Source organism: Peromyscus eremicus, chromosome 6 (assembly GCF_949786415.1).
Source record: "Peromyscus eremicus chromosome 6, PerEre_H2_v1, whole genome shotgun sequence".
NCBI classification, from domain to species: Eukaryota; Metazoa; Chordata; class Mammalia; order Rodentia; family Cricetidae; genus Peromyscus; species Peromyscus eremicus.
Window position 1 is genome coordinate 103479666 of NC_081421.1, and position 144179 is coordinate 103623844.

At 37.9% G+C, this 144179-nt stretch overlaps 1 long non-coding RNA gene across 2 annotated transcripts; it reads right to left on the reverse strand.

Moving 5' to 3' along the window:
- Positions 1-13971: 13971 nt before the first annotated feature.
- Positions 13972-71537, reverse strand: LOC131913567 (uncharacterized). Of its 2 annotated transcripts, XR_009379922.1 has the most exons (4): positions 71186-71537; positions 32434-32556; positions 16352-16468; positions 13972-14328 (listed from the first exon to the last, which is right to left on the reverse strand). It is a non-coding gene; the product is annotated as an uncharacterized LOC131913567 (long non-coding RNA). The 2 variants fall into 2 exon arrangements; XR_009379923.1 differs by lacking the exons at positions 32434-32556; positions 71186-71537 and adding an exon at positions 18288-18545.
- Between the last annotated feature and the right edge of the window lie 72642 nt (positions 71538-144179).

Genomic DNA, 144179 nt, shown 5'->3' on the forward strand with positions numbered 1-144179 from the left:
GAGAGAGAAGTAAGATGATGTAGATACAATATTCATATATGACATTCTCAAAAATAATAAAAAATTAAAGTTAAAAATGCTGTTTGGATTCTTGAACTTCATTTTTAAAGTCAGTAATTGAATTTTTGTTTAGAATTAGAAAAGAATTTCTAACAACTTCTGAAATTTGATTCATTTCTGACCTTAAACATACTTCTGCCATTTTGTATTATCTATTTAAGCAAAACAAGGTTCTCATCATTGATATTTATAAAGTCAAATAATTGGTGAACTTTGAAGAACACAGATGATGTTCTATATCCTGTGGCATCAAATACATAAACAATATTTAACTTTTACATACTTCCTTATGTAAAACTAAGCAACACACCCATCTCATTACTATATAAATCTGCTTTTATCTTTATTAAATTGTTAAAATTATATGTATGCCAAGTAGTTTTCAAATAAATTTTTAATGATTATTATCAGTAAATACTTGACTTACGTACCTGTTTTATATATCTACATACCCAGGGTTGTGTCAAAATTTCTCAGATGAAAGGGGTTACAAGTAGAGAATGAGGACCCTTGCCCTAGTTAATGAGTGGAAGTATTGTTTACTATTGCTTACCCTGTGCTTTGACAAGTAATATTTTAACATTTACATTGACTTCTGATAAGGGAATACCTCCCCACAGCATATCTCAGGATTATTCCTTATGACATCCAAAATTCCCAACACAGCAATAACTCTAGCTGAGAAGGGACTATGTCAAGAGTTTAGTGGCATTTCAGTAATCCTTCTGAGTAGGATTATAAGTGATCTTTCTCCTTGATATTTTCTACTGGCCAGTATATATTTCTAAAATGTGTGTAATAAATATCCGCTGACATAATAATTAGAAAAAGTGTTTTAAATGGAACCAGTCTGGCAAAATTTCCAGATGAGCTGTAAGCTCTGGCATACTCAGGTCAAAGGGGTTTCATGAGAATCACAGAAAGTTTTGCTCAGTTCAGCATTATTGGATGGATAAAGAAGACTAAAAGCAGGCAACATCATCAACTAGCAAATGGTCTCAAGTCCTAGTTTTGCTTATGAAAAATGGTCCAGACCTCCCAGAAGAGCTAGTGACAAACACCACCTTCAGAATGAGACATATTCATTTAATGAATTTTGCAGGTAACAAGCATGAAACTGTCTTCTGCAGGAGTAATATTCTGGAAGGCAAGTGAAATTTATGACATCATGTTAGTTCCTTAAGCCAGGAATTTTGATTTTATGTAGAAGAGAAAAATTAAACAGCCACTTGCATCCAGAAGACACTAAGAAGAAAGTATGTGTGGGTCTTTGTTTTCAAGCACACACAGTTGTATTACAATATGAAAATGGAATGGATTAACACGAGCTATTTAGACTGGACTGTCATATGTTACCAATAAATTGAAATGCAATAAAACATTACTATTTCTGGGCTAGAGAGATGGTGTAGTGGCTAAAAGTACTTGTTTGGTTCCCAGCACCTACCTGGATTCACAACCATCCATAACTCCAGTTCTAGGGGAACCAATGGCTGCTTCAGACCTCTTCAGGCACACATACAGTGCAATAGCCATTTGTGCCAGGAAACCACACATACACGTAAAAATAGATAAATCTTTTTTAAAAAGTTACTACTTCTCAGAGTTCAGAACTGCTAGGATAAAAATAATTTCCTTTTGATGCAAGTCATTTTTTTTCTTTTGAGTAATAGCAAAGAATCAAATTTTAAGTTCAAATGAAGTTTGGCACTTCAACAGGAAGCTATGGAAACTAAACATTGAACTCACAATATGTGACAGAGGATGTAGTCTAGAGATGCAAAGAGAACAGCACAGTGTTGCCTGTATTTGTCAAACAGAAAAGAAAATCCAGACTTCAAACCCTTAAGTACTGTAACTAGTATTTAACATATTTACACATAGCAATCAGAGAAGTAAAAACATAACTGACCTCACCAATGGGGATTATGTAAAATCATGTATTTTCAACCCCTTATCAGATGGCCGAATCCACTAGCCTTTACCATCACAGAAACCAGGATGTGGTTTTGTTTTGACAGTGAACAAATTCTTAACAAGTGTCTTCAGTCTCTAGGAAGATTGTGTCTAAGTATCAGATATGATGGCTGACAGAAGAGCAGGTTCTGTCTTCCTGTAAGGTGATGCTTTGATCTCCCTCAGCTATGGGTGAGGAATTGAAATCGAGGAGCGTTCTGTTCCTCAGACACATGTCCTCATGTATTGGTGTGTTCGTGGTGTTCTCGGAAGTCTCCATGGACACACCACATCTAGTCTTGTGCTTTATGACCAGCTTGTTTGTTTAGCCACACATTATCCAGAGGACTGCAGTTACTCAGTTCTCCTTCCAAGATGAATTTACAAGCGTCTTTGGAATTCTTTCAATCCCTGATAAAGAAAATCAAACTTAAGTGGAAACAGTGAGGGCGAGCTGGAAGAAGGCATTGCGAAAGTAAACGATGATATGCTTAGGAAAGGGTTTACTTAAAAGAAGTTAACCAGAGGTACTTTGGCAGTCCTTACACTTTCTCCACACCATGGGTGCACTAACTGCCACCGAGCTGTACTGTTTAATGGCCCAGATGCAAATTGGATGTCATAAAGACTTTGCAATGATGAACCATGTAGTAAATGAAAGGAAAAACTAAGTCCTTTACCACAGACTTACAGTTTCTCACCATCATATAAGGAACCCGAAAAGAGGTCCAGACAAGTGTTGTGGGTTTTTTTTTTTAACATGTTAGAAACAACCAATTTATCATCTTATAGAACAGAAGAGTTTGTTAACGAAACAGATGAGAAAATATTCCTGGTGTTGCTGTTAGTGAGGTAAGTACAGTGTAGCTTAATAGACCATGTTTCGGCTGTTTGTGTGCATGTGTGCATGTATGTGTATGTATCCATGTATGCGTGTGTTTAAGTGTCTCTGTACTATATTGTGATGTAAAATTCTTCGCCCTATGTCTAATGAAAAAAGTTAAAAATACTAAACTGGTCTAATTTTTCATCTTGTAAAAATATTCCTTCCATAAAAATTTTACTCTTATTTTATGATAGGACCAAATGAAACCTGCAATCAAGGAGACAAGACAAATTTAATTATAGTAAATACAGTCCATGGAAGATATAACTAGTAAAAGCAGATGTATACACATATCAATGTTATTAGTTTTCAGTTCAAAGATGAAACTGTAGAATAGATGTCCATCGACAGACAACAGTTACAGTCTTTTATTTACAAAAATAAGTTGGAGGATAATCCAGAAGACTACTGGAAGCTTCATTTCCATACAAGAGTGAAGGTATATACCTTCTGAGCACTTAGGCAAGCAAGACCTTGCAGAGAAAATGGAAGTAGCATTTTGAAAACACTTTCTGACTAATCTTCAAGAATGTAATAAACAAGGGGCCAGAGAGATGGCTCAGTGGTTAAAAACACATACTGCTCTTGCAGAAGACCCAAGTTTTATACCCAGCACCACTGCCAGATGATAGTCACTGCCTATCACTTCAGCTCCTGGGGATCCTCTGGGTTCCATAGGTACCTGAAATTTTGTGCATATACTCACACACAGGCACATGTAATTTTAAAAAATATGTTTGAAAGACTGTGATAAACATGTGGGGTTCTTTTTAAAGTAACAGAGTAGATTCAGATGGGGCCTATCATCTACATTGTATCTTGTCCTGCCATAAGTTAAAACCATGCATTATAGTTCTAGCAAAGATGTCTAGGAAGTGCTCTGTGTTCTGAGGAAGTAAATGGATACAATAAAACACTTTTTTTAAAAAAAAGTGATAAAGTATTTTATGTTATCTTCATTTCTGGCACTATCAAGTATTGGGTGAGCTGTAAGAGCATGCCTGTCAGATGAAAGGCAAAACTAGCCGAAACTAAAACTCCTGGTAGTTGGTTATAATTGACCTCTCAAGCAGCAGTGAGGTCATTGTCCTCCACGATCCATCTCTTCTGTGCATATGTTTCTCCTTCCGGATCTTCTGAGACCTACCAGACTCATATACACTTCTGGCAGAGAACACCGGGGTCTGATTACTTGTCTAAATCACTCATCAATGAGTGCCAGATGGCTTCCTGGAAGGCTTGACCAATGAGAAAATACAGCTCATCCTCTCATCCTAAGACGACATTTACCCTGCACACACAGTGGGCTATCAGTAAGAATTTGTTGACAATTCAGACTTAAAACTTCCTGCTTCCAGAAATGCTGATGATAAAAACCCCAAACCATAGACCTTGTGCAAAGTTACATCTTCCCAAGTATGGAAAATAGTTTCTGGGACAGTAGTCATAAATATTTCCAAATTTTTCTCAGACAGAAGAGCTTTCTGATGGCTTAAGAAGCTTTTCAGTAAAGATGTTCAGGCAAACTCTACTGAAAGCAGTGGAAGAGCTTGCTCTTCCCGTATTTAGGGAAGAGGAAAGGAGGATTGATGGCGTCATTCTCTGAGAGCTGAAACTGTACTATTTGCCAAAGGACAAAACCAATCGCCCACAGAAACAGCAAGAATGGTTGCCAATGAGTGGCTGAGGAAGCAGTGACATTTAATGTTTTAATTCAAATGATTTGGATTCATAAAATTAAAATGTAAATCCATCTGGAAAAGATGATATCTAAACAACTGCATCCAGTGTAAAGAAAAATTCAAATCCACAACATTGATTCTTGGAGGGAATTTTGTCCACAATAGAAAGTTAATCAGTCTGGAATCTCTCTCCGTCTATCTCTCATTCTCTCTCTCATATACATTGAAAATAGATTTTCTTTGGTACAATATATTCTTAGTATGCCCCTCTCAACAAGTACTTGCTCTGCAGGCACAAGGACCTGAAATTGGGTTCCCAGGACCCACATAAAAAGCCATCCTTGATCACATCTGTCGGAAACACTAGTGGTTGGGTGGGGGCTGGAGGCAGAAGGATTACTACAGTTTTCTGGTGTCTAGCTTTGACAAAAGTACAATGAGATCCAGGTTCAGTGAAAGATGCTGTCTTAAGGGACTCAGGTGAATAATGATGGAGAAAGACACAGGTCAGTCTCTGCTCTCTGCATACACGTGCATGAGCACACACCTGTACATATCACACACCATTATCATATATGTGTATATATGTGATTTTACATATATATGTAAAATAAAATGCATGAAACTAAAGTATGGACAGAGGATGGTATGCTGAAACAGATGGGAGGGTCTTTAAAGTCACATGGTACATACAATGTCCTAAAGATGCACATTGTTCTAAGTTTGTCAATTTATTGACATATATAATTCTTGAAAGTCTATAGTAATGTTTTTGTATGTATGTGGTGTCATTTATAATGTATTTTGTCTCTAAGTGCAAAGGAATATATGTAAGTGAAATGTAAGAAGGAGTGGGGTTATCTTATAACTAACTAGAAGTAAAACAGGTTGTACAAGGGCAGTGGGGGAGGGGAGAGATTAAGAAATACATATAATGCCACATACATATGGAAATGTCATAATGAAACCCTTGACTTTATACAGCAAACTGAGTTAACAATAAGGAGGCAAAATAGTTTAAACTAATAGAAGTGTGTGTAGTAAACCTACAGGACATCTCTAGAAAAATGAAGTAAGCAAAGATATAATAGAAATAAGAAAAATGTCCAATTAATAAAAAACAAGGCAGAAGCATGGTAAGCAAACAGAAAAGAAACAGCAAAATAGTGCATGTAAGCCAATCCATACCAAAAATTGCATCACAGAGGTCTTGTCTGGCATGGCGTTACATAACTCCAACACTGAGAAGAACAAGGAAGGATGATTGAAAGTTTCAAGCCAAACTGGACTACATAACAACAATCCCTATAAAAATTGGTCTGAGTTTCAGTTAAGCAGAAGGAATTGTTAGACTATAATCTATATGCTATAGGGAAAAATGTATGGATATATCAAAGTTGTTAAAAGGACTAAATCAAATAACATACAAACACTATTATTAATGTGGTAGTTGTTATGCATATAAAATATAAGACAAAATATACTTTAATACTAAGAGTATTACCGAAGTAAAATGATATTTCAAATTATTTAAGAGTCAATATAGAAAAAAGATATGTAGCCCTCAGTTAAACAACATTAAACACATATAAGAAAATCTGACAGAATTTTAAAGTCATTTTTCACAAATAGTTATATATTGCTATGACTTAGAAGCATACTGACTCCTGCGCCCCAAAAAGCTAATATGCTAAAACATTGGTCCTCTGCTACAAGTGCTATTGAGACATAATTGGATCATGAAGGTCCTGACCTAATCAATAAAGTAATCCATTAATGGATTTATAATAGAGTCAAGGACTAGATGGGAGCATAAAATGTGGACAGTGAAGTCTACATGGAGGAAGTGGGTATCAGGAATAATTTATACTGTTAGTGTCTATGTTAACAAACAAGAACTACAATAAATGAGCATCTAAATGAATTAGTTAAAAGTCAATGAAACATGGATTGTCAATAAAATGATAAATTTCTCACTACTCTGACCAAAAAACGGATGAGATATTGCAAATATTAAGGATGAGTATTAACATACATAGCCACAGACATGAAAAGTATAATAAAATACTGTTGTGAGCTTATTTTTACAATAATGAAATCCCCAACCTAGAGGAAATGGGCAAATTCCTCAAAACACCTAAGTTGCCCAAACTAAAAAAGTTATAGAAATCCTAGACAGTCCTATATGTAACACACAACTTATATTTGTAATTTAAAACACCCCCAGAAAGACACTCCAGCATCATTTGCCTACACGGGTAAGTTCTATGAAATATGCAAGGAGAAAATGATAGCTGTATGTAAATACTTTTAGAAATTATCAGAGGGAGCCAGCTGATACAAACCCCGGGAAGCACATAGTAAGAAAAGAAGCCCTCAGTTTTCTCCAACAGCTCTTACAAACAGGAAAAGAAAACAAAATCCTTAGGCTCTGTTAGGAAACTCAGTGCAATTCTTACTTTACAAGATCATGCATAGTAATAAAAAAGAAACTATCATAGGTTTTTAAGATATGTTTAGAATTCAAACATTGATTGTTAAAATTTATTGTTTGCATAATGACGAAAACAAAATCATTTCAATAAAAAGAAATAAAACATTTTTAAAAACTCAACATCTCTTTGTGATAAATAACTAACTAAATAAATAAAGCAAGCCTTTTAGAAAAAACTATCCTCCATCTAAAAATGGTTTATTGAGAACGGATACCTGAACCTAACTTAGGACAGGCTGTGACTCCAGGTTCAGTAAAGAAGGCGGTAATAACAAACTGGACATGTTATCTTGTGACCCCCACTTGTGAATGAGTGGGTGCGTGCGTGTGCACACATGCATACACACACACACAGACACACACATACAAATTTAGAAATTTTAAATATTGTTAATGATAGATTTTCAACAAACAGTACTACATTGAGTATAAATGTGAAAATGCTGTATTTTGCCTAACATCACAGACAAAATATAACTTAAAATTTATTGTAGATACAGCATAAAATTAAAAAATACAAAACATAGGAGAAGACGACCTTTAGAGTATGCAAAGTTTCCAGAAAGAGGTTAACATAAAATAATGACAAAAATCATACATTGGAGTGACCAAACAATGTTCTTCCATGTTAAACAAAACCCTTGCTGGTCGAAATGCAGAAAATAGCTGACCGTGGGGCATACAGACCCAACAGCTACATCTGCAACACAACGACCACACCTAAGGGCCAGGGAACATCTCATCTTGAAAGAGGGGCAGAAAGACTGTAAGAGCCAGAGAACTGAGAACTCTGCTGTAAGAATATGTCTTCTAGAAACGGCAGGGAAGCTTCATTCATGACAGCTCAATAATGTGTCTGCTTAAACAAGAACTGAACAAGAGCAACACCAATAGACATGCTAATATAAAAGGGGGAAAGATTCCCAAGAACCTTTTCCTAGACACAGAACTACAGGAACTAAGGAATGCTAAGAGCAAGAGAAATAGCCATTCCTAGGGCCGAGCCCTTTAATTGATTATCCAATATAAATTGATCTGTCTTGAAATCATAGACATACAATAACACTAAACAAACTGAGCAAGTTGTATATACGTATTCGTGTGTGTGTGTGTGTGTGTGTGTGTGTGTGTGTGTGTGTGTGTGGTGTGTGTGTGTGTGTGTGTGTGTGTGTGTGTAAAACAATAGCAACAACAAAAAGGCCATGAATTTGATATGGAGCAAGAGGAAGAAATAGGGGAGCTTGGAAGGAGGAAAGAGAAGGGAGAAAATGATGCAATTATATTTGAATATTCAAAAACTAAAAGAACAAAGGAAATTGGGGGAAAATGTCTTGCAAGGGACCTTTTACAAAAAAGGACAGGCTCCTTGATGAGAAAGCTTCCTTCTACCACAGACAGTTAATGAAGAGGCATAACGGATCAATATGTTAATGAGTGACTGGGGTGCTAAACAGCAAATGGGATATTCCTATGTAACCTATGCAAGAGAATCTCCCAGAAGAGGAAACAGAAAGAATCTAAGAGTCAGAGGATGGGGAGGAGAACTGTGAAATGCTGTCTTATGGACTTGACTTGGTGGTCATGCTCACAAACTCACAGTCTGTGGTTATCAATGTAAGACCTTCCTAAGCTGAAGCTAGTCAGAACTCCAGCATGGACGGGGGAGAGGCTCATGATGCAAGCTTTTGGCAATCGGTGGCTACTGGGAGCAGGGGAAGTCTGGGGTCACTGGAGGCCCTTGTAGGCTTCCCGTGACCATGCAGGCAGTACTAATGGCACTCTGTTGTGTTTTTTTAAAGAATGAGAAAAGGACATGAATGTGGAAAGGGACACATGTTGGGGAAGTCTAGGGGGGAGGTTGGTGATAGATATGATCAAAATACATTATACATGTTTGAAATTGTCAAAGAATAAATATATTTTAAAAGAAAATAATAAATCATAGAATAGGGAAATGTTTTGATGCCATTGCCAACTAAGGAGTTTTATCTAAGAAACCTAAAGAATAAAATACGAAATTAAGAACAAATTTAAAATGAGCAGAAACTTCACAAATTAAGATGTATAATAACAGCTCAACTCATCAGAGAAATGACAATTAAGACAAAAAAAAAAACTGGAGGCTGGAGAGATTGTTCCACTTTTAAGAGCACACACTGCTATTCCAAAGGACCCAATTTCAGTTCCCAACACCCATGTCACCTGTAACTCCAGTTCCAGAGGATCTGATGTCCTCTTCTATCTTCTGTGGGTACCACCCCCCAACACATGTATATAAATAACAATAAATATTTAAAAACACAAAAGACGAAAATTCAGAAGGTCAATAAATGCAAGTATTAATGAGGGTGTAGAGAGGATGGGACTTTCATTAAGCTGCAGCTAGGATTATAAAATGAATCAGATTCTTTGGGAAATAATTTTGTGAAGTCATATATAGTAAACCCATATATATATTGAACCCTGAAGTCCACTAATTCCTTACATAAATAGATATCCAGGAGAAATGAATATATTATACAAAACTCTTTGAATGAATGTTCACATCAGCTCAGTTGATACGCATCCAGAGGGAGTCAATTGGATTCAGTGTGTGGCGTGATCCAAGCAGTATTGTGCTCTGCCACAACAAGAGGAAACTATCCTTGGTATGCACAACACATGAGTGATTGTCAGAATTACTGTACTGACTGCAAGCAGAAAATTGACACAAATTCGTACTTTATGATTCACTGATATAAGATTCTAAGAAAGGCAAACCTGTTTGTTGATTTTTATTGCACCAAGAAGAGCATGGAAAAATTACCTAATCAGGAACTCAAAATAACTTTTGAGGGCAAGCCAAATAACTTATATCATGACTCTGGTGGTGAGAACACAGATATACACAAACTTCCAAACTAATGAAATTCTATACTGAAAAGAGAAACATTTTACTATGTTGTACTGATTGGTAACAAACTACTTGAAAAGGTTATGGTAATATAAACTTAGGCTCTCTGCTTTCACTCCAACTCAATTCACATGGACCAATTTACAGAGAATTAAAATGATCCATGGAAATGGTATGAATTACATAATGATAAATGAAAAGCACAAAATATGTATTTATTTTATTCTGAAGCTATTTTGTGGTGTAACCAATCCATAAGTATGAGGATGTTGTTTTATAGGCTTGTTTAACAGCAAATTGGGCACTCCATCCTTGTTATAGGATTGCACCATAGAGAAGACATTACATGAATTAGATGCTTCCTTATGTTCCTATTAACTTGGTTTTTATCTTAACCACCTGTGAGTGACCTACCTTTAAATCATGAAAATAATAAAAAAATAAAAATAAAACACAGCAATAATAACAAAGCAACAATCCGCTTTGGCAGCCAAAGAAAACATCTGTGCTGAAGACAGAAAAATTGTCTCCATTCACATGCAAAGATGGCTAAATCAAAATCAGACAGTATTAATTGATCCAGGATGCCCTAGAACTCGAAGACCTAAAGCTGTCAAACATCATCGTATTGTTATAACTAAAAAAATAAAAATTTTAAAAGAATGTCAGATATTGTCCCTGTATCTAGTGGGATGGCCATGAGGATATGCTTGCATGGCAATTTGTCTAATACAGAAAAAGACTGAAAGCTGGAAATGAAGAATACTTATAAAAACTAAACCAAATTATATGGATTAAATTATAAATCATTTTAAGGCATTTAAGCCAGTTGTTCTTTCTTTTAAAATGACTTTACATAACTAATTATGTAAGAGCATAAGATGCTTGTGAGTTTTGTCTAGAATTATGTCCATAAGAACAAAATCTTCAAACAATGTTAAGAGACATAGTCACCTGGAGATAATTTGGGAAGGTCAAATGGTAGATGGTCAACATCCTTTTAACCTGTCACATGACATAGAGTCACTGTCAGACTCTTCACAGATTGGTGTTCTTTGAACACACCTGAAGATGTTTCAGAAATGATGTTGCTATTTCCTTCTGAGCATATAGGAAACCAAAGAAATTAATTGTGGTTTCAAAACATTATGGCTCCAAATTAAACATAATCAAAGATCTGCCATTTCATACATTACATATTTGATTATTTTCCTCCTTGAAAGAAAGTATCTCTTAAACTTTCCTGCCTGCAATCTTTCTAGTGTGGATCTTACCCTCAGCATGCCTCTGCTTCTATCATGTGAGGGAGGATGTCTGTCCAAACTGACTGAATCATGATTATCACCTAGGTCTTTACATGTTAGAAAGATAAAATCCCTGACGTTGCAAACATTTTCCCCAGGAATACTGCTCTGCCAATCTGGAAGGTTTTTTTGGTTGTTGTAGATTTTAAGAACTAATGCTTTTGAAAGTCACTAGGCACAGACATTTTTTCTAAACTTTTAACACAAAATAATTTATCCAATTTGCCAAAAGCCTTGGGAAATAAGTACATCTCACCTAACAAATGAGATATATGGAGCACAGAGCAGTGACTTCATCAAGGTAAGGGAGAGAGGTCCTACCAGAATTTAAAAACCAGAATTCTACCTCCAGTGTTTGGTGATCAAAACACAGTTAGCAGTGAGAAAGTCAGAGTGACATGAGTTACAGAGATGTTCCTTATACCCATGATACTCTTACCAAAGTGTTTTTTTGTTTTAATTTGTCCCTTTGTTTTATCAAGGGCTCCTTTTTTGACTCATGGGAGCCATGTGGTCAAACCCATGAAGATTCTCACTGCAGATTGAGAACATGATTGTAAGCTTTCAAAAAGAATCTCCTTCATCCTAGTCTAGACTATTTCCCAGCCTCATCGCCCAGTACGCCTGTGTCCTTTCCCTGGCCACTATAGGACTTACCATCTCTCAGGCATATTTAGCTGTCTCCCATCTTCAGGAGTTTCTGCACTCTTCTCAAGATGAATTTCCTCATCCCTGGTGGTCAGCCTCCCAGGAAGAAAATAACACAATGTATAATATGAGAAGATTGGCTTTGTAAGGAGGACTCCAAGTCTCAAGAAAGGACCCCACTTCTAAATTTCTAACACAGACCAAGGGTCCTGAATAACACCTCTTATTAGGAAAAAACCAGGGGCTAACATGTGCTGCCAAGTTGCATGTTATCATTTAAATAAAAGACTAAAAATGTTAGTTTAAGCAAAAACAAGGTGCAGTATGTTGACTAAGTCACTGTTCTGTGTTCCATATGTCTCATGTATTATAGTAACCCTTCCCCCCAAAAAATGTGGAACATTTAGTCTTGAGTTTTGTCAAGTCTTTTGTGGATTATTGCATATTCAGAGAGCTGGAGAAGGAGGCAAGGTAGAGATCCACACTTTCAGGATCCATTTCTCAGCTCCATTTGAACACCAGCTCCCACCAGCTACAGTGGAAAAGTCAATGTATCAGTAATGAAAATTGTTCTTGAAGATTCCTCAATGAGTTTTGAAGCAATCACAGAAGGGCTAGAAATAGAATAATAGGCAGAATGAAGTTCACATTTTAAACCTAAATATGTAAGCAGGAATGGTAGCAACATTCAAAGCAGTGGTGATTTTCTGTCCATCTCCAGGAGACATTACATATTTTTAACTCTATGGTAAATTAGATAAATCAGAGAATAATCCATGATGTCCACAGATTATATATCATACACTAGACACTAGAATTTGATTAAGACACATAGGCTTTGTTCCACAAAAGTGTGGTCAGTGCAATTCTGTTTTCTCTACAGTATTTAATCTATTAAGTTTTTGCCATATAAAAATTAACATTTTCCAAACTTTTCCTTTTATTTCTGTATATTTTTTTATTTTTTAGGAAGATTGTATGATCTTGCATTGCTTATCATGTGTTCTTATTTTTTTTTGAGAAATTACCTAAAAGCCTCAATAGAGCATTAGTAATAAGCACACAAATAAAAGCTTACCATTCACCACTGACCTAGAAGATACATTATCCCTTGTATCTATCACCATGAAGAGGTGATAGTATCCCCACTTTGCAGAAGATAAATGGAGGCTCAGAGAAACCAAGCCACCGAGTGAGCTGTAAGGTGGTCTCTAATACTTGAATGTGCACCACAATCACCTTGTTGACACACACAGTTGGGCTCTGTCCCCACAGTTTCTAGTCTAATGTCTTCATTGGGATTTAAAAATCTGTACTTCAAAAACTTTTCTAGGTAAATTGTTGATGTTTATAAACAAATCTGAGGACATGGAAAAGAAGAACACCACTCCCAAATTAGGAGAGCTAAAATACTGTTCACAACAGCAGTGACCTTTGAACTGGAGCCTTGAAAGGTGATCAGAGTTTACTTAGCAACTAGGGTAAGGTCCCAGGAGCCAATATAGAGGTATAAGAACTCAATGCATGTATTGGGAGGCAGGGGATTAACTAGGAGGAGACATAAGGAAGTTTTCTTCATGGAGTATTTTATCTTTTATTGAAGTAGGAAGTCAGAAGAAAATGATGAATGATAGCAAATATAAAATTAGAGCCTAGGAAGAAAATGAAGAGGTAATTGCTGTCTGCTAAGACTCAAGATGTCAATGAATGCCTTGATTCAGGGAAAACAAGTTTTAGGACTATTGTTATAAGTATCTTCTCATTTCTATATTCCTCTAACCATCACTACCTGGAACTCCACCTGAAGAAGTTCTGTTTTTACATCTGCCTTTATTGTCTTTGCCAAATCAATTGCAACTCTCTTGGTTTTGTTATTATCCACTCCCTATGTTTGCTTAGGCTTTACTCACTTTTTACAAGGAGTCTTGGGAACACCCCTTCATGGTCAGATTCTGGATCCACTACTGAGCTTACACTAGTCCTTAGCACACACATTGCTGCTCACATTTGTTTAGTACTAGAACTCCTCAAGAACACAGGAATCTACATTGGTTGTTAAAAGTTGATCTTTATTAGTGGAGACAGTTAAACTTCAAGAGCTGTCACAATGTAATATTGTGGTCTTTGTGGTTGTTTTGGAGTATAGCATAAACATGTTGCACAACGCAAAACCCAGCTGCTTGTTTTTCCTATGCAATGAAGTACAATTCTTTGGGGAGCTGGGTTTCTGGTTATTAGTATACACCCATGCTCCGGTTCCACTGTCCCAAATAAAGTCTTTGTCTGACAGATGTTGTGCAATTTTCTCCAGACCATAAGCACATCTGGCATACAAAGTAGATCACTGTCAGTATCCCAGTGGCATCATTGTTTGTCCCACATACTCTCATGCATCACCATAGTCCCTATCAGAGACAAAGATTGAGACATTTCTTAGTCTAGAAATATTTCTAAGATATATTTTTTTCTGCTTACAAGAAGGTAAGAGTTTCCAGTAGGCATACCAACTCCTCACCCAGGTCAGTTTGAGGATGACTTGGAACACATAACTTAATCACTGTCTCTCAGTTTCCCTCTCTGTGAAGTTAGACAGCATCCATATCATCTGTGTCAGATAGCTTTCAGAAATAGTAATTTACTGTAGCAGTTAAATCACTCAAATAGCCAGATGTGGAGGCACAAGATGTTGATGTCAGCACTCAAAAAGCAGAAGCAGGTGGATGTCTGTGAGTTCGAGGCCACTTTGGTCCACATAGAGAGTTCCAGGACAGCCAGAGCACTTCAAAGAACAACAACAACAACAAAATACCAGTCAGGATATAGGAAACATAGACTATTGACTAAATCTCAGTGCAACCTTGCCATTTCCCCTCAGTTTGTTGAAATCTATTGTTTTGAAAAAACATTGCAGTAGATATATTTAGTTCATTGTTTACCAAAATTAGAAGAAAACCTTCTTGGAAATGGAGGACATTTGTATTGCACCAATCTGGGTGGAGTTTCCAAAGGTTAAAAACAACTTGAACTTGTGCAGGGTGTACATTTGTTTCCATTTTAGTTTGTTGGCCTTCTGGGCATGCTGGGCTTAAGAACAGTCAAGAAAACAAAAGAGTTTCTTGGAGTTTACAGTCTATCAGGAAAAATAAGGAAGTTCTACATAAGAATTGGGAATATAGTTTTAGAAATGAAAAATATTTAGAGTGTAATGTTAAAGCAATTGTGTTCTGCCTGTGTTCTTTCTCATTGATTTATTTTCTCTGTCTTACCAAGTTTCTCTCTTCTAGAGTTCCTGGACTTTCAATGAAGTAGATAAAGATAGCCCAGAATGAAACAAAAAAATGTCATTACACTGAGTTTATTGGTAGTAAAAGTATTGTCTCTTTTGCCATCATGGGGATACATGAAATTGTATGTTTATAAAAACCACAGAGTTTCACAAAACAAAAAGCAAATCTATATACATGCAAATAAAAGTTAATGAGTTATGGGATATGAAGAAGTAATGCTGACTCAAGAGAAACTATCTGTGTCACAAGTGTATTTGGGGATGGGAAATTCATTGAAAGGGATTTGGGGAGAGGTATTTACCAAGACCATTCTAAGAATACATGGAACCTATAAAACTTAAAGCGAAGAAACTGCACATAAACCTGTGTTCTGATTGTTCATGTGGATTTGTCTCAATCACATATGACCTACAATTGAACAGTGACATACTTGTATGGTGGATATTTATGGCCCTGTTGCTTACTGTTGGAAAGGAAATTTGCTTTCTAGAAGTCCTCCAATACACAATAAAGTCCAGGCCATAGGGCATTATGCCATGCAACTGAACTAAAGAATACTACAGACATTAAAAACACATATAATTTTAAGTTCTAACTTAATAATTGAGTTGAACAAATACAGTCATAGCAGATACCTGTAGTATAATAGCTAGCAATCAGGAAAATAGAGTCGACTAAAAGAGCTAGAAATGTGGTGAAGTTTGGTTTTTTTGTTAGTTTGTTTGTTTGTTTTGTTTTTTGTTTTTTGGGTTTTTTGTTTGTTTGGATTTTTTTTGTGTGTGTGTATGTGTGTGTGTGAGCTGGTCCATAGGGTGCCAGTAAGAAGGGTTGGTAAAAATAAATAAATAAATAAAGATTCAAGAGCCATTTAATTGGCTGAAAACAGAGGGAAAAAAGAGAGGCATTTCAAGATCCCTAGCTCAAACTGCTGAGTAAAAGATTATGACACCTCAGTACACACTGAGGTGTGTTTTAAGTGGGTGGTCTGTTCAGCATCAACTGCTTTTTGAAAGCTGAAGTGAATCTATCACGTTTGTTATTAGCAGCAAAATAAGACTGTAATTTTGCAATATGGCTAGCATAAACCTAAAAGTCAAGCAAAACCAGGGAGATGAATTTCTCCTGGTACAGTGGTACATACCTTTATCCCAAACAGTCTGTAGAAGGGGTGGGAGGCTGAATCTTGATGAGTGGAAGCCATCCTGTTCTATGTGGTGAATCTAAAGCCAACCAGGTCTACATAGTAAGACCATGGTTCCTTCATTTTCAAAAAAAAAAAAAAGAAAGAAAGAAATGAAAATTATTTAGGACATATATACACAGGCCAAGGTGGTCAGTTATATTTAAACAACAAAGGAAAGGTTTAGTTTTATGTAATGTGTTGTGAATGAGAGCTCAATGAGACTTCTACTCCTTGCAGTCTAGCAACCTTGATTACCGTTTACCAAGTGTTTTAAGGTCGTAGTTGTAGTTGTGTTATGTTATCAGCTGTGAATAATTTTTTAATGCCCCTAAAGAAAAGGCAGGCTGTATCATTGGGAAGGATTATTCAATCATCTTGAAGCAAGTACCTCTGTTTCTCCTTTTATGGCTCTTTGACTCCATTTTAGTGATTTTGACAGGAATGGTTCCATTGAGCCTAGTGAATTTTTACTCTTCTGTGCTTACCCAGCAAGACTAAGCTTTCCTATACAGAAATTCTCTGCACCAGCAATAAAAAAGCCAAGATAATCTCTCATGAGAAAACTAACGCTCCCTTAAATTAGAGATCTTAAGTGCTTCTCTATGTGTCTCTTGTATTAAAAGATTCCCTAGTGAAGGAAATATGTTTCATATTTGTCATCTTGCCTGAAAGTGTCTATCAAGTATCTGGTGCACAAAAGACACAAAAATGTCAGGTATGGAGTGAGTATATGGTGTTTACTGGATAAGTGAATAAAATTTTAGTGAGTTGATAATTATTCATAATACATCAGTTGCATAACATTTGCAGTTACAAATTGTTACCCAACATTTTAGTGTTAGCTTATTCTACAGATATTAATAGCTGCCATTGTCCATCTTTTACTTCAAACTTCTCTTAGAAAGTCTGAAATTTCCATAAGAAGAGGAAGCACAGATTGCTGGTAGTTAGCCTTTAATATGGATGCACAGTCTGTATGCTCCTGTACTCAGCACATTGCTGGAATAGCTCTTTCTGGATGGTAACCACAGGGCTCTCTCTATGGACTAATGACTTCGGGGACTAAAATAATGAAGTGCTAATATCAAAAGCCTATTTAAAAGTTTAGGGCAGTGATATTACTTGGATCCCTTAAATGAGACTTGAAGAATGACAGAAGTATACTTCTGTGTCTATTTTAATCATTATTATCAGATGGTAAACCATTTTAATTTAAATGTTGCTGAAGTCGATTTGGGAAAATGTCTGTTTTGAAAGTTGGACTTTTGAAGACCATCCCTTAAAGGGAAGTAAACAATTGTAATTAGGATTTAATTTATGGATCTAGCCTAATTAATCACACACGTTGAAAACCACTAGTTGGAGACATGAGCATGTTGCCATTTGAATAAACTGCCACTTCAGCTAGTGGCTGGCATACCAATGTTAGGTTTTTCAGGTTATTTGATTCACTATTTAATGTCTTGTACTGAACATATAAACTCAGTGATGGTTAATTTAGTTTTATAAGACACTCCATCACCATATGAGTTCCTCATAAAGATTAACTCAGGTGATCCATAATACATTCCCCCCCCAAAAAAAAAGGAACCCAAGACCCTGACGACCTGCTTCCAGTGAACACCTGGTTTGCATGGAGTGAAAAACTTAATGGAGCAGATTTTGGTTTATTTGCTTTTCTTTTCTAAAGGGGAGGGGCCATGGCAAACAGAACAGAAGTGAAGTTCCTGAACTCTCTGCTAGGAGCTCAGCTGTGGCAAGGCGTGCTCTGCAATGTCTTGTCACACCATGTCGCACATAACAGAACAAGAAATAGAAAAGGCAAAATGAACAAAGAAGCCAAATTGCTGAAAAATAACTGATGATTCCATTTAGGTGACACAAGTTCACAAACCTGAATATGATTTTCAGAGGTTGATGTATCCATCCTTAAACTATTCTTACGTTATCAGAAGAATAGTAAACAGGAATTCAAGGCAATGCTTTGGTTTTTCTGTTTTGTTTGTTATGTTTTGTTTTGTATTTTTTAGGAAAAAAAGATTAGGTTATAAAGGGATAAATAAATACTTCATTGTGTTTTGTATACAGACATTGGATTGTGTTTCCATGTAAGAAGTATCTCATAACTTTCAACCCAGGTTGATACCACAGGAATGACTAGTGGTGGCTTAGGACTCTCCAGAGTGCCTGTGTTACATGAGAGCAGCAAGCACCGTTTTACTTCTACATCCAGTCTTCAAGCACTTGCACACTGGTTACCACAGGCTTCAGTTCTAGGTGCTTGTCAAACTGTTGATAAAACAAGGCAGAGCAAGGACAGTAGTTGAGGGGCTGTTGTGATGATGTAGATGAAAGATGTTAGCTTTGAAATGCGTGGTAGATAGGGAGACAGTGTGTCAGACACTAGCAATGTTTAAAGTACAACGGCCAATGTGATTTCCCAACAGTTGAGCTGTAGGGTGCGACAGATAAAAAGGCAATCTGTTAACAACTCCAAGGCTTTGGCATAGACTCCTAGAAGGAAAGAGCTTTTATTTGTTAGTAGGACTAAGAAGGTGGATAAAGCAGGTTTGAAAAGAAAGGAAATGCAGCGTTTCTCTTAGAGAGAAAAGTAGCACTGGCTACAAAGATGTGGAGTCAGAGACAAATATAAAAAGGAAAATACACTGCGCGTCAAGCTTGCCAGTGCAGCACATCCCATTCTGGCTTGAACTTTGCCTTCCCATGGTTTTACCATCCAGCTAAACCAGTTTACAGTGCCAGTGTCTCATTTGACTTGAAGCTGTAGAGAGAGAGCTAAAGGAATTTGTAATTGGAAGGAGTTGGGGGGAGGGGTCCCAAAACTTTGACTTCAGTGCAAATACATAAATGATTGTATGGGTGTACACATACATATGTGTATTTCTTTAAAATAAATACAGAGTTAATATGGCTTTGGCCCTGATTTCTTAACTCCCTCAATGGGAGATGTTGAAATCTTAGCCAGTAACAGCTAAGGAGAATGTCTCTGTCACCTCTAGCTCTGCAAGCTCTTTGCATTGGCCCAGGCATTCTGAACAGAATAGGTATCACTTACTCTGTCAAGATTTTCCCATAAATCACAAGTACTGTTGTTCTGCCTGTGAGGAAGTGCTCAAGTCACCCTTCAAATGATACTTAGAAGTCTGTCGCTCAGATTTGGATGTCCTCTCTTTTGGACACCCCTGGTCTCTTGGTCTTCTCTGAATTTTGTAGCAAAAATAGTGATACATCTTATAGGAAGCCTGGGCTGAAAAATAAATAAATAAAAATGGAATAAATCCCAGATGACTAAATACTAACCAGGAAAAGTATATTCCCTTTTGCACAAAAGTTTTAAAGTCTGTATTATTTCTTCTAATACTTTATAAAATATGATGTTTGCTATAGAACTTAGCACTTTATTGCTTGATTCTACCATGTCCTTTTTAATAGACCAAGCAATAACTTTAGCCTTATTTTTTTTCTTTTGTTTGTGGCATTCTTTGAAACTTCACACATTCAGAAATTTAATTTTCATTTGTCCTAGATTTCAGATTCATGTTACCAAAATAGGAAAATTTAAAATATAGATAATTTTATATGAAATATAAATTCTGATATAGTGAGTCTATAATGTCCACTTGGCTATTTATACTTTTATCTGTATGGAATTTATATAAGCAAATAGCTTTATATAGAGTTGTGTTCACTAGTGTAGTAACTTTATTGTAAGTACATAATTGATTGAATGTTACTCCCTAAACTTTTCAAATTACCCTTCCAGAGTAATAATTAGTGAATTTTTCTCTAAGACTTTACTTAGCTCCTGGAAAAAATTAACTTTTAGCTTTCTTTTGTCTAAGATTTACATAGACCATAATTCTTGGTATATGTTATATGTTATGGTTTGAATCCTTTGTTTAAATTGTATGTTTATTAATTTTTTGAGAATTTCATCAATATATTTTGATCATATTCAATCACTCCCCCAACTCTTCAATCTCTCTCTCTCTCTCTCTCTCTCTCTCTCTCTCTCTCTCTCTCTCTCTCTTTTTCTCTGTCTCTCTCTTAACTGACTGCCATGTGCTAAAAGGCTTAGTTGGCAGCTTGGTTGGAAGGTGATGACTATAAGCAGTGAAAATGCAGTAAATGAGGACACATGGTGGTGATGTTGGACCCTGGCCTCTTCCTCTACATTTGCTTTCTGACCACCACAGGATAAGCACCCTCCTCTAGTAGACGTATTTGTCATGCTCTACAAGGGACCACATACCAAAACCAATGAAATCATAAGCCAAAACAAAAATTTCCTCCTTATAAGTAGATTTTCTTATATATTGTATTACTGATGAGAAAGTGATTAAGAGTTTATCTTGCTATGCAGCCTTAACTCAGGCCTTAAACTCAGGATATTACTGTCTGAATCTCCACCCTAATGCTCAGATTGCAGGCATTTGCCACCTCACCCCAGTCAACATATTTCTCGTGTATGTGTGTGTGTGTGTGTGTGTGTGTGCAGGTATGTGTGTGCCATGGCACCATTGTGATGCTCATAGGACAACCTTGGGTATTACTCTTCTCCATCCACCTTGTTAGGATCTCTCTTTGTTCCTAAGAATTGCATTTGAACCATTTAAAGAAACGTAAGAGTATATTTAAAAATAAAACACAAATAAGAAACTAAAATGATCAAGCTATGGTAACTGACAAAAGATACAATAATTAAATTTTAAATATAAAATATTCAATATATTGGTTTACAACATATGAAAAAAACTTAATTTTTTAAAACCATAAAAGAACTAAAGGTATTATTCAAAATCAGTGAGAAGAGTACTAATGATAATATTTAGGAGGATTTATGAAAATAGAATGAGAGTTCAACCGAGTGCTAATAACAGTCAAAAAATAAAGTAACAAGGAGCAGAAATTTTTTGAGAATTTATAAAAAAATTGCTCGCCTAGAAGAAAAATCCAAATTATATAACAAAGGGCATGTGTTTAATTTTCTAGTTCTTTGTTGCTCTATAGTCTTAACAACCCCAGAAGGGGGGTATGATCATTTGATTGTTTTTGTTGTTGTTGTTGTTGTTGTTTAGTTTAACTGAATCTATTCTGGCTGTTTAGATAACAATAAATCTTTGCTGAAATATATAAAGAAAATTAAGTGAAATGAAACATTTTCATAAAAATGTACCCTGTTATATGCAGACCAAATTCTGGCTATGAAGACCTAAGAGGCAATGGGCATGAGCCCTGTCATTGTAAGCAACTAAAAAGCTGGAAAAAAAATCTGATAAATTTTTCAGGCATGGGACAGTTAGTGGTGCAATCCAGCATCACCGAGCAAAGGAAAGAAAACAGGAAGTCACTTACAGCTTTCTTGGCTCCTTGTCTAGCCACACATCCTCTAATGTAGGGCAGTGGAATGCAAGTGCAGCACAGGGTATATGCTAAATTGATACAGTGAGTCAAGAAATCTGAGACAACTGGAATTGTGGGGTTTAGCTTCAGAAAGGAGCTACAAAAGTAAAAAATGATGCATCCTCAAAGTTCCACAGAGGTCTTTGAACGTTTCATTAAATACAAAGACACTCAACTACAAGGTGAAATTCTGGGTTAAGAACAATGGACATATTGTAAGCAAATCAATCCTAAGGAATTTTACCAGGCTGAAAGATATCCAAATTCTAGCCACCTAAAGGGGCAACTCTTCATTGATCACACAAAGCATTCAGTGGTAACCCTAGAAGAGGGTTGGAGAGACGGGTCAGTGATTAACAGCAGTGGCTATGAAATCATGAGGACTGAGATTCAGACCCAACTGTGAACATAACGAACTGAACATCCCACAAATGTTGAAACTGCGGATCCTCAGATATAATACCCTCTTCTGGTCTCTTGGCTTACACCTTGCACCTGTGTGAACACACACACACACACACACACACACACACACACACACACACACTAAATCTTTAAAAATAAAAACACTAGAGGAATCACTTCTTAGCACAAGAAATAATGTTCACTAATACAATCTAATATTTAAAATTAGCTTCATTTTTTTCAACTAACCTCTAATTTTACTATTGATACCTATTATGGCAGAAAAAGCTAGATATTCATCAAAGTAATAGTCTATATTCCTATGCTAAATGAAGTGTGATACATGCCAAAAAATCAGAAAATAAACATTAAAATATAAAATAACTTGAAAGAAAGACAAATGGAAGAAATATACATGTGGAATAAATAAAAAATTAATAAATATTAAGATGGTATGTTTCAACTGCCTTAAGAGTAAATGGGGTAAAATACTACAATTAAAAAATATTGTGTGTTAAAGCCAGACTGGGCTACATAACAATGTTAAATACTTTCTCATCAGTAATAAAGTTGTATAATTTATTATATTAAAATACATTAAGGGCTGAGCGGTGGTGGCACATACCTTTAATCCTAGCCCTCGGGAGGCACAGCCAGGAGGATCTCTGTGAATTCAAGTCTCACCTAGCCTACAGAGTGAGTTCCAGGAAAGGTGCCAAAGCTACACAGGGAAACCCTGTCTTGAACTACCCCCCTCACAAAAAAAAAACATTTAAAATATATTTATTGTAAATATAAAAAGAAAATCAACTTACATGGAGGAATATTTGGGCTCATGATTTTAATGGTTCCAGTGTGTGGTCTTTTGTCCCCTTGCTGTTAGGCCTATGGTATGTATAACATGATAAACATATCTAGCAAAGGACATATCTCATGGCAACCAGAAACATAATGAGTAACTCCCCCATAGGCTCGTGTATTTAAAAACTTAGTCCATGATTAGTGGTGTTGTTGGAGGTTATGGAACCTTTAGGATGTGGAGCCTTGTTAGAAAGACTCCATCACAGAGGGTGGACTTGGGGGGTTTACACCCTTATCTCATTTTCTGCTTGCTTTCTCTCTGCTTCCTGTGTGCAGTTGCGATGTGCTCTCTCAGCTTCCAGCGCCGGCATCCTGCTGCCTCACTTACCCCATCATTTTAGACCCTGATTTTGAATAGTAAGCCAAAATAAACTCCTTCTGTAAATTGCTTTCAGCCATAGTATTTTATTACAACAACAGAAAAGTAACAAATACATTGTGATATAGAATACAAAATCAAAACGGAACTGCGCACTGTTTCAAGAAACCCATTTCAAGGCTGAATACTTCAGTTGGCTGAAGTCAGGTTGATGTGAAATACAGACCATCCAAACACTAGCCTTGAGCAAAGGTTTCACTAGCAAGTTTGTATTTCATTCTAGACATCCACTCTCTGTCACTGGGAGGCATTTAACAATTTTGATATGTTTCATTACAGGAGTTGAGGAGCTATGATCTTTCAGGAGATGGTGCTTGCTTGTTTGTCTTTCTTGTGTTTTTGTATTGTGACCTATGTCTATTTTGGTTTGATCTCCTCCAGTTTTATTGGGGGATATTGGGGGGTACTCTCATTTAGCAGCTATCTCATGAAGGTCAATCTCCAGTACCACTCAGAAAGGGCAAAAGAAAAATTTCTGGAACAAGCAGCAACAGTGAGGGTCAGGGGGGAAGAGGAAATACAGCAGGGAAAAAAAAACAAGAAATGAAGGGGAAAATATATTGCCATATCAGGAAAATGTACATAAGCAAAAATTGCTTTTAAAGCTATAGTGAGGCGGTCCACACAGGGAAGGATATGGTACAACAATGCTACTCATCTCTCGGGGGGCAGTGAGCAGAGAAAAGTGTGGGCTGTGGTGATATATTTGTAATCTAAGAAATAAAGCTTGCCTGAAGATCAGAGTACAGAGCCAGCCATAGAGTAGCCACAGAGGTCAGGCAGTGGTGGCACACAACTTTAATCCTAGCACTTGGGAGGCAGAGGCAGAGATCTGTCTGGATTTCTGTGGATTCAAGACCACACTGGACTCCATGAGATTAGTCCAGTCTAAAAGAGAAACAGCTAGGTAGTGGGGGCACACAACTTTAATTCCAGCACTAGGAAGATTGAGACAGGAAGTGATATGGCTGGGCAGAGAAAGGAATATAAGGCAGAGGAGACAGGAATTGGCTCTCTTGCAGAGGCTCTGTCAGGCTGAGGAGTTGGTGAGGTAAGAGGTGGTAGCTGTGGTTTGCTCTGCTTCTCTGATCTTTCAGCTTTCACCCTGATATCTGGCTCTAGGTTTTTATTATAAGACCATTTAGGATTCATGCAACCGTGGGCACTAGAGAAAATGTATAATTTTCAAGAGTACAGTCCGAGCGTGACACATCCTCCAATCACACTCCACCTCCTCATACCCAATTGGTGTGAACTTATCAGTGGATTAACAGATGACACCAGCACTCTCATGATGCAGTCACCTCACACTAGCTGTCTTGGGGTCTCTATTGTTGTGAAGAGACACCATGACCATGACAACTCTTATAAAGGAAAACATTTGATTGAGGTGGCTTACGTTTTCAGAGGTTTAATCCATTATCATCATGGTTGGTGGCATGCAGGCCAACATGGTGCTGGAGAAGTAGCTGAGTGTCCTACACTTTGACTGGCAGGCAATACACTAGGCAGTATCTTGAGCATATATGAGACCTCAAAGTCTGCCTCCATGGTAACATACTTTCTCCAACAAGGCTGCACCTACTCCAACCTCCTAATAGTGCCACTCCCTTTGAAGGCCATTTTGTTTCAAACCACCACAGTAGCTAAGGACAAAGCTTCTACATTCTACATATATATATATATATATCTCCACAGTGAGCATTTTGTAGCAAGAGTTCATCAGCTTAGTTCACAACTTAAGAAACACATTTAACCCCCATCCATGCTCATGCAAGGAACTCTAATTATATACAATCACAAGAAAAGACATGAAGGCAGGAGGATGAATTGTTAGAAAGAAGAGAGATTAGGCAGGAGTGGAAAGGCGATAAGCAAAGGTAACGGGGAGCTGGGTCTCCTCAACATGGATAATATATATTATAATAAAAGAATAAAATAAACATTCAATTTGGGGCACTTTTCATAAACTGGTAACAGTAGAAATATTTATTATATAATTATCCATATTAGAGTCATAAATTATTCTTTTAAGAAAAATGTATTAAACAGGACAAAATGAAAGAGAAAAGATTGTTTGAATCAGAAAAAAATATACAGCCATGGAGATTTCTCCATCACTCCATCTTGTCCTGCATTTTGTAGTGCTTATTTTCTCCTGGTGAACTCTCATCTGTCTGTTTCACAGCCTCTCTCTGACAATGGAAAAAGCTGTCAGTGTTAATAAGAAAACAGTCAGCGAGCCTGAAAAGGAAAAGGAAATGTAATCCAAAAAATGTGAAAAATGAGTATGCAGCTGTCAGTGAAGATTACAACCTAGAAGTACGGAACTGGGTAGACAAAGGAGAAAGCCAGCCAGAAGGCAAAGACTATGGAGAAAACAGAAGCAAAGATATCACAGGTGACATGCACTATGAAGGCTTAAGACATGTTTCCTCATGCTTGCTGTATTCTGGCAATGACCTTAGGAAAACCATCTTCACTCTTGTCCAACATTATAGAATAATCTGATCTGTGAGAAGGAGACATTTCATGTGCTCCATACTCAAACAACAAAACAAAAACCATTGTTATTTTTGAAGAATACCTGGAATATGTCCTTGAGGACTGATGGATTGTAGATACACAGCATAGAAGTATTTAACAAAGAGAAAAACATTGGAAAGTTAAGATACAACACCACCCCTCTTTCCGTTGCCTCCTTCAGCGTTCCTGACATAATTAATTAGAGAAGAATAAAATGCAAAGGAACTCCTACTGGCATGAGGCAATACACACATTATGTACGTGAGGATGTTACTTTGTTAGCATTCTGCAATGCCCTGTTTTCAATTTCCTCCGTTCTTTTATACAATACAGTTTTGGTTATGCCTCTGAATACAGGGTAAACTAAGCAAAGTTTAAAGCCTTGTCTTCGTAATGACTCTTCTTGTAAAATATGCCATAAAGCCATGTAATTAGTTCCTTCAGGAGCTTAAATAAAAGGGCACTAACAAATTTACTTGTGGCAAAATGTTTGACAATAGAGCAGAAGTTGTGAAATTATACTATACCTGCCTGGTCTTAGATCAATTATTTATCCTTTAATCTCCTAGTGCACGTATTTACCTCTCTAGTTCTTTGTTGTTCCTAACAACCTAGAAAGAGGGTATGCTTGTTTGTTTGTTTGTTTGATTGATTGTAATTTTTTTTTTTTTTTTGGTTTTTTTCGAGACAGGGTTTCTCTGTGTAGCTTTGCGCCTTTCCTGGAACACACTTGGTAGCCCAGGCTGGCCTCGAACTCACAGAGATCCGCCTGTCTCTGCCTCCCGAGTGCTGGGATTAAAGGCGTGCGCCACCACCGCCCGGCGATTGTAATTTTTTAACTTTCATAGGAACTATTCTGCCTGTATAAGATAGTAAAAAAATTAGAAATTCTTGTAATTTTTATTTTTAACAATCCTGTGGCATAAGGTTCAAATAGAGTGCTTTACCACTAAGCTACATCTGACCCCTAAGACATTTGTTTACTCTTGAATTCTTATCTTCTGATTTTATATACTGGTTAAAATTCATGATGGATTGTAATCCTCTGCTAACATTTTAAATACTCTGTAAAAGCTGACTGAAACATCAATTTTAAACGATTTCTACAATGGACTAATGAAATGCAGTATATGGGATCTTCAGTCAGCTTTGAGAGGGAGGGAAATCCTGCTGAGTCTCACAGCACGGATGGACCTTGAGGCCACATGATAAAAGATAAAAACAAAACAATCACAGAAAACAAATACAAGGTGCTCATCTTTGTAGACAAAATTCTAAACGGTCTTAGTAAATAAGAAACACAGAGCCAAATACAGGAGTAATAGCCGAAGAGATCAAAGAATTAGCAAAGAGCCACTGACTACTCTTTAGCTTACTCTTTACCACCAAGCGGTAGTTTCCTACATGAGAGAGCTTCTTCCTGCCTAACCTGTGCTTTTATTGCTTTCCTGTTCTGCCTTCTCATTGGCTCTAAGCCCAGCCACATCATTTCCTTGTCACTGCCTGTCTATACAGACCTCGAGATCTCTATGGTTGGTACTGGGATTAAAGGCATGTGTCACCATGCTTGGCTATGTCCTTGACCACACAGAGACTCTGCCTGCCATGTGATCAGATTAAGGGCATGGGCTACCACTGCCTCACTTCTGTTTCTAGCTCGCTGTGACCTCTGATCCCAGGCAAACTTTATTTATTAACATACAAATAAAATCACATTTCAGCACAATTAAGATATCACATCTTATATACCAAGAGTATTTTTAATTCACAGACATAAATTAGAATGGAGCTTAGATCCACCTGCCTCTACCTCCCAAGTGCTAGGATTAAAGGCATGGGCCCAGCTCATTTTATTTTTTTCACCTTCCATGAAATTTTTTTTTTTTTTTTTTTTTGGTTTTTCGAGACAGGGTTTCTCTGTGTAGCTTTGCGCCTCTCCTGGAACTCACTTGGTAGCAGCCCAGGCTGGCCTTGAACTCACAGAGATCTGCCTGGCTCTGCCTCCTGAGTGCTGGGATTAAAGGCGTGCGCCACTACCGCCTGGCTCTTCCATGAAAATTTAAATGGCTGGCATTCTCCCGAATAACTATGTGTTATTTAGGAACAATTGTTATCTTTTACAATGCTGAATCTCCATAAACATGGGCATGATGTAATTATTCTATTTATTAAGGTTTACTTTAATTATTTTAGTACCATTGTATAACAACCTGTATAAAGACTTTACATATTCTTCCTTTGATTTATTTCTCTGATTTTAATGTTCTTTTTTAAGATATAAAGCCTACTCATAAAATCCATCATTTACTACTGACTTTTATCTAGTATACAAATACAGTTTTGTATATTGATCTTGTATCCAGTTATATTGGATGATATAATTCAATTATTAATTCTACTGTTATATCACATATTTATTTGAATTTTCAACATAGATACTTTGTCTCTATATACTGATAGTAATAGTGAGATGTGTTTTAAGCGTTTTTATAATTTTTTTGAAATTATAGTATAATTATACCGTTACCCAACTTTTTTCCCTTCCCTAATTTTCTCATGCCCCACCCTTGTTCTCTCTCAAATTTATGATCTCTTCTTTTTGTTTTTCACACACATGCATGCACACTGCTAAATAAATAAATATTATATGCTCAGTCTATATGACGCTACTTGTATATATATAATTTCATGGCTTACAACTTGTTATTGGATAGTCATTTTGATGGAGATGTTGGAGAGCCCTTCCTTCCCTGAGGAAGACTATTCTACTCTCAACATTCCTTGGTTACCTGAAGTTCTTTTTAGGGTTAAGGCCTTCCAGTATCACTGCCTCCATCTTTGTTAACATGTCTGTTGTTCTTGTTCAGCTCCTGTTTAGGCAGTTACATAGGTAAGACTTTATGGGTGTAACTTCTCTGACATTTCTAGGAGACACACTCTCACAGCAAACTCTCTTATTCTCTGGCTCTTTCCATCTTCCAGTCCCCTCTTTAGCAATGAACCCATTTATTGCATGCTTGAGTGCTGTGGGATGGTTCTTCTGTATGCTGTAAATGTGTGTTGCTCTCATTGGATGATAATAAAGCTGTTTTAGCCAATAGCCATTCAGGATAAGATTAAGAAGAAAAATCAAGCTGAGGACTAGGATGAAGAGGGTGGAGTCAGGCAGATGCAAGCCAGCTACCCAAGGAGAAAGATGCCAAAGGACTGGTAAGACACTGGCCATGTGACGATGCATAGATTAATAGAAAATGGATTAATTTAAATGTAAAATCTAGTTAATAGTAAGCCTGAGCCATCAGCCAAGCATTTATAATTAATATAAGCCTCTGAGTCATTATTTGGAAGTGGTTGTGGGATGGGGAAGGACAGAAAAAAGCCTCCATTTACAATGAGACCAGTGCTCCCAGAGTGCGTTGTTCTGAATCACTAGCAGCTTTGCAATCCTTAGGATTTCTTCATTATGACTTTGCTTGTGAGATCTTCATTACCACTAGATTTTAGTTTGTTTTTCTAAAGTCTTTTGAAACAAAGAGATGAGAAAATAATACATGGTAACAGCCAACTCCTGACCATTAATCAAGTACCACTCCTTACTACTGCCTTAGGGAAAAAAATCTCTTGTGATGTCTTAATCTGGGCTCCAGGCCTGGTCATTTTTGCTGTTTTTGGTTCCCTAGAGTACCAGCCCACACTTTGTCCACAGTGTGCTATTTCTTCACGTGTTTTCTTCGCTGACTGCTGTGAGAGTGACCACCCAATACTTCCTTCTTTGGCTTCTCAAGACTGAACTTGACAGAGGGACCTGGGAGCTTAGAAGGACAGTGTAGTGCTTAGGTGTCCTTTTATTTTTATGCTTAAGTGACTGGGGCAAAAGTGATCTTAGTAATAAGAATCTGTTCCTGCAGCAGTGACAGCCCACTTGTGTCTTTGGTATTGGAACATTTCTAATTCCCATTTACTTTTTTTAAATGCAGTTTTTAATTTCTTCTTTGAGATAAACAGGAATAAGTCACTGTTTTTTTGGGAGACTATATTGGTTCTCTTACCTCAACACTATACCAGTAATTTTTTAAAATATTGTTAAGTTAAAAATATAATTGATAAATAAGCAAGTAAACATGAAAACAAGTAGCAGGCTTTCTTTTGTGCCCCCAATCAGCTCCCAAATCATGACACAGAGATTTATTATTAGTTATGAATGCTTGGCCTTATCTTATGCTTGTCCCACTAGCGCTTATAACTTATTTTAACCTGTTTCTCTTCATCTACATTTTGCCTCAGGGCTTTTTACCTTTCTATCATTCTGTATGTCCTACTTTGTGTCTGGTTGGCTGGTGGCTGCCTGACTGGCCCTGGACAGTGCCTCTCTTTGTCCCTCATTCTCTTCTCTCATTCTCTCTAGAGACTAGGTGATTCCTCCTACTTATTCTCTCTGCCTGCTAGCCCCACCTATCCCTCTACTGCCTAGCTATTGGCTGTTCAGTTTTTATTAGAACAATCAGATGGCTTAGGCAGCACATCTTTACATTGTTAAACAAATACAGCATAAACAAATGCAATACACCTTTGCATAAAGTAATATTCCACAACATAAATAAATGTAACACATCCTTACATGGTTAAAGTAATATTCCACAACAAAACAACAAGTAAAATAATGAATGACTGAAGTGATGGAACAGATCGATAGTTGCCATCAGTGTCTCTCAGCAGGAAGCTCTGTTGATTGTTGCAGGTTGTTTAATATAAAAGAGTAACAAACATTAAAATAACAGAAGAAGAAAGTAGAAATTAAAACGGCCTGAAGCCATTCAGTACAAAGCAAACTGAATATCAAGATAGTTATCAGATATAGCATTGCATCACATTATGGCACATTAAATGATATTCAGGATAGTTCTGAAACAGTCATGTTCCATACATTTAAGTGGCTACAGAAAACATTGAAATGACACCAAATACTCTTTCCTGAAAAACCAAAAGAAATGTGTAACATATTTTTAAAACTCTTCAAAAAATAACTTTCAGTCCTTTGGAAAACAACTGAATTTTAGCACTTAACTGATACGCTAGAAAAATCTCTGACATGCGTCATTTCAATTCTCACACAACTAAAATAGAAAGTGTCTGTGTCTGCCACATGGAACACTTGGGTTTTTAATGGGTCACTTGGTCTTTCTATAAGATTGTCGATAACACCTCTTGACTTCAAACACCTAAAGAAATCATCAGATTTTCTGTTCTCTTGGAAATGCATAACTGGAGTGAAAGACATCCATCTCTCTCTGCTCTTCACCCTACCTGTTACCAACAGCAATGTCTAGGGAACCAGGGAAGGCTGTTCTCTATATATGCCTTTACACATTACCTCTAACACTTCCCCAGCCTCTGAAATAAATATGAAAGAACTAAAAAAAAAAGAAAACCATGATGAAGATACTCATGGTAACAATCACAAAACAAAAACACTGGATACTCAAATAGATTAAGTGAATTCTTCCTCAGTCAGCGCTTGAAGAAGGTAGCACTGTCATCTATGGTAACTTTGTCTTCAACTTAAAGTTTCATATGAGGAGCAATGGATTAGAATGAGGGCTTTATAACTCAGGTGTCATAACTGTACCTTTGGGTAGCTAGATATGGTTCTTGTTGCCAATCTCCTCATTGTACCCCTTTGATAATCAGAGCCAAGGTAGAATGCACACTCCCACATATGCACTCACATGCTTCTAGATTGTCTCCAATCTTTCAAAATCTATCCCTCCAAGATCTTACTAGACCATTTGCCTTTGCTTATAATATGTGTTCTGAACAGACACACATGCCAAACTCATGCCTTATGGGAAAAAAATTTTGTTACGTTTGTTTTTAAGGCACCCCTAGGTAAGATTGTTGTGTACTTTTAACTTACAGCCATATTCACTCATTTATTCAGTTTTTGTTGAACAATTGCTCAGTACCAAATATTTCACTAAGGTTTGAGAACAAAAGAACAATAAAACAATATCAAATTCCAGATTATTACCAAGGCATCATGTCTTGGGTACGAAAACTATTCCAAATACCACCTGACAACAATGAACTGCATTTTGCTAAAATCTTTTATGGCTGAGTATGTTCTTATGAACTGGTGACAGTGAATTATGTATATAGTCTGGGCTAGGTCATAGTATCATAGAAGTCTGAAATAAATTGAATGAAACATGGTAAATGATAAATAGCATTAATACTATTTTAATGGCATATATATAAATGTCATGTGTTTGAAAATTTAAAAATTCCTAGTAGTACAAAGATGAGCCTGCAGACTAAGCACGTGTAGAATCATGAAATTATATCTGTAAATAAAAATAATGAGCGCATACCCTGCAACTGTGACGATCTCTTATAGATACAGGGAGTCCGGTATACACCCTGGAGAAATAGTTAAAACAGTCCTTACACTCGCAAAAGTGCACTGCCTCATCAAGTTCTGGACTCAAGCAATTCCTCTTTCTCAGACATGTGGCTCCGAGTGGTTCTCCAAGGCTGTCGTTGTTTGCCAGCACTAGAATGGATTGCTGCCCTGGGAAGGAAACGAGAGATAGTGCCAAAGAAGGCAATGAGCAAAGAGGACAGGAATGCACAAAAAGAAAAATGAAGTGTAGCTAGCACAACGTGTTCCCAAGGAATACACAAGTGGTTATCACTGCGCAGAGTCTATGTAGTTTCTGGCACAACTCAAAACAAGTCAATTAAATGTAGGCGAAGTCTCTCAGTACTGGAGAGTGATTGGTAAAGAGATAAAAAGATGAAGTCATGTTCCACATAAGGTAAATTTTTTGAGGGGGAGAGCCTCCACCTATTGCATAATCCAATAGCATACTTCTGAAAAGCAGGTCCTCTTACGGTGGGATGTGATGATGCCTTGACAATAACTCTGAACTCCTCCAAAAGCCCTAGGAATTAACCTAGATTCCAAGATGCGAAGGAGAAGCTGAGCCGAGGGGACCTCTTGCCGTCCAATCCAGACAAAAATAATCACTGAGCAGTTCCTGACCTGTAAACAGATACTCCATGACCTTGAGGAATGTTTGCCTTCATATAATAGGGAAAAAATCAACTAACTAAATACTACTATTCTGACAGAACAAACATTGGCACATTTACATTTAGCCTTTGCTTGGGTTTGAGAATCGAAGAATAAGATAACATCAAGTTCAGAATCATGTCCGTTCTGGATATGGCAGACATTCCTTAGTGCCTAACAGTATAGATTTCTCATGTCTCCTAAAAGTCAAAAACCTTCTTTAACAAAAAAGGGGGTCAATGCAATGACAGTTAAAACCACCCAGCAGAAGTTGGGGTCAGGGTCAGGGAGGAGCTCTCTAGGCCTCACCCTTATCCCTTAGCAGATAAGCTATTGGCAGTTGGTGATTGGTGAAAAAGACTTCATTTTTTTTTTTGAGATATGGACACTGGGGGATTACACCCCAGTGGATAGCCACACACCCATGTGCGTGTGGGAATCACACAGACTTTGGGGTTTATTAATGACAAAAAATAAAACAAAGAGGACACAAAATTGGGAGGAGGATGGGAGGGACACAAGGTGAGTTGGAAGGAGGTAGTGGTAGACAGATACGATGAATATACATTGTATGAATGGATGAAATTTCAACTAATAAATATTATTTTAAAAACTTATGTGTATTATGGAAAAATATGAAATTAAGGCTTTTCTCAACCTCCCTGGGTTTAATTATAAAGTATCTCCGATGTTCTTTATGACTCAGTCTTCCTAATAATGAGGCTAAAAATCAGAATGTGTTCCTTAGTGGATTAGCTTACAATATTCACATGAATAACAAGTATGTCCAGATTTAATCTCAAGGCATCACGTCTGTCCTTGGCATGGCCAGTCTTCAGCATCTCATTTTTGCATTTTGAAAGTCTTTTGTGAAGTCTTTCCCAAGATGTGGGTGTCCTTAATAATGACTGAGCAGAGTACTAATTACGTGTTTTATGCCAAGAAGGTAATAATTTATTGAATAGGTACCAAAAAGGAATTAGAGGGTACCTCATGAATCCACACACATGAGTGACATAAAGCAGTCCATTCTTGAGAATATGGAGTGGAAATCTTTTTTTTTTTTTTTTTTTTTTTTTTTTCTTTTTGGTTTTTCGAGACAGGGTTTCTCTGTGTAGCTTTGCGCCTTTCCTGGAACTCGCTTTGGAGACCAGGCTGGCCTCGAACTCACAGAGATCCGCCTGGCTCTGCCTCCCGAGTGCTGGGATTAAAGGCGTGCGCCACCACCGCCTGGCAGGAGTGGAAATCTTACAAGGAAATAAAATACCATTTAGTGGTTGTGGCCACTTCATAGACTTACTCTCCCTAAAACCCACATGGAAAATCTGACTTACAGTAATTCATTAAAATAATGACCCCATTTGTGTTAAACACTGACAAAATTAACAAGACCCCAGCAATATAATACAACTATAAAATTCTTTTTATTTTAATTGTCAATTTTACCTACCCACAAATAACCAATGTCAGCCCTGCATTCTAGATGCTAAAACACTCATTTTATAAGATATGTTTACTGTTTCCCTAAACATCCAAGATCCTAATTAAATAGCAAGCATCTTTTCCCATTGGAGGTAAGAAGGAATTTATGAAATTATTTATTTTAGCCAAAACCAAAATTTTCTCCCATAGATGTCACTAAAGTAATGACAATAAACTACTATGAAAAGAAAAAATAATAATAAAATTTTACCAAACATAAACATCTTAAAGGTAAAATAATGAATTTTTTTTTCACAAGGAGCTAAATCCAGTCATGCTTCCTTCCTGTTGCCTTTATCATGAATATTGCATTGTTGGATAGGCCACTCCTATCAAGTGGAGAGAGGATGACCCCCAGTGCTTAGCCCTCACAAATGTCAACTATGGATTTTCCACTTTAAAATCTTGAGTTCCTCCAACTTTTAGTAACTGAATAATGAACATAGGCAGGTTAAAAATAAGAATATGAGCTAGCAGGCTATTAAGTAAGTATATTGACAATATCTTTGGCTGTGACTAAAGAAAACCCTAAATAAATTCAAGCACCTTGTTAGCCAGTGTTCTATTGCTGTGAAGAGACATCATGACCATGGCAACTCTTATAAAAGGAGGCATTTAACTGGGGACTTACTTGCAGTTGTAGAGATTTAGTCCATTACCATTATGGGGAGAAGCATGGCAGCATGCAGGCAGGTGCTGGAACAACAGCTGAGAGCTACATCCTGATCCATAAGCAGAGAGAGAAAGAGAGAGACTCTGGACTTCACATGGGCTTTTGAACCCTAAACACCCACCTCCAGTGACACACTTCCTCCAACAAGGCCACACCTCCTAATCTTTTCAAATAGTACCACTCTCTGGTGACCAAATCTATGAGTCTGTGGGGGGCCATTCTCATTCAAACCACCACAAATACTAACAACATTTATTATCTGATGTCAGAGAAATGTGGGAGAAGTTGAGGTTTCAGCACAGGTTGCTTGAGCTTTCTAACAATGTCAGCAAAGCTCGGAGTTCTTGTCATCTCTCCACGGGTCCTGTGGCTGACCCTGAACTGAATGCCCATTCATGACAAGAAAGATATTCAGAAAAAAGGATAGACTGTCCTCTCATGTGGATATTTGTCAGGACTAAAAGAAACTGTACACCAGTAACTGCACATCCGTGATGGCTTCCCCTCAGAACAACTATGTTCTCCCTTGGAGCTGAAACAGGAAAGGGAACTTCATAGGGGGCATTTCACAGCACAGTAAATGCTGGTGTTGTTAGAGAGCAGTAGGGGGTGTGGATAGTGATTAATGATCGGAGGTGTTGTCTTACAGGAACTGTAACTGCATTACACCTGAATGGGCAAGTTTAGGAGTAGAGGTTCACAGTGTTGCTAAGGAGGAGATGCCTAGAGATTGATATGGTTAACTCAGAGAAATCAAATGAAGAGTTTTACTTTAGTTTAACTTATTTGTAAAATGAGATTAGATTTTAAATCAAAGGTAATACACCATCTTTTAAACTATTTTAGTTTAATTTTTTCATATAATATTGTTTTTTGTGTGTCCCCTCCTCCACCTCTTTCCAGATTCCTCATCTCCCTCAACTCCCTACTTACCTAACTTGATGTAAGTTCTCTCAAATATCAAATAACACAAAACAAACCACAAAAAATTGACACTCAAAACAAACAAACAAATGAACAACAACAAAAAAGAACAATAAGACAAAAAAATACCCAAACAAAAAGCCATCATAAAACAAAACAAAACATAGAGTTCATTTTGTGTCAGCCCACTACTCCTGGGCATGGGGCCTGATCTGGAATGTGGTTGATAGAGCCAGTCACAATCAGGGATCATTGCAGAGAGGGAATAAAAAGATTGTAAGAATCAGAGAAACAGGGAGTTTGCTATGAGACTGTGTCTCCCAGGAATGTCAGAAGCTATACCCATAAAGTCTCACCAACATAACTGCCCAAGGACAACAGTAGACATGCTAATGTGGATGGGTGAAATCTCAGGAGGCTTCAACCTTACCTGTACAACTATAGGCAACTAAGGAATTTTGAGAGCAAGAGAAATAGTCTTCTCCAAGGGAAAGCACACTGATTGGTAAGTAGTGCTTATGTATCTAGGGGTATGTGCTTGTGTGTGTGTGTGTGTGTGTGTGTGTGTGTGTGTGTGTGTGTGTACACTTATATGTATGTGCATGCAACAATAATAAAGAAAAAAGCTGTGTATTTGAAAGAGAGCAAGGAAGGGTATATAGGAGAGTTTGGAAAGAGGATAGGGAAGAAGAAAACGATGCAATTATATTACACTGTCAAAAGAAAAAAATAAATAATTTAAAAAAGAACTGAGTAAGGCCCATTCTATCATACATACTGGCAATCTACGGAAACTTGGAGATACTGTGAGTGAATGAGTGAATTTGTTCACCTTTACTGTTTTTATATTCAAAAATTCTCTGTAATCCAAAAGAAGAAGAAATACACCAATGCAGCCTGAATGATAGAAATACTGCTAGAGGAATTGCCAACTCTGAGTCCAAGTTACTTTGCAAAGCTATGTTCATAAAAACAGCATTGAATTGACATAAAAACAGACACCTTAATCAATGGAGTAGAGTTGAGGACCCAATGAGCTAACCACTATCATTCAGCTACATGAGCATAATATCCAACTAACGTCTAAATGTGTGTCTCTTTCTATATAGTAATTCAGCTCTCAACCCCTTCAAAGACGTATCTCTGTGCAGTGGGTGGCACTATGGCTCAAAGTGCCAAGAGTCACATATGGGTCATCTGTATTACACCTGTTCCCCATGAAGGAGTAGGGGGTAGAAAACTTGTAGAAACCAGTGGTAAGGGCGGACTGGGCTGAAACAGTGTTTTCTGGACATGGAGAGGATTACACTCATGAACTCACAGCCCCCATGGTGGCCTGCACAAGATAAAGCCTGTTGACATTCTAACAGGTAGTAGGAAGGATACAAGAGTCCCCACCCCTTAACTAAGGAGCAACCGGCACTTGATAACTTCTTGAGGAAGGAATGTCAGTTTTCCCAAGGGTGTGATTCTTAGTTTGTCAACTACACTCCACTGAATGGACCTACATGTAAGAATAATATGTGAGCAGCTCAAATTGAGATCTTTTTTTTTTTTTGAAAGGACAAAACATTGGGTGGAAAGGGAGGTAGGGATGGATCTTGTAGCAGTTACAAGAAATGATCAAAATATATTGTATGAAAATCTCAAAGAATTAATAAAGTTATTTTTCAAAAAGAAAAATAACTGGTGGATACAAATAAAAGCCCGTGCACCCACAAGCTACCTGACTTTTGGCAAAGAAGCCAAAAATATAATCTTTAACAAATGGTCCTGGTCAAACAGGAAAGCTATATGTAAAAAAATGAAAGTAGAACCTTATTCCTCACTCTGTACAAAATTCAACTCCCATGGATCAAAGATCTCCAAATAAAGAAAAACTGATAGCCTGAATCTAAAAGAGGAGAAAGTAGAGGATACGCTTCAACTTACGAGCACGAGAAAGGACATCTGCCAGGCCTCTGTTCACACAAGCATCAAGACTAACAGTTGACAAATGGGAAATCAAGAAACTGAAAAGCTTCTGTGGAGCAAAGGACATCATCATTTGACAGATGAGGCAGCCTACACAATGGGGAAATACCTTTCCCATCCTGTTCTACTTTCCCATCCTGAACTACTAATGCTCATAGGCTTTAGCTTCTTTGTTTCAGAGAAGACTTTCAAAGTTTGCTTGATGCTGTAGTTCTTGCCACTTACTAATATTGTGGAGCCTGGGATCGTTCCAAAACATATTTTGTTGAGTTCTTGCCTTTCTCGTTGGTCCATGAAAAAAAAAATCCCCAGAGTCAAATAAACAAGGGAAGTGCTGCTCTTTATATTCTGCTCTGAGGTTAAAAGAGGATCCTGTAGTATTTCAAAATATGGGAAACTCTAATAAGTGGAAACATGCCCACCTCCACCAAACCCAGTACTTGTTATGATTTAAAGATTTCATCCCTTTCCCCACATAATATGCATTAACATGAGAGAAGTAACTCGGCTGCATTTACTTTGAAAAGTTGCATTAGGTTTTTTTGATGTTCAAAAGTAACTGAAGTATGTTAAGCCAAATTACATTTGAATGACAATACTGTATAATTGTGCCTATGTAATTAGTGTAAGAGTCTAAGCATGTAATGATTTTTCTGCTGTTTAATTACTGTTCTCAAATGTCAAATTCTGTTTCTTTTTTTTCCATAGAGAATCAGGTCCTTTTACAATATCTTACTTAAATCACATTTGTCAATTACAAACATTTTCTCATTTAAAACTCAATTTTAGGATACATAATAGAATCAATGAAACCAAAACAGATTCTTTGATAAAAAATAAATAAAGATGATAAGCAACAGACTGATCAGGAGGAAAGGACAGGAATGACAATGTACTACACTCGGGAGTGAAGACATAATATAATTAAAGAATAGGGTGACTGGGAAGATGGGAGATGCAAGAACACTTGCTCTACATGCATGAGTATCTGAGTTCAAATACCCACCACCTGTGCTAAAGAGGTGGATGTGTTCTATGTCTGTAACTCTAGTGCTGTGATGTGTAGAGACTGTTTGTTGAGTTGCTGAGGCTTGCTGACTACTGGCAGAGCTCCAGATTCAGTGAGGACCCTGACTCAAAAAAAAAGATGGAAAATGACAGAGCAGGATGCCTGGCATATGTATCAAATGTACCCATACATCACACAGAGAGGGGAGATTATTAAGAGTGGCTTTATGCTATTTAATATGACAAGTTCCATGGAATGGACAAATTCTTTGAAAGACACAAATGCTAAAGTTCATTCAAGAAGAAATATATGAGGCAGGCATTGTGGCACACACCTTTCATCCCAGCACTTGGGAGACTGAAGCAGGTGGGTCTCTGAGTTTGATGTCAACCTGGTCTACATAGCAAATTCCAGGCCAGCCAGAGTTACATCATAAGACCTTTTGAAAAGAAGGAAGGAAGGAAGGAAGGAAGGAAGGAAGGAAGGAAGGAAGGAAGCAAGCAAGGAAGCAAGGAAGGAAGCAAGGAAGGGAAGAGAAGGAAGGAAGGAGGAGGGAAGGATGGGTAGATAGATAGATAGATAGATAGATAGATAGATAATGGATAGATAGATAAGAAGGAAAGAAGAGAGGGATAAATGGCCAGGAAGGAGGAAGGGAGGAAGATGAGATGAAATAGATGTGGTTGGGCATGGTAGTGGATGTCTACAATTCCAACTTTTGTGCTTGGGAAACTGAGGAAGAAGAACTGGGAGTTCAAAACCATCCTAGTTTACATATTAAGACCCTATCTCAGGGAATCTTTTTATTTTAATTTTATCTATCTTATTTTAGTGTGTGTGTGTGTGTGTGTGTGTGTGTGTGTGTGTGTGTTTGTGTACCTACACATGAATGCAGGTGCACACAGTGGACAGAAGAGGGAATCAAATCACCTGGAGCTTGAGTTACAAGTGGTTGTGAGCTGCAAAACATGGGTACTGGGAACAAGATTTGGGTCTTCTACAAGAACAGTGCACATTCTCAACTGCTGGCCATCTATCCAGCACCATAAGGACCCAGGCTTGAAGAAAAAGAAGGAGGAGGAGGAGAGGAGAAGTGGGGAGGAAGAAGGAGGAGGAGGAGGAGTGAAGGAGGAAGGAGGAAGAAGGAAGGAGGGAGGAAGAAGAAAAAGAGGAAGAGGATGATGAAGAAGAAAGGAATAAGGAGGAGGAAGAGGAAAGAAGGAGGAAGAAGAAGAGGAGGTCGAGGAAGAGGAGAAAGAGGAAGGATAACCAGAGAAATAAATAACATGAAAAGCTCTATCTTTATTAAAGAAATTGTATTTGTAGCTTAAAAACTTCCTCTAAAAGAAATGGCTTTTTTTTATGAATTCAAATAATATTTAAGGAAAAATAATACCAACATCTCACAAGTTTTTTCATAAATTTAAATGCATTTGCAACTGATCTTATAAAAACAAAAACTCAGTAATGTCAATTCTCCTTCAACTCCCACTTCAATTCAATTCAGTACTGCTCATAATTCCAGTAGATATTTTAATAGGAATCTACAAATGAAAATGGAAATAAATGTACAAGGCCTAGAAAAGCAAGCCAAAACAAAGTTGAAAGAGAGGAGGGAAATGAGAGAATTCATGCTACTTGACATTATGTATTATTGTAAAACTGTAATAATTAAAGCAATAAGGTACTGACATAAATATGGACAGAAAACAATGATTTATAATCCATGACTGGTTCTGGCAAAAAATTCACAGAAAATACAGAGGAGAGAGTTTAACTTTTTTCAAGAATTTTTATTTGGGATTATTGGATATCCAGATGCAAACCAAAAGGAAACTGTCTATATCCCCTGCCGTATACAATAATTAACTCTGCTAGACCTAAGCATAAAACTTAAACTATAAATCTAGAGAAAAACACAAAAGAAAATTGTCATGATCTTGAATTAAATGAAAATTTCCTATCTAAAACACAGAGGCACATTTAATATTAAAAATCATTCAAATTGTTGACCTTGAGAAAATTTAAAACTTCTGTTTATAAGAGATAGTAAAAAAAATGAAAAAAGTCAGACTAGGGAAAATATAATTGTAAATAATATGCTGATTTGTATCTAAAATATATAATCTTAAAATTCAATAAAAATCAGATATTTGGACAACTTACCAAACAAGACAAAAATGATAATAAATACATGAAAAGATGCTTAAATTCATTGCTCATAAAACCACAGTGAGTCAAAACAGAAATCACCAATTATTGGCAAAGAAATGAAGGAGCTTAAGTTCTCAAACACTGCTGGTCAAACTATTTAATGATAATTACCATGTTGGGAATTCAGCCATTTCTACATCAGTTATACACCTACCCTATGATCCATAAATTTCATTGCTGTAGAATATTCCTTTTGTACACTGTAAAGATTTGTCACTCAAATTGGTTTAATAAAACACTGATTGGCCTGTAGCCAGGAAGAAAGTATACATGGGAAGATCAAACTGTGTATGCTAGGATGATGAAGGGCAGAGTCAAAAGAGATGCCAGCCATTGTTCAGAAAACAGGACACATAGAAAATAAGGTACCAAGCCATGGGCCATGTGGCAAAGCCTAGATAAGAAATATGGGTTAATTTAAATGTAAGAGTTAGCTAGTAACAAGCCTGAGCTATCACCCAAGCATTTGTAATTAATATTAAACTTCTGAGTGATTATTTGGGAGTGACTGTGGGGCAAGAAAACTCCACCTACATTCCATTGCTCATTATTTCTCCATGAGAAATAAAAGCGTATCTACAAGACTTATACATAATAATAGCTTTACTTAAATGGATAAAAACTAAGGTGATTTTTTTTTAATTAACAGGTAGAGGGGTACATTTTGGATGACTCAGGCAAGGGAATGCAGCTGAGCAATAAAAAGTATAAATTGTTGATATCACAAAATGGATTTATCTACAAATAAGCATGATGAATGAAAGAAGACAGATGAAAAAGTTTTAAATTTTTTCTATTTCTGTCAACATGGAACAGGAAAAGCCATGGTTTCCTTGTATGAATTCCCTCTTGTTTGTAGTTGGGAGGTATTTTTCCCTCTACTGAGATGTCCTCATTATTTAAGGCTTCTAGTGTATCAATGCATGAGAACTTCACAGAGCAATACATAGACTTCATGGACTGTGAGAGAAAGAGAAGGGCCAGAATTATTTCATGGGCATGCTACCAATGACTAGGTCTCAAATCTTACAGATTTTACTGTCTCTTAATAGTGTCAAAGGCTCAGATTTAATGGATGGATCTTTTAGATTCATTCATTCAAGATACAACAATATCAGGCCTTTAGATCTTATTCCTCCCAAACAAGGGTAGAGACAGTTAATTAGTCAGCACATTGTACTCCTGAATTTGATCAAAGTTCTCACAAGATCTCTCTTTGGCCATTGTGGATGCTCTGGAGTGTTCTAAAGCTCGGGAGTTATCTGCTAAGGGAAGAGATCTCAGTCTCTATTTCCTAAACTGATTCTTAGTTTTCACAAGTAATGTTCTTGAGTCTCCTTTTACCTAAGATCAGAAAGGGAGAGAAAAAAGACTTTTGTCCATAAATATTTTACTCTACAGTGGAACAGACAACTAGATGATTACTCAAACAATTCTTAATGTGTTTTGGGCATACACCAGGAGTCTATTTCACAGGACTTATAACATTCACATTTGGCTATAAGAATGAGTTTTCTAGTATTAGCAAAAGTGGCATTCTCTACTTTTGTCTTTGATCCATTTCAGTCTACAAGGAATAAATTACAATGTTCTTTCTCATGTTCAGGTTGAATAGCAATATCCATAGAGCACATAGAATGAGACAGAGCTCCTAAATAAATACATAGACCCCAAACCCATTACTCTAAAACTAGACCATTTTAACATGTATGTAAGCAGAAATAGACATTGGTGGGTTTTTTTTCAGGTTAACAAAGTTTTTACATTTTCCTATTACGGTAGTTTATCTACCACAACTAACACAAAAGTTGGTACTAAAAGAATTACTTTTAACAAAGGCATTATCTAATTAGACAATAAATTCAGAAGTAGTAGTAGAGCTAAAAAGATTAATTTTATGCAATGCTAAAACCCATCTCTTACGTAGAAGATAAACTTGCACATGTAATTTTAGAGAAACTGAGTGGGAAGCTGTGTCATTAAGTAAAAAATAAATACATTAAAATATTTACTTTAATAAATATTTATTATAATAAAATAAAGACACTAAATAAAAAATATTTTTACTGCTGTTGCTGAGGAAATTAGACCAGGGAAGAATTTCATAGTTTGTTCACATAAACAAAAGTGAACAGAAATAATCTAGAAACATTTGCTCTCAAAATTTATAAAATCCAGCTCTCTCTAGATCCTGAACAACAAGGAATTGATAAGACCTTTGATCAATATAGGTTCAGTAACACTTTATTGAACAAGAAATTTAGTGTTCCACTTGAGACTAAATGATAGATAATGCATTCTGCCCCCCAATATGGGTTCAAATGGTTTCAGATAATTTACGTTAATCTGACAAAAGAGCAGAGAAGAGGCCACAAAAGAATAAAGCTAACTAAGAGAAGACTTGCCAGTGCACTTCTTGACACATAGAGTTGATTGAAAGCAAGCAGACAAAATGCTCCGCAGGTGTTTAAGACATTGTATTGTCAAGGCAAAAGTATACGGCTCCTACTTCTTGGGGCTTCAAAGAAGCCACAAGTGTCCAAACTCTGTAGTCAGATTTTCTTTGAATCAACAGTTCCCAAATAATGACACAGAGACTTCTTATTCAGCATGAAAGCTTGGCCTTAGCTTAGGCTTATTTCCAACTGGCTCTTATAACTTAAATTATCCCATTTATATTATTCTACATTCTGTCATGTATCTTGTTACCTCTTCTCCATACTGTAAGTCTAACTTCCTCCACTGGCGAATCCTACCTCTCTTCTTGCAGGGTTCCTCTCTCTCCCTAGAAGTCCTGCCTATCCTTTCCTGCCTAGCTATTGGCCATTCAGTTCTTTATTAAACCAATCAGAAGGTGCCTTGGCAGAGACACATCTTCACAGTGTACAAAAAGACTATCCTATGACAAAACTCAGCTGAGCAGAAAGTTGTGACAAAATCTGAACAACCCAAAATGGGCATAGCTCCAAGTCTCACTGGAGATGTGGTCATGGATGAAATGGAGAAGCAGCATCTTCCCAGACATACAACCAGCAGCCCCACAGAAGCGTGACCAGGATTAGGAACCTCAAGAGCAAAAAATTCTTAAAACATCTCCCTGTTGTAAGCCAAGCTGATCCAAGACCTTTTCAGAGGTCCTGATTAAAGGACAAAAGAACCTAGCTCTATGTCCTTGCCCAGGGGCAGACTTGGCTAGGCCAGTCTGAGGCTGGGGCCAGAGCCTCAAAGGAATTAAAATTTTAATTTCTGGGAACTTGGCATTTCCTCCTTAAGTGACTGGTGTTAACCATTCCAAAGTCATTATGCGCTGTCTCTTACACCCTTGAGAAATCCTGTGTTCCCTTGGACAACATAGCTTGACTAACCCCCTGCTCATTTCATCCCATTATAAGATAGCTTTCCATTGACTCTGTTCCGTTTCTTCCCTGAAAAGAGTATATAAGATGCTATACTTCTTAATAAACTTGCTTGGCCTAAAATGTAATTTGTGTAAAACCTCCCAACTCCAGCTTTCTATCTTCTTTATCTTCTCATCTCCTGGCCCTGCCACTTAGAACCTTGTCACTGGAGAACAACCTAATGGTCTAGGTCACCCAGGCTATGGCTTCATCAGATCCTGCTGCCAGACACTGCTGTGTTATCACCCATTCATTTATAATCGATGGGTTTTGTCCCTGATCTATCTTCTGCCCTTGTCTAACTTTTGCATATTAAGTATGATATGGATAACTTGTCTTTTTAGTTTGCAGTCACTGGAGCTTGGGAAGTAGGTCTGGACCTTATAAAAGGAAAAAAAAAAAAGAACTTATCCTAAAGATGACAACCTCCATCTGTGGAATCCCATCAGTAAAATGTGTGAGATGAATATTTGCTGACTTTTATGGAAGATACTGCTAGCAAGTCAATCCCGCATCTCTTTTCTTTCTTCTTCTTAGGAAAAAAGTAGGTGTTTTCTAGATCACTTTACATGTATGTGGAATTCTAGCAGAGACTGTGTCAAGTGGAAGTAGCTTATGGCACCTTGAGACTGCTCTCCTTTTATGAGCTGGATTCTATCCCCTCAAATTCAAAGGTTGAAGTGCTGATCGTGTTAAAAGGAGGCTTTTAGGGTGGGCTCCAATCCAATATAACTGGGGAAATTTGGAAGTAGAATAAGACACCAGGGATGTGTCAATATAGAGGAAAGAACATGTGAGGATTCAGTTGAGGAGCGATTATTTGCAAGCCAAGCAGAGAGGCCTCACTGGAAACCAAACCTGCCAACACCTTGTTCTCAGGATTCTAGGCTTCAGAACTCTAAGGAAATAAATTTTTGTTATTTAAGCCACCTAGTCTGTGGTACTTTGTTATGGTAGCCATAGCAAAGGAATACAGCCCATAATCCCTGGCATGTGTCTATCCACGCTTCCCTTTTTTCACTGGTGGGATGGAGATGACTCTCAAGGTTAGCTGCCATGTGCTGCTAATGGCAAAGTTACAAACAGAAGGAAATCTGTCCAAACCCAGAACAACCACGTTGTCAGTTACACAGGTGAATGAATATTAATGCTTTATTGTACTGACCTACCAAAATGCAAACACGTATTAGTTACAGTAGCTGGCAACACACTCAAGCAATGCATGTTAAAAGGCTCACAATTCCCTCTTCCCTCTCCAGTTCTCTTCTTGGTCACTGTTGCCAGGGTGTGCATATACTTTTCACTTCTTAGCAAGCTCAGCTGGAATAGGACTGGCTGCTCCTACATACTGGATTTTAAAGTAGGATATTTAGCTCTTCCTGTCCACACTGGAGATTTTAACCACAACTCTGGGATATAGTGAATTTTCTACTCAATATTTTGACTAACATATTTCAAAAATAGATTCTTAGGGGAAAAGAAATAGAAAATTCACAATCATATTAATAAAAATGTATGCCAATATTCTGTCAATCAAGTGAGAAAATTCCATTATTCGGGAAGAAATAAGGAGGTAATCTATTTAAAAAGATACTATTTCTAAGGGAGCAGAGTGGTGCACACCTTTAATTCCAGCACTCAGGAGGCAGAAGTAGGGAGATCTCTGTGAGTTTGAAGGAAAACTGGTCTACATAGACAGTTCTAAGACAGCCAAGTCTACATAGAGAAACCCTGTCTCAGAAATAAATTAAATAAATAAGTAGCAGGACATTGTTACTGGTATAAAAATTACAATTCAAGCCAGGCAGTGGTGGTGCATGCCTTCAATCCCAGTACTTGGGACCAGGGGCAGGTGGATCTCTGTGAGTTCAAGGCCAGTCTGATCTAAAAAGCCAGAGCTGCACAGAGGGACCCTGTCTCAAAAAACCAAAAAAAGAAAAAAAAATTTCACACAATTATTTTATATTCCTAGGACTGGAATATAAAACTACAATCTAGCTAAGCAATATTAAGGATTCTGAGCTCAATTAATAAGATCCCTTCATCTCCTTTTCTTTCCATGGCCCTTAACTGCTAACTGAGAAGATGAAATAGCAAGGTTAGCTTTATGCAAATAATACACTTAGTAAATTTGCATAATAATTCTTGCCTTATCATGGACAGTGATGGCCATGGAGTAAATGACATCAAATGCCTTTTTAAAAATTTATGGTGAATATCAGAGCATTGGTTTTTAAATTATAGCTAGAGATTAGGACAAAGGCTTACCCTAATTAGAGTGTAACTAAGCACCAGTTTGTCACCAAAGGAAAATTAACAAAACAAAACTGCTCGGGCAATAAAGCAAGGCTGTGAAAATGTCATCTCACAGTGTGATAATAGATCAACATGCATGTCCAAAAACAAAGCCAGCCATGAAATAAGCAATGGACAATGATAGCTCATTAACTGGACTGGCCTATAAATGGGCTGAGACACTGTGACATATATCAACTCTATCTAAGCACAGTGGCAATATGCCACAGTTTGTCCTAGATGATCATAATTTTTTTAAAAAATGTTCTAGGACGATAAATTTTATAGGCACCCTATTCGTAGGATAACTGGTGTACATACTACAAGGAGACAAGAAAGGACTCTTATCAAACTCTAAGTATCGCGTTAGCTACAGCCACTTTCTTCACTCCTAGAACAACCAGGTCTCTTTCTTTGTCTTCCTAAGAGCAGTGTATTAGTTAGCTAGTCTACTGTAACAGAACGCCACAGACCAGGTCACTTCAACAGAAGATTCATAGTTTCCACAGTTAGGAGCCTACAGAACCTGATGAAGTTCCCACGGTTTGTTTCTCACAAAGCCTCCCTCCCTGACTTATGGTATCCACCTTCCTGTAACCTTGCAGCCTCATGTGTGTATGTGTGCATGCGTGTGTGTGTGTGTGTGTGTGTGTGTGTGTGTGTGTGTGTGTGTGTGTGATGACTCATTTCTTCTTATGAGACAATATAACCATTGGATTTGGACCCCAAACTTATTTAACTGTAACAACCTCCTGAAAGCCCTACCTTTAAATACAGTCACACTGAAGGATGGTTTTGAACATATGGAGCACACAGTTGAGTCCACACAGGTTATTCACTTTTCATTATTCTTTGTTTTCCTGCTATATTACCAGGGCCAAATGGAAAAGTTGGTTAGTTACATTGTTTCTGAAATTTGTTCTTTGGCTATTGCCGTGGCATTTGACCAATGTGAGTCAGAAAAAGCTAGGACTGTGAGCAAGAACCTGTGTGTTCCTATTAGTGGTGTTCTTTTATACACCAGCATGTCTGATCAGCAAAACATAGAGTTGAGAGGTAATGAACTTTGTTGTCTCAAGAGTGATTATATGAGCTGGGGGATTTTGTGAGTTTAACCCTGCTACATCAGCAAACTAGTGTGGGTCTATTGGAGGTCCACATTAGCTCACTTAAGAGACAATATGGTATAAGCTCACTTCTTATTTAAAGGCAGACCATAACTGAAAACTGGATAGCTATACAGTTTTGAAAACTTCTATTATCTTTACCTATGTATGATGGCAGATATTCTATACTGATGCCTTACTCCTCTTCACAAAGTGAATTCTCTCTCATCCATACCTTGTTTCTGAGGTCCATTCTTAACTCTACCATAATTACCTTGAAACATAATCTCTGACACAAATAAACCTTTTTTTGAGACAGGGTTTCTCTGTGTAGCTTTGCACCTTTCCTGGAACTCACTCTGTAGCCCAGGCTAACCTTGAACTCACAGAGATCCTCCTGTCTCTGCCTCCTGAGTGTTGGGCTTAAAGGTGTGTGCCACTACCACCCAGCACAAATAAACATTTTTATAGTGATTAACAAATTATCACTTGTAGACAAAGGAAATGCTGGATTTTAAAAGCAAACTCAGAAAACGTAAATCCATCCCTACTGGAAAAAGGAAGACATTCTTGTACTGAGGAGAAACATTATTTCAAAGGAATCACAAGATGTTTGAGGCTCCAGTGAGCAGTAGTATTCTATGCTTTACAATTGTGAAATTAGACAAGTAGATTTTTAATCTAAAATTTAAAAAAACACTTGGCTTTAAATGTGAAAAGACAGCAATCAAGGAATGTTAGAGATGGGGAAGAGTGATGATGTCTTACACACCATATTGTATAAGTATCACAGACAAGCATATCCACTGATACTGGAAGTACTCTAGGACACAGGTAATGTGACTCCAGGTAAAAGCAGGCCAAAGCTTTGTATGTATGGTTACTTCTAGGGACTGAAAGTAGAGACAGTAAGCTCAATAAAAGAGAAAAAAGACAAAATTTCCTCCAACTATCATCTTGTTCACACCTTACCTTCCCAGCAAGATTTACATCAAATATTAAATGATGGGGAAATAATAGACAGCAAGAATTGTAAAACTGTAACTGTAAATGGTCCCAGAGAGACAGCAATGTTTAAAGATGATCCCGCAGTAAATGTTCAAGATAAATTTATGAGTCACGGGACTCATCTACCCCTTGTCAGTTTCCCCCCATGCCCTGCTCAGCCATCGCAAGAAACAGGCTGGTTAAGCAGCTTGAGTAACAGCTCTTGGTTACTGCTGCTCTTCCCAAGTGCTGCAGTGAAGTGTATGGAAGGGAAGCCTGTGATGGGATGCTGCCCATGTCTCTACTGAAAGCATCCTGCCCTTCCATCCCTCCTCTCTCAGAAGGTGTACACACATGCACATGTGCACATCTGTGTGGTGTTTCTGGTTTTGTTCTGAAATAGTTCTGCAGGAAAATACTTGAATCACAATAAAAGGCACTTAATTAGTAGACATGATTTGATAGTTTCGGACACCAGTCATGTTCCTGTAACTTTTCAGTGGCCAAATACAACTGTGATAAAATCCAAGGCACTTTATTATATATATTTTTTTCCTCTGAGTGCTGTGGGATGTTCTGTATGGCAAATGTGTTGCTAATTAGTCAATAAATAAAACACTGATTGGCCATTGGCTAGGCAGGAAGTGTAGGCGGGACAAGGAGGAGAATAAAGCTGGGAAGTGGAAGGCTGAGTCAGAGACACACTGCCAGCCGCCACGATGACAAACAGCATGTGAAGATGCCGGTAAGCCATGAGCCACGTGGCAAGGTATAGATTTATAGAAATGGATTAATTTAAGCTGTAAGAACAGTTAGCAAGAAGCCTGCCACAGCCATACAGTTTGTAAGCAATATAAGTCTCTGTGTTTACTTGGTCGGGTCTGAATGGCTGTGGGACTAGCAGGTGAGAGAGATTTGTTCTGACTGTGGGCCAGGCAGGAAAACTCTAGCTACATCTGAGTGTCCCTTACTTATTGTCAACAGACTTTTTCATCAGCTGCAGTCCCCACAGGCAATGTTCTTCCATACCATGTGCCTTCTCCATGTGTCCTTTTCTTGCCATTCTCAGGCCAAGCATTCCTCATAAATTATTTGCATGGCTACCCACCACAGAATAGCCACTTGGACCTTCTTTTCTGAAAAACAAGGAAATGACCAAATGTGCTGTTACTAACATGTTTTCTCCATCTTGTTTGCAAATTGCTGTATTCTGGCCCATGGTGTCTTATCATCTAAAAGACTGAAGTCTTTTAAGAGTGAGAATACATTATTTGCTTCTAGAGTATATTTCTGATTTCAGTTTATTTCCCAATCATCAAAATTCAGTTAACTTTGATAGTGACAGAGTCTTATAATCTCTGTTCACCAAATACAGTTTGTTGACCTCTGCACACAAAGCAATGTAAGAGGTTCATGAGGTGGTTTTTGGAAAGATATGACCCCATTTCTCTCCCAGTGAAGACCCATCATCTACTACGAATGATTTCAGGGCCATTTGGGATACTGTGGTGAGTGAACTGGAAAATTGTCCCTTACAAAGATTATATGTTAGTAAGGAAAAATAAATCCTATCAAAAAATGAAGAATAGATAGGTAAATAATGAAAATATTACAGAGAAGTTAGGCAGTGTGACCAACCCAATCTGTTAACAAAATCTTTAAATAGATTGACTACAAATAAAAATTGAATATATTCCAATGACCAACATATCTTTGAGTGCCTGTTTCTCTACACATAGTGCCTAACACTCCAATAAAAAGTTTTCTTCATACTTAAAGTATTTCAAGCAAGAAATATGCCTTTTAGTGGGATGGCTTCTTCAGTTAGATGTGGCTATCACATGCACAAATCAATGCAGTGTCTATCTTTCTAACAGAAAACAGTGTTTCCATAGACCTTAATAAACCTCCTTCCAGGACTGGATAGATTTCTCAGTGGGTAGTGCTTTCTGCACAAGAGTAACAACCTGAGTTTGGATCTCATAACTCACACAAACACTGACCCTGTAGCATGATGCTTTTGTAACCCTAGCACTCATACAATGAGGTGAAGGCAGATAGGAGAATCCTTGGGATCTCTTGAGCTTGCTAGGCTACACTCATAGCGGTAACCTAGGAGTGAAACTGTCTCAAACAAGATGGAAAGTGAAGACCGACTCTTGAGATTATCCTCTGACCTCCACGTGTATACTACAGAATGAATACACACATTCACACACATTCACACACACACACACACACACACACACACACACACACACACACACACACAAGTGCATCATACACATACATACACACAAAAAATTTTAGATGCTCCTTTACAGTATTAATCTTCCTTAATTATTTTATTAGCCAGTAATTTTTATCATAAGCTTTCAACTCACTTTGTTGACAGATGGGGCACAGTAACCCCTAGCAACAACTGAAACACATCTTCTACTTGGAAGATTTATGCTGTGATCCTTCAACCTCATTCAAGTTCTGAGGAAACTCAGTTCAGGTTACCTTTCATCATCTGTGGTGTTTATTCTAAGAATTCCATCATTGCAAGTAGCCCAGGGCAGGCTTAGCCACGTTGACACAGGAGAACTCAATTTTTTAAGGGACTAAGAAAAGAAAACTCCCCATATTAGGATAGTTTTTAAGTGAGCATTTTAAATTATGAACAGCAAAGCATCTAATGCAAGATATATTGGCAGAAACTCTAGGGCATATACTTTAAGTTGTACAAATAACGTGTGATATTTCCTCCCCTTCTATGTTTTTAAACTCTATATCAAGAGCATATGGTCTTGAAGGGAAAAGGAATTTTATAATCTAGCAGAGGCCAAACCACCATCCTTAGTGAACACCAACACTACAGCGTGATCACTTTCAGCATATCCAGATGATTAGAATTATAGTTTAAGGATAATGTTATTTATTTGAATGTTGATGAGCTAGGCATCTGCTGGCCTGTCTGTACACTGTATGTGTATTCATAATTGCATACATATTTAATGCCATTTTCACCAGCTGACCTTACCCTGAAGAATTCTTGATGAGAATATATATTTAAAAGGTCATGCCCTTTTGAAAGTAAATTTAAATTACAAGAGACACAAGTGGTATTGCTGGTGCTATAGACTTGTGAGCCCTTTATAAACACATCTTATTAATACTGATAGCATTCTTGTTCCATAGGCATGTCTCTCAGTTTCTCATAAAGCAGATGAATACAAATTAATTGGGATGCTAAGAAAACATGGACACCTCTTCCTTAGTCAATCATGAAAAGCTATCCATACTTTAATTAGGAACTAGATGAAAGTATAACATTTGTAGCCAGAGTGGTCCTTATACTCTGTAATCACACTGACCATTACTTTTTCTTAACTTGGAAAACAAGCTGCCTCAGTCTCCATGCCTGGCAAATAAAACTGATAAAATTATGTACCTTGTAGGCTTGCTAGGAAGGTTAAATGAGAAAAGATTTGTGATGTGCTTATAACGATGCCTAGCATATAGTCAGTGCTTAATAAATGTTGGCCACATAAAAACTGAATGTAATCAGAAAGTCCAAAAAACACTGGTCCAATAACAGTGCTGGGGGAAGTGATAGAAGAGTTCTATCTAATAGAGTACTGGTTTTCCGCAGTTTGTCACACTTTTAACTATTTATCTTTTTAATTGTTTCTTTAGTTTTTGAGATTATAATATAATTACATCATTTCCCCTTCCCTTTCCTCCCTCCAAACCTTCCCATATACCTCTCCCTTTTCCAATTCATGGCCTCATTTTTCATTAACTGTTGTTCTATGGATATATGCTTATATTCCCAGATACATAAATACAACCTGCTCAGTCTGTATAAGTTTTATGCATGTTTTCAGAGCAGGCCACTCGGTGTTGGATAACCAGTCATGCTCTTCCCTGGAGAAGGCTATTTCTCTCGTCCTCAGGATTTCTTTTTTTGCCTGTAGTTCTTTGTGCAGGGCTAAGGACTTGTGTGCTTTCCCCATCTATTTTAGCATCTCTATTGCTGTTACCTTCATCCACCTCACGTTTAGGTAGAAGCAGTCACGTTGTAAAATTATTGTTGAGCTTCCTGTAAGAAATGTTCAACTGTAAAGTTAAAGTTCTCCAGTTCTGATTTTACCTTTCTTCACTGAAACAATTGAGCTATGGTATGATTTGTGCCAAGTTGAGGCTTCTTAGGATTCCAACTACCAGTATATACCTTAGCAGTATGTATGTGCTTTTATCATATCCATGGTGCAGATAAGAAATTGTGGGGAAGCTGAAGAGGGTGTTGACATTGATTAAGGCTTCACTGCAAGGCATTTTGTACTATGTGGACATCAGAAAGGGGAGAAATCCTTCCACAAAAGATTTGATCACACTGGTATGATAAAACACATGGATTGATAGACTAATTCCAAAGACTTTCAGGCCAGCTGAAATCCTACTCATCAAGGAGAGAGAGAGACAGAGACAGAGACAGAGACATACAGAGACAGACAGAGACAGAGAGACAGACAGAGACAGAGAGATGAAAGGAAACTCTGAGTCAGCCCAACTGGAATCCATTCTAACATGTTCATGATCTATTAAGTATGTTATTATGGTGGCAAAAAGAAAAGAAGAATCAAACATTCAGTCTTGCTGCAGCATGTTCACCTTTTGTTGTTTGTAAACTTGGTTAGTTATAAAGCAGGCAAACACAGGAATAGTCTTGAGGCTTCCAGCAACAACCTTTGGAAAAAAGTGTTTTTCCTCCCTTGGCCAACAAGGCCAACTAAGAGCAATACTGAGAATGAACATAGCTGGGGAGAATCTGTCCTTGAAAGGACTTGTTAGGGGAAAAAAAAAACAGTTACCATCTCATACATCTCGTGTGTAGTATGTGTGATGAGACATACATATGACTAACTTATGGGATGTATATCGAGACACAATCAGATATTTGGAGCTCTATACTAGCTCTTCTGCTAATTGGAATAAGTATCCATTGTTTCTTAGAGTATCAGTCCCTCCCTCCTTTTAAATTCAGAGAAGGAACACTAAAAAGAACTTGAGGCTTTTCAACCGTATGCTTACTGGCCAGCTCCCATTCTATGGCATGTATTCTGTGCTTTTCCTCTCTCTTTTAATGTATCTGCTTTCACTACTACTACTTTTTCTGTTTTATATCCAATTTTTCATTGGAAATACAAAGAATCTAGACATTTGTCATGAGGCACTCCAAGGCTCCCTCCAGTAACATTCACATAGCCTTAATCCTGACTAGAGATAAGAAAATCCAATTGCCCCACTAGTGTTTTAATAGACTTGGAACTTAGCCCTCTTAGTTTTTTTTCTTCTCAGCCTCCTTCTCTGTAAAGCATCCCTTCAACACTTTATCTAAATAGGTCCCCCTACCTAATGTCCATAATTTTCCACTGCTTTCTGGATACCTGGGTAATGGGAAGCTTCAGGACAGGGGCTAGTCACTGAAGGGTTAAGAAGTCCATTTCCTCCCCCAACCTCTGGGAAGAGAAGAGGGGCAGTGGTAAGTTAATCGCCTGCGGCCAGTAATTTAGTCAATCATGCCTAAGTAATGAAGCTGCCACATAAACTCCAATGGACAGAATTTGGGGGCACACACAGAAGTGGCAAGAGGGTACTGTAACTCAAAGGAGTGCAAACAGGTGAGTCCAAGTAAGATGTTTCACTTAGTGATGTTGTCAATATAGATAGTAGGTAGTGGCAATATTAGGGGTCACTGAAGCTGGACCCCTCCATCATAATCAACAGATTGTGAATCTAAAGACTGGAACTGCAGAACTCTTATTTCTGATCTCTGGGAGAGGATCTGTGTAAACAGAGGTGCAGCAGCCTTTTGTCCCAATTGCCAGTCCCAAATAAACACACAAAAGTTTATATTAGTTACAGAATGCTTGGTTGATGGCTCAGGCTTATTACTAACTAGCTCTTACATTTAAATTAACCCATTTTTATTCATCTATGTATTGCCATGTGGCTGTCACTTCACTGGTCCTCTGGTATCTTGCTTCTTGGGTGGCTGGCTCGAGTCTCCCTGGACTCCATCTTTCTCCTCTGAGTCCTGTTTGATTGTTCTGCCTAACCATATCCTGCCTTGCCATATGTCAAAACAGATTTATTATCAACCAATGAGAGCAATACATAGTCACAGTGTACAGAAAGATCATCCCACAGCAGACCTGAGTCATACCTCTGGCCTTGGGAAGAGACATAAATACCCTAAACTTCCTAGAAGGTCATAATAGACAACCACTCCATCCAAAGAGCCCCAGGCCTTGTAAGATTATTGTATAACAAGAGACTGTCTAACAAAGAACAAGAACTGACCATTGCCCTTTCTTACAAAAGTCCACTCTAATAAGCCTGCTAACTAGACAGAAAACTACCTCTCAAAAAAATCTTATCGATAGACTTTCAAATAATAAAGGCCTGGAGAGATGGCTCAGTGGTTAAGAATGCAGTTCCCAGCGCCCATTTCAGGCAGCTCAGAACTCTAGGTTTGGGATATCTGACACCTCTGGCCTATGAGGGCACCCGCACTCACAAGCACATACCCACACATAGAAATTCACACATACACATAATTCAAAATAAAATAAATCTAAAAGATAAAATAACATAAAACTCATCTAAAATGTAGCTTGGGTAAATGGTCCTTTTGGATACAAGCACTCTTACTCCTGAAGGTACTTTAGATTACTCTGTAGCAAACCTGGTCTATCTTATACACTATGCTAATCTCATCTGAATTCTTCTTTTGAATTGGCATATAATAATGAGCTTGGTTGTAACATTTCAAACGTGTGTGTGTGTGTGTGTGTGTGTGTGTGTGTGTGTGTGTCTATCATATACATCTCCTGCTTTGATCAGGACATTGTGGAAATCCATTAAGGAAAGCTATTTCTCTAGCCAAGCTACCCAAAACATGAGAGTTAATCCAGTTGAGCCTTTCAATAATCTGGCCAAGGTACCTTCCCTCAGGAAGGCAGGTTCTTCTTAAGCCAAACCACAGAGAGCGGAGGAATAATTATCCCTTTAATTAGATAGTACTTTTCCTTTCCAGAATTCCCACTCCCAAGAGAGGCTTACAAGTTTTAACCTTGCAGTTTGTGTAACATTTTCTATTCTTTTTTTTCCATCTCTATTGTAAGCATGCTTGTAGCTGAAATTTTTCTGTGCCCTGCCCGGTCCTCAGCCACTCAAACCCAAGTAAACACACAGAGGCTTATATTAATATAAACCCCTTAGTAAGCTCAGGCTTACTACTGACTAGCTCTTTCTCTTAAACTCAGCCCATTTCTGTTAATCTATATGTTGCCATGTGTTCTGTGGCTTTACCTGTGTGCCATTACATGCTGCTCCCTGGATGGCAGGCTGGAATCTCCTGACTCAGCCTTCCTCTTCCCAGAATCCTCCTTGTCTGCTTATCCCACCTATACTTCCTGCCTGGCTACTGACCAATCAGCATTTTATTTATCAACCAATCAGAGCAACATGGATTCACAGCATACAGAACATGCCACAGCACATGCTTTCTCTTATGTTTTTTATTGTGAACCTAGCTTCTAATGGCTGAGCCTTCTCTCCAGCCCTGCTTCCTCTAATACGAGCTTTCCCATCATGTAGCCACTTGATCACCATGTGGCTGACTGTTGTGCTTGCTTAATTGAAAGGCTAAGACTTTTTCTCTCTGTGTTTCCCATCTTCCCCCTCTGGGCTGCTGCTAAATTTACTACTTTCCTACCCTGTGTAACACAAATCTTAAAAGGTCTTATTAATAACAACAAACCCAGAGCCAGATATTGGGGTGAGCACAGGATCAGAGAAACAGAAGCAGCCACAGCTAACCTCGCTTCAACAACTCCTCAGCTGATCCTGTTTCTTCAAACTGGAAGCCTCTGAGTCCTCACCCGAATGGATCTCAGCTGAACTGCTGTTAAAAGCCTAAAAGCTTAAAGAGTTCTAGTTCCTGGTCCTCATGCCTTATAGGCCTTTCTGCTTCCTGCCACCACTTCCTGGGATTAAAGGTGTGTGCCACCATGCCTAGCTGTTTCCAGTGTGGCTTTGAACTCACAGAAATCTGGATGGATCTCTGCCTCCTGAGTGATAGGATTAAAAGTGTGTACCATCATTTTCTGGCCTCTATGTCTGTCTAGTGGCTGTTCTGGTCTCTGACCCCAGATAAGGTTATTAGGGTGCACAATATATTGGAGGACACAATATTACCACAGTCCTGGAGGTTTTTCTTTTAAACTCTTTAAAAACTTGTTTTCAAGCTTCCATTTGAGTCTGTACTTAAACTTTTTGGTTAATGAGACTAAGACCCAAGAGAGTACCCCAATTTCCTTAGTAACATGTGGTGACTCAGGCAAGATTACCCAAAATTTTTGGTAACAACACCCCTAATGCCCTCTCTTGACCCCTTCCCACTCCCACCAGTCTTCCCAAATAGTCCTTCATGTTGTTGTTGGTTTTGGGGTTTTTGTTTTGTTGTTGTTGTTTATTGGTGAAATTATTAAGGCCACTCCACGTAGTTAAAAGGAGATTTATTTAATGGCATAACTTACAAATTAAGGTAGGTCGCGGGGTCTGGAGAAGGTGTATCGCAGTCCAGCGGTGTTCTCTGGAGCTCTGCTCGGTCCACCTCCACCGTTCAGGGTCCCGCAACAGAGAGAGCGCTGGCCCATCCAGATCTCAGGTCTCCAGGTGCCTCCCTTGGCCCCGCCTTGGACAGTTGCTGAAGTCTCAATGGGGGTTGGAACTTCCAGATCAAAGCTGGAATGGCTACCCACTACAGTTGTTGTTGTTGTTGGTGGTGGTGGTGGTGATGGTGGTGGTGGTGGTGGTGGTGGTGGTGGTGGTGTGTGTGTGTGTATCTTAATAGTTTAGCTGTCAGTAATCCTAATTAAATTCACAGAGCCTATATCCTTCTCAGCCAGGAACTTTCAGCCAGCTTTATAGTATTGGGCATGAATTCCCTCCTCTGGAATAGACCTCAAATCCAAGCAGAAATGGTTGGTTGCCCACATAGCAATCATTCCACTAATGCACCATTGAGCATATCTTGACTTGAAGATTCATATTTTAGCGTGCAAACTCTAGTACTAGGTAAGACCATAGATGATTTTCCTCTCACTTAGGAAAGAAAGCTTCCCAGTGGGTTTGGGATTGATTTACCTATGTCCCATAGCCAAAGTGTGTTTTATTTTCAGCAATAGGGGCTTACCATGTAGGTGGTGTTTTTCCTCAATATGTGCCTTTTGTACCTCCGAACGTATCTTCTTCAAAGTGAACACATGAACTCTAAGAGCACAGTATACTGTTTCTAATGTCCTGATCGCAGTTGAATTTTTCAGTTAATGACAGTACAATGAAAGTAGCTGATTGAAGCACGGAGAGAATTTGTTACCTCTTTCAAGGAATAACAACATAGTGGACTTGAATAGAGTCCTCCACAAGTTAATCAAGTTTTAATTTCCAGTACTTGCTACTGTGAGCCTATTTGAATATAGGACTTTGCATTAAGAATTTCAGAATACAATAACTGTATTTAAGAAGGGTCATAAAGCCAGTGCCTCATCCTCACATAGATAGTATGGAAACACAGGGACAGCTGGGGGAAAGCCATATGAAGATAGAGGCAGAAACCATAAGGATACATCTTCAGATCAAGCCAAGGATTATTCAGCCACCAGAATCCAGGAGAGAGGCACAAATGAGATTCTCCTCCAGAGTCTCCAGAACAAGTTCACCCTGCCAATAAATTGACCGTGGAATTCCAGCATCCAGAAGGAGGAGACAAAGCATTTCTGTCATTAGAAGCCATTGAGCTTTGGGTAATTTGTTGCATCAGCCCAAGGAAACTAGTGCAGGCACAAACTGAAATCATCATTACTTAATTTTTTTTATTAGTGGTAGGAAAGAACAGGACAGGATCCTAACTGGCTTTGTGATCAGTGTGTAATGGAAAGAAACTCAAGCAGAAGCTTTCATCAGCCACATTTTCTGGCAGATGTCGATGAAAAGGCATAAAGCCCTGCAGGTGGCTCTTCAGTTAGGTAAGAAGCTCTCGTTGGTGGTGGGCAAAAGACCCTCAGATCCTCACTGCCACTTACAAACTGTGGGACATGGACAAGTTTTGTGAACTCTTTGGATAATGAAGGTAATCATAAAGCTCTTCTTAGGGGAATAATGCAAGTAAAACACTTCAGCCGTGCCTGCACACAGCATTCAGGAAGTGCTCCAGATTATTCATGGGCTGCTTAACCACGGTTTAGAGAAACACAAAGTTATGCAAACAGAGCATGGGATTAATACAGGTTGGAGAGAGCATGAAGGGCACACCAAGAAAAAATGTTCCCAATTTCAAAAGCTTTCCAAATTGAAACCACAGGCTTTAAAGTCCTGTAGGTTGGGATCTTTTCTTCTTTTTATTTTCTCTAGCACATCTTTTCTGTCTCTGAAGAAGTGCTTCCATTCAAGTCTCTCCTTTATCTTCTAATGTTCTCAGGGGAAAGAGGGAAGGAGAGCAAGGAAAGGATAGAAGCCACAGTCTTCGATCCCCACCAGCCAGCGCGAGAAAGCACATTCTGAACCATCTGGTTCAGCGCCCTTGTTTACAGATGGCCGGAGAGTTTACGCAACTCAGCCGAGATTACTGGGCCCTGTGAGGGCAAAGGTTTGGATATCTCATTAAGTACTATATACTTATATGTTCCGTGTATCTGGCATAGAACAGATAAACAAGTGAATGATTGACACGTTAGTAATTCTGCCACTCTGGTACTACATTAGTTCCACAGCTCAGTAAGACAAAACAAAATGCATGGTGCATAATGAAAAACAAGCATATTGACTTAGGTTTAAATGAACCTGAAGTATATAATTTTATTATTTTTTAAATTTTATTATTTTATGTTGAAACAATGAGCTTTGATTTTATTGAAAGTGGATACCACTATGCCAGCATCTATGCTAATAATAAAGATGACTTTAAAGTCCTAAGGACATTTAGAGTAACAAACATATTAAGAACCATTAAACCTTATAAATATGCATCAGTCAGAAATTCTTAAATAACATTTTTTAAGAGAATGACTTTCACTTAACATGAATCAAAACCAAAAGCTACTCCCCTTAATATTTTCTACTTCCTAAATTGTTGTAAAGGAAACATGCAGTCTTGAAGCAGTGCTGCCCTGTTTGCAGAGACTGGCAACATCACAGTGTGACTCACAGAGGAACGGTCACCAAGATGCAGAAAATGATTATGATACAGGACATATAAAGCCGAGGTTATTTTCACTGTAGCACAGCTACTTCATGGCCCCCAGAACTCCCCACATTGACACGAAGAATTTCTTAGGCATTATGTGTTTGGGATCCAAGCACACAGGAGGTTGAGGCAGGATACTGGAGGCCAGCTGGAGCTGCATAGTGAATTCCAAGCCATGCTGTTGAGATGGTGTCTCACTATGAATACATAATCTCATAAAAATACATAAACACTTTAATTTTTTAAATAAAAAATGCCTTTTGTTTGCTAAAATTGTTCTATTTTCTGAGAAATGCTACTGTTAAATGTAAATGGCCGTGAGAGGTGAGAGCTGTGGGAGGTGAGAACTGACGACATTACCTGCTCAGGCCATTCTCTTGTCTGGAAAAATGAAAGATTTTAAGTAGTTTATTTCTAAAATTCCTCCACACATTAAAAGTTTACTGAATTGCTCTCTTTCCACTATGATTCTCAAATTCTACAAAACCATCCATAGGACTTATATGCTAGAATCCTAAACTGTACTTCAAAAAATATTTTATTTTTTTAAATTATAATTACATCATTTCCTCCTCTTTCTTCCATCTAAAAACCTCCATACACCCCTCTTTGCTCTTTCTAATTCTAATAGCCTCTTATAGCTGAAAGGAAACTGTGTCCTGCCTGGCCCGTGGTCAAGACAAATCTCTCTCACCTACCAGTTCCCACAGCTGCTCAGACCCAAATAAACACACACAGGCTAATATTATTTTTAAATTATGGCCATAACAGGTTTCTTGTTATCTAGTTCTTATATCTTACATTAACCCATTTCTATAAATCTATACTTTGCCACATGGCTTGTGGCTTATCGGTACTTTCATATCTTGCTTCTCATGGAGGTGGCTGGTAGCATCTCCTCTGTTCTGTCTTTTTCCTTCCTCTCTGTCGGTTTTGATTTTCTACCTGCCTCTAAGCTGCCTTGCCATAGGCCGAATGGTTTTATTTATCAACCAGTCAGGGCAACATATTTTCACAGCATACAGAAAGACATTCCCCCATCAGCCTCTTTCTTCTTTAGTTGTTGTTACACACACACACACACACACACACACACACACACACACACACACATACTCCTAAATACATAAATATAACCTGCTTAGTCTGTATAATGTTTCTTGTATGTATGTTTTCAGGGCTGACCATTAGTGTGCTCTTCCACGTGGACAAAGCTCTCACTTAACTGGTCATTGCCATCTAAGTCAGAAGACGTATTTGAGCATATTTGTGACTCTAAGCCAAGTTGAAATATAAGCTATTATCTGTCATTAACGTCAACATTCCATACATACTTCCACTTACTTGACTTGACCAAAGCTCCCATAGCCTAAGATAACCACTAATCTGGAGATAAAAGAAGGAGAGATAAAAAAGCTGTAGAGAAGAAAATACTGCAAAACCAGACCAATAACAGTTGAGTCTCAACGTAAACAATTCCTAGCAGTAAATCACAGATAGCAAAAGGAAAAAAAAAAAAAAAACCTATGGCTTTAGTGTTGGCTCTCTGAAATGTAGTAGTCTGTGAAACGAAACTAACTTGATCCATTTTGGGGAAGCTGAAAAACACACTCCACTGAAGACACAACTTACTTCCTTATTAGCAAAATTATAGAACTGTATGAAATGAAGACTTTGACCTATATATCTGTACATTTTAAAAAAAAAAAACATGATTTTTGCAAGTGACGGGAGACTCAAAAGCATCCCAGCTGGTTAACTAAAGCAGTTTGAGGTGCAAGTGCCTCAGGACAACAGCAGGTCAGGAAATGTTGCTGGTTGATCATTTTTTACTCTATGTTTTCCAGCAATGTACTTAAAATATAACCTTTATGTGGCTGCAGTTTCCCACAACTCTTTTCATAGTTCATAAAACATTTAGGAAGTGTTTATAAAACTTTCTCAAAGAAATGGAGCCACAAAGAACATGAACTTCATGGTTCTCCATGGTCCAGCTTTAATTTAGTTTTCAAGGAAGGAATTTTTTCATTGTAAATGTAATGGTAACATCTGTATTTCAGGTTCTTTTGGAAGAACAAGTCGAAAAGCACTTCTGCCCAATGTGTATTATTTGGCCATCACTCTGAAATATGTGATGCTCCAATTATTGTTCTCATGAAATCCTACTCCAAAATGAGCTTTCCTTCTTCTGCTAACCTCACTCTCCTGTGTTGGTCATTTACAGTTATCTGACCATGGTAGAAAAGCATTATCTTATAAGCATCATAAAAACATCTACAAAGAATGCTTTGTAGTACACCCATTGTATGACCTGTCAAAATCTAAGGGGATTCTTGGATTTGATGTTCACTACTTGCAAGGGCTGACTGTCATGTCAGCTTTCTAGAGCTTGACTCTCTTTCCATATAGGCTGCTTGAAGTTATACAGCCAGAGGAGAGTCTGAGGTCAGATCTCAGCTAACAGCTGAGCACACAGAGGAAGAGCAGTCATTGTAAGTATCAGACTGCCTTTCCTATTTTGTCCTGGTGTTGAATAGGATTAAGTGTGGAAGTGGTCAATTTGGGTTTAATTGAATGTATAATCTTCACTCTGAAATGATCATTTGGAGCTCTATCCTTTTGCACTATGCTGAGATTCATATACTATAACTATTAGTGTTGTATCCTGTTAAATATACAACATATTAAGAGTATATGTGCATGAGTAATATATATATGGCTGACACACAAACTTTTGTGGAGAAGGTACTCATGATAGTCCTATTTCATGTGTGTAACTCAAAAGAGAATTTGTACAGAGATCCATGTCCATTTATTTGCTTTAAAGGAAGAAATAGACCCTGTGGACACGTAGGAGGTTTTTCCCTTTCAAAGTGATGCACTTAATAAACTAAACAGAGGAGGGCAAGATGTTAAAGCCAAGAGTCCCAAATTCTAACTGCATGCTGCCTATATGAGATTAACTGTGCTGTCTGTATTCAGTCATGGCTCATTACCACATGTCTGTTGGAATTTGCCCTATGGGGAAAAGTTTTCAAAATCTTGTCAAACACATGTTGTGTTTCTAGTCTCCTGAGGAAAGGCAAGCCTAGCCTGCCCTTCACTCCCATGAACTTACAACCATCAAAATCGTTACACTATAAATTACCTTTAAAGTGTTAGGGAAAATGTAGGTAGTGGAACCAGAAAGACTATGTGTAGAATGTGTGATTAAGGAGGCCTATTCATTAACAGAAAAGGGAAGAATGGCTTCAACGTGTGATATGGAAAACATTCTTTGACTTAGCAGATATATTTTTGATTAATTGTCCCAGCAATAAGCTTTATCATGACTTCTCCAGTAAGATATTTTGTGAGTCTCTTCAAAAGTAAACAAGCGAAAGCATGCCAAAAGTTAGCAAGTATATTCCAAACTCATTCTGGAATAATAAAGTTTTGGAAAATATGAGGTAAAACCAAATCCACCCTTTGAGGAGTCATTCTCATTCCAAGCCTTGCTTATCATGTGTTGAATGAGCCAGAGCAAAGAGGCCCAAGCTGGTTCCCAAGTAAAGCCAACCTTAGGGATTGCTCTCAGCTCACTCTTTGGTCTTTGTGTAGCTACATTGTGACTGACCCACAGAGATTCGATCTACTAAGCACATTGCTGCTCCCAAGTCAGGAGACAATTTTACCAAATGGTAAAGGCTGAAATCTCCTATTTTCCAGAGAAGAAAAATAGCTTGGGGATAACGAATAGTGACCATATTCTTTACAAAGTACACTGAGCTGTATCAAAGAGTGCCAATGGGACTAAAGACAAAAACAATTAAGTGAACTGGAACTCCCTGGTGACTTTAAGTAGGAAGGCCTGATTAACAGGCTCCACCTTGATTGATGGCCTAAGAACAGCTTTAATGAACTTGTCCCAGACAGAAAAGATAAGTAACTAGGGACATGGTCATTGTAAGCAAGCTGGGTTAGCCAAGGCAGATTCTAAGTGTCCTTGTGCCTGAAAATTATTGTAGTGAGAAAAGAGAAAATAATATCCCAAGAACCCCCCGTCAAGCTATTGCTAATGGGATAGGGTTTGTCTTTTCTTAAAAGGATGGACACAGGATGGTGGAGAGAGAGAGAGAGAGAGAGAGAGAGAGAGAGAGAGAGAGAGAGAGAGAGAGAGAAATAATCAGAGTCAAGATCCAAAACAGGGAAAGAAACAGGCAAGATACAGGTTCATCTATTCTGTGTGAGTTTCAGGGGAGACACGTTTCACAGAGAACCATAACCAGACATGGTAAGCAAACAGACTATGTGCGAAAGCACCAAGACATGGACAGGCCTATCACGAGAAGTACTGAAAAGTAGAAACTAAATTGTCTCTTAAATAAAGCATGATGCAAGTATGATTGTTAAATTCAATAACTGCAAGTTGAATTTTCTTCTGCTCCTGGATTTATGGTTAGTGTCTCCCTCTCATACACAGTTGTATCTATCATTCATACTGACTTTCGATTTCATTCTTTTTTTCTTGTATGGCCACTTTCCTCTTTTTCTATGTAACCCTGATTCCAATTAGTATTTTTAATGCCATAATTCAAGATGTAGCTAGTAGTATATATTTATCAATTCTAGTATTTTCTCTCTCTCTCTTTCTTTCTTTCTTTTCTTTTTTTTTTTTTTTTTTTGGTTTCCCTGTGTAGCTTTGCACCTTTCCTAGAACTCTGTAGCCCAGGCTGGCTTCAGAATCACAGAGATCCACCTGCTTCTGCCTCCCAAGTGCTGGGATTAAAGGCATGCACCAGCACCACCCAGCATATTTTATTTTCAACTAAAACAATGTAAGAAATATGATGTAACTCTTGACTGATTTCTCTTTTACAAAGCTTTGTCTTTCTTTAGTTGAATATAAAGAAACAATGCTGTATCAATGAAACAGCTTCAGCATTTCAGTCAACCATATGATTTACACTCTTTCTTGGCTTTTAAGAACATCGTTACTGTTCCTGGTGGTTCCAGGAAGAGCTGACAGTGATATAATTACTCCCTGTGGTAAAGGAGTGGGCACATGACCAAGTCTGCCTCAATAAGCACACAATATTCTCCCTTCAGCACAATGACACTTTAGGTCCTTGACCTCAGCTTGGCCAACCTGAACCTTCTCAGGGATGTTCTCAGCACTGGCTGCTCTACTTGTCTCACAAGTGCCAGTGATCTAGATAGACCGGAAATTACTTTTCTGCTACATAATGAGAGCCCATCCATGTAAAAATGCCAACACACATGTACAAGCAGGGAGAAGAAGAACCAAGAGACGGAGACAGAATTTCAGCCGCAGACACACCACTTGAGCCCAGATCCCATCCTTGACCTGCCAGTTACACCAGCCAGTAAATACTGTACTTAGCTTAAGCTAGTTTAAATTGGGTTTCAGTCACTTACAACTGAGAGAGCCCTGGGGTATATAAATGTCAAACACCATTAACAAGAACACAGCTGAAACTAATACAGTGCCTCTGCGGCTTAATGATAAATGACTAATGTATGTTGCTCATATTTTCCAGAAATCTGCATTGGCTCATGCCAGTATTCATACACATGCTCAGTCTAGGTCATCAACATAAGAATTACCATAGTTTGTGGAGGAATTTGTAGGACACCAATGTCTTAATATTTCTGACTTGGGATTGTAGATTTGGAATATGAGATGATCCATATTTCCTTGACTCTGGAAGACTATATAATTTTAGCCATGACATAACTAAATTATATATAAAACAAATAAAGCCAGAGATTAAATCTCATGGTTGTACATAAAAAGTGTTTCCTTCTAGCTCTTCTACAATGTGAAAGAAATTTCCTTTGAGTTCAGATTTATTTTGAAGTTGTTCTTATTTTCAATAACAAGCATAAAGGATAGAAAATGCTATTTTCCCAACATCAATTGCATATATCTACAAAACATAATATTTTTGGTGGCCTACTATGGGTCAGATGATTCAGCATATGATATGGATACAGTTTGGCAGGCACAGCACACACCTCAGTGCTGAAATTAGACAAAAAAAAACCCTCTTAACTGATAGCTAATTTGGTATATTAATAAATACTATACAGAATAAGGCAGGTATAGGAATAGGGAGAGATAGGATTCCCTGAGAAAGTAGCATTAGAGACAATATCAGAATCACTAGAAGAAATCACATGGGGAGGACAGAAAATTAAAACTGAAGTCTTGATTAAGGAATGAGATCAATATACTGAAAGAACAAGAAGATCAGAGCAGGGGAAGCTGGGGGAGAAGTGAGCCTTTTCAGGCTTTGGTAAAACATCTGGGTTTCTGTCTCAACACGACACTAAGTTACTAAAGGGTTTTGAAGGCAACAGAACAGTGAGGTGTCAATGTAAGGAAAGCAGCAGCCATAGACACAAGGAATTAATAGCAGCTAGTCAAAGGTTTCTTGCTATGAGCCAGAAAAGACCATATGGTAGCTTCAGTTACAATGAGGAAAAATACCTTAGAAATAGAATAGAAAGGTGGAATTAAGAAGACTGCTTAATTTCCAATGAAGACACGAGAGAAAAAGAAGAATCAAGAGAAAGTCCAAGCTTCCACTCCAAGTACCAGTGTGGGACATGTGAAGGGCATGATACCATCTATTATGAGGAGGAGGATGCCAACAAGGGAGTTTGTTTCAGTATGGAAATTCAGAGAGAATTTCTGCTTACCATTTCTGACTGGGGCTTAGGGCTCTTCATGCCCAGCATGACAGAGTGAAAGAGAAATGGTTTCTATTGTCTGAGCAGAGAGACCTGAGGTGGTCAGTCCACAGAGTCACCCACCCCCGGGTGTGATGTTAAGGCACTAAAATCAATTACCTACCCCCAAAGATGATGATGGCATGATGGCGTGGCACAGAAGATTGGGGCTCTCAGGCCTTGGCGATGTTGACAGGAGACAATACATCAGTTGTTTGTGAGAAAACAGTAAAACATCTGGTGAAAAGGCCCCAGTAGAAGCCAGAATGAAGGGTACTGACTCCGACAAAACAGGCCATTTAACCTCTCTTCAATGCTGCCCAATTCTCAGAAACCAACAGAAATACAAATCCTATTCAAGAGCAAATTTGCATGGATTTAGATGAATAAGGAAAAGAAAAGGAATAGCTGAAGTTTGTGAGGACTACACAGATATAGTTCTTCGTATAGTTCTGGACCAAAGTTTCACTAATTTCTATGGAAATTGAGAGCTGATGCCAATCTCTGGGATAGATGCCTTTATGTGCTGGCAGTACCTAAAATATTTGAAGATAACTTTTAAAAATGTTCACTCTAAAATGGGCTCTATAGCAAACAATGTAACCATAGATCCTTAATGCAAGTTTGGTTATTTCTAATTAATTCATATGTCTCATGAGAAATGCAAATTTTTAGACTCTTTTTATTGTCATGTACTAGAACACAGGTACATCTCAAGTGGCAATGGCTGTCACATCAGTGATCAGACAGGATCTCTCAGGTAAGCAATATTTACTGAATATTACCTTAGCCTGCTAACTTCTGTCTTTGGTGAGACACAGAAAAACAGTAAGGATGATTGTGTAAACAGTATATGCTGCATAGTACATTGTTCTCAAGTAATCCACCTTGCCTCAAACATTTTCTATCTGCTTAAGAACCACATGTTGGAATACGTCTGTTCTTTATAAGAATTAAAAAATTCAAATGCCAAGTACATCCCATGTGAAAATACTCTTACTTTAGGTGTCCAATATTATAAATTATAGCCTTGTAATATTTAGTCTAAAATATGGTAGAATTATATTACATATAGAAATACACAAAGTTATGACTTGTTCAAACTAAAGGTCTACAGTGATAACAATTATAAAATACAGTTTCTCTTAGTTTTCTTCTTCCAATGATTTTCTTGTTCCAAACAATAGGGCTTACCTGAAATCAATTTGTGAATTGGTTATTATCTTGTGAGCTCATCTTGTGTTGATACATTACCCACTTCTAGTCTATCAAACATAGAATTAAATATGAAATCTTTTTTAAAAAATGCTTCCAAAGGATATTAAGGAATCTCAGTGACAGCAGACCTTTCAAAATGAGGATGATTTCTCATAAAAACAATTCCAATGAGAGGTTATTATCTGTAATTCTACAGAATATCAGTGGTAACCTGTGGAAAAACTGAGTAGTGACAAATCTTTCAAAGGCTTTCTTTCATAAAGAAAAGTAAAATAGGGCCAGGAAGATGGATCACTTGGCAAAAGCACTTGCTACCAAGCCTGGAGACCTGAGTTCTGTCTCTATGACCCGCATGACAGAAGGAGGTAACTGACTCATGCAAGTTGTCCCGTGACCTCCCCACATGTGCTGAGGCACAGGCATATGTATGCATACAAACACAGTAAATTAATATTCAATTTAAAGAATAAAAAGCAAAAGTACACATTTTCAGGAACTTGTAAATTCTGGTGTCTTATTCACAGTGCTTTTTTTATAGTCTATACAATTGCTTACTAAATAGTAGGACAATTACAATTTCCACAGAGAATGGAGACTATCTCAATTATCTGTTTAAGCTATAAAACTAGGTTGTGGTGTGTAAAATAGCAGATATAGACAATATATATTACAGATGAGCTACACATCAGCATGTTTCAACACCTTGTTCAAGTAATAGTCATTAGAACTCAGGAGAGTTACCTATTAAAATATACGTGGGGAGTATAGCTCAGGAATCTGCCATTCGAAACAAGACTCATAAATGAAATCCAACTTAATTTCCATTATTATATATTGTGCCTGCTGGAGTGTAATGTGTATGTGATTCAGTGATCTCATTACCACTAAGTTATACCATTCCCCCAGAAAACAACTTTGGAGAATCTAATACCAACTGTGTAATTCTGGAAACAAATGTGACATGTGACCTAAATAACTTTGATGAAAGTCTCATAAGAAAACATTTAAAAGTCATTCTTACTTTATTTTTAAAATTTTGTGTGTGCATAAATTTAAAAAAAATGTGTGTGCATACATGTTTATGTGTCTCAGCATGTCTGTGCCCATATGTGGATGCCCACAGAGGGTGTCAGATTCCCTAGAGCTGGAGTTACAGGCAGTTGTGATCCACCTAGCTTGGATGCTGGATGCCCATCTCTGGTCCTTTGCAATAACAGCAAGTGTCTGTATCTGCTGAGCCATCTTTCTAGTCCCTAAAGTCCCTAATTAATAAGGGAAGATACAGAGCAAATATTCTGGGTTTGCTAGCCTCCTTTTATTTTTGACTGAAATAGTACTCTAATTTACTTTTGCTAATCTATACTTTTAATTAAAATGATCTTAGTAAAATAATAATTCATATTCCTCCTACATCTTGCCATTGCAGCTACAGTGAGAGGTAATTTGGATTCTACATATTCTAAAACTGGTTGTACGAAATTTTTTAGATTCCCTGAACTAACCCATATGCTTTCCATAAGTTCTTTTCATTTTCTTAAGCTCAAAACAACTCCAGGAGACACAATACATAATAGTGGAAATCAGTAGTTGAGTTTCATTTATGAGTCTTATTCTAAATGCCACAGATCCATGAACCACACTGCCCATCTACGTTTGAATGCCCAGTTCTCCTGAGTTCTCGTGACTATTGCTGAACAAAGTGCTGAAGTATATGAGGCAATGTGCAGTTCATCTGGAATATCCATTTTTGGTATCTGTTCTTTTTTTTTTTTTTGCACTACCAACAATTTTTATATTGGAAATTCTCTTCTCATTTTTCTTGTATGTGTTGATACAGTTTCACTTGCAAAGGCATTTTCTTAGGCTATGAAAAACATTAAATTTCGTTCAGTTCATGGGAATTGTAATAATGCCTATAATAATGTATTTTATCACAGAATCTTGTTGGAACATTGCCTGCTTTATTAATCTTATTTGACTAGAATGAAATAAAAACTTGGAAGCCTGCACATCTCTGAAGTGGATGATGGTCGCATGTCTCACCCCGTGCCACAGAGGACTTCATATACACTCAGAGCCTTCGAGGCTTATATTGGGACCTAGTCAGAAAAAGGCTTTGGTGCTGCAACAAATAAATAAAAATTAAGTCAAGCCATGGGCTTGTGGAGCTTATATACTGATGAACAGACCTAGGCTGTGTCAATGGTTGTTGTGGGTATCCAGACTACCCACCTTCCAGATTAGGTTTTTATACGATATGTTGCATTTTGGCCAAAGGTGTAGTAGAGGTTGAAAAATAGGCAAAGTTCTAACGAACTCTTTGTCTGCTGAAGCCAAATCTAATCTGAGTTGGCATCACTTAAACTGAGGGGAAAAAACACTTCAGGATTTTTTTTTTTTGAAACAGGGTTTCTTTGTGTAGCTTTTGAGCCTATCCTGGAACTCGTTCTATAGACCAGGCTGACCTTGAACTCACAGACATCTGCCTGCCTCTGCCTCCTGAGTGCTAAGATTGAAGGCATGTGTCACCGCTGCCAGGTAGAATTTTTGTAAGAGTCCAGAAGCACTAACAGCAGACCTCAACATGTATTCACATACATACATATCAACACTGGCTCTGTTTTGATAATGATAAGTTACAGTTCATGACACATGGCTTGTTTGGGGTAATACTAACATGATTTTAATCCTTTCAAAACGTTATTCTCACAAGAAACATCATCCTAGAACAATAACCAGAGAAGTACTTCACCACACTACCAGGGTATCTCCTTCTACATTTACCAGTAGGACTGACAGTCGGTCACTTACCCTTCCACGCAGCCTGCCAGGCTGGAAGCTGATTTTGGACACGGTGCTTCACTCTTGTCTTGGTGCACACCTACACCTCTCACTTCCTCTAAATTTCGTTATCTCCCCAACTTAAAGAAACAACAGTTCCTAGGGAACTATTAAACTGTCCAGAACAAAATAGGGTGACATTTAAGTCTCAATCACCAAGCACAGTGAGAGTGATAGCTAAAGAGCAGCTGTGTTGGCCAACAGAGGAATCAAGGAAATGTCTAGGCAAGAGCCTTGATCTCTGAAGGATGTTCCCATCACGGTTACACCGAGAAACCTTTTGCTTTGCCTGGAAAAAAAAGATTCAGAACAACTCCGCACTGTAGTGGCCCAGAACTGGGGGAGATTTGCTGGGAAATGTGAGCTAAGCATATTATGTTATTTTTTTATCTGCTTTCCCAAGTCCTTGAAGTACATATGGTACTTTCCCCAGCAAGTTCCCAGTCCCCTGCTACAAGCTTCTTGAATTATGGTCACACATCTACACCCTGTTGCTCTATAAAGATAATAAAGAAACATTGTAACATGTTAGGTTTGGACAGCCTCTTCGAGAGCCAACACAGATGGCAAGAGAGAAAGGCTATCAATCTAAAACTAACGCGAGATGGGAAAATTAAAATGAAATCTTCAAAATCAATCATGTGCTGGGGAGCGGGCAGATGACAGCGTGTGACAGAGCAGGGCAGCAGCTCCAGGGAGGAGGCTCTGGATCCTGTTTCAGAACCCCAGTGTCATGTGTGCCTGGGGTTAAATTAGAGCATCTATGGGTCAGAGAAGGAACTGCTGGGCTCAGAAATTCCTATGAACCCAAGCAGTGGTCCTTTCAGAAAGGCCGATCCAAAGCCAGTTATAAATCTACAGAAGGCAAAGTTCCGTATGTATTTGTCTTCAGCCACCAGCTCCAACTCAGAGCTCTCAACATGTGTGTGCAATTGTACAAGGAGAAAGAGGGAGGTGGAGAGAGATGGAGGGTTGGGGAGGGAGAAGGAGAGAAGGAGGGGAAAAAGAGGGAGAGGGAGAGAGGCACAGAGAGAAGGAGAGGAAGAGGAAGAAAGAGATAATTCTCTGTAACACAAATCATAAAAGGTCTTATTAATGAAAACAAACCCGGAGCCAGGTATTGGAGTGAATGCTGAAAGATCAGAGAAGCGGAACAAGCCACAGCTGACCTCACCTCACCAATTCCTCAGCTGATCTTGTTTCCTCAAACTGGAAGCCTCCATGTCCTCACCTGAATAGATCTCAGTTGAACTGTTGCTAAAAGCCTAAAAGCTGAACCCGCCTAGTTCCTGGTTCTCACGCCTTATATGCCTTTCTGCTTCCTGCCATTACTTCGTGAGATTAAAGGCATGTGTCACCATGCTTGGCTGTTTCCAGTGTGGCTTTGAGCTCACAGAGATCCAGGTGGATCTCTGCCTCCTGAATGCTAGGATTAAAGGTATGTGCTACCACTGCCTAACCTCTATGTTTAATATAGTGGCTGTTCTGTTCTCTGACCTCCAGATAAGTTTATTGGGGTGCACAATATATCAACTACAATTCTCTTACTGCTTTGGTGGTAGTTGTTATCAACATTATTGGTGGTAAGGCTCAGGCTGGGAATTGAACACAGCTGCATGCATGCCACGCAAACAGTCTCCACCTACAAACAGTCCAGCCCCAGCCTCCTGGTTTCATTTTTATTTCTTCAGTAAAATAAGGTTTGAGCTACAAGGCTTTGGGAAACAGGAACACCATCTATCCTTCTGCATAGTGCATGTGCATGGTGCACTTGTAACTGCTGAGAAATACTTCTCTATGATCAAATTAAATGACTCATGAGTTTTAAAATTCTTTGACTAAACAATGGAAAGTATGTATGTAACAAAATATACACAAAAGAAGGAAATACCTTTGAGTATTTTCAGAAGAAAATAAAAAATTGCCCCAACTGGCAAACTCTGCTTGGCAAAGACATCTGCTTTCATTTTATTTCGATAGGGTTTCAGCAGACACATGACAGGCCAGAATTCAATATTTTAAAAATAGAGAAAATCCTTAGAATCAGCTGTTTATTTCTGGTTTTGTAAGAGTTACATTTTGGTGCTGGGAAACTTTCATCGGGGCAAGTTGACCATCCTGTTCTTGATTCTGTGGCACATAACTGGACAACTTCATAGCAACTGTCTGATTCATTTGAAATTTGGAAGGCTCTGGTTAAGCAAACTATTCATCTTGCCTACGTGAAGCTGCTAGAAACTTACCAGAGAACGGGTAGAGAGCAGCTGTGCTGGAGTTCTCAGAGGAGGTGCTGTTCTGGGAAGAGGGCTCCTCTAGTTTCCATCTCCATCATGATGCTTGTCCCTAAAGCAGACGAGCAGCGGGGAGCAAGATCAAAGGCCTCTTCTTGAGTGGCTTATGAGGCTTTACCTCAACTCTTTCCTTGGGGGTTCTGGGAGTTGTGCAGAATCTTGCACGTGTTAAACAAACATTCTATTATGGGGCTTCATCCTCAGCCCTTTTGTACCTTAACTCTCCAGAAATAACTGCCTCTTCTACTCTACATCAACCCAAAGCATCATTATCAATATCATTCTCACCAGTTACTGAAAAGAGAGCCTCCATCCTTATATCACAAGATCACCCTTTCTAGCCTCTTACTTTACTGGTACCAAGTTCTGGCCACTTGTGACTGGTTAAAGTCCGAGCCCTGTCATTTTTGCACCCTGAAATAGAATCCATGCCAACACTGGACTATATCATATGCATATAAAGAAGGACTAGTATAGCCTCTTCTAAGAACAAATGACTCAATAAAACTAGATATGGTCTGAAGCAGTTAAGGTAGGAGGATTGCCAAGCTATTTGAGACCAGCCTATGCTACATATTAAGAACCAAGCTAGCCTGAGCTACAGTACAGACTTTGTCTCTAAAAACAAAAATACACCACTAACAACAACAACAAAAAGGAAGTCAATAAAATTTTTTTAAATGTCTGAAGTACATCGGTCAAAGCAACATATTTTTCTTGTAGTTTTAGACAACACAGTAATTTATTTATGTGTGCTTTCTTTACACATTGGTGGAGTCCCAAGAGATCCTAGAATGTCTTTCTGGATGGCTTTGGGACTTTGAATTTAATGACCATCCCAGGGACAACAGGCTTTGCATTTCTACACACCAAGTAATGCAAAACAGCTCCTTCGTCCCCAAGCCTGTTAAGAAGCGAGTAGAGTCACTGCATTGCATTAACTTGTACTTCTGGGCCTCTAGATGGTAGTTGTAAAACTGTAAGTGTTTGGATGAGCACTTCACAGGACTTGATGATGAGAGCTTTTCACAGAAAACAATGAGTCACACAGCTTTTACAAGGGTATCTGCCTCAGGAAGAAAGCCTGGAGACCTGGAATGAAATGTCGGCCTGTGCCAGGAGGGTGTCACGAGGCAGACCGAAGGACAGCCCGTGGAGCAGAGGAAGTTACACTGCGTCAAAGTTTCATTTTGCTGTTTAGAAAATGACCCTTGGCAGCATGCTCACACTGTTTGCGACCATAGATAGTGGTAGAAGATTGCAGCGAGGCTCAGAAAGTTTTCATAGCCCCGTGTTTTTCGGCACCTTCCTCCCCATTGGGTATCATTGCGGTGTCACTTTTTCATGGCCAAAACTGATGGAAATGTTTCCATCAACGTAGTACATGGGCTGTAGAAATGGGTCAATGGTCAAGAGCGCTCATTGCCTTCAGGGGACCCAAGTTCAAGTCCCAGCACCCACATCAGGTGGCTCATAACTATGTGTAACTCCAGCTCTAAGAGATCTGATACCCACTTCTGACCTTCATAGTCACCCCCTCACATACATGTCATGTAAACATAAGTAAAAACTAAAAACTAAATACTATACAATCCCTATGCCATATTGAACTGAGCCTGAAGTCAATAATCATATTAGGATTTCAATGCGCTAAATGTAATAAGCCTGTCAGACAGTTAATATCCTCAGTGTCTTTGCTTTGGACTTTTTACACATTTACTCTAGATACAAATATCTCTTATTTATTCAAATTCAATGTACTTCTGGTGATGAAGAACAATTATATGTAGAAGCACATCTCTAAGAATTAAAAAATTAAAAAATGGCACTACTAATGTTTAAAGATAATTTTTTGACAAAATGTGCATTATGCTTTCTCTGAGTCTGTTCCCACATAAATTGAGATCTTTTCAATTAGAAGTGACAACCACAATAAAGGGGCAATGAAAAGAATTTTCATCTATTTTTATTAGAGAATGCAATTTAAATGCCAATCTAGAAAAGTTGTTAGAGGGTTAATCAATGAAAGTCCAACTCCATTTCTTTTTTGCTTGTTTGATTTTAATTTAATTAAAATATTATTACATCATTGTGCTAGTTAATTGCTATGAAGAGACACCATGACCATGGCAACTCTTATAAAGGAAAAACATTTAATTGGGGTGGCTTACAGTTCAGAGGTTTGATCTGATATCATCATAGTGTGTCATGGTGGTGTGCAGGTGGACATGGTGCTGGAGAAGGAGCTGAGAGTTCTACATCTTGACTTGCAGGCAATAGGAAGTGGTCTGAGACACTAGGTGTGGCTTGAGCATATATGAGACCTCAAAGCCCACCTCCAAAGTGACACATTTCCTCCAATAAGACCACACCTACTCCAACAAGGCCACACCTCCTAATAGTGCCACTCCATTTGGGGACCATTTTCTTTCAAATCACCACAATCACTTCCCATTTTTTCTTCCCTTGCTCCAACCCCTTTCATGTTATCTCCCACACACAGATCCCCTCTTAAATTCATTGCATTTTTCTTTGATTATTATTGTTATATACAATATATAAGTACATAAATATAAATATAACCTGATTAGTCATTTAATATCCCTCATATGTATATGATTTCAGGGCTGACCATTTTCTAACAGATAACCAAATCAAGGGCTCATCCCTGGCACAAACTAATTCTCCCTTTATCAGCAGTCATTAGTTGCCTGTAGCTCTTTGATTAGGGGCAGGACACTGTGCGATTTCCCCTTTCCACATTAGTGTATATATTAGTATTTTAATTGTTTATATCTTGTTTTAGAAGCCTTATTGTTGAGGAATCAAGGGGGTAGACAGCATGATAAGATAGTAAATAAACTGGCTGGCCAGTAAGCCCCAGCGACCCTGTCTCCACCTCCTCATGCTGGTACCACATGACTTTTATATGGATGCTTAGGATCCAAACTCGATCCTCAAGTTTTCACAGAAAACATTATTGTTACTGAGCCATCTCTCCAGCCCCTAAATGCTGGTTTTTATATAATATGTATTACTGATGTGATATCCTATGAAAGAAAAGTCACACCAACAAAAAGCATAGGCTGGAGACCACACAGAGGCACAAAAGTGCCCAATTAATCACACAGTGAAAATATAACAATTGGATTCATTTTCTAAATCATAAGCATTTGTCACAAAAGCACCTTTTCCCAGACCACCAAACAACCTCAGGACATTTACTCTTGTGCTTAAATGCAGTTAAAACAAGTTGATATTCTGTTGCCCCTAAACATATCCTAATGTTTCCCATACTGTACAAGTAAATAATTCTAATTCTTAATTTCAGTAAAACGCCAATAACTTCTGGCAAGCAAAAAGCTTAGAATTAAAGCATCTCCCAAGTGACACCAGTCACTAAGAATTTTCTAGAACTGTATAGATAAAAACATGCCCAGAGAAAAAATACATGTAAAGCTAATGATAAGGATAAGTTCCATGAAGAGATGAGGAAAGTGGTATTTCTATTTGAAATCAGAATACATTATAACATTTTCCATTCCTGAAACTAAAATGCCTTTGGGATCTCTTAAAAGAGCCAGGTTGGATCCAGCCTCTTCTCTTCTGGGGATGTGCCATTTTTTTTTCTGAAAGCCCTTAGTAAATATCTCCATCTTTCTTGAGGTTTCTTTCTTGGAAGAGTCTCAGTTCAACCTCAGGCTTACCTAGTATATGTCACATTCCAAGGAAGATTGCATTGCTAACCACATCAACTCATGGCATGCATGCAAGGCCTTACTTGCCATTCATCCCTGGATCTCCATCTTAAAAACCAATACCTTAGGGATATTTTGAAGGGAAAGCTTGTCAAACACACGGCAGAGTCTTCAGTTTCCATCCAGGGACCACAAACGTGGGAATGCATTTACATGAATTTGAAAAGAAAATATTGTCGCATAAACACAGACACTGACATTTCAAATTGGAAAAGTTACCCTCGATCAAGTTAGCACTGCTGACATCATCGGGGAGGGAATGAGAACCATGCAATCTTTTCCATTTATCCCTCAGTAGAATTTATCTTCTTCATCTCATCCCCACAGGGCAAAGTTCATTCTTCCTGTGTTAATCAGATTTTCTTTTTGTTGCTGTGATAAAATGCTTGGGGAAAACAATGTAAAGGGTTTATTTGGGCTCATCCATTGAGTTCATGGAGGACTGGCTCTGTTGCTTTAGGCCTAAGGTGAGGTGGAATATCATGGAGATAGATGAGGTCCTATAGAAGAGGGTGCTTCTCACCTCATTACATCTAGCAAACAGAGATAGAGAGAAGTTGAAAATGGGCAGGAACAAGAGAGCCTCTTCCCGGCAGGTCTTCAGTTAACTACTTGCTCCAACCAGGAAAAGTTTCTCCATCACTTACTAATAATGCCATCAGCTAGCAACAAACCATATCTCATGTGGCCAATAGAAGAAATTTCATATACAAACAATACCACTTCCAAACCTCTGCCACTTCCTGTCCTAGAATGGTTACATGCTCAGCCACTGCTTTGCCTCTTGCTAAGTACAAAGCTAGGTTGCATTTTCTAGGCTTCTTGTGCATTTGTACTTTTGGGGTTTGATGGTGGTGGTGTAGTTTTTATTTCTACATAGAGGTTGTTAACAATAGGTATCTACTTTTCTTTGTTCCTTTTTGTCTCTTTAAGTTCAAATAGATGAGACCAAGCTATGCAGCCACAGACTGAAAGGATCTTAGGATAGTATGGAGTCCCTGTCACTCTGACCTGTACTGAACTTACATAGAAGAAAAGGATCTTTATTGTATTGTTTCTCTGTTTTCAGGTGTTTGTTACACGATATACGTAATATTATTAAACTATCCTTTCATTTTGCCTCAAATTTCTCTTTTCTCCACCTTACACAAAATTTCTATCCAACACCAAACAAAAGGTGTAGGAGTATCAGTGGGAACTGGACTTTGAGTAAAATGACATGAAAATACTATCCACAAATTGAGAAAATATCCTCAGCAGTCATTTGTTGCTTAAACACCCAAGATATCATCACTGTCAAGGCACACCACAGCCAAGTAATCTGTTACTCTTTGGAAATCTAAAACATTTTCATTGTGTAAGTGTCTGCCATGGCCAAGCCAGTAGGAACTTTACAAAGTGTCTCTCAGCTGGAGTTTCTCTTTGCATCTTTCTTACGCATGACTCATCCAACGACCATCCTAAAGCTATTTCCTCCTTTGCTACTATAATTCACTTGTAAGAACAGAGACATTCTTATAGTAGGATGCTGACCTTGGAGATCCACAGAGAGCATACGGGATGAAAGGGAGATGAGATCATTTTGCATGGAACTTACATAACTATGATTTCAAAATCACTGAAGTGTTAAATCATGTTAGGCCACTACTTTGGGTCTTGATAGAAGTGTACAGTACTCTACAGGATAATAGTCAATTCCACAAACCAGAGATATGTGGGGGAAGAAGGAAACCCAAGTAGCCAAGTGAAATTAGTCTTATCTTGTAGCTATTACAGAGTTTCCCACACGTAACCTTTGGGAGCAGTCTGGTACAATTCTTTGGTGATTAAAAAACACAGGGAACTCATTAGAAATCCAAGCCCTGTTTGACACACTGGAATTTTCAACTATTGTTTCTAACTGCAAAAGCATAAAATAATAAACTTAGATGTTCTGAATGTGGCCTTTGGAACTTTCTGTGTTGATGCTATCATGAGCACACTTATTAAAAGTGAAATGGAAGATGAATAGTTTACAGGGTAAAGAAATATTTTCCATCTTCACAATCTATGGTTTCAAGGCTCCCTTAAGACCTTAAAATGAAGTCTACTTGGTGGTCTCAACTCTATCCCCTGGAGAATGGATTCCACATCTCCAGCACAAAACACCTGATTCTGCAGAATTTGACACTTTTTTGCAGCCTCCACACAGAAGAACTGGAGGACCTGACATGCATGGAAATTAAATTATCTTCCACCCCAGAGATATGCTGTCCTCCCAGGTCAGGGTTACATGGAGGCCAAAGGAAGGAGCTCACATTTCAACCAAGTCTGCCCTAAATGTGAATCAACAGAAAACATAGCCTTCTGGGTTTTTTACATGATGCTACTTCTTATATGATCTACCGTGGTATGAGTGAATAAAAACATCAAGTCAATCAACTTAAAAAATATTTTGTATTGTCAGATTAGGTGATTATCTCCAAAGTCTGGAGTTGCCTTTAAATAGTGACTTTGCCAGGAGTTTAGAGATGCATAAAGAAGTCAGAGGCTGCCATGGAGTCAGCCTGTGTTGGAGAAGTCGGACCCTTACAATTTCAAGACCTTCCTAGAAACTTGGAAGCTTCACACTTGGTTTTGTTCATTGGTAATTCACAAGCCCATGTAATCCTAAGTGGCATAAAAGCTGTTAAAACAGAAAGATAGGACTCCTCTTCAGGGTACCCATAAAAATTTAGAAACACTTAAAAAGTGACATATATATTTTCAAATAAGGATTAATCACTGGTTTTCATGGATACCTTTTCAATGCATCATTGTAGCAGACTGACTTAAATGCTCTCCATAGTCTAAGAGGACACCCCCACTAAGAATGGTAATGTAGACCTTTGCTCCTAGGCTCAGTCCCTTCTCAGCTGGCATATTCTGCTACCCCAAACACAATAAAGATAAACTCAGCCAAATAAAGAAAGTTAGAAACATATGCAACCCTCAGTCCAACAGAATGCATTCGTCTCAACTCAGGCAAACTTTCAAGAATTTAGTGAATTTAATGCAATTTCTGGAAAGGAAAATGTGTGTTTGTCAAAGCCTCTGAAGACACCCCAATCTTTTTTTTTTTCATTTTTCTTTATTAAGAAAATTTCTACTCACTCTATATACCACCCACAGATCCCACCTCCTCCCTCCTCCCATCTCCCAGCCCTCCCTCCCAAGCCACCCCACATCCCCACATCCCCCAAATCAAGGTCTCCCATGGGAAGTCAGCAGAGCCTGGCACACTGAGCCTAGGCAGGTCCAAGCCCCTTCCCACTGTACCAAGGCTGTGCAAGGCGCCACACCATAGGCACTGGATTCCCAAAAGCCTGCCCATGTACCAGGGATGGATCCTGATCCCCCTGCCTGGGTGCTCCCCAAACAGTTCGAGCCAAACAACTGTATCCAGAGGGCCTAGTCCAGTCCCGTGGGGACCCTAGTCTAGAGTTCATGGGCCTCCAATAGTGTGGGCGGTCATCTCTGCACTTCTTCCCGTCATGATCTCGATGTTCCCCACCTGCAGAATCCCTCCTATCTTTCATCCTCTCATCGATTGGATTCCCGGAGCTCAGCCTGGTGCCTGGCCGTGGATCTCTGAATCTGCCTCCATCAGTCACTGGACAAAGGCTCTATGATGATAGAGTATTCGCTAGACCCTTCACCAGAGTGGACCAGTCCAGGCACCCTCTGGACCATCAATGCCAGCAGTCCAAGGTGGTGTCATCCTTGTGGGTTCCTGAGAGCCTCCCTAGCTCCCTGCCTCTTCCTTTTCCCATGATGTCCTCATCTATCATGGTATCTTCCTCCCTGCCCTCCCACTCTGTCCCTGTTCCAGCTCGACCCTCCCATTTCCCTATGTTCTCATCCCCCACTCCTCGCCCTCTGCCACCCCCGCCACACCCAGTCCACTCACGTAGATCTCATCCACTTCTCCTTAGCAGGGTCATCCATGTGTCCCTCCTAGGATCTTTCGCTGTTAGCTAGCCTCTCTGGAGTTGTAGACACCCCAATCTTTGAGTGCAGAAAATATGAAGGTCCTTTAGATCCCTCCTCTCCTTTGTCCCTTGTACTGCAAAATGCAGCTCCTCACCTTATACAAGAGAACAAGATTTTCTTCATTTCTGTATTTTACAGATATACTTTCCTGTGGACCCACAGCATGATGGAAGGTCACAAGATCACAAAACCTCTGCTGTCTTATGAGGAACAGTAGATAAGTAAGATTAGGACTGATTCTTCAGAATTCCAGCCATCCTCTCAATAGTGTGCATGTTTGATTAAACCATGCAGCCAGCTTCCCCAAGTCTTTGATCAAGCGCGCTCACATTTAACCACCATCTGCTAAATCTGTGAGACTTCCTGCCACAAGAAGTTTATGTGTAGGGAAAATATACAGGACTGAGCAACCTTCTCACTTTCAGACTCAGGGAGAAAACCCTCCTAAGGATAAGAAGTACAAACAAATGCAGAGGTCTTCCCCCAAACTGATTAACACAAGCAATGGAAGGCAGTGAGTCCCTGTTATCACTTACCACTGCCTGACTTGCATCAAATTGCTTATCTTTTCATTATTACTAAACATGGATAATAAGACTTTAACCAGTGGATGCATAACACATGTGAATATAAAATGTGTAAGATAAGTAATTTTCTAAACTATCAAATCACTTGAAAATCATATTTCAATGGAGTTTACAGATAAGTTATTTCTAAGATGTCTGGCCATGACAACCTGTTTTTATAGTGGGTCTAGGTCCCCAGACTACTTTACATCACTATAGAATATCATTATTCTTGCGTCCTCTCAGACGTTAGATCTCTTTGCCTAGAGATGTACAAAGATGAAAAAAAAGTCCTTTTTTTCTGATTAAAACTGCAAAATCCTCTATAAAGGGAACAGAAATGCTCCATAGGTATATAAGTAGACATAAAAAACTGCCTCAGAAACAAGTTGGGGAGCCACAGAAGCCTGCTAAACGTGACAGCCCCCAGAGAACTGTGCAGAATGGGACACTCAGGCTCCTGGCCCCAGCTGACATCATCTGAGGACAGTTTTACTGACACACCAACTGAGATTATCAATCAAAGCAAAACCACAGAAAGTTCCTATTACCAAGAGAAAAATATATATAACCAACCAGAACATATTACTCTATTTATTTTCATTTAGAAGTAATAACAAGTAATATGTGTTGATAATAAAAAAAATTAGAGAAAAAGTCACTTCCCTCCAATACCACAGCCAGCATATTTCTACACACTAATAGAAAATGTCTGAGTCCACTACAATTGTTACAATGAAATACCACAAACTCCATAATTTATGAGCAACAAGAATTCATTTCCCACAGTTCAGGGGACTGGGAAGTTCAGAATCAAGATGCTGGTAGATGTGGTATCTGGGTAGAGCCTATCTCCTTATTTCCAACTGGTCTCTCTTCACTGCATCCTCTCATGGAAGAAACAACAAGGACGATTCTCTCCTAAAGAAGGTAACTAATAAGAAGATATTAATAAAAACAACTCAATCAAAAGGCATTAATTCCATTCATGAGGTCTTGACCTTTACTACCTAGTCTCTTTCCAAAAGGTTCTGCTAGTACCATCACCTAGAGAGCTCAGATTTCAACATACAAATTTGAGGGAGAAAACATTCAAACTACAGCATATGAAAAATATTAATAGTCAATTTTATATAGCACTTACTATGTGACAGCCAAGCATGTCTATACATTCTAAATCACATAGTCCACGCAAAAATGGTTTCTGAGACTTACTTTTAAACTTGACAATGCATCTTAGAAATTTTTCTAAGAGAATGGTGGAGTTGGAATACAAAGTGATTTGGGGAATATAATACGTATTAGACAATGTATTACTGGTTTATCGTGTCTCCAGGTTTTGATAGTATGTTAGAAATGGAGTACAGAACAGATACGTATTTCTCTTTCAAAATCCATAGCAAGGCTGAACAAGAGCAGCATGAACCATATGGCTTTTCCTTAAGGGAGCGCTGGATACGAGGATGAAATGACAGCATCAGCTTCTCTTCCTATGGTTTATTGCAAGACAAAAGAAACTACTTATGAGAATTGGTGAAGAGGGTATGAAGAAAGGAAAGAATCATTAAGATTGTGCAATAATTTGCATTCTTTCAAACTAAAAATAAGTTTGCTGTGTATGATTATGTACATACATACCCACTGAAAAATTTCACAACCCTGCCCTATAGCTGAGGTCATACCCCCCAAAAACATAAAACAACCAGAAAACAAAGTTTTTGGATGACTATAGGGGAAATTTTCGTGTTCATGGTTTCCTGATGCTGAAAAATGAAAGTTTGAAAAGCGTCCTTAGTGTGACACATCCATGCATGACCCACAAACATCAGACTTACTATTCATCTTGTTTAGAATTTCATGTTTCCATAAGGTTCCAAAGGAGAAAGTAGATTTTTTTCCCTCCAGATTCAATTGCTTTTAGCAAGCTAGAATGTGCCCAGAGGACTCTCCAAGCTGTTATTGACTAACACAGTGATAAATTGTAACCCAGCCAGCAGCTGGTTTTCATGGAGTTGCTTTGCTGTGCATTGAAATGATGGGAGTAGATTATCTGTGGCTTCTCTGTATGGAGTGCATCTAGAAGAGTATAGGATTATAGAAAACAATGCTCTCATACTGAAAAATGTCTACTATACTTGTTTTATGTGTTCAGTCAAACACATTGGCTAGAGCAGATGTAATGTGGTGGTAGACATTTTATCTGGATATCAGTGGAATGGATGACAGAGTTTTAGGCCCACACTCAAGACAATGGAAGTTCATAAAGGGAACATGTGAGGTTTCTGTTTCAAACTACCTTATGTTCAAAAAGTATGTGAGAGCCAAAGAGTCTGAGTTTTAACTGGCCAAGACGCACTGAAATGAAGGGGGCTGTCTAATGTATGCTTGCAAAGGTGAATGTAAGGGTTGGCAGTCTCATCAGGAGACTTTGTTAAAAAGGATGCTGCTTCCTTCACTCAAGATGCTGGTGCCCCTATTCCATCTGATTTTCTATCAAATTCGGTACACACTAATACACAAGAAAAAAATCCCACCCCTTTTCCTGTAAAGTATGAGATTTACTCCCACAATAAAACACTGCCAAATGTTACCGAGTGGTTTAGAGACTTGAGAAGGATAGCACACGTTAACTAAAGAGAAAGCTGCATTTGTTGAAGACTCCCATTTATGTCTCATCTGGCCTCAGTAAACTTCTGATTCGGGCCATTGAGTAAAAGCATCTGGATCAAATACAGAGGCTCATAGCCTTTTCTCCTCCTCAGCTATTTCAGCAGCCCCTGCCTGAAAGGTGGGTACGGTAAGTGGGTTGAGAACCATAGGTCAAGTGCCTTTGTTACATGCTTTACACAGCTCATTTGTCATCCCTTGCTGCATGAAGATGTATGGTATATCAGAACGCCTGACAGCATAACCTTCCATTTCTAGATGTGGGCAGCAGATTTAAGTTCAGAAGTGATGCAAGCATGCCAATAACAAAACTCAGGTAGAAACTGTTATGCCAATCAGAAACGTATAGTTGATACTAAAGACGCCACATCTAACTACTGCTTTCTCTCTAGCTTGGGTTCTACAGCTTCATTTATCATTCATTGTACAAGACAAATGATATTTTGCAATTGTTGAGCACTTCATTTTAAACATTTTATGTGATTAATATATACAAATAGTTGATTGGGTAGGCAATGATATTCTTGCTTATATAACAAAATGGAGCCTCAGAAAGGTTCTTAGCAACAGGTAGCTTTTTAGAGAATGCTTGAGCTAACCCCACATCTTCCCTCCTTTGGTAATATTCAAATATGCCCCATCTGTCATCTAAGTCACTTAGTCACCACATAAAAGTGTGAAAGCCACAATAATTAAGAAGATTAATTTGAGATGACAATAACTTCTAAAACTAGCTATTAAAAGTGTTTTTGTAACACACTAAATCCGCAAATGATTTGACTTATAAATGTTGGACTCTCTTTATCTTGCCTGAAGTCCCCCAGGTTGAATCCTGCAGAATGTCCCAGAACCTGAAATAAGATCTTTCTCAGTGAGTGGGAACCAGAATATGGGAATGAGAAATGAGGCCTTTTGTTGAGACAAGAGTTCTCAGGGCTTTTGTGAGCCTCTGGGGATAATCTGGTTCTTAGCATTAAAACATACAATAAAAAGAATTGAACTTTCTAGAAGACAGTTAGTAGCTTTCTTTATGTATTTATTGGAGACACAAAAAAGTTTAAATTTCCATTCACTAAGTCTAAACTCAAGCATAAGTGTCTACAGTCAAGAGAAAATGAGATTGCCATCTCAAAGCAAACAAACAAAAACACCTCATGATCAAACAAAACAATATCTTGTAACTTATAATTATTTGTATCCCTTATGAGAAAGTTTTCTGGTATTCTATGCTTGAGTGTATATTTGCTCAATTGTGAAATAACTACCAATTTGGAGAACAGTTGAGAGTCTTTTAGATGATGTTTGTTACATATAGATTGTTAGAGGCTTGATCAACAGTATGGTACTACTAAGGTGATAAAGGGTCATGAGCCACAACCCTTTTGGGGGTTGAACAATTCTTTCACAGGGTTCACCTAAGACCATCCTGCATGTCAGATATTTATATTACAATTCATAACAGTAGCAAAATTACAGTTATGAAGTAGCAATAAAAATTATTTTATGGTTGGGGGTCACCACAACATGAGGAACTGGATTAAAGGGTCACAGCATTAGGAAGGGTGAGAACCACTGCTCTAAGCGGTTGAACTTAGTAAGGTCTTGAGACTATTGAGGGCTTATTATTGAAGGGCTCCAGTCTGATATGGTAATTAAGAAACTGGTGAATCTGGCCAATTTGTTCTACTGCCTTAGACTCAATTTCAATAAAACACGATTCTGAAGCACAGGGTACCAGGCCATTCTCAAAGTCACCAGATTATGGTAGGTATTACATGCAATCCCAAATGCTGAAATCCTTCTGACAATGTCTTTTTTGGCAACATAACTTTTTGGTGAGAGGAAGCCTACTTGACAGATGGTCCTGAATGGAAGTTATGTGATCTCTGGCCTTTGTGTGATAGAAAGCAGTTTTTGGAAGAATGGTGTCTTGTATAATCCATCATGAAATGATCTTTCAATCTATCTGTTATGACTCCAGTTTTCCTAGCACCAACATAAATGTGCTTCAGATCATGTGAGTCTCAATTCAGATGAAATTCTGCCTTTGGAAACCTACCAGCCATTGCCAGCTGGAACAAAGCCTCCTCGCGTTAACACACATATTTAACATCCAGGCCCAGATATGGGACGAGATCTTTGTTGAACACGGATCATGTGTGTGAATGTAGCAGATGTGGAAGTGTTGTTCCAGCCAGATCTACAGTGCAGGCAGGGAGAGTCAGATGGCTCACTATAACTCTCTTTGTTGAGAGATCTGCAGGCCACCTGGTCATCTATAGCACCAATTAGTGCTAAACCGGTCACGCATGTTAACACAGTAGGAGTTTTGGTTTTAAGTAGCCACATCCCTGGACAAACAGTTACCACATGTTTTCTCACCATGTTTGTGCAGGTAATAAACTAAAGGAGAAACATCTTGATGAGTTACAAATAAACAAATTCTAAAACCACCCTTGGTCACTCAAATCACAGCTTGGTACAGCAAAGATTTCATTTCTGTTCGGGCTGTGATTTCACAAACTTGAGGAAGCCAAACTGTCAATGTGCAAGTTGCTTAATTAGTTAAAATATGATTCTTAAGTCACTCAATCCCTCTTTGTTTCAAACAGCACTGTGAACGATGTGTTCACAATAACAATAGGCATCAAAAGTCCTATTTCACCCCAGGTAAGTGGATGCTGATACCAGAACCACTGTGTTTACTTTGCACCTGAATTCCACTGTGGTGAGTACTGAGGAGATTTGTATTCCAAGAGAGGATTCCAAATGGCGTGCTGGCAAATGACAGAGAATACAAATGTAGTTCATTTTTGTATTAATTTATAGACAGCCTTGTCTCAAGTCCCTTGGGCATGCTAGCAAAATTAAAAAAATAAAAAATAAAAAGTAACTACAAACACTTCCAAGAGAAACATATCCCAATAAAACTAAGATCGGGAGCTCAAAATAAATGGTGCTATAATGAAAACCAAAAACAGCAAAGGGAAAAGCAAGCGTTATATTCCTCAGAGCCCTCGAGGCTGGAGATATGATTAACTAATTAACAGTTACAAAGCATTTGGAGCTCTAAGCTTCCTTTCGGAGCCAGCACTGAGTCTGTAACAGTGATTCACAAAGATGCCCTTCCCAACCTGACTACAACCAGTAGGGGAAACTCCAGCTCTGCAAGCTGTTTCTAGTGACTGAGAGAAGCAAATGCACAGTTTGATGTATGTCACACATTTTCAAAATAGTTGACGTGAGCCTGTAGATCTATTCCCATGAAGTCCTGAACAATTTCCCCTATAATACAAGGAAATTGCTAGATTTAAGAAGAGAAACTAGGAGGCTAAAGAGACAGCTCAAGATTAAAAACATGTAGTATTCTTGCAGAGGACCTGAATTGCACACAACTTCCTGTAACTCCAGCTCAACCACACACATGCTTCTGGCTTCTGCAGACACCTACACTCATGTGGGCAGACACACACATAGATATAAATATTTTAAAGGGGAACTGGAAATAAAAAAGTCATGATATTAAATGAAAAGATGAAAGACGTTTTTTAAAAATATTAAAGAGTTAATCAACTAGATGCATTACAGACTTACCTGGCAGTAACCATAGCAGAGGCTTTTCATAGGAATATTTCAAGTGTGTGAGGCATCTTCATCTCAAAATATGTACATATGGAATCCTTCATTCAAACTCAATTCTTGATGTTAATTGAAATCTAGATTTTAAGTACACAGATCCTCTTTATGTGAAGCAAAAGGGAAGAAAGAAACAGAAAATAAACTGCATAATATTGTTGATGTGCAGTTAAATAATGATAATCATTGATTTTGCCTCCCCACATTTCTGAGCTCTCAAACTAAGAAATTGGCGCTTGATCTATAAGTTGTTGAGACCTCAGTGCAGGAACAACTATCAACACTCCAAACCATATGAAAACCATGCAGCAAGGTTTCTAACATGCTTAGCTTCCTTTGAATGACTTAAATTTCAGTGTGAAAATAAAAGGGAAATAAAATTCTTAATGCGGTGTCACCAGATCAAGATCAAGGTTATTAACTGAGTGGATTTAGAGTCTCTTCAAACACCAGAAGAAAATAAATTGAAACTTTTTATTAAAATTCAACTATAATGCATTTTATATAAAATACAATAAATAAGTTGCAAAAAGGTAAATATATAAAATACAATATATTTGCAAAAGAATGGCATAATTTAATGTAGTAGTCCCCAAGCTAATATGTACATAGAAGAGCAGTGTGAGTATAGGTGTACTTTTCAGTGGAAGTTTAAGACCTAATCTTCAGAATTTTATCTCTAAAGCAGATAAAAGTATGACTAATACTGTAGGCAGAAGACTAGGAGCTTCCTGGTTCAGCCTCCTCCCAAATCATAATTATTTAGTTGTTTTATTTACCTGCTTTGGGTTTTTTAATGTTTTAGTGACGTGTACAGTCCTAGATCATAGTGAATTATAAATAAATTTTGAGGAACTAAAGGGAGAAAGGGGAGTCACATAAATGAAGCTTGGGGTATCAATGTAAGAGTCGCTGCATATGACCACTGATGTGGTTGGGTGTGCTCTCAGCAGCCAAGGTGTGAGGTGAATGGGCATTTGGCAGATGAGAACAAAGAAAGGTTCACAAAAGTGTCTTCAACACGCTCTTTACATTTCTTGACTGTAACATCATCATTCATTTGGCACTCCACAAGACAGAATACACAGAGCTGGTGACTATTGCTTCTCAATGTCATGTCTGTGCCATTTTTCAGAGCACCTAAAACATAGAGTATGCTCACTAGAAGACTGTTGGATCAATTACCTCAGTATCTGTGGATTTTGTGAAAAAAAATATTTCATTATGAAATTTTCATACCTGTTACATCTATACGTATATGAATGATTACATACAGAAAAGCATACTAGAGAAATTACTACTAAATAAATCAAATATGTAGTTTATTCACTGTATCTTTAATTTAAAACCTCACCTACTTTAAAAAGGATTAGCTAATATTTATTTATTATTTCTATTTATGTGTATGTGTGTACCTGTGTGAATTTATGTACACCACCTGTCTACAGGTATACTCAGGCCAGAGAGCATCAGATCACCTTACTACTGGAGTTACAGACCATTGTGAGCTGCCTGCTAGGGGTTGTTGAAGCCAAATTTGGGTCCTCTGCAAGAGCAGTAAGTAAGAAAAGCCATCTTTCCAGCCTCGTGAACTTGTTTTTATAATTATCAAAGATTATAAATCATCAAAACACCAAAGAAAAAGCCACTGGACAACTTTGGAAGTTATTGTATTTCCATATTTGTGTTATTTGTAAGTTTTAAACATACATATACTTACATGGAGATGATTCTGAAAACCATTTAGACATACTTAAAATGGTGAAAATTCTGTTGACCTCAAAAGATCACAGTAACATGGGATCTCCCTCTATCTCAGTGACATTGGATGCATCATAATTTTCTCAATGATGACTCCCCTGTAGAACGGAAAACCATTTCCTTGTCCATATAATACATTTATTTATAGATGAAAATCAATTTTTGTTCTGACTCTCTATAAATTCACCGATGCAAGATATTTTAATTTCTGACTTAGAAGACAACCATTATTTTAGTAGATACTAAGTAATTCTCACTTAAAGGGCGTAAAAGAAAGGAAAAAAGTTTTTAACAGCCTAGTATGATAAAATTCTGTTAACATTCAGTTAGATCTGATTCTTTTTGTTGTTGTTGTTGTCGTTGTCGTTCAATATGTGACAAGAAAATAATGAGTAAAATCACCTCAACAAGGCAGCACAGAACATTGGCCCATTGAGCCTTTAAAACTCTTCATTGATCCCTGGCATCCACAGTGGCTTTGTAGACCTTGAGCAGCTTACAAATCATTCTTAACTGTATTTTGGAATTTTGCTAATACCCAAAAATGAGAAAGTTGCCAAACTCCTTTAAAGACAAAATGAAACCTAAAGTGATTTTGACAATTCAAAACAATAAATACTTGCCAGGAAAGTGATGAGGAGAGAAAAACAAATACCTGACATGACCTCAGGATGGGGAACATGGAGCACGGGTCTGCTACGGAGGTTGAGAGGGTCAACCATGAGTCATGAACGGAACGTGAGTCAGCAGTGTATGATTATTATTTTACAGCCAGCAAGATAGAGGAATGCACTAACAAGAGCATAACAGGCCAGAGCTGTGAAGCAACTGGCCCCCTGAGCATTGGTCAGGCATTTGTTAGCGTCCTCAGCCCAGTTTGAGATCCAGAAAGTAAGGGATAAGGAAAGTTGGAAAGGAATGAGAGAAAAGATTCAAAGTTTGAATCAAAAGGCCCGTGAGGGATTGGAATTCATAAAGAAGCATTTGCAAAGTTTGGATTCCCTACATGCGGAATGTTTTCCAGAAACTTGGCATTGATTGAGGAGATTCTGATGGTCTCCTGGGTCCCTTGCAGCCTGTTAATGACAATGGATTAAAACTCTTCTGGTCAGCGGTGGTAAATAAGAAGGAAAGGAATACTGGCTGCGAAATCTGTCAGTTTGTTAACAGTGGAAGAAAGTTCCATATCTTCATCTGCAGAATTGCTATTACTGGGTAGCTTAAACTTGTTTCCTCTATCAAAAATCTTTTTTCTCTTCATAGCCCTCTGCCTTATTTAGTGGCATAACTATATATCTAGTTACTCAAGACTGACTGTGAAATCTTTGATTTCTTCTCCATCCTTCTTTTCAGTCACACTCAATTAAGTATGAAGTCCAATTGGCTCTACTCACTGGTTTCTGAGTCAACCCCTACCTCTCCATTCTCCTGTTATCTTCATCACCTCCTTGCTACCTCTGTAATTCCTACATCACACACTAATACCACTCTTGCCCTAATCACAATTTTTCTAAAGAACAAAATTCAATGATGTCTGTCCTCTGATTTAAGGTTTCAGTTGGTTTTGTGAATCTTAAGAAGCCAAATCAAAGTTTTGTAGCATGACATGCATAAACCTTCATGTCCCTAAACTGGCTGCTGGCCTCTGTCCCTCCACATCCCTTCCAAATACCCTGTCTTCTAGCCACAGTGAAAACAATCACCATTTCCTGGCTGCTCTGGTATCCTTCCATGCTTCAGAATATTACAGAAGATTCTTTTTGGCTCCTTTTTGCCCTCCACTCTCTTTTCTATCTCTTCAGTTCTTAGGCACTTCCTTTGGTTTCTCAAAATTTACATCAGATGTTATGGCTCTACAAGAATACACATAAAATTCATTCACCCAAATCAGGTTATTTTCTGTATTGCTTTTGTCTAAGTAGTTTCTCACCATTTAAATTGTGAGCCCCTTAGGAAAAGAAAGTATATTATTTGCTCTAGTTATCCTTTTGTATCATTAGTGCCTACATCAGTATATATACACACACATATATATGCCTACATCAATGTGTGCGTGTGTGTGTCTGTGTGTGCAAAAATGTATGTGGTGCTTACCTTAGGAAATGAGATATAAAGGAAGAGGGGGGTAAAGGAGGGGGAGAGGAAGAGAGGAAGATTGAGTGAAAAAGGGCCCTAGATAAAAACTGGCCAGAGTTATAGTTCCACCTGCCTGGTAACCCAAGGAAACAGCTGCTTTTTAAGCCATTTACCTAGAGGGAAATAAATTGTATCAATCCCAAATTTTTTCATAAGCATTCAAAAATACCTCTACTAGTAGTTGGTCCATGATAGGAAAACTAAATATAAAGCCAGATAAAAATCAATTCATTCAACAAAATCCAAAATTAAGGATAGAAACAGAGCTCCATTGTGCAGCAGTACTTATCAAACATTTACTATACCCAGGATTTAATTTCTGGTAACACACACACACACACACACACACACACACACACACACACACAAATAACAAAGGAATTCTTTTCCACTATATCATACAAGAATAAACCCTTTCAGGGCACTGGGTAGATGGCTCAATAGATAAATGTGCACACATGTGAGTACTAAAGTGCAAATCCCTAGAACCTATACAAAACTCAAAATAGTGGCCCACACCTGTCATCCCAGCACACCTACATCAAGGTGGGAGACAGAGAGAGGAAAATCTTTCAAAGCTCACTGGCCAACTAGCTTGGCATACATAGCCATGCCTTCATCACTGTGCTATTGCTGTAAAGAGACACCATGACTGAAGAACTCTTAAGAAAATAAGCATTTCATTGGGGGCTTACTTTCAGTCTCACAGGTTTAGTCCATTAGCCCCATGGTGGGGAGCATGGCCATCATGCAGGCAGGTGTTGAAGCAGTAGCTGAGAGCTGCTATGGGATGGTCTGTATGTTAAATTGCTCTGATTGGTCAATAAATAAATCACTGATTGGCCAGTGGCCAGGCAGGAAGTATAGGCAGGACAAACAGAGAGGAGAATTGAAACAGGAAGGCAGAGAGAGTCACTGCCAGCCGCTGCCATGACAAGCAGCATGTGAAGATGCCGGTAAGCCACGAGCCACATGGCAAGGTATAGATTTATGGAAATGGATTAATTTAAGCTATAAGAACAGTTAGCAAGAAGCCTGCCATGGCCATACAGTTTGTAAGTAATATAAGTCTCTGTGTTTACTTGGTTGGGTCTGAGTGGCTGTGGGACTGGCAGGTGACAGATTTGTCCTGACTGTGGGCAAGGCAGGAAAACTCTAGCTACAAATGACGCCCAACGTGTTGACAAGAGTTTCCACCTAAAACCTGAGTAAAAAGATTCTAAAATGGAGCTAAAAACAGTTCCTAGTTGTTTCTTTCAAGCTAGCAGCAGCCTGTGTGTTTAAGCTACTATGGCGGGTTCCTGGCGTGTGCACTCCACCTGCAATATAGTGGGAATGAGGCCTCTTCAAGTGGCACATAAAGCTGCATGGTGGATTTAGCCTTTGCTAGTACAAAACAAAAAGAGGTTTCTGGGCTACACACTGCTTTGATAGAAGCATAGACCCACTATTTCTGAGAGTTGATGGCTGCCAGAGCTGGCGGAAAACATACCACCGCCATGTTGGGAAGCTGAAGTGGGCAGAGCCAGCAGCCACAGCGCTGTTTCAGGCTTAGAAGGCTACAGTTTAAAGCAATAGGCTCAAGGTAATATAAAAAGTAAGCCACATAAAAATGGCTATCACACAGAGAATCTGGATTATGTTCTCTTTGATATTTGTAACTGAAGAAAAACATTTGATTGTAAAAGCTGTTGAGTTATGCCAAAATGTGTATTTTAAAGGTACCTTGACTTCAAAATTTGGATATAAGGATATGTTGCTTTGGAAAAGAGGCTCTGCTTTTGTTTCCACAGAAAGCCAGAGGCTATGGATTTGTTCCAGATTAAAATACATCAGGTTTGACCAGCCAAGACCCCCTGAAAGGTCTCCGATGACACCATGGCCCAGATAATCCAACATCCAGATCGGATTCAAGGCAACTGGCTCAGACGATACACCCTCACAAACTACTCCATAATCCTAAAATTTTCTTTGTGTCCCCATAAGATACAGCGCCCCTCTCCAGCAGGAAGTAGTAAGAGAAGCTATGCCCAAATTCCCAAATATACCAAGCTGGCTTTGGAGATGTGTAAAAGTTAAAAACCTTCCTTTAAAAAAAAAAAGAAAAAAGAAAAGGGGAAGTGCTGTGAGATGGTCTGTATGTCAAATGCTCTGATTGGTCAATAAATAAAACACTCATTGGCCAGTGGCAAGGCAGGAAGTATAGGCAGGACTAACAGAGAGGAGAATTGGAACAGGAAGGCAGAGAGAGTCACTGTCAGCTCTCGCCATGACAAGCAGCATGTGAAGATGCCGGTAAGCCACAAGTCACGTGGCAAGGTATAGATTTATGGAAATGGATTAATTTAAGCTATAAGAACAGTTATCAAGAAGCCTGCCATGGCCATACAGTTTGTAAGCAGTATAAGTCTCTGTGTTTACTTGGTTGGGTCTGAGCAGCTATGGGACTGGCAGGTGACAGATTTGTCCTGACTGTGGGCCAGGCAGGAAAACTCTAGCTACAGAGAGCTATACCTGATCTGTTGGCAGAGAGAGAGCCTGGTGATGGCATGGGCTTTTGAAACCTTGAAGCTTATTACTAATCCTTCTAATCCTTTCAAATGGTGCCATTCTCTCGTGACTAAGTATTCAAGTATAGGAGCATATGAGGGCCATTCTTACTCAAACCATCACAGCGTGAATAAACAGAGTTCCTCAAAACAAGATAGAAGGAGATTACTGACACCTGAGGTTGTCATCTGACTTCCACACACATGCTATGACACATCTGTACCTGCTCACACATGTGAACATTCACACATAAACACACATGTACATACTACACAAAGAATAAATAATAAAAAAGAATAAACACTTTAAGCTAATGAAATAGACTCTGCAATAAACATGCCTCCTTAATTTTATATATCAGCCTCATTTCTAGGTACTGAAATTTATTTTAAAAATCTACCATGTGAGCCGGGCGGTGGTGGCGCACACCTTTAATCCCAGCACTTGGGAGGCAGAGCCAGGCGGATCTCTGTGAGTTCAAGGCCAGCCTGGTCTCCAAAGCGAGTTCCAGGAAAGGCGCAAAGCTACACAGAGAAACCCTGTCTCGAAAAACCAAAAAAAAAAAAAAAAAAAAAAATCTACCGTGTGTAACAAGTCTGCATCTATTATTTCTTCCTAATTGCAAGCTGACTACATTTACATATAAATGATCCTTATTTATACATTTTCAGCTAAAAAAAAAAAAAGGAAGAAAGAAAACAATCTCTACTGTTACGTTTTCCAAAACCAAGACCAGCTCCTTTCTGTATGCACACTTCCCTTGCAGATAACCTCCACAGAGAAGTAACATTTTGTACTTACTGAAATAAATACTATGTTTCTAAATATAATTTACATGTAAAAGTCCTTTAATGTTAGAACTGGTCAAACTATAATGAAAAAATTCCATGTACACTTCGATGATTTTGAAGAATACATACATCTATTACACTAAACTAAAGCAAAGTTTAGAAGAAGGTTATCTGCACCATCACAGACACTTCCCTCAAGATCTTTCCCTGTCAGTTTAGGGACCATGGTTTGGATTTCTATCACAGTAGATTAACTGTGACTTTCTCTGGGGTTTACATAAAAGCACTTTGTGAGGCTAAAGAGATAGTTCACTGGTAAAGAGCACTTGTTTCTCTTGCAGAGAACCTGGGTTCAGTTTCCAGCACCCACATAATGGCTCACAATCACATGTAAGTCTAGTTCTAAGGGACCTGATACCCTCTTGGTGGTGCACAAGCATACATGTGAGCAAAACATCCATTTACAAATGAAACAAATAAATTTTTAAATAAAAAATGTACTTTGTATTACCTGTATCCATTTCCTCTCATATTTTTTTATATTTGTTCACATTGTTTGTTCATTCTTCATTTCTTTCTGGTATATTATTTGATGGCACAGATTAATTTGTTAATCTCTTATTGATATGTATAAATATATATATATATATATGTAGACATACACACACATACACACACACACACACACACACACACACACACACACACACACATTATTTCTAGTTACCAGCTATTAAATCAAAGCTGTATCTTCTTGAGGCTAGCCTGCACCAGATTAGATCATATATATGAGAAACAAACAAACAAAAATCTGTGGCTTACAAACATACTGTTGCTACTTAAAGTTTCCTTAAACAGGAGTGGTGGTTTGAAAGAAAATGGTACCCAAAGGGAGCGGCACTGTAAGGAGGTATGGCCTTGTTGGAGGAAGTGTGGTCTTGTTGGAGGAAGTGTGTACTGTGGGGGCCGGCGTTGAGGTCTTTTTCTCAAGCTTCATTCAGTGTGACAGTTTACTTACTGCTGCCTTCTGGTTAAGATGTAGCCAGCACCCAAGCCTGCCTGCACTCCAATCATGCTCCTCGTCATGATGATAATGGACTGAACCTCTGAAACTAAGCTGCCACCTCAATTAAATGTTTTCTTTATCACAGTTGCCACAGTCGTGGTATCTTTTCACAGCAATAAAAATCCTAACTAAGACAGCAGGAAATGACTTCACTGAAAATCTTTTCTAATACATCTGGCTGCTAAAATATTTCAACATAGCCACTCAAGAACAAGCTAGGAGACGTTCCCTGCCGTCTTTTTCACAATGCCCTTCTTCTCTAGCACCTCAGGAAAAAATGAACATTAAAAAACAAGTCTAGCTGGGGATGCATCTCAATAGTAGATTGTTTGCTTAGCATGTAACAGGTCTTGGGTTCAACCCTTAGTACTAGAAAGCAGTACAGTCTAAGCAGCAAAACCTATTTGAATCTATTTGTTCAATGTTAAGTCATAGGGTAAAGACAGATTCATAGAAACACAACTTATGCTGACTTCAGACTATTTTCTGTGATGTGCCCTAGAATGGGCAAACAGGCAGTTAACCATATCATCTAGTTCAGGTTGTCTCCCTGTGTTAAGCGTGTTAACACCTACTATTCCTACACCCACTGCAGACTCACGGGGATACCTTCCACAGTCCTTTCTCCTTAGGCCACAGGCCTCGTCACCCAAGAAAATTAGCCTACTGTCCCTCCTCTATGCTTAGCTTTATTTCACAAGATGAGAAAAGAAGTTGAAATAAATACTTACCGACTGCAGATACCACGTAGTGCTTCAAAGTTTGTGTGATGTATTCTCTGGAAGTCACAAAACCTTCTAAGTTATTGAGATCTCATAAAGTAAAAGAGATACAGGCAGCTGGAAAAGAAGATGAAATATATTAAGTATGTTTAAATAGAAGAGCATTCACAGAAAGCCAATAACAAAATATCTACACTTAATGAAAACTTAGTGTGTATAGTGTTATTTTAAGCATTGTAAGTTTGGTACATCTAACGTTCACAGTTACCCACTGAGATAGCTACGGTCATCACCATTAAGGAAAGATGAGGCACAAAGATTAAAGGTCACACAGCTGGGAATCGTCAAACCAAGAGACCAGAACAATAAGAATTCACTGCAAAAACACAAAGAGAAATCTATAAACTTTGATGTCAAATTAGACATCATAAAGGAACAGTTTCATGAATCTCTCAAAACATAATGCTGAGAAGTTTCTAAAGGCTCCTTTGCTTTTCATTTTTCGCAGATTAAACATACAATTTTCTCCATGCAACTGCTTCACATTAAAACACACTTTCTAATTAAATTTTGTTTTTCCATACTTTCATCATGACTTTTGCACTACTATTGTTTTTACTTTTTTTCCTTTGTAATCAGAAGTATTTCAGACAAAGAGAGAAGTGGGTGTTTAGAGGCCAGCCTGGAAATCTAATAATCAGATTTCTAAATACCGCTTTCAAGTGAACATTGGAAGCAGCATTGCTCCTGAGCCAAGAGCAGAGATGCAGATAAGTTTGGCTCTGCACTGGGCTGGGGACTGGTGGTGGGGGACGAAGATGACCTGGACAGAGATACTAAGTTCTGGGAACTTCTAATTCATTTTCCATATAGGCTCTGATGCTAAAGAGTCTCTAGTACATGACAAGATACAAGACAAGTCGATAAATAATCATAATTTAAAGTAAATGTGTTACATGCCATGCAAGAGAAATATAATAACTGGTGAGGCAATGTGGAGAGATTCTGTGTGGGGTGTGGTGATAGTTACTACTAGCTGTCAACTCGACAGAGTCTAGAATTCCCTGGGACATGGACATGCCCATAGAATTCTCTGGGCATGCTGTAGGGGATTATTTTGGGTGTGTTTACAGAAGTGGGAAGACATGTCCACCGTGCATGTCAACAGTCCTGGCTGGGATCCTGGACTGTATGTGTAGAGGAAGGAAGCTGATTCAGACCAAGCATTTGCCATTCTCTGCTTTCACACCATAGGTGCAGTGTGAGCAGCTGCTTCAATGTCCTGCCCTCTTGACTTTCTGGCACTGGTGGATGGACCCTTAAACTGTGAAACAAAATAAGCCTTTTTCCCCTTAGGTTTTTTATCAGAGTATTTTATCACAGCAATAGGAAAAAACTAAAAGACACCAGTTCCTTGAAGGCCTTTCAGAACAAGCTAAGGACATACTTCTAGGAACTGTGGACATCATTTGACAAATATTCTCACTGTTAAGTAACTGGTATTGATTGCTGTTAAATAATAAAAAAAAAAGACTGTGAGAGACGGGGAGGGGAAATGAAGAGAAGATAAGGGAAGGGGAGGGACAGGATGGGACTGGACAGGGATGGGGAGAAGAAGGGAGGGGAGGGGAGAGGGGGAGGGAAAAGGAGGGGAGGAGGGAGGAGAAGAGAAAGAAGAGGAGAGGAGAGGAGAAGAGAAGAGAAGAGAAGAGAAGAGAAGAGAAGAGAAGAGAAGAGAAGAGAAGAGAAGAGAAAAGAGAGCCCTGAAACCTCAGAGCCACACAGTACTTCTACTTCATGAAAATTTCTCTCTGAGGAAAAGATAGTTACAGAATAAGGACCCAATTCCTTCTTCCCTCCCATTTCCTGCCCCTATGCTCATATACCTGAACATTATTTTTCTTGCCATTGATGTTTTGGATAATTTTTTTAAGTTAGCATACAAATTTCATTGGGGCATGTTCATATATACATGGCATTATATTTTGTTTTTATTAATCTCCTTCCTCTATTGCCCTCCCCCATGCCTCCTGCTCTTCATTACTCAATCCTTACAATCTTTATCCTGGGAACTTACAGGTTCAAACACGAAAAATACTTTATGTATTTGTAAAATTAGCATCTAAATTTAAAACATCTCATAATCATAGCTGTACTTCAGTTTGTTGGGGGGAACACGCATAAAGTTTGTGTAGGTGGGTACATGTGTGTTTGCAGGTGCATGTGCTTGCCTGAGGTTGGCACTGGAGGTCTTCTCAGATCTCTCCACCTGACATTTTGAAACAGTCTCTTGCAAAACCTAAAGCTCATCAATTTGGCAAGGTTGCCTGACTAACGATTTCCAGGAATCTGCCTATATCTACCACATAACTCCCAGCACTGGAGCTTTTGGATGCCTGGATTTTACATGGGTGCTGAGGATCTGAACTCAAGATGTCACGTTTGTGTGACAGGCACCTTGCTAGCAGAGCCATCTCCCCATCCCTATACTAGCATTTTAAGTGATCTCATCTTGAACAGTCATGCTATGTCATTGTAGCTGGAGACCTTCTCTCCAGCTCCTGCCAAGCCCCGGCAGTCCCGCAGCCCACTTATAAAATAAACACACATACACTTATATTATTTAAACTGTTTGGCCTAATGGCTCAGGCTTCTAACTATCTAGTTCTTACATCTTAAATTAACCCATTTCTATAAATCTATACCTTGCCACATGGCTCATGGCTTACCAGTATCTTACATGTTGGTACTCATGGTGGTGGCTGGCAGTGCCTCCTGACTCAGCCTTCCTGTTCCCAGAATTCTCTTCTCTGCTTGTCCCACCTATACTTCCTGCCTGGCTACTGGCCAATCGGCATTTTATTTATACAGAACAATATCCACATGTCATAAAGAAATTTTCATAGAGTATAAACATGTTACTGACTCCAATGAATCCTATTACCTTCTATTATTTAACTATCTCAATAAGAAGACTTATTTCTTGTTTTTGTTCATTATCCATAAACAAATCCCCATATTGACCTAAAAGGTTATTATCTTACTACTACTTCAATTTATAATTTCATTAAATAATTTCCCCACTTGAATACCAAGTAAACGATTTGAAAACAAAACTTTAAAGTAACCTAGGAGATAATATTGGGCATAGAGAAGACCTGAGATTTAGAAGCTGTGTGATTTTAATCAGGACATCATTCAAGAGAATGAACAGACTATCCTTGCAAAAGCCAGAATGTTCAAATCTATGCCCTCAGGTACTAACATTGGCTAACATCATGATAACTCTAATAAGAAGATGGGCATCCACTCCAAATTAAATCACCCTAATCAAGTTAAATTTGTTCCAACTTCAGCAATGGAAATAACTTCAGGGGCATCTGAGTCACAAAACATTTAACACCTTTTCTTCTAATTTTGTAACAATAAAAGCTTTTGTTTTGACTCTTTAAAAGACTGTTGAATAGCATTTTGGGGTTCACAACATATATCTTCTCACCCCTCCATAGTCCCCCACTATCAACACCTCCAGGAGAATGGTACAGCTAACACATCACCATTAAGGGCCATTGTTTGCATTAAGATTCATTTTTGGAGGTGTGCACTTTATGAGGTTGGACAAGTGTCTAAGGACCTGCTTCTAGCATGATCGTGGATACAAAGCACACTTGAAATCAGTGCTGTTCTGCATACTCATCCATCTCCCATATCGTAATCCCTAGCAACCACGGACTTTTTTCTCCATCTTTACAAATTGTACATTTTCCAATATCTTATAGCTGTCATCAAAGAGTATGGCTTCACATTGGCTTCTTTCTTTCTCTTCTATTTTAAGTCATTGTTTTTCAAAGGAAATTTGATTTTGAATAGTCCTCTGGGTAAGTACAAGTTTCTGTTAAAACAAACATCAAAAAAATTATACTAAATAGGGGATAATATTGGTGAGATGCCGACTAGAGATGCCTGGAGTACTTCTCTCCACAAAAGTTAACAAAAGGAAACAACTGCTCTCCCACTGGAATGTTTGGGGTAGAGCACCCATGCAGCAGGGAAGGAATCTCACTGACTGACTCCTTATAAATAAAAGAGGTAAGCACACAGCACTCACCATCTCTTCTCTCCAATCAAAGTCAGCCCTGAAGAAAGACCAGCTTTTACAGTGAGGAATAAAAAGCAAGACACACCCAGAAACCTTCATTAACATCAAGGACATCTGAAGTATTTCCTGCTGAAGGAACCTGCAAGTTCACAGACATAGAGACCAGCATTGGGTGCTGCTGAACTCTACGCTGTGACTTTACCCTAGTAAATGGGTCCTGCCCACACTATTCCTGCCCTGTTCAGGTCTTCTGCACATCTGGACACTTTACCCATCTAGCATCCTGTGCAACCACTAACCACCCATGACGGAGTGGGAAGCCTGTGCTGAGCAGGGTGAACTCCCAGGACTTTAGGTTGGATAAACCCATCTACCTTTCACAAACCACAGGAAGTTCTTGAGTGAACTTGCCCACTTTGTTGTAAGAACTCCTACTCTCCTAGAGCCCCAGAAGCCACCAGATAATCCAACATTAGAAACTTGGGCTTTCTTGGATCATGAAAGATGTTAGGTGGCATCTCCCACTCATCATTGGACCCCAGAGTATCTGTGAAGCCTTAACTGTGCAACTCAATGTACCCAGGCCATGAGAAAACATGTGTGAATGCCATAGATGTTGAAAAGCATCTCTTCCAGGTCTTTGAAACAGTCTGGCCCCAAAATGTCCTTTTCTTCTAGTTTTATCATTGTTATTGTGATAAAGTACCCTATAAGAAGAAACTTAGGGAAAAAATTATTGGCTTACAATTCCAGGTTATAATGAATTATTGTGGCAAAGTGAATGCAGAAGTTTAAAGTACTGTGTCCACATTCAAGAGGAGAGAGAGAATAAGCACATGGATTAGCTTACTTGATTTCAGCTTCCTTTCTCCTCTATTGACTTGTTAAGGACCTACCTCCTAAGGAATGGTGTCACCCATACTAGGCTGGGTCTCCTACAGCAATTAACAATCAAGACAATCCCCCATAGACATGTCCATAGGCCTAGCTGATTTAGATAATACCTCATTAAGACTCTCTCCCTAGGTGATTCTAAGTTGTGCCAATTAAACTGTTTAAATTAACCAGCATATCAGCAGACACTGACAAGTACTCTTCCCTCACTTGCAAACATACTGCCACACACCTACCTGGGCTTCTGGGGCAGCCCCTCCCTTGTACAACCATGACAATCTGAGAGGAACCCCATACTTATAATCATGCATGCCATACCCATAAAACTGCCTAAGAGAACTACAGCTCAGTTGTCTAAGTCCCTGAGATAGCCAGAGGTATTGCTGACATTGATCACAGCAGAAGCTACATGTACAGTATGCTACTATGCCTCACTCTAGGACACAACTCCAGGAAAAGTTCTTTTACTATAAAAACTTTGTAAATTTATATAGGTGACTGATCTACCAGTTATACAGTGGCAATGTAGGAACATCAGAAACATGGAAAATCAAGGTAGCATGATGACAATAAATAAGCATAATAACTGTAGCAAAGATATAAAGCATCAGCAAGACACCAGGAAATACAGACTATGTATAATATTTGAGAATATGATTGATGATCAGAAGAAAATGTTAGCAGAGACAGAGATAATAAAAAAGACCCAAACAGAAACTTCATAACGCAAAAACTCAATAAATAAAATAAAAATACACTTAAGAGCCTCACTAACAGACTAAATCAATTAGATGAAAGGATTTTGAGCTTAAAAAAAATCTCTTGAAATAATCTGGTCAAACAAAAACCAAAGAAAAAAGAAAAAATGAGAATGAAGAAAGCCTATGATAATTGTGGGGCATCATCAGGTAAGCAAAGGTTTGCATTATAACTGTCTCACAAAAAGAGGGAGGCATAAACCTATTTAAAAATAGCTGAAAAGGCATAAATACTGGAAAACAGATGGACATTAGGGCAAATAATTACAAAGATGTATGAAGAAAAGAAAAATTCTCTCCAAGACATATTATAGTAAAAAAAAAAGACAACTGACTATAAAAGCAATAAAAATGTAAAATCACATGTAAGAAGATCCTCATTATATTGACATCATATTTCTCAACAGAAACTAGGGTAGACTAGAATAGAATGATGCACCCAAATCTCTGAAAGGAGAAAGCTGTAATCAAGAATATTATACCCAGGAAAACTATCCTTCAGAAATGAAGATGAGATAAAGCCTTTGAGAGACAAGAAAAATCCAAGAAAACAACAGACTAGTTTACAAGAAATGTTTTAGGAAATTCTACACTGAAAGAAAACAGACATTAACTCCCATCATAAAAACACACAAAACTATAAAACTCAATACTAGGGTAAATACATAAAATAGAAAAAAATCAGATCTTATTGGTACAGAAAACTATAAAAATAAACGAGAGAGAAATACAAAGCTTGCATAGAACAAGATTTTTATAGGATTATCTGTAGCTTAAGTTTTCCTGCCTGGCCCACAGTCAGGACAAATCTCTCTCACCTGCCAGTCCCACAGCTGCTCAGACCCGACCAAGTAAACACAGAGACTTATATTGGTTACAAACTGTATGGCCGTGGCAGGCTTCTTGATAACTGTTCTTACAGCTTGAATTAATCCATTTCCATTAATCTATACCTTGACACGTAGCTCGTGGCTTACCGGCATCTTCACATGCTGTTTGTCATCGTGGCAGCTGGCAGTGTCTCTCTGACTCAGCCTTCCACTTCCCAGCTTTATTCTCCTCCTTGTCTCACCTACACTTCCTGCCTAGCCAATAGCCAATCAGTGTTTTATTTATTGACTAATTAGCAACACATTTGCCATACAGAACATCCCACAGCAATTATCTCATTACTTATCAGTAATAACTTGGAATATTGGCCAACTGAATTCTCTAATTTAAAGTTTTAGAGGGCTTGGGTAGAGGAAAAAAGCAGACCCAGTGAGATGCTGAATAGAAGAAACTAAGTCATTTTATTAATAAAAACACACTAACTAATGTAAAAGAATAGAAAAGGAAATTCCAGGCTGAGGAGACAGCTCAGGGGGTAAAGTTCTATGCACATGCACAGAACCTGAGTTTGTTCCCCAGCATTCATTAAGACTCAGACATGGTGTCTTGGGCCTATAAAACCTAGCACTGGGAGACCGAAGCAGAAAGAATGTGAGGACTCAATGGCCAAATGCTCTAAGCCAGTTGGTGAGTTCCAGGTTCAGTGATGGACCATGTATCAAAAACATAAGGAAAATAGGTGTAGAAAAAGACACCCAATATTAAACTCTGGCCTCCACATATTCACACACACACACACACACACACACACACACACACACACGGAGGGGAAGGAAGAAATAGATTTCACAACAACAACAACAGCAACAAAACATCCAGGAGCAATTATGTCAGATAAAAACGGAATAAGTCATAAACTCTAATCAGAGGCAAGGAAGATGAGTATATAATAAGGGGATAAATTTATTAAAAGGAAATAGAGACGATAACTATATCATGATAAAGTGATTGGTTCAAAATAGTGAATAGCAACCATGAAATACATGCAGTTAGATGTAAAGAAGTAACCACCAATATTATACTTGGGGGTATTGATACTTCACTTTTGACATTCAGGTAAAAAAAATGATCAAAGAAATGTTGAAGCTAAATTATGTTTTAGACCTAATGGAGCTAACCAAACTACTCAGGAAATAAAAAATTTTGCCCATCAGTCCATGGGCTACATTGCTTTCAGCGTTATATTCCAAGTCCCTAATATCTAATTAAACATCCAATGGTTTTTCCAGCCCAAAGCTCTAAAAATCCCTCATGATTCTGCCACAAACCCACATGGCCAGGTCTGTCACAGCAACATACCACGTCCTCTCTTGCTTTCTGTAAATAAAATGTAGACCAAACACAGCTTCAGAGGAAGCCAAGGTAGGAACTCAAGACAGGAACCTGGAGGTCCACGAAGGACCACTGCTTACTGGCTTTCTTTCGATGGCTTGCTCAGTTTGCTTTCTTATACTCGTCACCTTCCCAGGAGTGACACAATGCACAGTGGAGTGGATTTTTCCACATCAATCATTAATCAATAAGATGTCCCAAAGACATATCCACAGGCCAACTTGATGGAGGAAAGGATCCTCAGCTGAGGATCCTTTTTGCCAACTGACTCTAATTTGTGTCAAGTTGACAAAAAAAGCTAACCAGAACAGAACTTTAAACCATAAAACAAGGTTCAACAACTCCAAAAGTCAAAAATCGTACCATGGATCTTTTTTGACCACATGAAATGAAACTGGACATCAACAAAGGGAACTCTAGAAATTGTATAAGTACACAGTATTTGAAAAATGGCCCCAAACCTTGATAGCTATATAAGATGAGGAGCCTGAAAGATTGCCTTCATTTCATGCCTCGTAATTTCCCTATGGACTCTAAACTCGGGGCATAAGTTTCTCCCCTTCGTGAGTTCTGTTTAGAGAATCTTGATAAATGCTTTTTGGATGGTCTTTACCACCTAAAGTAATTGCAGTGAGTATGCTCATAATGCCTGGCTTCTTTCACATGGGGGTTTATTTCCAGAAAGTACTTTAAGAGGGACAGAAAAAACAATGGGCCCTTAACTACAATCCAATTATCCTTGTGGGACTTAAAAAAAAATCTAGAGTGAATAATTCTTCTCATGGCTATACAGACAGTGTCTGAGCGTGCACTAATTAATGAAGCCACTATTTAGTAGTTACTGTATCACTTGAGATTTCCCTGTGACTTTCTTAACTATAGAATTTGATTTATTTTGCCACTCTGAAACTAAAATAGACCATTTATGTGATTAATCATCTCTTCATATATAAATCACCAGGCTTTCTCAAAATGGTCTCATAAGTAGAAAAAACATAAACAGAATATATAAAAGGATCCTTCTCTGGGAGAACTCAATATGGAAACTTTTTTTCACTATCCTGTTTCAAAAAATGGAAAGTTTACTTCCAAAATGACTCCTTTGGCAAGCCTCAGAACCATATTTTCCAAGATTTGCTTTTTTATTGAAGCATAACATACACATATACTTTAAAATATACAAGGTCTAAATATACAGATGTACACAGTTTTTATAAAGCAATTACACCTGTGTGCAAATGCACAGCATTATTAGAAACTACATTCTGCACGCAACACAATTTAAATAAGAATGCTCAATTTGGATTTTATTTTGAACATAATTAGTATGATTTATCTTTCTTGTTACTTGTCCAGAAATTGATTGTTTTTCACATGGTATTACACTGTACTGTGGGGATACATTGTAGTTATTTATTCTAGTTTTGATTGGCACGAGTTATTTCTAGTGGGATATTTTGAATCGTATCATGAGTGTTCTGAATCATATGTCTTTTTAATACTAATTTATGTAAGAATTCATATACATAAGGAAAATAAACCTATTGTAAAAATATGTACACATACCTTCTTAATTTCATGACTTTTTTATGCTCTTAACAGTGATTTTTGGTGACCAATAGGTGATCATTTTAGCAAAGTCCAATATGTCATATTCTTTCAGAATGTTTCATGTGCTATTTAAGAAATCATTACCCATTCCTAAAAATCATGCTGATAATCTCTCATTTTTAACATTAAGAGTCTGTTATTTGTATTGGTAAAGTTATTTTATTATAAAGCAGATGTATGGATGAATCTATTTCTGTAGTCCTTGCTTTATATTTACTCTTAGTTATACACTGTCCTGATTACCATAATTTTAAAATAAATATTTCTACCTAGAAATTCAGTTTCAACTTTTGTTTTTCATCTTCAATTTTCCTTGGATATTCTTGATCATCTGCATTTCTTTTCATTTATTTATTTATCCTTACTTTTTTTCACTCACTGCATTTCTACATGAGTTTTAGAATCACTTCATCAATTTTTCTCAAAGTATCTTGATAGAATTTTATTGAAATTGTCTTAAATTTGTGTGTCAATTTCGAGGAAGCTTATATCTATACAGTATTAATCTCTTCTAACTGGTTCTGTTATATATTTCTGTATACAAACCACCCTGAGACGGTAACTTCATAATAACCATTTCTTTTCCTGATGAACCTAGGAATTGGCTGAACTCAGCTGGGAAGTTTTCATTCCAATTTTTCATGCATCTGTAGTCAGATGCTGGATGAGGCAGAGGCCATTTCCTCAGTGGCTTCTTCAATCATTTGTGTGCTGTCTGGGTTGGACAGACACAAAGAAGCCAGGCCATGAGCAGTTAGGCAAAGCTGTTCATGACACTCTTTCCATCTGCCTGGGTTTGTTTTCTTCATAATGAATATGTGTACATATGTGCACATTAAATATGTAAATCCATATTAAATTATGTAATTATAAAATTATTTGGAGGGAATCAAACCCTGGACTTCAGCTACATCCCTACCCCCTATTACATGATTTTTCTGACTTCATTTTCACTTTCTTATTTCTACTGCCTTTGTCTTCAATTTTTATTTATGTGTGTGAGTCTTTGCCTACATGTATGTATGTGTGCCAGATGTATGCCTGGAGGCTATAAAGGAACATCAAATCATTTGTAACTGGAGTTACATATGGTTGTGAGCTACTTGTGGGTGCTGGGACTCAAATCCAGGTTTTCCAGAAGAACAGCAAGTGGACTTACCTGATGACCCATATCTCCAGTCCTAATTTAATTTACTTATGCTTTTCTTTGCTGTACAGCTACAGGTGTCTTATGTAATTGATCTTTCACTGTCTTGCTTCTTCTTTTATACACACACACACACACACATATACATATATATATGCCTAAAACTTCCACTAAATATGTCATTTCCACATTTTTGTTGTATCACATTTCATTTAACAGTTCCAAGAATTTAAGAATATTTAGAATTTAATAACTTTTTAAATAGCATCACAATAATAAAAGTCAGGGTAGAAATGAGAAAATTTAAACTCTTAAATGAAATGTGAAGCTTTCAGTTGATGTTTTTATTTGGCTTACTGGGTTTTTCACTTCCAACATCATTTTAGCTTGTATATTCTCCATCAATTCTATATTTGCTCTCATATCCTCTATTTACTTCCTCATTTCATTCATCTCTTGAAGTTTGCTCATATCTTCTTTGACTTGCTTGAACACACTTATGATCATTCTTACTGATTCTTTGTCTGGTAGTTCCTCTAAGTCATGTTCATTAGGTGCTATTATTATGGTATTAGTAATTTTGGGGGCAGACATGTAGTCTTCATTTTTTACATTATTTCTGTTTCTGTGCTTGAACTAGCACATCTGGAGTTAGTTGTGTGTGTGTGTGTGTGTGTGTGTGTGTGTGTGTGTGTGTGGTGTGTGTGTGTGTGTGCGTTTTCATTTTAATTTTAATTACTCATTTTTCTTTCACTGGTGGCATTTGCAGTAATCAGTAGGGAACTGAGTCCTAGAAGGGTTAAAGTATCCTTTCCTTCTGTGGGACTGGAATTTAAGACCAAAAATTCATCTCCAGTCTTCCTCTGAGGGTCAGGTATTGTCTTATGTCAGTGTGGGTCCCGTACGTGGGTCAGAAGCTTTCCCTATGACTTGGAAAACTCCCCACATTCTACTTAGTCCTACCCAGAATCAGATCTGGTACCCACCCTGCTTCCTCAGCTACTACTGCAGCTGCTGAGAGTAACTGGGAGTTAATCCTTTCCCCATCCCCAGTCTTCAGCTTTGTCTGAAGCTGTTACCAAGATGTGGAACTCCCCAAACAACACTGGGTCTTATCCTGGTTCAGAACTGGTCTTCTCCCTGCATCTGCAACAACCATCAAGGCTGTTAAAGGCTGTGGAAATTAAAACACCACTTTCTCTTCAATTTTGCGTGGCATTTTTGCTAAATATAGAAAACTAAAAATATTTTTCCTCTTAATTAAAAATATCAACATGTCTATAGCTTTATACTGTTTCTGCTAAGGTATTGTTCCTACCTGAATTAATATGTGTTTGTGTTTCTCTGATATCAAAATTTTTCTTTAGACTTGGTTTTTGTAAATTGAGCTTCTAAACTTCTTGTTGATGTCACTTAACAAATTCTCAAATATTGTTTCTCTTTTAAATATTGCTTCTGACCTTTTTTACCTCTTCTTGTAGCTACATTATATATATATATATGTATGTATATATATATATATTTACATTTACATATACTATAGGGATTTAACTGTGTGTAACATATCCCTTTTATATATTTTATTTTGTTTTCAATCTCTTTTCTATTCAATCTGATGGGGCTTTGTTTTTACTTATCTATGATCTAATCCAGAGATTCTTTTGCTGTGTATAATAACCTGTTAAATCTATCAATCAAATTCTTGAGCTTGACTCTGTTCCTCTCAATGCTAGGTAATCCTTTCCTTTCCTTTTTAAAAAATTCTAGTTCTGTGATGATTTTTTAAAATAAATTGTACATATTTTAAATCCATGTCTTATAAATTCAACACAGGATTATCTATTTTTCTCTTCCTAATGACTAGCTTTAATATTTAGTCATGTGATAACTGTTTCATGGCATGTCTGATAAATTTATATTGAATACTGTATATATTCTAGACATCAATTCTATACATTGATATATATTATGCATCATAAATGTGTATGTATTATGTAATATATATTTATTATATCATCTACACTCTGAATAAACCTCCACTTTTTCCCAGTGGACAGATAATGACAAATCACCCTGATCTACTTGAGATGTGTCTATTTTCATTTGTAGATGCTACAATATTTCTCCTAGGTATTGGTTTTTCCTGGAGGTTAATTATTTCAGGAATATGGTCTTGCTTTCTTGAAGAATTCTAAACCTTATTTCTCTCCCTGTGCTTCTACATTTAGTATAGCCAAGAGCTGCTTTGATAGAAAATTATGTTACTCTAAAATCCTACTGCCTTCAAGACCTTCAACATTTGTTCTTGTTTTTCTTGGCATTCCTAAACTCCAGTGCTTTTTTTCTTCAGCCCTGTGAGACAGATACAATCTGTATGTGTTTGCCTGTAAATCTATGTCCTCCATTGAGAACTGACTAGCAGCCTGGAAGTGGGGTGGGTCACAACCATAGGCTTCACTTCAGTGCAGCTCCTTCATTTATTGTAGTCTAGACAGCCAAACTCTTGGTTGCCTCTATTGCAATCCATAGCCTTTAAGCATTTGTTTGTTTTGCTTTCCTGGTTTATCCATATTCTACATCTGTCTTCTATAAGAGGCTTAACTTTGTGAGTTATTCTACCGTGACTGAGAAGCCACTGAAGATAATTTCAATATATTTTCACCTACCACAATTTAGAGAGAAAAGTCATGAACATTGCATATTTAATTATGGAATTTACTTTTAAAATAATCATTTTAAAATGTGAATTGGTCTAAACTATTAAACATCTTACACACATAAGGGTTTTTGTAAGTACTTTCTTCAGTGTCTTGAGCAGTCCCAAGGAAATAAGGTTCTAAAAGAATCTTTGGTGTTAGGAATGATATGTTTCTTGTCCAGTTTCTATTTCTAGATCTTGTGAAAATTATAGTTCCACCACATATTCAGCACTCAGTATTATGCCAAAACCTTCCAATGCATTACCCTATTTCTTACAATAAATTTTATAGTAAGTGAATCACTGCTCACATTTCAGTAGATAAGAAACTGAGGCACTAACAAGGTTACATGAATTATCTAAGATTGACCACTTAATAAGTAGAAGAAACATGATTTCATTTCATAGACCTATAGGTACTATTTAAAATTCAAATAAATTTTAACAAACTTTCCTCTGATAAACAAGAATCCAAGCTTCCCTTTGAATTTGGAGACAGGTTAGTAAAGGATGCACTAACATTTTTTTTTTTACTAATGTATGATACTGGTTTAGTCCTACAGATACGTAGTAGTGGTATCTACAGGTTATATCCTTGTTTGAGATTTTTTTTAACCATGTCTTGGTTAGGGTTTCTATTGCTGTAATAAAATATCATGACCAAAGCAACTCACAATGGAGAAGATTTATTTGTCTTAGTCTCTCATATTGAAGGAAGTCAGGACAGGAAATCAAACAGGGCAGAAACTTGGAGGCAGGAGCTGATGCAGAGGCCATGGAGGTGTTCCATGTACTGGCTTGCTCCTCATGGGTTTCTCAGCCTGCTTTCTTGTAGAACACAGGACCACCAGCCTGGGAATAGCACCACCCCACAGTGAGCTGGACCCTCCCCCCATCAATCACTAATTAAGAAAATGCCATACAATTCAATCTTATGTAGACATTTTCTTATTTAAGGTTCCCTCTTTCCCAGTGATTGTAGTTCATATCAAGTTGACATAAGCCATCACACATCATCTCTTCTCAGAGAATGAATACAGCCTCCTTCCTTCATTTCCCTGTGACATTTAATTAGCAGAAGTCATATAAGTAGCAGAATTAAATGAAAAGTTGTGATACTGATGAATAAGTAAATACCACAATTTTTGTTTTGTGTGTGTATGTTTTTGTAGCCCAGGCTATCCAGGAGATTACTATGGATCCCAGACTCACCTCAAGTTCATGACTATCCTCTTGCCTCAGTCCTCCATACAATGGGACTACTACAAGCCACTAAGCCTGCTTATGTATCATAATTTTCAAACAGAAAAAAATATATTAGACTTCTCTGTGCTTAAGAAGTTCAGGAAGTGTTTTTTGTCAAAATGTAGTCTACCACATGCCAAACTTCGTCTTACTTCCTGAACATTTTTCTTCTTTCTATTGTCTTCTACTCACAAATGCTTGTTTATTCTATGCGGATGCCCTCTCTTTATTCTCTGTCCTACCGACCTAAATCTTAAGATCTCATTACACCATTACCTACTCAAGCTAAGATAGCTTTTTCCCATGAGAAATCCTACAGTCTATTGTGATTATTTGATGTGCATCTACCATATATGTTGATTTTAAATGGGTTCAGAAGGCAATGGAGAGCCTTAAATGTATTGTCCATGTCATCTTGGATTGTTTGGCTTGATTTGATTTTTTGGGAAAGGTCTTTTCTTTTGGGATTGAGGATTCAAATTATATCCGTTCAAATATTAGGATGTCTACTGTTGGTTCATTTGTGTGTGGGAAGGAGGTAATCCCATCTTTGCACACTGTTTTGGGTAAAGTTTCCAGTCTCAACTTTGGTAAGCCAACACCAGATTGAGAGGACCAGCCATCACTACTTCTATGACTTCTTACAAAGTCTGGATCAGTTTTTCAACTGACACCTTTATCTCTTTCTTGTTTCCATGGTCTGAACATTTAGTCTATTAGTTTCTTTTCAGAATAATCCATCAAAACATACTTCCTCTCTTAAACCACAAGCTTTTAAGTAGAAGTTTCCAATAATAAATCTAAGAAAAAATGCATACTTATCTCTAAACCACCCTGACAGACTGCTGTAACAAGCTAAACAGTGCAGATGTTTTTCCATTAGGTGTTTGTTTTGAAAGAAGTCTATAAATCCTGCTTTTCTCTTATAATTTCTGTAAGACAGATGTGACATTTTTAGCAAAAGGGGCTCCAACACAGCTCTCTTGAAAGAAAATGTGTTATATTTTTATTCCATTTAAGAACCTTTATGTTTCATCCTTTTTTCCCAAATTTTGATCATTTTTAAATTATTTTCCAAGTCAATACTTTGGGATATTTTTCATTTTTATTTAGTTATTATTATCCCAAGTACATGTGCATGATATGTCTGAGTCAGTTCTCTTCTTCTACTGCTGGTCCTGAGACTTGAACTCATATCATCCTGCCTGAACATCAAGCACTTTTACCCACTGAGCCATCTTGAAGGTTCATGTTTTGGGACTTGTGTGTGCTTTATTAGTACACAGTTAGTTTCACTAACACCCAGCTGAATCTCTTCTCAACATATACATCTAGTCTTTATCATGTAGAAACAATTTCATTGATAAGCAATTAAAAAAAAATCATCCTGGCTATGAGTTCACAAAATAAGCTTGCCAAAAAAGTTCACTATCATCAAAGTTCAGTTTTCTTCTGTCCCACCATGCCTATGATACTTGTAAATGCCTAGTATAGTATAAAGGATAATTAAAATTACCTTAATAACATATCCTAGAAAATTAGTTAAAAACTGCTATATTGTGTGCATAATGTGGTTGTCCCTGAAAGGTGCATAATGGTTAAATACTGGATCACTGGGAGCATGCCATCAGAAGGGCCTAGAAACAATGCCATTCTCTCTGTTCCTGGTTTGAAATGTAATCCATTATTTTCTCCTACCTGAACTGTCACCATTGTTTTCTGACAGTTATGTGACGTAACAATTCCCAGGACTGAGCCCATGTGAGTACATGTCTGTCAACCTCAACAACAATGATATACGTAATTTTTTGTAAGTAGTCTGTGCCAAATAGTGACAAAAGTCAGCTAATAGAGAAGGTGACTCTGCAGTAAGGCAGACAGAGGAAAGAAGGAGGGATTAAGTATGGTCTTGTTCACTTTCAGATTTATGGGGAGCTTTTGTCTTTTTCTTGTTTCTATCAGGTATCTATCATGCCAAGATTCATTTCTTAATTTTCTATGATGGATTCATTTTAAAATTTGTTCCTCTCTTCTATTTATAACTCTGAGTGTCCTGAAACATGGGTACTGACTAATCAGTTAAGTTAAAAGGATCGTTTGAATAAATAAATAAATAAATAAATAAATAAATAAGATGTTGGGGCATATTTCAGGAACAATACAACCAACATAACCCTGCTTTAGACAACTAAAAATGTAGAAAACAATGGCTATTAAGAACTTATTCCCTCTGCCTCCTACTTGTGGATCAAGACGTAAGCTGCCTTTGCTCTGCCATCATGAACTCTAACCCTTTGAAACCATTAAGTCCACTTAAATACTTTCTTTTATTACGAAAGAAAGAAAGAAAGAAAGGAAGGAAGGAAGGAAGGAAGGAAGGAAGGAAGGAAGGAAGGAAGGAAGGAAGGGAAAGAAAGAAAGGAAGGAAGGAAGAAAGAAAGAAAGAAAGAAAGAAAGAAAGAAAGAAAGAAAGAAAGAAAGAAAGAAAGAAAGAAAGAAAGAAAGAAAGAAAGAAAGAAAGAAAGAAAGATACATACTCACTCATAAGTGGATACTAGATGTGGAGTGAGGGATAACCAGACTGCAACACAGCTCTAGTAAGGAGGACCCTGGGAGGGACACAGGGATCGCCCAGCAAGGGAGAGATGGATGGGATCTACACGAGCAAGCTGGGGTTGAGGGGGAGGGGGTAATGGAAGGCAAGGGATGGGGGAATGAGAGTTTAGGGAAGCAGAAGGTTCGAGCTGGATCAGGAGCAGAGTGGGAGAGCAGGGAAGGAGATACCGTGATGGGTGAAGGCACCATGGGAATAGAGAGAGGCAGGGTGCTGGGGCGGTCCCCAGGAATCCACAAAGATGACTCCACCATAGACTACTGACAGTGGTCTAGAGGGCATCTGAGCTGACCTACTCTGGTGATCGGATGGCTGAATACCCTAGCTGACATCATAGAACCTTCATTCAGTGACTGACGGAAGCAGATTCAGAGATCCACGGCCGGGTTCCAGGCGGAGTTCCAGGGGTCCAGTCTATGAGAGAGAGTAGGGATTCTACGAGCAAGAGAATGGAGAACGTGATTGTAAGGAGTGCAGAGACAACTAGTCAAACTAGTGGAAACGCATGAACTGTGGACCAATAGCTGAGGAGCCCCCATGGTACTAGACTAGTACCTCTGGATAAGTGAGACAGTTGTTTAGCTTGAACTGTATAGTGGACCCCCAGGGAGTGGGATCAGGACATGTCCCTAGTGCATGAGCCGGCTTTTTGGAGCCTGGTGTCTATGGTGGGACACTTTGTGCAGCCTTGTGACAGGGAGAAGGGGCTTGGGCCTGCCTCAACTGAATGTAACAGGCTCTGCTGACTCCCTATGGGAGACTTTGCCTTGAAGGGGGTGGGACTGGGGGGGTTGGAGGGAGGACTGGGGGTGGGAGGAGGGAGGACGGGGGAATCTGTGGTTGATATGTAAAATGAATGGAAAATCTCTTGAGAGAGAGAGAGAAAGAGAGAGAGAGAAAGAAAGAAAGAAAAAAAGAAAGAAAGGAAGGAAGGAAGGAAGGAAGAAAGAAAGAAAGAAAAAAAGAAAGAAAGAAAGAAAGAAAGAAGAAAGAAAGAAAGAAAGAAAGAAAGAAAGAAGAAAGAAAAAGAAAGAAAGAAATTATTCACTGGAAAAGCAAGGTTATTATGGGAAAAAGTAAAAGTATCCACATAATTCCCACAGAACATTACCTAAGCCTTCAGACTGAAGCACAGTGAGGAGAACTTCAGGCAGCCAACAGTCTCTGTGAGGAGAAGAGATGAAGTTATAAACCCAAGGAAGCTGGAGTGAAGGGATGACTGTGGTGAAAAGAATTTGCTGCTCTTGCAGAGAATCCAAATCTGGTTCCCAGCGTAGACACAGTGACTAAAAATTTTCTGTAACTCCAGTTCCAGAGGATCTGAAGCCCTCATCTGGCCTCCACAGACATTGCACCCATTTGCTGCACATACATATATACAGACAAACACACAAATAAAATAAAAACATAAATCTTAAAAGAAACTGAAGGAAGTCAAAACCACCATGATTAACATGGATGAGTTAGAGAACTCTAGAGACAGATTATTCATTCAGCTGAGCACTGAGCAGTTCCTACACGTGAGAAAAGCCCCAAGAATGGGATAAGAACCACACAGCAGTGTTAGATGGGACAAGATCCAGGACACTCAATTCTAGAGAATGCATGGAAACAAAATATTAGCAGCTGCAGATGTCCTGTAACAAGCAATGCCAGCCCTGAAACAATGAAGAAACTCTGAGGAACAAATGAATAATTAAATGTCTTCTTAGCATATTTAGTAAAAAGAAAAAAAAGTCAAACACAAAGTTAAAATGAAGACCTTGTCAGACCTTTTTAAAAAGTTGAAAGATCCATCACCAAAATGCACTTATTTTGTTATCAGAGAACATATTGATGTACAGAAAGAAATAAGAAGCACTGACGATAATCCATATGTGAGTAAATGGTTTTCTTTCTTGCTATTTTAATTGTACTGCAGAGGACTGATTAGAGTAAAAATAAGGCAGTGTATTGATGACTTCAAAGCACATATGGGACTAAAATGGTAGATAATGACCACACAGGAGCATGGAAGGTAGGAATAGAAGTACAGACTAACCAAAAGGCAGAGAGAACACATCCAAATTCACAACATCAGAAATGAAAAGGGAGACATAATAACAGACAATGTGGAAATCCAGAGAATCATCAGGTCATACTTCAAACATCTGTACTCCACAAAATTAGAAGATCTAAAATAAATGGACAATTTTCTGAATATGTACCACATACCAAAATTAAATAAGACCAGATAAACAATTTAAATAGACCTATAACCCCTAAGGAAATAGAAACAGTCATTAAAAGTCTCCCAACCAAAAAAATGCCCAGGGACAGATGGTTTCAGTGCATAATTCTACCAGAATTTCAAAGAAGAGCTAATATCAATACCCTCCAAATTGAAACTTTAGAACAGAAACAGAAGGAACATTATCAAACTCTTTTTATGAGACTACAGTTACCCTGATACTCAAAACACAAACATGCAACAAAGAAAGAGAATTATAGACTAATCTCTCTCATGAATATACATGCAAAAATACTCAGTAAAATACTGGCAAACCGAATCCAAGAACACATCAAAAAACTTATCCACCATGATCAAGTAGGCTTCATCTCAAAGATGCAAGGATGATTCAACATAAAAAAAATCTGTCAATGTAATACACTGTATAAACAAACTGAAAGAACCTCCCAGCAAACCACAGAAACTTCCTAAGTAATAGAACAACCTAGATGCCCCTCAGCTGAAGAATGGATAAAGAAAATGTGGTACATATACACAAGGGAGTACTACTCTGCAGTAAAAAAAAAAAATGACATCATGAAATTAGTAGGCAAATTGATGGAACTAGAAAATATCCTGAGTGAGGTAACCCAGACTCAGAAAGACAAACATGATATGTACTCACTCACAAGTGAATACTAGATGTAAAGCAAAAAATAACCAGACTACAACCCACAGCTCCAGAGAAGCTAGCTAACAAGAAGGACCCTAAAAGGGATGCATGAATCATCCTGGAAAGGGAAAATAGAAGAGATTGCCATGAGTAAACTGGGTGTGAGGGAGGACAATGGAGGGTAGGCAATGGGGGATGAGAACATAAGGGAATGGGATGATTGAGCTGGAGCAGGGATGGAGTGGGAGAGCAATGAAAGAGATACCTTGATAGAGGGAGGCATTGGGGGATAGGGAGAAACCTGGTGCTAGGGAAATTCCCAGGAATCCACAGGATGACCTCAGCTTAGACTACTAGCAATAGTGGAGAGGGTGCCTGAGCTGGCCTACCCTGTCATCAGAGAGCCTTCATCCAGTAACTTATGGAAGTAGATACAGAGATCCACAACTAAACACCAGGCTGAGCTCCAGGAGTTCAGTCAAAGAGAGGGAAGAGGGATTATACAAGCAAAAGGCATCAAGATCATGATGGGGAAACCTACAGAGACAACCAAAACAAGCTACTAGGAGCACATGAAATTTAGACCAACACCTGTGGAGCCTCCATGGGACAGGACCAGGCCCTCTGCATAAGTGAAACAGTTGTGTAACTTATCTGCTTAAGGGGTCCACAGGCAGTAGGATCAAGATCAATCCCTGGTACATGAGCTGGCTTTTTGGAGCCCACTACCTATGGTTGGACACCTTGCACAGCCTTGATGCAAGGGGATGGGCTTGGACCTGCCTCAACTGAATGTACCAGGCTCTGCTGACTCCCCATGGAAGGCCTTACCTTTTCAGAGAAGGGAATGGGAGGCGCTGCAGGGGAAAGGCTGGGGTGGCTGGAAGATATCAGAGAGGGGGATCTATGATTGGTATATAAAATGAATTAAAAAAATTCTTAATAAAAAATTAAATTAATGCCTACCATGATCATGTGAGTTTATTCTAAATGTGCAAAATTGGCTTAATATTTAAAAATCAAATGCAATGATGCTCTATCATCTCAACAACAGACCAAAAAACAAAAATATGCATACCTGTATCAATTGGACCAGAAAAAGCTTTGATGAAAATCTAACATCCATTCTTGTTGATAAAAGAAAAAATAAAAGCTCCCAGCAAACCACAGAAACTTCCTAAGTAATAGAACTCCCTAAAGCATAATAATGCCATCTATTGGCTCAGCAGTTAAGAGCACTTGCTGCTTTTGCTGAGAAGACAGGGGTTGGGTTCCCAGCACCTACATCAGGCAACATCTGTCAATAAGTAAAGATGGAATGAAAAAGAACAAGAAGAAAGGAACACAAAGGTGTAGGAAGGAAAAAGTATGTTCCTTACTGTGGTGGCAAAGATGGATTTACAGTACATAGTTTTCGAATTTGATCATGTTTTATAGCTTAAATGTGTGCAATTTATTGTACATCTGTAGACCTCAATAAAGCTAGTTTTTTTAATATATAGATACTTTAAAGCTATTTCTCATTTGATTTCTCGTTGTAAAGCTTTCTTATTTGATAATCTTTCAGAACAGAACTCACAATGGAAAGACCCCTCTAGATTTACCAAGAGCAAGAATAAACTAAATAAATACATAGTAGCAAACCATAATTCACATTTCAATATCATGAAGTTAAATAAAACCTTAGGTCTACTTAGTAGTTTATAATTAGGTCCATCTGCATACATAATTGTACTGATGATCATTCATATACATCCATTGTACAGCCTGATACGTGGCATGTCTTTAAAAACTTCTGGTGTGAGTAATCATTGAGGCCAAAAAAAGTAGTCAGAAGAAAGAGATTTAAACATGGAGTCTGGGTTGGGGGACATGCATGTGGAGGCCAGAGAACAACATCAGGTGTCCCTCTTCAAAGAGCATTCACCTTTCTCTTGAGGGTCTCTCCATGACCTGGGCCCCACCAAGAAGGTTAGAGTGCCTGGCCAGTGAGCCTCAGAGATCTCTGTCTCCAGCTCCTTAGAGCTGGAAACAGGTGTGGCCCAGCATGCCCAGCTTTCAGCTTTGTGTTTTATTCCCGTCAGTTCTGATGGTTAAACTATGGTCCTTGGACTTACAAGAGAAACCCTCTGCCCACTGAGCCATTCGCTAGCCCAACACTCATGAATCAGAAAACATGGGTTTGTCAGAATTTTTGCTGGCTGTTTGATCTGTGGCTTCTAATTTTGTAACCCTAAAAAGTGAAAGATTTTGTGATGTTCAGTTTCCAGGGCTGATAAATGGTAATAGCTAACACTTGTATCTTAACATGTTTATATTTAATTTGGCAATGTGCAAGTACAACAGTTTTTAAATGAAAGCTGTATGTATACATACATATAAGATATTGTTTATCTGAACTGTAGAGACAATAGAAGTATGGGTTCCTATTTAGGGCTTTTCTAATTGGCTTTAGCTAATAAATTCACTACTTATTCTCAAAATAAAAGTAGCTCTTGAGGTGTTTCTTTGTATTAATTCAAATGGGAAAAGGTGGTCAACCTTCAGAACTCCCTGGGAAGTGAGTATTTACCATAAAATTAGAGACCCAGATTGTCACATTATCACGAAAAAGATTTTAAAATGACTTTCTCGGCATATTTTCTGAAACCATATAGCTGACATGAGTGACATTGTGTTTACATGATACTCTGACAGAAAGGGTAACAGGATGAAAGCTGTGTGATCCAGTGACCTTGGCATCAGTCACACTGAGAAATAAGTCAGAGATGGTGTCGTATAACTTTCATTTGAACCATTAAACTGTCTGATGGGTTTTTCCCCATTTGAAAATAATTAAAGGTCCATTAATTTCATTGTCTGAGTTACTCTCTCAGACATTCATTTCCTTGGTAATTTTCTCATTAGAGCAGCACAGCTTTCACCAAGGGCACAAGACATGTCAGCACACACAAAGGTTCCTGCAGATAGAATTTGGTCGTTAATCATATGCCGAAAATCTGAGGTGGAGTAAAGATGGGTCACTAAAGGACTAAACTTTCAGGAAAAGAAAGACTGAAAAGATGCATCTTTTACTTAGCAGCCTTACCTAGTCACTGCTTGTGACAAGATGGCATGGAAGAGCAGATGCTATTCTGTTACGAATGGAGACATATAAGAAAATGAGAACTACAGTCACCAGAAACTATGGTTTATGCTCAATTTTATTTTTTATGTCCTTAAGACTTTCAATTAAGCTTGTGATATAGTTTTATTTTAAAGAGGAAAAAGAGAAACATATTAAACATATAGTATTTGAATATGCATCAAACATAGTCTAGCTCTTACCTTGCACTGCCGTAGCTTCATGGTTTCTGACTGAGAGCTATAGGACTAAGCAGAAATATGATTAATACAATTAAATTTTGACTAAGCTCTACTAGCTTGTGAGAACCACTTCCTCTAACTGTGAGAAATCAAACACCTGCAATACCCTGACTTGAGGAATAAATACCACAGCTACCCAGTTCGAGTTCATATTACAGATCTTGTTTGCTAAAGAATGTTTTAACTGTTACCTTCAATGTTTGGTCCTGCAATCATGCTAACTGCAGTGGAAATTTCCACTGGTGGGAATGGGACTTGAAGGCCACCCTCTACACTTTTGGGGGGAGTTACTTGGACTACCCTGACCAACCTCATGTCTGGTACATGAGGTTGTGTTAATCTATGGTTCTTGTGGGGAGCATTGTCTGCCCAAGTGGCTTAACTTTCTCTCCTCTCTCTCTCTCTCTCTCTCTCTCTCTCTCTCTCTCTCTCTCTCTCTCTCTCTCTCTCTCTCTCTCTCTGTATGTGTCTGTGTGTATGTGTGTCTGTGTATGTGTGTGTGTGATGTGTAATTTTAGGCAAATACAAAATAATATGATTCCTTGAGGCTTTATCAAACAAGATCATGGGGAGGCCAGCCCGAAGGACTGTATCTACATCATAGCCCCTGCATCTCTATGGCTCAGAGAACATTATAGAAAGGAGGGCAAAAGACTGTAAGCGCCAGTACCAAGAAATCTGCTGTGAAACAGTCTTTCCTAGAAAAGACAGAACAAACAAAACTGGAAGTACAGCAATATCAGTGGACATGTAAGCATGGAGGGGTGAACACTTCAAGGGATCTCACCCCCAGAAAAAGAACTAAAGGCAACTAACGACATCTGTAAGAAAAGTAGCCTTCCCCAGAGATGAGCCCCTCTATTGGTTGTCCAAAACAGAGTACTCAGCCCTGAAACCACATATATAAAATATATACAAATGCATACAACATATATATGTATATATACATGCATGTGACAATAATGAAGCTAAGGAGGCTACTAATTTGAAAATGGGGGACATTAAGGGGTTCAAGGAAGGGTAGCTGGGAGGGGCTAGAAAGAGGAAAGGAAGAAAGGAAAGTGATCTATTTCTATTTCTTTTCAAACATGAAGATAAAAATTAAATTTTATCTGTTTTTATTTTAAACAAATGTGTGTATTAATTTTAGTAAATATTGACAAAACTGCTACTTAGCAGAACAGCAAATAAAAGCAGTAAATGACAAAAACTCCAATCATCATCCAAATGGGCCAACACAGAAGTGAGCTCACTTGTGCCCCAATTATTTTGATCACTAAGTTAAAGTAAACAGCAAACTATGGGCTTATGACTGAAATGGGTCTTCAGAGCAAAGTGGGCAAGCACCACTGTTCTGATGCTGAAGGGTTGCTCCTAAAATGCCTCAGAAAGATGCAGAAAGCTGTGATCACTAGGAAAGCTACTTAGCCTCTCTCAACATCAATTTCTTCATCAGTAGCAAGCGGCAATAATAACAGTATTTGTCTCATCATGTGGTCAAAATTCCTTCACCAGTATAAACGAAACAGTTGAAAGTGTTGTACATGGTAAATAGTCTTATGTTCTGTGTTTTATAATAAACAGCTTAGTAGTGTAAACTTAGCCATTTAAGATCTTAGAATGGAAACAATGATATCTTTAGCCACCTTGGTTTTTTTGTTCTGTGCACATTCTGGTCCCATTGGGTGTAAATATAGACCTTACCCAAGCTCATTTCCTTCTTTTGTTTTCTTGTATCTATCAATATGATGGTATGGAATGGAGAAGACTGAAATAACAAGAGTGAAGTAAAATAAAGTTCATGGTCATCCTCCATATGCAAAGTGCTAGCCCATTAAAAAATAACGTTTTAGAGTAGACTTTTGCTTTACTTTAGAAATAGTCTATACCCATCACATAAACTAGCAGATAAACAAGCAGAAGTTTGAATTTGAGCTTATAAATCATTGCAGTTAGAAGGTCTTTTCTTCATTTGCGTGTGGGCAATGGTCAATGAAGGGCTGGAGCTAACTAATGCAATTTGTGAGAGATGATTGTGTATATATCTGTCCCACTTTCAGGTTCAGTGGTGACCACTTAAAATTAGGCAGCTTATTGTTTGTTTAAAAGAAGTATCTATGGAGTCTCCAAGCATCTAACCAACCAAGTATCTTCCATATTCCTATTTCTTCTTCTCTGTTTCCATTCTATCTCTATTCCACTCCATTTCCACTTTCCCACTCATATGTTAAATATCTATACCCATACCCATTAATCTGTGTATTTATTTGCCTACTCATCATACCTACATCCAACAGCCCAAATCTACATCCATCTACATCTGTATTGACACCTATCCTTAACTTGGTACCTGGAAACCATTCCATAATGTTGGCAAATGCTAAAATTATATTCTTGTTTTTTAGTTATTGTTTCTTTTGCTTTACTTTGCTTTTGCTTTTTCTAGAGATGTAGTAGCTGAGCATTCCCCCACACACTACTAGTAATGACCTTAGAACTGGGAGAAGGACAGAAAGAAAGAGGGATGTGAATACAAACTTCATAGACAATAGTAAAAATTAATTGGCACTTTTCTTAGAAAGGAACTTAAGGTTTATTTGGCAGTCTCTACACAAGTCTGGAAATCTATTCTTAGCCTTCATCACTCTCCCTTGAAGTAACATTAAAATTCAAGTCCATGATATCAACATGTGCACTTCAGGAGTCATTGGTGGCCTCATAAACTCGTTTGGTCAAGGACTAACTCAGTTTAATGTTTTTTTCCATCATGAACTCACCTAAGGTCACTATTGCCTATTTTACTGTATTGGAATATTCTATTGCTCCTGCCAAATCTGAACTTCAGGAAAACCTATGAAACATACTCAGGAAAATCTGTGCAGACCCTTTCCACAGGGCTTTGACTCCCGGGGACTGGGGTAGCATGGGGAAGTTGATTACTTCGGACCATTCTACTCTGAAACACAACAGTATTTCTGATTGTTGCTAACACCTTCACTTTCTTTTGGACTAGAGCAGAATCCTTTCCACAGAATTCAATTAAACGAGATGCTGCATTCCTATGTCCTTTTGTCCTGCCTTGGGATAAACTTTAGTTATATAAAAATATTTGCTTTTATGGCATCATGCACTTTCTGTTTTCTAAGATATTTAACAATTAAAACTGTGATTTAAAACTTAAGATTGTGCATCTTCAAAGAGTTTCCCCTCATTTTATGCTTCACTTTTTTTTTAACATGAGACGGTACCTCTGGAGACACAAGCAAACTATTAGAGACAGAAATACAATAACTCCAGAGAACTGTAAGTGCACACAATAAAATTTTCAGCTATCAACCAAAGCTGCCTTTACTTATTTTCTGGTATGACAAGGGCAGAAATCTCTTAAGATAATTACATAGCATACACTTTATAGGTAGTTGAGGAGTCAAGTTAGGAGTTATGAAGAGTTTGTGCTGGAAACAAGTAAAATGATTGGGGTTAGGTCCAGGAATATCTAGTGTAGAATGTGATCTGACACCTGTCTCTTTGGGGTGTAGTTAAAGAGACAAGAATAGCTACAGGAGTTAGACAATGAGCCAAAATAAGAAAAAGGAAAAGAGGGAGGGAGGAAGGGAAAGAAGAGGAGAGGGAAGAAAAAGGAGGAGAAGAGAAGGGGGAGAGAGAGATTTGCTTTATATATTCCATATGTCATCTTACCTTTTTCTCTTCAACTTGTGAAATGAGTGAGCACATATATCTCAGGGGATTCATAAAAGTTGAGTCTTTTGACTTTCCATTTTAAAAGTTGGCACTGGAGGATTAAATTAAGGTCTAATCAGGAATGTGAGCCAGCACAAAGATTCATTAAATGCTGTAGCTCAGCAATGTCTTTGAGTAGTTAGGAGATCTTAAATCAAACCCCTCCTCAATATCTACTTTTTCTGGACACATTCTGCTGCTATCACATTCACGTTTTAGTTGCCCCTTTCTAAACCTTCTCAATATTTCACAGCTTCTACCTTCCATAACTTTGTAAGAGGACAATTAATCATTATGAGTGTGAAATCAATATGTTATTGCACTTCCCCCAAAAAAGACATGTCACACAGAACATTCTAAATGAAAGAACTGGTCCTGAGCCCATACTATTCCAAAAAGAAGGGTTCATTCAAATGTATCTGTTAATCTTTCTCACAAAAACAAATTTTATAAGAGTTGGCTGAGGACAGATAGATAATATAACATGGAAATCCCCTGCATGATCGCAGCAATTCTCTAGAGCATGCTTACTGTTAATTTATGACTTTGCACCTTCCACAAGAACTATTGGGAGGAAATTCTTCTAGGCATACTTACTCTTTTGAATGTAAGTTCATAAATCAAACAATGTATCCCTGGAAAAATTATGGGCAATATACATTATTTCAAATAATTACTAGATTCTCCTTGATTTCAAAGAGGTAAGAGGCAACAATTAATAGAGTAAACAATGTTTAATGTAAAAAAAAAATCTGTGGAAGTCTTATCAAAACAATGTAGCAAACCAAAAAAAAAAAGAAAGAAAGAAAGAAAGAAAAGAAAGAAAACACAGAACCCAAATGACTAAACATAAACATGCAATCAAAAGAAGTTAGTGCCGGGCGGTGGTGGTGCACACCTTTAATCCCAGCACTCAGGAGGCAGAGGCAGGCAGTGTAACCGAAACTTTTCTGTGTTCCCGCCTGGTGGCCCCGCGGTCCCATAGCCATTCAGACCCAAGTAAACACACAGAGGTTTATATATTAAAGTTTATAATTAAAACTGTGTGGCCTATTGGCTCAGGCTTCTCACTAGCTAGGTCTTATATCTTAAATTAACCCATTTCTATAAATTTATACTTTGCCACATGGCTGGTGGCTAACCAGTATCTTTACATCTTGCTTCTCATGGCTGTGGCTGGCAGCATCTTGACTCAGCTTTCCCATTCCCAGAATTCTCCTTGTCTGTTTATCCCGCCTATACTTCTGCCTGGCTACTGGCCAATCAGTGTTTTGTTTATCAAGTAATCAGAGCAACACATTCACAGCATATGGAACATCCCATAGCACAGGCGGATCTCTGTGAGTTCAAGGCCAGCCTGGGCTACAGAGTGAGTTCCAGGAAAGGCTCCAAAGCTACACAGAGAAACCCTGCCTCAAAAAAAAGAAAGAAAGAAAGAAAGAAAGAAAGAAAGAAAGAAAGAAAGAAAGAAAGAAAGAAAGAAAGAAAGAAAGAAAAAATTAGTTAGCTAGTCAAAAGTCAACTTGGAAAATGCTAAAGCAGCATGAGGGCTCCAAACAAGAGAATCTCTGCTGAGCCTACTTACACTTAACGTTAGTTTAGTACCTCATACAGTGAGAGAGATGTTTTACATTGAAGGTTAATACATAATAAATGAGTAGGGTGGCACAGTGGTTAAGGGCACCTACTGCTCTTGCAGAGAACCAGAGTTTGGTTCCTAGCACTTATGTCAGGTGGCTTACAACCTCCTGTAATGCTAGTTCTAGGGGACTCAGACACCCTCTTCTGGCCTCTGTCTGCACTTGCCTTCATGTGCACATACACTCACTCAAACACACACACATTGAAATGAATGTCTAAAAAAAAATCGAGTATATAAAAATGACTCCTAAGCAGAGAAGAATACTAGACTTTATTTTCTCTTTTGAAAAGAATTCCAAAAGAAAACTTTCAAAAAGTGGAAATGAGCTTATAGATATTGCTGTTTTCAAATGATCATGGAAGAACTCTATGTCTGGCAACTGAAAAGACTGCTGGCTAAGATCCACATTAGGTGTATACACTACACATAGTGTATGCATCTGCCGTAGTAACTGTAGATAATATTAGTCCTACTCTAAAATTCTTAACAAAGATTGGACATCTTTAAAAAGGTGCAGAATAACGTCTAAGTCAAGCAGAATGACACAGAGGATAACCCTGTTTGTCTTGTAAGCTTTGGGGGTAAATAAATGAGTCATTATTTTGTCATTTATTAGATATTCTTATAAGCCACTTAAAATCCTTTTGGGAACATCATTTATTACTGACTTAATAACACAAACAGTTAATGAAACACACACACACACACACACACACACACACACACACACACACACACACTGAAACAAATCTTTTTAAAAAGCGTATTGATTGTTAAAAGAGAACACATTTGCTTTGGGAGACAAAGAATTCTGGCTTTTATTCCCAATGCCTTCACTTAATAAAAGATTTAAACATATTACCTGAAACTTTTATTTTTATTTGGTTGTTCTATCCGTGCTGGGTATCAAACTTCAAGCATGATACACAAGTGTTAGTCCATTGAGATACAACTTCTACTCCATAAGCCTTTTAGATGTCCATTTCTTCATTTATAAGATAGGAGCAGCATTAAGTAAAGTATAAGAGATGACTGGAAAGGGAGCAGCTTTATGAAGTCAAGTAGAAGCCCAATTCAGGGGAAACTTCCAGGAGTCTAGATAGAACCTGAAGCAAAGCTTGAATTAGTGGTAATTGATTGGCAGTTTTAGGAATAGCAAAAGAAATACAGGTCACAAAAGGATGGGAGGCAAATAGGGCAGGTCTCTGATTTATAAATGATTCAGTCTTCCCTCTGTTACTTGCAACAGCAGAATACAGATTATAGAGCAACACCAAGGCCCAGAATAGACATATGGGAGAGATAAGGATAGACTTTATCTGCCTCCATCCATCCTGGAGTACATATAAACGATAAGCAATTGCTTAGAGGGAGAAATTCTCTAGTAGTTTATCTGCCAATATTTTCCTCCAGTCCTGGAGCCCTCAACCATGATCATATAAATAACTCCAATAAATTTATTCTTTCACCAACCTGGACTTACGCAAAATCTTTGGTCTGCTGATGTCCTCTCTATTTGGAGTGAATATTGATAAATATTGATAGGATTACAAGGAAAAATAACTCAGAAATCATACTTTTCTTTATCATATGTTTTAAATGTTGTGTGAAATTAAACTCCCTCTCTCAAACCATGTATACTATTACTGTTAGCTTTTTAAGAAGATGGAAGAGAAGAAATGCCTTCAAACATGAGAAAGGATTTCAAATATGAGAAATACCTTTGTAGAGATGCATAGCTCATCTATTTATTGTGCAGTATACTTATTTATTTAATAAAATGTTATAATGTTTTGATTATTCTGGTTCCATAAGTAACTAGCTGTGAGATTCTCAGCAAATGGCCTCACCCTGTGTTCCGCGGTTCTTTCATCTACAAAGCTGGAGGTAGTGATTACTTTTATGATTGGTAAAACTAACTAGAGTGGTTAGAAAGTGATGAATTTTATCAAGTGCTCAAGAAAGGTTATATGTAGAAGTCATTGCTATTTGATAGTATCAGGAACAGAAAAACTCACAATACAGAACAGTTCAAGATAAATTTGAACCATGCATAAAATTCATCAACAATCATTTAATATTTTGGCATATTCATACACATACACACATATAAACCCCTGTGTACATGCAAAAACATATTGGCCACCCAAATAAGCTTTCAAAAATAAAATAATTCTCTGTTTTCTCATTTTAAGTAAAATATTCCACTTTATTATATTTAAATGTAAGAATTAAGGGAATGTAAATAAGCTCCTAAACTGTAGGTCTTTTGTCAGAAATATAGAAAAAATAGAAGTGTGTTCTCTGACACTAAGAAATAACATTACAAAGACAATTGACAGATTTAAGTCATTGGGTAGTTTTGTTTTGTTGTTTTTGCTTTGAGACATTATCAACAGCCACCCATGATTTGAAAAGCAAAGAAATAATCCTATAATATTCCCTGCCCTCCTTCTCTGTTCATTTTTAAAGATACACTACTTCCATTTTATTCAGGTTTATAATGTTTATATTGTGGTCTTAAACTATTATCACTCTATTTTTTTTTAATTTCCACGTGTAGTCTACATATAAATGAACCCGTTTCATCAGTTTTGTTCCGGTTTTATTTTGCTAGTTTGTTGTTGTTTCTGTTTCTATAAACAGTCTTGTTTTATATCATTTGCTTTGACCATGCTTCAATTTTCCCTTCATTGTCTGCATTTTATTGTCAAGTAAATCTTTTCAGAAAGGGATCAAATGTATTATATCCCTGGGCCTGCCCTAGATGTTCACCTCCTGCCTTTATCCTCAGAAGACAGTTTGGCTTGGGACGTAATCCTTGAGTGCAGCTCAAATTCTTCCATCATGACTTTTATAGCCACACCACTGCCTTCAGCATTAAGCTTGGCACAAGTCAAACCTCAACTTCCCCCAATTCAAGTGCTGATGCCTGGATTTTATCACCAGTCCTCTTTCAAGGAGGTTCCTAAGTGTTGTATTCCTTGAGTTTTCCTATCCCAGAATATCTGCCAGTTATGTCTATAAATGCGTGACAAGATGATTGTGTATGGTTTTATTTAGTCACACTTTTTTTGCCACAATACTAAATACATATTGCTTTACTATCTTTTGGTTATTGGCTATTATGGGACAATCTAAGGCAAGTCTGTCAGAAGAGGGAAAACTAGAGAATTATTCCACTGTTGGAGTTCATAACTTAACACAAACATGTAAAAATGTTTACTTGGAACATGACATAAACTATCATATAGAATTATTTTTCTTCCTAGAGATTATATATCATGCCTTCATTATATTACCTAATTCAGGTACACAGTTTTCTTGTGTTGGCTAGCCTTGGCCTTCTCCCATGTTCTGGGATGACAAGTATGAGCCACTGTTTTAGGCTTTGTTTCAGTAGTTACTTAGACTATATTTACCATGCTTATATTGAATCTATTAATAGTTACTATTTCAACCATCAACTGTGTCAACTATTTCTAAGTTGTTTTTTAATTGCATAATAATATTTGTTGGTTTCGGTTTTATGAGACAGGCTTTCACTCTGTAACCCATAGTGACTTAGAACTCACTATATAGCCCAAGCTTGCCTCAAACTTGTAACAATCATCCTGCCTCATCCTCATAACTACTGGGATTATAATATGAACCATGATGTCTAGAAACAATACTATCTTCAGCCCCATTTTTCTGTTCTATTTATAATCTACATTTTTATTTCTATTTACTATTTTATTCCTTCATTTTTGAGTCTGTGTCATTGAATCATGGTTTCATTATTTGTTTCTATAAAAACAAACACCTAACAGAAATATTTTTATATCCCATGTGTTATATTTTCTAAAACTTAAGTTTTCTCTTTTTAAAATATTATATTTCCTTTTTACTGCCAATTAAAAGTCATTATTCCAGTCCGTTAGGACTACACTCAGGTATTTGGACCTACGTATAGCTCCATTCATTTAAAGCAAGGGGCTTGTACAGGACAAAATTACATCCTGATTTATTCCTTTGCAGTTTCAGGGGGAAGTTTTGGACAAGCAATCAGTTTAACAGAAGCTAAGATAAGTGGTTAACTGTTTGCATAAGCAGGAAGCTTACCAGAAGCTCTTTTTATCTTGTTACAGTGAACCCAGAGAGCTATGCTAAATCTTTTGCTTACTCTGATTAGCATCAAACACTTTTTCTCTAAAATTTCCTTTCATTGTATTTAGAACCTGATTATGTTGCATATGTTAAAGAGAAAAAAAGGTGGAAGGAACAGAATGGGAAAGTTGCTGAGGTTACTCACACCTTTGTTAGCTAATGTGGATTCTCCCACATTTTCTTTTGTTGTTGTTGTTGTTGGTAGTGGTGGTGGCAGCGGTGGCAACAGTGATGTGTGTATGTATGTGTGTGTGAGAGACTGGATCTATGAAGCACTGGTTGTCCTGGAACTCATTGTACAGATCAGGCTGGCCTTGATCCCACAGACAATCATGAGTTTCAGAATGTTCCCCAGTTCAACATGGATCTCACCAGGAAGAGCATACCCCTATCATTTGTATATTATTTCACTCATCTGTTCACTCAGTAGCTATTTCCAACTCCCTATCTTCATCTTGACTGTTATTAATAATTCATATTATTGTATGGTAACTTTAGCTTGTATTCTCAATGAGCTTTACCTGTCTCCTATTCTCTCCTCTCCCATCTGTGTGTGTATGTGTATGTATAAAGATATATATATTCTGCCTTCTCATGACTTCATCTGCTCATTGATCTATAATCAAGAGCTGGTTAAAATACAAAATTAAACCTTAAACAAAAGTGCTCCAAAAGCAAAATAAATTTCAAATCGGTGGTGGTCACTCACTGGGTGAATGTAATGCCAACAGACATATGTTAAATGAAGAAAGATGGTTTATTCTGAATCTGAAAGAATGGGCAGATGGAAAGACTACCAATGACTCCAATCAAACTCAATTTAAAAAATCACCATAACTAATGACTTTAGCAACAAATCTGGGTCTTGACAATGAAGTTAATCAATCAGCATAATGTCTAAGGAGTCATTAGTGCCAGTTGAAACTAAATTATTGATATTTGTAACACTCAAGACAGCTTTATCAGGAATCTCAGGATAGTGAGATGTGAAATATGAAATGCTCAGTATTTAAGAAAATAATTACAAGCACCAGGATCTGTGAAAATCTCCAGTTGACAGCTTCAGATTCAGGTAAAGAATCTTAGAAATGTATAGTATGTAATGGCAGAATACTTATCAAAACCTAAATCACTGATGTCTTTGGGCCATGAAAACAGAACCTGAGACAGGATGAGGATGCTAGCTAAGTACCTGAGATGCATTCCCCCATCCTGGCTTGCTGTTAACTGCATTCAGTCCATCACTGGGGCACACTAACATCAATTTCACCACTCAGGATTGAGAAAAGGAATTTGAGAATTAGCATGTTGACTATGTAACCTGAAAACCAGAAGTAGCACTGGCGGAAGAGAAGCCTCTGGGAGACTGTGCTAAGTGTGTCCACGAGTTTGCACAGAATTCTCACCAATTAGAAGGTCAAGATCTTGGTTCACTACAGGCACAAATAAAGGTGCTATAAAGACTATTTCCAAAGATTACTACTATCCCACAATTCACCTTACCCTGAGGTTTCTTCTAAGCACAATTGCAACAACTAATCAGCGCAATGTTTTTAAAGATGCCTATGTTGTCAATATATTTTTGGGATGTCCAATTCCCCACCAAAATTTCCTACCTATCATGGCTCCTGCTCCTTCATTTCCCTTAATAAATGGTACTTTTAATAAACATTAATATCTAAATGTTTGATTTTTTTCTACCTTAACCATGTCATTCCATTCACAAAAATACTAAGAGAAACAACAGACTATACAGTTTTAAGTATGTGTATATCAAATATTTATTTTTTATTAGCACATAGTGTTCTTTTTAATGAAGGAGACCTATATCTAAAAAGAAAATTTTATATGCAGATATATGCAAAAGAAAAGGCAACAAAGTATATATTCTTAAGATAATGTGAAAATATAAACAAGGAGACCCTATTTGCACACAAGGACTTAGATCATTTTGTAGAAATAAATTCAGAAGTAGCTGGTAAAAATATGCATTTATATGTTTCTAGAAAGTTCTTTGAGGACATGCATAAAGTATTTTAGACTATAAATAACCTTGAAACCATGTATTGACTTTTAGGAATTTATTTGCTTAAAGAAGATTTCAAAATTCTATTTTATTAACATAAAAGTAGAAGCCAATTAAAATCAAAATGCACTTTTAAAAATATGCACAAATTATTGCAATGGAATGACATATTAGTCTTTCTTGTAAACTCTCTAAGTTGTTTGGAAATTTTGTTGACCACATCCCTAAGTTGGGTTATCTAATACTATGTTTACTTTGGACATAGATTATACTGTACAGATTCCTAGGGTAGAACACATCGTTCCAAAGACGTTTCTGGAGCAGCCACTGACTTGTAATAACAGAATTTTTTTTGTGAAAGGGCTACATACATATTTCTAAAGTATGCATTTTGTATTTGTTATTCTAAAAAACATTTTTAAAAACACACACAAACCTAAGCTTTACAAACCCTCTAAATTTCTTTTTGTTTTTCCTTACTATAAAATCATAAAGGCCAAGTGTGAAGTAGCATGTGATTAAATTTGAAAAGAGTGGTGGTGCTCTCCTTAAATCTCAGCACTAAAGAAGCAGAAGGCAGGCAGATCTCTGTGAGTTCAAAGTCGGCCAAAGCTTCCTAGTGAGACATTGTCAAAAACAAAACAAAACCCAAAAACTAAATTAAAAAAAAAAACTTTGTAACAATAGCTAAGAACTATAGCTTATTTCTTATACTATTAATACTACATTCATTACTGTATACTTTAGGTAATTAGGAATGTGACAAAAGGCCATTCCCATGAGTACAACCTTGAAAACATTGTCTTAAATTAGCAAACAGGCTTCAGACACAGTAAATATTTGTTTTAAAATATTTATGATTTCTTTTTTATATTTTTATTATTTAAAATAATTTTTAAATTTAAATATATATTGATCATATTCTTCCTTCCTATGGGTCCTTCCAGGTCCTCTCCCCATCCCTAACCACCCAACTTTAAGTTCTTCCTCAAAAAAAAAAAAAAACAAAAACAAAAAAATAAAACCCAAAAAAAATCCAAAAACAAAAACCCAATACAACAAACCCCCCAAAACCAAGAAAACAAAATAAAACACCACCCAAAAGTAAAAAAGAAAAACAAAAACCCACCAAACTGTAACTAAATAAAAGCACATAAAAAAAGATGTAGAGTCCATTATATGTTGGTCAACTATTCCTGAACACAAGGCCTACACTGGAGTGGTTCATATAACCAGTGTCACTCTATTGGAGAAAACTGATTTTCACTTTCCAAGCAAGTATTAATGGCAGTTCAGTTGTTAACCTTTGACCTAGTGTCTAGATTTTCATTCATTCATTCATTCATTATTTTATAAAATAACAAGACAAACCAACAGAAGAAAAAGAACCCCAGAGAAGGCCCAAGAGTAAGAGACTCACTAAACTGTTTCTCTTTGTCAGTAAGGTTGTTAAAATGAGATGCAAATTTAAGGTTCTTGATTCTCCTCTGTCTTCTACACATGCATATTATATCCACAGGAGGCTGTGGGACGTCATCAGAATTGTCCTGTGTGATCCATGTTAAAGAACATTTGAATTTCAGAGTGTGATCAAAAGCTTCCAAAATAAACAAGGTAAGTGAACAGCAGATACTGTTCAATTGGGGATAATTGACATTCTTTCAGTGTTTATCTTATAAGAAAATGTTTAAAGACAATATGGAAAGCAGCTGATTAAATGAATAGGATTTATGATAATGTGCATTTCATTAAAGTCTTAGTATTCTTTTCCTAAACTTCAAATGTGTCCTCTAAACCTAAGATGGGGCATTTCCTGTCTTTCTCAGTTTGAGACTTACAGTCAAATTTTCCTCTATTTTTCTCTCTAATGGAAAAATTATTAAACTGGAATGCACAGAAGGGCATTTTTTTAAGCACAGAGGGAAAAAACCAGAGATTACTGAGAAAAAATTATTTCATAACTCAAATATTTTTATAACTATGTGAAAAATCATTTTCAAACTTTGGAGAATTTTTATTTATTCTAAATACCATGAACTAGAAAACTGTATGTTTTGTCTAGTCAGCCCATAATATTGTAATGAATCAAGAGAAACCTTATAAACATCACAGGGCAGAGTTTTCAGTAGTAGGGTCAGATATATAGTAGAAATGTTCAAACTATAGAGACTTAAATAGTAAACTTATTTCTCTCTCATGGAAAAGGAACTCAAAGAAACAAGCAACAGTGACCTCGCAAGTGGATCATCATGGAAAGCAACTCCGTCCAGCATTTGACTGGCCATCCTTTGATTGTGGCTTTGACACGCATTTCAAGAATGGCTGTTCCAACGGTCCAGGCAGCAGAACGAGCACAGAGTGAGAAAAGGCAAATGTCTTGTGCAGGAGGGAACACTACAAATCCTATGCGACATCTCAAGTTCCTTCAAGACCCAGAACTTCTAGTTGCCGGTTATTAGAAGTAGAGCGACTCCTTCAAATGCCCACACCCAATCCTTAGGACTTCTGGGTATGTGACAGATAGAACTGTACATATAAAATTAACATATAGACCTAAGAACAGGAAAGATATACTGGATTGTACAAGTCAATCATATGAGTCCTTAAAACCAAAGAATATTCGACAACTACAATAGAAAAAAAAAAAAAAGACAGCTTAAGGGAATTTCAGAATCCAAGCATGATTCCATACCTGTACCTTTCTTTGTCCTAAACATAGAGAACCACACAGTAAGAACCACAAAAAAAAAAATCCAATTGTCCAGGACTGCATCATTAGCACCTTGATTTCAGTTTTGCAAAACCCAAAATACAAAAAGTAGCAAAACTACCCAGAACTCTGACCCACAAAATCACATTATAACAAGTATACATTGTTCTGAGTTACTACCCATATATTAATTTATTACATAGCTGTTGAAAAATTAATATACAAGTGCTGTGGATGTCGTTCTGTGTGCTGTGAATGTTTTGCTCTGATTGGTTGATAGATGGAGTGCTGATTGGCTGGTGGCCAGGCAGGGAGTATAGTTGGGACAAGCAGAGAGGAGAATTCAGGGAACAGTAAGTCTGAGTCAGGAGTCGCCAGCCGCCTGTGGGATGAGAAGCAAGATGTAAAGATACCAGTAAGCCACAAACTACGTGGCAAGGTATAGATTTATAGAAATGGGTTAATTTAAGATGTAAGATCTAGCTAGCAAGAAGCCTGAACCATTAGGTCATACAGTTTTAATTAATATAAGTTTCTTAGTGATTATTTTATAAGTGGCTGTGGGGTCCTTGGTGCCAGGCAAGCACAAAAAAACCTTCAGCTATATACAATAGAGGTCAGGATTTGTGACCTTTCTTATATGTGGCAGATAATAACTCTAGGTTAATTTGTTGAAAAAAATGGCTAGGCTTCATATTTAGCATTAAACCAAATTAATGTGTATAACTTCCAAAAAAGTCCAAAAATTCTTAGGGATGTTTTTGAGAAGTCAAACTTTTCCAACTTAACCATTGAATGTACTGAGCCTTTAAAACTGAATACAAGGAAAGGCAACAGGAGAAAACGTAAGACACATCTTGTGCCACAGTCTGAGCACATGATCCTTCTAAAGTTCCCTCAGTGGTTCTCTAGGTGCTTCTCTGGCTTGCCACTCCATTTACACACACAAACACATTCATGCTTTTCAAAATATCCAACATCATTTCCTATAACTTTCATTCTTTTGTGTGCACATTTCATTAATTTATGTAATTATTAAACTATAACCTGAGTAGTGAACACAAACTTGTACAAGGAGCCTTAGCTCTTAGTTAATAAGAAAGAAATGAATTAGGTGTACTAGAATAGACATGGTACTTGGTCACTCTAGTACAACAACTAGAAATCAACATATCTGGAGATGGAACAGAGGACCTTAATATTATACATAATTTAACTGTAACTGTAACTGCAGGAAAGCTTGGCATAGTACGTGCCTGTAACCCAGCACTCAAAAGGCTGAGGCAGGAAGATCTTCAGTTTAATCTGAACCACAAAATGAATCTTCATCTCATAGAGCAAACAAAAACCCATTGTGTGTGTGTGTGTGTGTGTGTGTGTGTGTGTGTGTGTGTGTGTGTAGCTAGATGACCTGTCTCTGGCTCTCATAAGACCTTTCAGTTCTACTTACATCAGCAAGTAAGATGATCAGTCAGTTCTCCTCATACTCAAAACTCTGTAAGGCTTAAATAAAACTAAACTTGCCTCATCTACAATCTCCCTCTTCTTGGGGAAACCTGTCTCTGTCCTGAGTCTGAGAAGTCAAGGAGGTTATCTCAAACAAAAGGTAATTGGAAGGAGAACTTAACGTGAATGGAGGAATCCTGGTTTTAACAGAAAAGTGGGATAGATACTGAGCCAGGTTTAAGAATAGGATGGAAGATAATGAGATCTTGTTTTATAGACTTCCTCATCTCCTAATATAAAAACTTTGGTGGAAATTTCTAGATAGGACACAAAAACGTATTTTCTAACAAAATAGTAAAACAATCATTAACTAAACCTTTGCTACTGAAGAATTTCCATTATTTCTCCAACTGATTTCACACTTTAAAACAAGTTGCTGTTTTCATTTGAGAATAACTTCTTTTCAGTGCCAAATTGTAGGTAGTCCTTGGCACATTAGTTAAACAGCTTTGAGGGGTTTTATAACTTGATTCCTAATATTGTTATCAGTGATATGACACTGAAAGGAAAGTGTTCTAATTATTGTAACCCTCACTCTCTTCAAGCTCCCTCCTCCTTCTGTGACTGCCCCCCACATATACACACACAAGTCTCTTGTCTACATTCAGGACTTTGCTTTTGTTTTCTTCTCCTTGAGACACACTGAATTTAACCAAGGTCATCCAGGGGACCACAGGTCGGAAATCATCCATTGGAGCCTGGTCGGTTCCTCAGTAAGTACACCACTGAAAACAATGACTGGCCCTACTGTAGAATCCATCAGTAGCCAAGAATTCACAGGGAGGGCTGGAATCCCAGAAGCCCTCCCTAGTCCTTAATTGACTAGTGAGAAAAACGGTACTTTTCATTCAGGATTATTTCAGCTATGCTTGGTCTTTTATACTTATAAATAAATGTTAAGGGTTTTTTTCCATGTTAATGAAAAATGGTTCTGGAAATTTTACTGAGATTGCACTGAATTTGTAGATTAATCTTGGCAAGATGGCCATTTTTCACAATATTAATTTTTCTGATCCATGCGCATGGAAGGGCTTTCTATCACGTAGTGTCTTCATCTAGTTCTTTCTTCAGTGTCCTTTGAGTTTGAAAAAAATCTAAAATAAATAGATAGATTTCTGCATTCATGCATAAATGAAATAAATAATCTAACCATACCTGTATCTCTAAATGAGATTAAAGCAATAATAAAGTATCTCCCAACTTAGAAAAAACAAGATTGATTCAGAGCAGAATTCTCCCAGAACATTAAAGAACTAACCAGCCCTACTAAGATCCTTTTGTAAAGCAGAAAAAAGATGGAAGACATACAAAAACCTTTATGAAGCTAGTACTGGCCTGATGCCAAAACACAATAAAAAAGATCTCCCTAATGAACATAGATGCAAAAGAAATCCCCAATAAAATGCTTGCAAATTATATTCAAAATCACATGCAAATCATCATGACCAAGTTGGCTCCATCCCAGAGATGCAGGGATGGTTTAATATATGTAAATCCGTAAATGTACTCAAAGACAGAAATCCTAAGATCATCTCAATAGACACTAAAAAGGCCTTTGATAAAAACTCAAAAATGGATAAAATGCAGACGATAAAAATGAGGAGAAATTTGTAAGTCACCAGAAATCAAGCCTGTCTCTTTGTGGCTCTATGCATGTAGATTTCATCCCTGTTCATGTGTTTCTTTGTCAATGGTTCTGTGTTGTCCCAGATGCTGGCATTGATTCCAGTTTGGCTGAAGTGCCTTAGACTTTGTTTCATCTCCCTTGGCCTGCCTTTACGCATTTTCAAAATTAATGTTAAGAACACTGGAATTTTAAAAGAAAGGGTTGTGGTGGATGAAAACACAGCTTTGGGTGAAGGATGGAGTATTTCAAACATGAAGTACATAAATAAATTTAAACTCTTTGTTTAAATTTGTTTTCCATTGTATTTATTTACTGTTACAAATCCTTTGCTGAAGGAGTTTTAAATACAAACATATTTGCACTAAGAGGCTTTTAAAGCATGTGTGCAAGCACTCTCCAAATCTATGCAACAAGCCCTAGGCCCAGAATCAGCCAATTTCTCTTTTGTTTGGCAGGTTTCAAAACTGATTTTTATGGTGGAGCCCAATGGAATCACAAACTCTGCTGTGTTTGACAGGTTTATCACTCAGGTCCCACACAAATCAACCTCCACCGACACAAAGACAAAAGATAAAGAGAAAGAAAGGAAAAAAAGAAGGAAGGAAGGAAGGAAGGAAGGAAGGAAGGAAGGAAGGAAGGAAGGAAGGAAGGCAGACAGACAGAAACCTACTTTGACAAGCACAGGTAAGCCCAATTAAATGCTTGAATAACACCTCTGTGATCTCACACTCACAGCCTTCAAGTCCTCTTTGCCGTATGTCGAAGTTCACGCTGGTGACGGTTTAGGTTAGCCACATTTAATTGCTGTTGCCAAATCTAAAATTATTACTTTTTCAATCTGTTGGGTTCCTAACACATCACAGCTTATAATCAGGAGACATCAACTGACCATCATATTGAATATAAAATCATGAGTGTTGAGGCAGGAGAGTGTGAAGTCTCCCCATTTTACACCTAATTACATGGATGAGTTATGGATAACTTCTAACCAAATGAAAATACTGTTTAGGACAAAAATAACACCTATTAAAATTGAATTTATGTAGTTCAGACCCATAAATGGGTGCTATGGTAAACTGCAAACCAAAGAAATTCACTAATGTTATGGTTTGTTTCATGTTCTTTGCAGCAGAGAGTAGAACATGATCAGCCAAGGCACTGTGACAAAGTGGCATCATGCTGGCTATTCCAGAACCATGGCTTCCATATTCCAAAGCCATTCTTAGACTAAGGAACCACAGTAGTGTGGTCAATAGGTGAGAGCAGTTATAATCTGGATAGGTTAATCATAAACAAACAAACAAAAGTAGATTACTTCCAAAAGAAGATTAATTCAAGCTGTCTGGGGGAGTCCTTGGTTTGGTTTGTGAAACAGTGAGGATTGACTTCAGTGTCTTGTTAATGCTAGGAAAATACTCTATAATTGACCTCTCTCACCAGCCCTAGAGTTGTGCTTGCCTCATTTTCTCTTCTCCCCATCTCTCCCTATTAAATCTAACTTTGATTCCAACATAAACTCAAAGCTCCTCTTCTGTAAACCTTTTCCCACACTCCCTCCATCTCATGGCCTTTTCATTAGCGCCACAGTCACTACAATCACCTGGATGACATATCTCAAGTTAAGCCCTCCATCTCCCGAGGACAGAGAATAGGTTCAGTTATCTTTAAATGCCCCCACCGCAGCACCAAATAAACAGGACGCCTCACATTGACTTTTCCCATATCCTAGTAGTCACCACCACCAGATGGCAGCAGTGCTACCTTTCCCAGCAATAGAGGAGGTTAGCAACACCCCACCCTTGGCTCATTTACAAAGGCACACTGTGTGGTTTGGAGTATATTTCAGGGTCAGGTAGAAACCTGGTGCAAAGGAAACTCCCACAAATCTACAAGGATGTCCCCAGCCAAGACTCCTAGCAATAGTGGATAGGTAGCCTGAACTGGCCATCAGTGATCAGATTGGTGACTCTCCCAATTGTCATCAGAGAGCCTTCGTTCAGTAGCTGATGGAAACAGATGCAAAGATCCACAGCCAACCACTGGGCAAAGGGAATTCCTTTGAAGAGAGGGAGGAAGGATTGAATGAGCCAGGAGGATCAAAGTCATCACAAGGGAACCCACAGAGACAACTAACCTTGGTTCATAGGAGCTCACAGACACTGGTCTAACAGCTGCATGGGACTGACCAAGGCCCATGTCATATGTGTGACACTTGTGTAGCTTGATGACTTGTGGGACTCCCAGCAGTGGGATCAGGGACTGTCCCGGACACTTTGGCAGGTTTTGGGAACCTATTCCTCATACTAGGTTGCCTTGTCCAGTCTTAAAATGAGGGGAGGAGCTTAGTAGCTTAGTCCTACCTCAACTTGATATGTCATGCTTTGTTGACATCCATGGGAGACCTGCCCCTTTCTGAACAGAAACAGAGGAGTGGATTGTGGGGGATGGGGGAGGGGAGGGAATGGGAGGAGAGCAGAGAGGGGAAACTGTGGTCAGGATGTGAAACAAATGAATAAATTTAATTCATAACAAAAGAAAACAAAGACACTATGTACTTCCTTTTTCCTCACTCCAGATCTAAGCCCTCTTAGCTCCTGAGTATTAATGCTCAGTGCACATGCCAACAATTTATAGATCTCTCAGATTTGCAAGTCTCTGTATAATTTAATGAAAAAATGGAGGGGGAAATTTTGAAATTTAATAGTCCCATTCCCTTATTTCCTAATACATATGTTTAGAAACTCATGGCTTAATTGCTGTTAACAAAATAGATCACTCACATGTGATGAGTTCAGCCTGTTCTTGGGTGGGAAGTAGTCTTTACTGCTCCTGCTTCCATCATGGGAGACATTAGCAAGAAAGAAACCTTCCTGCTTTTCTCTTGATTACCTCTCCCCTAGAGCAATGAATTAATTAATCTAATAGGCAAGGACAATAGGGCATTTAATCTCTTCCTTTCCTGCCTTCTTTCCTCATGGGGCAATCTATCTGAGGACCCTGGTCTTAGTCTCTTCATGCAACATATAAACATCCCAACAGGAAGAGAAATCCACAAGTATCATCCATTACTTAAACCAGTGTTTGGAAGGGAGAAAACTACAGTCACCAACCTAATCTGCATTCTTCAACCACCTTTTGGCTAGCTGTAAAGTGAACACTCTGGTCTCCAACTACCTGATTCTTTTAAGGGAATATAAGATGTCTCATTTGAGGTCCCCAAAAACTCGAACAAAACTCCAAACTTCCACAACTCCAACAAAATATTAAAAACTGCCTTATATCTTAAAATTCAAAAAAACACTTTTTAAAGAATCTCTATCTCCACCCCCACCCGTTTTAAAATACTATGCTTCATGGTTTCTTAGTTGTGATTATTAACTACTTAATCATATATTGATATTAAATTCAAAAGTAAGCCCCTCAGAATTACTTGCTTTCAACCAAGGAGCAGTAATTGGCCAAATTGAATAAAATGCTCAGAAGTTTTCCTTTCTTTCCTAGCCAACTTTACAGCTTTATATATGGTCTACTTCTTACTGAGGTCTTGGCCAACTCATTATTGCAAAGCCCTAGAGTAGCTTTTAATATCCTTGAACTAAACCTTGACATTTTTAGCTGTTAATCATTTACAGCTGATGGGATAGGCCAAAGATACATACATTTTATATTTTAATGCCCAAGATTATCCCTTTTCATCCCCCAAATCATCATAATCCTTAGTCAATCTTAAATCTGTATTTAAATATGACATTTGTAGCCTCTGCTTCAATCTTTCCAGTGTCTTTGGAAGAGCAGGACAGCTCATGAAGGAAGAGCAGGCATTGACCATCTCCTCTTGCTGCATTGTTCTTCTTTTTGACCCTGGATCTTCTTTAATTTTTATTTGTTTTTATGTCACTGGTAGAGACTTGAATTAAATGCCAGAGAAGGAAGCAATCAATTCCATAATGAAATAAGGTGATCAATGAAGATTCCACTTCAAAAGTATAAGTCAGGCAAAGCCTGGGAGAAGAGGAAAGCATTATTAAAGCAGATATCTGGGGAATGTTTTTCCATATAAAGCAACATCCAAAGCAAAGGTCCCAAAGTGAGGATCCTTGATGTGTATGAACAACAGTAAGCTCATGTGACAGCAGAAGATTGAGGGAAAAAGAGAGTAATATAGGGACCACCAAAGAAAGGGAGAGTCTAGCCTTGTAGCCAGAGTTCAGCTCTTACCTTGAGTAAAAAGGGGGGGCTACTTTAGGAACTTAAACAGTGGGTTTCTGTGACATGATTCAAGCTTCTAAAAGCTCATGCTGGATGATTTATTGACAATAGACTCCAAGAGGATAAAAATAGAAGGAGATCTAACTCAGGATTATGAAGATTCACTCAAGGTAATGAGAAACAAGCAGGCTTTGGGTAGATTTTGAGATTAGAACTAAGTGAGACAAATGTAGGATGTGAAAGAATAAAATGATGATGGTTTTCTGACTGTCAGGAACACTGAAATGAGGAGTTGCCTGAACAAAAACTAGCTAAGCAGGACTAGGGATGGATGAGAAAGACCAGGACTTTAACATAGACATGTGAAGACTGAGAAGTAGTCTGCTTCCCAGTGGAGATATGACTGGATCATGAACGTTAAATCTTAAAGACAGGTGGGGATATGGAGTAATTAGGAAATAAATGATACTTCAATCTGTAAGTGTAGATGAAAAAATCTATTTTTTTTAAATTTAATAATCACGAAGAGGATGTGACTGAGAAAGAACAAACTAGCAAAATGGGGAGGGAAAGTAGGTAAATCTGGAAAAAAAGAGTAGAAAGATTATCAAGGACAGGGGGTGGGTAGGGATAAATTGTTTCTAAGATGCTGACAGGCTGGTTAAGATATAAACTGGGAATTCATCCTAAACATTCATCACCTTGGTAAGAGGCTCTGCTGATTTTTTGTTGTTGTTGTTTTGCTTTGTTCTGGGCTAAAATGAGAGGGGAAAAAGAATTGGGGAAATATAGATAATTCTGTTGCTCAAAACAAGAACCAAGGAAAAGAGTGGTGGGTGATGTGTAAGGCAAAACAAGAGAAATTCTTTAAAGATGAAGGGAAATTATATATTTATATGTTCATAGGGTTAACTTAGGAGAGGAAGAAAATCTGACAATAGGAAGAGAAGGGACTATTGCTAGAGTCACATGCTGAAGCAAGCTAGAAGGAGCAAGGTATGAGAGGTCTGGGGACATGTGCTGTTATGGGGACACATGATGTTAGTGCTGCATCTTTGTGTGAGCTACAGAATGAGAAGCTGAGGAGTGGAGAACACCATAGAATGGCAATGTATAGAGTCACCATGGAGTGTCTATGTATCAAGCTGCCAACACATAAGTATTCAACGCTAAATGCAGTGCTTAACAGTTGATTTCCCAGAGTAAAGCCTGTTCAAAGGTATTCATTCTTTGGCTTACTAAATACCCCAACAATTAGCAAGGAAAAAGAATAAAAATCAAAATCTAGAGCCATTTGGAATATCTATACCTAATTATCTCAGGTCAAAATTATGTAACCAAAAGTGAAAACACATTTTAAATGGTCATTCTGCAGACTCAAGCAGGAGGTCACTGAGTTCGAGGTCAGCCTGGGTTACACCAAGAGAACCTGTCTCAAAACAGAAAACAAAGAAGGTATTCTGAATATTTTGCTTCCTTCTATTACTTTCATTTGTGTTATTCTACATCTTCAATGCCACGCCATTCTATATGTACCACTCAGTTGTGTTTTATTAAGGGACAGAAAAACTGTTTAAATAGAAATCTGAGATTGCCAAAGAAGTCTACAAGAGCCAAGATGCTGAAGAGGTCACTTCCTATTATTAGTTATGAAACATGTAAGAATCTGTGACAGCATGGCTTTACTGCTTATAGCAATAAAGCAATTTTCCCAGAAAATAAGAGACCTACTTAAAAGCCTAAGTTGAAATGATTTAATGCCAACCAAATTGAAAATTTGGCTACAATTTAGGACTTACAAAGGTACAAGGTTATCTGTAGTCCTCAACTCTGAAAAAATCTCTGGCATTTTCTTGATGCAA